This window comes from Ochotona princeps, chromosome 28, assembly GCF_030435755.1.
Source record: "Ochotona princeps isolate mOchPri1 chromosome 28, mOchPri1.hap1, whole genome shotgun sequence".
Lineage (NCBI taxonomy): Eukaryota > Metazoa > Chordata > Mammalia > Lagomorpha > Ochotonidae > Ochotona > Ochotona princeps.
The window spans coordinates 1,850,778-1,992,522 of record NC_080859.1 but is presented as its reverse complement, the minus strand read 5'-3'; the positions used below and the strand labels follow the sequence as shown (position 1 = coordinate 1,992,522).

Sequence of the window (141,745 nt, the reverse complement as noted above, 5' to 3'; positions counted from 1 at the left end):
GAACAACGTGATTTAACTTGTTTTGCTTTTGCTTTTGGAAAATACTTTTGCAAAAGAGTTAAGATGGGCCCACAGAATGAGATATTAATCATTAAAGGAGTGGGCCCCCGTACCAGGAATTTTCATGATTAACTCCCCCCTTCTGTACCAGGAACTTTTGTAATTAACTGGGGTCCCATCAACCCCATAAACACAATATGCGGGAATGAGTAGTCTGGGAAATGAATTATTTATTTATTTATTTATTTTAATTTTTATCACAAAGTCATATTTACAGAGAGGAAGATCTTCCGTCTGATGATTCACTCCCCAAGTGAGCGCAATGGCCGGTGCTGTGCCGATCCGAAGCCGGGAACCAGGAACTTCTTCCAAGTCTCCCACACGTGTGCAGGGTCCCAAAGCTTTGGGCCGTCCTCAACTGCTTTGCTAGGCCACAAGCAGGGAGCTGGATGGGAAGTGGAGCTGCCGGGATTAGAACCGGCGCCCATATGGGATCCTGGCGCGCTCAAGGCGAGGACTTTAGCTGCTAGGCCACGGTGCCGGGCCCAGGAAATGAATTCTTATTGCACTCTGTATAAAATGTATGTGATCTATCTTGTATAAAAATCCTGCCTGTGTGCTGATGGGGGCTGCACTCAGGAGAGGGGTGTTGGTCCCGGTTGGCAGTCAGTTGCCTTGCCTCTCATTGTAATAAAACTTTGTTGTGTGAGTGACAAACATTCTGTTCTACCATCCCTTTGTGGCTCTTGGGCTCCTGCTCTGGCAGAGTCCCAGTCCTCGTCAAGGTTTTCAGTCCCTGGAGCTGTTGAACTGCAGGTGAGCAGTGGCGGCCTCGGCTGATAGCCCCACTGCCAGAAGCCGAGTCTCCCACCTGACTCCCATCCTCTGACTGCGGCTCTAAGAGGCTTGCGCGTCTCCCGTGTTCTTGTGATTGTGTCCCGGCTGCCCGGCTTCTAGAATATTCATAAAGCAAGGAAATGACATGATGAATCCAATCCTTGACCTTCGAAACAAACAAAAAATGTTTCAAAGGCACGCACATGTGCATCTGTCTGTTTATTTTAAAGCTGTCAGGTTCAGCAAAAACAAAATTTTTTTTCAAGATTGGTTGAGGATTGGTTCTTCATGACAACTTTGGCTTTCATAATAGTATGTCTAAAACTGGGGAGAAAATTGCCATGCTGATCTGGATTTCAGTGGAAAGCTTACCAGATATGATGTCATATTTCCTGAAATATCAAAAGAGGATGCTTGGTTTTTCAAATGTGCTGGCCCAACATAAATATAGCTCTCCGCAGCACCAGCAGACCTGGCCATATTTAGCCTGCTTGTCCCAGTACAAGCAGGATTCTTTTTTTTTTTTTTCTATTCATTTATTCATTAATTACATTGTATTACGTGACACAACTTCATAGGTACTGGGATTCCCCCCCTTCACCCCAAACCCTTCCCCCATGGTGAATTCCTTCACCTTGATGCATAACCACAGCTCAGGTTCCGTTGGGATTCCCTAATTACAAGCTCACACCATACAGAGTCCAGCATCCCACTTGTCCAGTCAAGTTCAACGGCCTCCTAGGGAGGCCCTCTCAGGTTTTAAGGCAGAGCCAGCAGAGCGTCACCTCGATCAATTAGAAGCTCCAACATATCATCAGCAACAATCCAGGTACGATGAGACTGGCGCAGAGTCCACTGATTGACACAGTCCATCCTAGAGTTTCCCCTTGTCCAGTCCCTCGCTGCAAACACATAGCTGAGGTGGTTGATTGATCTACTCCATCTTCCATCTTTTCTTGGTTAATGTTTTGATTCCTCCATTTTGTTCAAGGGAATCCCCAAAGAAACTTTGAGGTGTTCCCAGTCCAGGCTCCTACATGCACTACTAGTAAGCACAGTGCCCGCCACAGTCCATCACTCCGATCAGCTGGTGGTTGTAACCCCTGGGTTGGTTCTATTCTGAGCCCCGACCTCCATTGGAACCAATGAGTATTGCAGCTCTTCCCGGCTCTGCCCATCACACACTCGTCCCTCACCTAAACCAGTGGGAGGTGTGCTGGTTGGGTGCTGCATTCCCTACTGGCACAGGCCATTTCACCTTGGCATTTTGTGTTTTGTACTGTTTTTATCGCAACCAAACCTGGCCAGGCCCCACACAGTTCCAGCGCTCGGATTTGCCAGTGGATGACGTGAACTGACTCAGCCTGGTCTGCCCCCAACCCGAGCCAAATGTATGCCAGCGGGTCACTTTCCAAAGCAAGCAGGATTCTTAAGTCGTGGTCCTCATGCAATATTTTGTACTATGTTTAATTCTTGGTATGTTCAGAGATGTAAGTTAAAACCAAGCTTTAACTCTAAATGAAAACGCAATTACTTAAAATGTATGTGTTTGTAATTGCAAAATAAAATTTCCAAGTAAAGTCACGAAACATTAGGTGTTTAATTGTTTACATTTTCTTAAGGATTTTTTTTTAATTGGAAAGGCCATATTTACAGAGAGAAGGAGAGACAGAAATGAGCTGAACTGAAGCCAGGAGCCAGAAGCTTCTGGGTTTTCGACACGGGTGCAGGGTCCCAAGGCTTTGGACAATCCCCCCGGCTTTCCCAGGCCACAAGCAGGAAGCTGGATGGGAAGTGGAGCAGCTGAAACATGAACCAGTTCCCACATGGGATCCTGGCACTTGCAAGGTTTTAGGATTTAGCCATCAAGCCATTACACCAGGCCCTAGATGTTTCCAGTGTCTTGTCTCCTTACGAATGGTTATGATGTCAGCATTTTTATGCATTTCTCTTGGTATACATATACACGAGTTTCTCTACATACCCATGCAAGTGGATGAATTTCGGTCAAGCAGGAAGACTATCTCTTCTGCATCGTGGTGAATATTACACAGAGAACATACAAAAGGCAGTCATACCACACAGACTAGTCAAGTGTGTGAGGTAACAACCTGCTGCCCAAGTTTCATTTAGCCATTCCATACACAGCAAAACATCCTGTCGCCTGCATAAATATATATGACTTTTGGGCCCGGCACAGTGGCCCAGCAGCTGAAGTTCTCGCCTTGAATGTGCCGGGATCCCATATGGGCGCCAGTTCTAATCCCAGCTGCTCCACTTCTCATCCAGCTCCCTGCTTGTGACCTGGGAAAGCAGTCGAGGATGGCCCAAAGCCTTGGAACCCTGCAACCGCGTGGGAGACCCAGAAGAGCCCCTGACTCCTTGCTTCGGATCGGCACAGCACCGGCTGTTGTGCTCACTTGGGGAGTGAATCATCAGACGGAAGATCTTCCTCTCTGTCTCTCCTCTCTGTATGTCTGACTTTGCAATGAAAATAAATAAATCTTTAAAGTATATATATATATATGTATGACTTTTACTGTTCAATTATAAACTAATAAATAAGTGGTACATCAGCTCCCCATGATGGAGGTCACTTGAGGCCCCAACGTGGGAAACAACGTCCCAAGGGTGACACTTGCGTGACCTGTGTTGTGCTGAGATTGCTGGCTTTGCCACACCAGAGGTGAGGAATTCCAAGGCTGGTCTGTATCTACCTCAGGTGCCCTCAGACCTCGGAGCTCGTGTTGGAGCCTGGCTGGAGGGCAGTTTGAACGGTCCTCCCCCCCATGTTTTGATGAGGTACTTGAAGTCTTCTGTTTCCTTAGATGAACTGGCTTTCTCGGCTCTTGTTGCATCTGGGTGTGTTCCGCATCCTTGTACGAGGGTCAGCAAACGAGGTGGCCCTGCACCTGTGCTCTAGGATTGAACCACATGTCTGTGTGGTTTTCCCTGATGTCAGGATTGAGTGCGGTGGTCCAGTCGGGAAGCCCTCTAAGAAATCTTACTGGGCAGTCTTCAGGACTTGTTCTCGTGTGTGCCAGCAGGTGCAGAGGCAGGCTCAGTCCATTCCCTTCATTAGCCAGTTCTTGTACCCGTGGTGCAGCTGCCTGGACAGTCCACCCCCAGTCCTGGTCTCATGTCAACCAGCAGGTGCTGCAGCCTAGCCCAGCCCCAACCCTGGCTGGTGGATGCTGGGGCCTGGCTCAGCCTGGCCTGGCCGCAGCCTAGCCCAGCCCCAATCCTGGCTGGTGGATTGCTCCCAGCCCAAATTCTCATATGTGCTGGCAAGCGCTGTGGCCCCTCCTGGCATGACTCACCCCCCCAACTCCAACACTCAAAGGTGCGTGCTGTGGCCTAATCAGGGCAACCCCACAAGAACCTTTACCAGATCTAACCCCCCAAAACATGCTATTACAAGCACCAGCGGGTACTGCAACCTAATCACCTCCAGCCCTGGCTCATGTGTAGGTGGGCAGGTGCTTTGGCCTGGCCCAGGGAGGCCCTGCAGAGTCTGCCTTCTGGTCCACCCCATCTCAGTTCCCTCGATTACCTGCAGATACAATGGCCCCCTCCACGGCCGCCCCCCAGAAGCCTTTTTATATATGTCAAGCCCTCAGTGGTACCTACTCTGACTCTAGGCCCTAGAAATGTAGCCCCCACGCCAGCACACACACACACACACACACACACTCATGGCAGCAGTGATGGCAGTCAAGCGACCTCAAATGGCATGTGTCCGTGGTAGCACAGTGGGTTATACGCTCCTTTCCCAGGTCCAAAAAATAAAAAATAATAGGCAACTATGCTGGCATCTGGCATAATTCACAAAGAGTTGGCATTAGCCAGGTTCAGAATGCCCACCAGACTTTGGCTGCTTTCCTCGCTGCGATGTAACACTTGCCTAGGTACAGGGTGACCATGGCTGTTGCCTACAGCTAGGGTCCAGCTGTAGTATTTCCACTCAGTGACTGGGGACGCTTCTGGAAATTACAGTTTTGCGTGCCCCCTTGTGGTCCCCTCTGGTATTGCAACTAGAGAAACAAAATGGTGGTTTGTGCCTCAAACATTTGCCTAATGCAATGCATTTTAGATTTTGTAATTTTTAAACATGAGAACTAAAGAAAGATTTTGGTGAAGTTATTACAGTTTTTGAAAACACACTCAAGTAAGAAACTACTTTCTCAAATAAGAATTAATACTTGGTTTTAACAATTATTATTATTATTTTTTTTTTTTTAAAAGATTTACTCATTTTATTACAGCCAGATATATACAGAGGAGAGACAGAGAGGAAGATCTTCCGTCCGATGATTCACTCCCCAAGTGAGCCGCAACGGGCCGGTGCGCTCCGATCCGAAGCCGGGAACCAGGAACCTCTTCCGGGTCTCCCACGCGGGTGCAGGGTCCCAAAGCCTTGGACTGTCCTTGACTGCTTTCCCAGGCCACAAGCAGGGAGCTGGATGGGAAGTGGAGCTGCCGGGATTAGAACCGGCGCCCATATGGGATCCCGGGGCTTTCAAGGCGAGGACTTTAGCCGCTAGGCCACGCCGCCGGGCCCTAACAATTATTATTTTTTAAGATTTATTTTATTGTAAAGTCAGATATACAGAGAGGAGGAGAAACAGAGAGGAAGACCTTCCATCCAATGATTCACTCCCCAGGCGACCGCAACAACTGGAGCTGAGCCAATTCGAAACCAGGAGCCCGGAGTCTCTTCTGGATCTCCCACGAGGATGTAGGGTCCCAAGGCCTTGGGCCGCCCTGGACTGCTTTCGCAGGCCACAAGCAGGGAGCTGGATGGGAAGCAGGGCTGTCGGGATGTTTTCAAAACAGAATTTTAAAAGCAAAAATCAAAAAGAGAAAAATAAGTACTCTTGATCTGGAGTGGGCATTTGGCCCACACTGGGTTTCCTGCCACCCCCAACAACCCCAGGCCAATCCCAGCCATTAAAGGCATTTGTGAAGTGAACCAGTGAGAGCTTTCAGCGTGCCTCTGTGTGTGTGTGTGTGTGTGTGTGTGTGTGTTGCCACTTTCCCCTTCGTTTCTTACTGTTTATATCGATAAATGAATAAATGACCTGCTCACAAAGCTATAGAAGAACATCTTTCTTCAGAGAGAAAAATAAGACACCTGAACACTCCTACCTTTGGCTTTCAACAAACAGTTAACAAACGAAAGAATGTAGTTGGGCCCTAGTGAGCTTGATGCTTCGAGTATTATAGTAAGTCAGAGAGACGTTAAATCATGTGAAGATACGGTGACAGGAGTGTGTGATCCTGTGACTGATGTGAGCGACAGTCCTTCCTGCGATCTCTCATCTGTCACCTGCTTTCCACGAAGAACAGCCTTCACAGCAGAGAAACTCCGTTTTGGGTCTGGGTACCAGAACCGGCTCTGCTTCCAGTTCTAGCTTTCCTCCAGGGCACGTCCTGGGAGCCAGCAGGTTTTGGCTCAAGTACTTGGATCCTTGGCACCCACATAGGCATCCTGGATTGAGGCCCGGGTTCCTGAATTCAGCCTGCCCTGGCCCCACCTACTGCAGGCTTTGGGGGAGTAAACTAGTGAATAGGTGATACCTCCCACCCCCTTCTCTATGCACTTCAAATAAAATGAAAATAAACTTTAAAATTTGTAAGGGCAGTATTGTGGGATACCAGGCAAAGCTGCTGCCTACAGAGTTGACAAGTCATATGACTTCAGCTCAAGTTCCAACTGCTCCACCTCTGGTCCAGCTCCCTGCAAACAGACTGGGAACGCAGTGGAGGGTGGCCCAAGTGCTTGGAGACCTACATGAATGAAGTGCCTGGCTCCTGGCTTCAGTCTGGTCCAGCGCTGGCCTGTTGCAGCCACGGGAGGGGCGGGGGGAACTGCTGGATGGAAGATTCTCACTTTCTCTTGCACTTTCTCTTCTTTCTGTCCATCTTGCCCTTATCCACGGCAAGGTCCAGAACCCTCCTGACCTCTGCTTCTTCTCAGGCCGAGGTCATCACGTCTTCCTTCCAGCTCCTAACCAGCAGCAGGGCTGACCCCTCAGCCCGGGCCTCCCTGCCAGCACCGCCTTCTGTTTCCTCCTTCCTCTCAGCGTCTCCAGCCATCTCTGCAGAACCTTCTCCTTCCTCGCTGCTGAAGTCCTTCCTACTCATCACACAGCAGTTCAAAGCCGCCCCCCCTCCCCGCGGTGCGGGCTCCTGCGGCCCTCGGTTACGCCTGATGGTCCCCTCTGGGGCCATCTGCAAACGGAGGCTTCCTGAGGAAGGCTGGTGGTGTCTTTCTTAGGTGCTACCTCCAATCACTAACACAACCACCATGCCCAGTCAACCCAGGACAATCTTATTTCCCAAATGCATATTTTTCCGTTGTTCTTAGTCTCCATTTACACATCTTGTTTTTGCCACTTTCACGTGTTAATCCTGTCTGTACACACTGTGGCATCCATCTTCCAGCTTTCATGTAAGTAGCTCCAAGGACCTTAACACGAGCCATCGTTACTCTGTCAGCCACAGCAGTCCTGTTTAAGTAGAACCGAAGGAACAGAGGGCTGTGGTAGCCAGTACAAGGACAGAAGTTGGGTATTGTTCAGACTCTGCAGTGGTTTTGAGGGGATCCAGGTAGAGGAAGCCCCTGACAAATGTGGCTGGCACAGGGCCACCTCTCGGTCCGATGTCGCTGCTGTGGTGTCTTCATTTGAATGTGCTCGAGCAGCTTCCTCTCGGCTCCATCTGTTTCCAATTTCCTGCTAACTTGCCCAGGAATGTTGGCTACCGTTCAAGTCCCTGACATCCTTTTGCTGTCTGCCCCCACCACATCCTCCCTCTCCAAGTTTCAGCTCTGCAAGGGAGGCCTGTCATGGCCACACTCGCCTGTATGGACTAAACCCACATTCATTCGCTCACTCCCTGAGTATCTGTGGAACACCCAAATAGGAGCAGGGAGGAAAGGCAGGGGAGAGCGACAGTTCTGAATTGCCTGCCTCCTGGAGGGACACCTTGACCAGGGACCACTTCCTGGCATCACGTCCTGTGCTCAGGAGTGGAGAGGCAAGGTCATGTGACACAAAACTGTAGGGTCAGTAGACGGGGGCTTTGGCAAACACAGAGAGATGCCAGCCCAGTGTTAGCCTGAGTTTTCTCTGTATAACTTGCTTTCTTGCTTTCTTCTCTCGCACTGTTTTAAAACCCCATGCATCTGATTTTCTCTGCTTGGGTTCGTTCCGGGACACCATGGTGCTTGAACGTATCCTTCCATTTTCTAAGGAGGCAGAGTCTTGAAAGTGATCAGAGAAGACTTCACCTCTGGGAGGATCTGGGATTCTGAGTGTGTTCATGTCTTAAGAGCCCAGCAACACAGGAGGAGTAACCCACTCTTGGTTTAATTGCACTGTTCACTAATCTCAGACAGAACAAAGAAACAGCTAGAAGTGGTTAGCAACAGACTCTACACATCGCTGAAGTCTGAGTCAACCTTCCTTCCTGGGACCACGAGTAGCGGTGGTGTACCTGGCGGTGGTGTACCCAGCAGCCCGTGCCGCACGCCCTGTCCTTGTCACTGTCCCTGCCGTCTGGTCTCTCTCCAGTTCCCTGGTGCTGATCTTGCTCTCCTTCTTACCTTCTAATTTGTCCAACTTGCTTTCTCTCCTCTTGCCCCAGCCTGCCAGTCTGTCTCTCAGGAGCAGTTGGAGCCAGTGTCTTTTGGCGGGGTGAGTGGCAGTGTAGACAAGTGCTCCAAGCCCAGATTGCCACTCAGCACCAGGTCTAAACTTCCACCAGCACCAAAGGTGAGAGGTACTGGTGGCCACGGCCAGGCCAGGAGGCTTCTCCCAGCGCTGAGACACCTCTGCACAGAAAGCTCAGGCGCTGAAATGCATAGTGGTGCAAAGTTCATGATGATGATGACAACACCAGTCAGGACACACGACAATGTCGGGGCATCTGACATCTCTCTCCAGCCGGGAACGTTTGCTGTGGCCCCGTCAGACGCTCTGCATGAGGATGCTTCTCTGCTTCAGCTAAGGTGAAATCAGGCCGGGCAGAGCACATTTGTCATGAATCCCCTACAATCAGAAGTGGCTGGCATCCTATGAGTCAGGAGTAAGATGATCCTTGATTTTACTCTGCTTTTAAAGATTTGTTGAATCATTACTTGCAAGCCAGAGTCGCAGAGAGAAGGAGAGAGATGTCTTCCACTCACTGGCTCACTCCCCAGGTGGCCATAGCGGCCAGAACTGAGCTGATCAGGCTCCAGAAGCCAGGACCTTCTTCTGGGTCTCCCACTGTGGGGTCAGGGGCCCAAGGATTTGAGCCATCCCCCATTGCCTGCCCAGGCCACCAGCAGGGAGCTGGATGGGAAGTGGAACAGCTAGGACACAAACCGGGGCCCATATGGGATGCCTGCACCACAGGCGGAGGCTTGACATGCTATGCTATAGTGCCAGCCCCTTCACTGCTTTCAAACCATCAATGAACAGGAAGAAAGCAGAGCAATTTCCCCTGACTCCCTGTTCTTTGTGCCCTCTGTCTTTCGGTATCAGAGACCAAGTAGTGGAAGATGTATAGCCCTGACTAGAGTGGTCCTCTTCCCATCGACATGTAACCTCATGCCTGTGATGGCCACACTCCATTTCTCCAGACCCACCCACGCTTGCCACCCAGGTGTTACTGACTTGTTTCAAACAGCTCTAGGAAAAAAAATTTTTTTAAAGATTCATTTTATTTTTATTGGAAAGGCAGATTTACAGAGAGAAGGAGAGAAACAGAGAAAAGTCTTCCATCCACTGGTTTACTCCCCAAGTGGCCACAATGGCTGGAGCTGAGCTGATCTGAAGCCAGGAGCCAGGAGCCTCTCCTGGGTCTCCCACACGGGTGCAGAGTCCCAAGTCTTTGGGCCATCCTTGACTGTTTTCCCAGGTCACAAGCAGGGAGCTGTGTAGGAAGTGGATCAGCCAGGACACAAACCAGTGCCCACATGGGATCGCGGTGGTTGCAAGGCAACAAGTTAGCCACTAGGCTATTGTACTGGTCCTGAAAAATAACATCTTTAAGCTTGCTTCTTAACATGTCACACTCCTGAAGTGATTGTCAGATATCCTCCTTGTTCTCAGGTAGTTTTACAACATTCAGCTCACAAGAAAGCTTTTCAATGAGTCGTTCAGCTTGTCCATGCTTCTGGAGCACCTACTTCTGCCGGGTGCCAGGGTACAGCTGAAAATAAAGCAACCGTGTGCTTCCAGGATGCTCCTGTCCTAGTGAGGATGCGTTGTGTGGACCAGTGTGTTCTGGAAAGGTACAGTGCTGTGGGAGGAGCTTGGGCAGGCAGGGGTGGGGAGTGGCTGGAGTGTGCATGGCCACAGTCACACTGAGGAAGGCAGAGATCAGTGGTCAAGCCGCTATTGGGGCACCTGCAGCACACATGGTGTGAGCCCTGCCTGCTCCACTGCTGATCCAGCTTCCTGCTAATGTATACCCTGATGATGGCCCAAGTTCTTGGGTCCCTACTCCCATCTGGAAGACCCGGATGGAGTTCTAGGTTCCTACCTTCAGCCTGGTCCAATCCTGGCCATTGTAGGCACCTTATGGAATGAACCAGTGCATGGAACAGTGTTTCTCTCTCTCTCTTCTTTTTCTTTTTCTCACTTTGTCTTTCAAATAACAAAATAAGTGAATGTTTAAGCTGTTCCAGAGAAACTGAGATCGAAGTAAGTGTTAAAGGTGGTCAGGTAGGCTGAGTTTGTAGAATTTCATATTTTCTGTTCTTCATTTGAAAAAAGAGATTTATTTGTTTGGGAGGTAGACTTACAGAAAGAAACGGGGAGACAGGTCTTCCATTTGCTAATTCACTAAATGGCGACAGCAGTCAGAACTGGGCCAGGCTGACGCTAGGAGCCAGGAACCTCTTCTGGTTATCCCACCCAGGTGCAGGGGCCATCTTTCACTGCTTTCTCAGGCACATTAGCATGGAGCTTGTTCAAAATCCAGGCAGCTGGGACACCAAACTGGTGCCCTTACGGGATGCTGGCACTTCAGGCAACAGCTTAATTTTCTGTGCTACAATGTTGGCCCCCCATTCTTGATTTTAAAAGCAGAGAGCTGTCTGTGCGTTGAGAGTTTCTGCCTTCCATCAACTCACAGCCACACTCATTTTCTGAACTGACCAGAAACTTTGGGCTTCAGCTGACACTTTGCCTCCACAGCAAGAGAATTCCATGGCACATCTGAGACCCCAAACCTCTGCTGTGGCCCATCCCTCTGAGCTGACACATGCAGAAAAATGCTTGCCTGTTGCTACACCACAGTCAGCAACACTAACCAGCGAGGAGGATGTGCAGCCCCACACAGCATGCGAGGGATCCTGGTTTCCTGTGCGTGAACACAGGCTGAGGCTGTCTGGTGTGTGCCGCTCTCCTGCCTTCTCAGGCAGCAAGGCTGGGTCGTGTCAGGGACTCACGCCAGGACCTTGGCTGGGGTCAGAGCAGGACCTCTGGGGTGGAGAGGGAGGTGTTCATTAACAGAAGTGAAATAAGTATTAAATACTTGGCTCCCTTCCCATCCTCCAGCCTGTCCCAGTGCCTGCTAAAGGGGTTTGGCCCCACTGGTGGCCAGTGTCAGGCCAGGTTTCCTTCTCTGTGTCAGATCCCCTTACCTGGAGCTTGCCTACTCATCACTTGTGCAGCTGCTCTGGGCCCTCTGGGGCCTGGCTGTGGCTGCCAGGCTGGCTGCCCTCCACTGCCGGCCTTGCCGGACCAGCTTAGGCCCTCGGGGAGGTCCTCCCCCTCGCGTCCCACAGGCGCCGTCCCAGCCCCAGAGAACGAGTGCTGTCAATGTGGCGGTCAGCAGCTCTCGCCACTTCCTGTCACCTCCCACATCCGCATGTTCCCTTATTTCCCTAAAGATGCTATTAATCTGGAGAAATCCTTATCATCTTCAAGGACCCCAGCTCAGGCCCTAGGAAACCTCTCCCTCCCTCCAGCAGCGCTTCCATCGGTGCTGCCCAAGCTGTGTCCTGATTGCTCGTGTGCCCATGTTCCAGCTCCTCCTGCAGGTTCACAGCACACATGAGGGTTCTGCGTGCCTGAACACTGCTTCTCGGGAGGCACGGTGTGGAGGAGCATGTGCACAAACCCGCAGAGCACGGCCAGCTTGGTGCCCTCACCCGGTCACAGCCACGGGTTCACCTCTCATTGGAGGCTGGCTCCCGGGTGTCAGGGCAGAGCTGAGGCTGTGTCTACAAGCGAACCGAGAACGGGTCCAAAGTGACATGTGCAGCAGACACCAGCCACGTAGGGAATCTTGGATGTGCCAAGAACTACATAAAAAAAAAAGAGGAACTGATAAAAATGTTTGAGTGGTATGTTTTATTCCATGCGCCTAAGATGTCACTGTTTCAACCTGCAGTCGAGATCAAAATCATTCCACACTGAGATACTCCTGTTTTGCAGGATTTCTCTGAAATCCTCAGAGTATTTTACATCCGAGAGCATACTTACCTACAATTGATCACATTCACTTTCACACCCACTCACAACTTGCCTGTCCCTCGTGACAGGCATGCCTGTCACGGTCTGGGCCTGGAGAGGGTGGCAGAGCAGGGAGACAAGCAGCAGCTCTCCCTGCAAAATGAGAAAGTTCTTCTGGGTGCAAGCTGTGCCTCCTTTAAAGCAAGTACTCAGAGAACTGCTGGTGTGCCGTGGCCGCGTGCCCACCTGCGCTCCCACCCCTCAACTTCCATCCTTGGACATCAGCAGAACTGTGGGGCACCGCCTGCCCTCCAGGGCTTTGAGCACGCTGCCGCAGTCTCCATATTACCAACGCCTTGGATCTGCAACTGGGCAGCTGGACAGGAAGTCCTGCCAGGCCTTTGCCTTTTTTTTTTTTTTTTTTTTTTTTTTTTGCTTGATAAGTAGGTTGTTCGGATTTCTAAAACTGGGTTTTGCCTCTTATAGCACTTTTTCATTTGGATAAGCTTGCGCCTTGCCAACTGGCTTGAGAAGGGTTTTGCGCATCTTCCATCATTCTGAGGGTTGAAGCGACTTCAGATTCATAGCCTGTCGGGGGCAGCTGCTCTCCAGTCGCAGGCAACTCCGTAGAAGAGACAGCAAAGAGGAAGGACTAAGGTGCAAGTCGTTTCTCTTGCCAAGGTTCAGGTACTGGAGACTTGGTCCCCAGTGAGAACAGCAGAAGTGGGATCCCTAAGGGATGAGACTCTGGGAAAGGGCGTTAGGTCATGGGGACCCCTACCAGCCTGGCTGCATTAATGCTGTCCCTTAGTGGACATCAGTCCTGCCAGGAAGAACAAGATGGATGCCCTCTTCCTGTCCTGCTTGCTGCCCACCATGTGGTCTCTCACACATGCCCCACGACGTGATGCATTGGGTACTGGAACACAACAGAAATCCTTCACCGGGAGCCAGTCTGATGGGGCAGCTCATTGTCAGACTTGAGACCCAAGGCTGTGACCTAAAGTAAAGTAGCAAGCCTCGGGTGTCTCTCTAACAACTTCACCATCCATAGCCGACTACTTCTTTTGTATTTGCTTATTTTAGCTGAAAAACAGGCAGATGTCTTCCTTCCTGAAATGTCTACGGCCTCCAAGGATGGGCCAAGTTGAAGCCGAAAGAGGAGCTGCATCGGGTCTTCTTCGTGGATGGCAGAGACGCTGGTGCTTCTGCCATCACCTGCCACCTCCCGGTTGTGCCTTCGCAGAGAGCCACAGTGGAAGTAGAGGGACCAGGACAATTACTTGGGACTCTGATGTGGGGTGCAGGCAATGCAGGCAGTGTCTTCATCAACATGTGGAACATTCGTCCCTCAGACTTGTTCTTATGGGACTATGACAAGGATGGCGAGTTCCCTCCCCACTCACCTGCTGTGTTTGGGGGTATTTAGACTCACTTCAAGACCCAAGTGGCAGTGCAGGGGGGCTGTTCCTGGGCATTTTTCGAGGAACACTGGCTTAGAAGAATCAGTTGGCTCAGAAGGGATCATCGTTTACAGTTGGACTGCTTCCCAGAACGGCTCGGGGGCAGGTGTCTGGCACAGAGGTTGGACACCCACAGCCCAGTCTGTAGCATCTTGAGTCCTAGTGACACCTCTAATTCCAGCTTCCTGCTAACCTGCACTTTGGGGGCAGCAGGTGCGGGCTCCAGTGTTTGGATTCTGCCACTCGTCGAGAACACGCGGGCTGAGCTCCAGCTCCTGGCTTCAGCATGGCCGACCCCTGCGTGCGGCAGATAGCTGCGAGTGAACCAGTGAACACAACATCTCTGTGCATGCATGTCTACAGGTGTGTCTTTCTCTGCCTTCCCAATATTGAACAAAAATTTTTAATAAGTAAAAGAAATAGGTCCTGGCAATAAAATAAATAAATAAATAAAATTAATTTTTTTACAATACAAATAAATCTTTTTTAAAAAGTGTAAGAAATAGCTTGTAATGCTTACGTAGTACACACGAGATATGATTAGACTGGATATCTTTGCTTTTATTTGCTCACTTACTCTTTTTATTTATTTATTTTTTAATTAGAAAGGCAGATATACAGACAGGAGGAGAGACAGAGAGGAAGATCTTTCATCTGGTGATTCACTCCCCAAGCAGCCGCATTGGCTGGAGCTGCGCCAATCTGAAGCCAGGAGCCAGGATCTTCTTCCGGGTCCCCTACACAGGTGCAGGGTCCCAAGGCTTTGAGCCGTCCTGGACTGCTTTCCCAGGCCACAAGCAGGGATCTGGATGGGAAGTGTGGCCGCCGGGATTAGAACCAGCAGGCACATGGAATCCAAATTCAAGCCAAGGACTTTAGCTGCTAGGCTACTGCACCGGGCCCCTAGCTCACTCTTAACAATCCTGTGAAGGACATACTGATGTTATCAGCATTCTGGTTTTGTAGATAAGCAAACCCAAGGACAATGAGGTTGAGGAATTTGCCCAAAACTGTCCAGCAGATGAACGCAGAACCGAGACAATGCCATGTCTACTTCCCTGAGCCACCAGTCCGGAAGAGGTACCTTTCATTATTCACCGAGATTTTGTAAAGACCTACTTATTTGAAAGGCAGAATATGACTGACAGAGAAAACAAGTAAACAAACAGAAACGGAACTTCATCTGCTGCTTCGCTCTCCAAATAGCCACAGTGGCCACAAGTCAGCCGGGCCAGGTCAGGAGCCAGGAAATGCATGGAGGTCTCCCATGTTACACCGCCTTTAGCGGCTTTCCGCTTCTTCATCTGCTTCTCCTCCTCTTCCTTCCTCTTCCTCTTCCTTTAATGGAACTACACCTATGTAGATGTGAAAGCCTATTTTATTTCTTAAGATTTATTTATTTTTATTGGAAAGACAGATTTACAGAGAGAAGAAATACAGAGAAAGATCTTCCATCTGCTGGTTCACTCCCCAGATGGCTGCAACAGTCAGAGCTAAGCCAGCAGCCAGGAACTTTTTCCGGGTCTCCCACGCTGGTGCAGTGTTCCAAGGCTTTATGCCATCCTCTGCAGCTTTCCCAGGCCACAAGCAGGGAACTGGATGGGAAGTGTGGCCGCCGGGATTAGAACCGGCACCCATACGGTTGGTGTCATGCCTCAATCTAATGTGACCCATCCCCTGGTATGACACTGTCAGATACTGGGATCTAGCACTGCAAGACAGGCCTCCAGCCATAGCTTGCATGTGCCCTGGCGTGTGGTAGAAGTTAGCCATGTTCCATGCTAACAAGCCCAACCCAGGACTCCCATGTGGGCTTGTGTATCAGTCTGACCCGTACAGATCTTCAGATATCTCTCCTCCAAACCACCAGGTCTCAGTCCCCTTGCTTATCTGCAAGTACAGTAGCCCTGTCGTTGTTGTTGTTGGGTGTCCCTCAGGATTCATTCCTCACCCACATGTATGGTGACCTTATTCATGGATGTCTCTAGGCAGTGATTCCACAGCCTCAAGACCCCAGAGCTCGCTGCTGGGCGGCCAGTGGGAGGATCCCAGTGCCAGCTGGGGCTCTAGCCACCCGCAAGCCCAGGACCCTCCCCTCTTAGCAGCAGGATCTTAGGAGCTAGGATCCCCAACAGGAAGCCTCAGCTGGCACGGGTACCCCCAGGCATTGTGGAGGACCCAGACACCTGTGCCGCTGCTCAGACTTACCTGGACTCTGCCCACCAACATGGCAGTGATAATCTTTGCCATTTCAGGTTAGTCAGCAGGCACACATTGCTGAATGTCATGGCTGTTTACAAGCTGGTCATGATGCTTTCAAATAAATTTACTTCCTGGTGCCCATTCTATTATAATTTGGAATAGGTTGTACATTTTGTTAAAACTGATATAAAAACAAGATTTCAAGTGTTTCAAAAGCAACCTGTAACATGGCTGGAGTCTCACCCCTCTGTGCAGTGTAGGAGGGGTCCTGGTAGGACCTGAAACCATGGTGTTGTAGGTTGGGCTTCCTTCAGTGGTGCTGCCATCCTATATGGCATCTGAGCCCCAGGTGCTCCACTTCCCGTCCAGCTCAGCTTCGGACCAGCCTACCTCCAGCCATTGCAGTCATTTGGGGAGTGAACCAGCTAGTGCAGGAGATCTCTCCCTTTGTCTCTCCTTCTCTCTCTGACTCCGTCTTTCTCAGGGACATTAACAGGGTGATGGCATGAAAGTGGCACAGCCAGGACTCACATCAGCACCAACTGGGGTTTATTCACTACATCATGGCACTGGCTCAGAGTAGGCACTATTGTAAGGGTTTGGGGTGTATTAATTCGTGTATCTTCATGATAACTATATAAGATAAGCGACTATTATTCATTCTCCATTTCACCAATAAGAAAATTCAGGCATCAAGAAGCTAAGTAATTTCTTTGACATCTTAATTCACTAAGAAAGCAATCATGGAAAATGAATATGCTTTTTGTGTGTTCATCGGGTAGTTTCTTTCTTATTTATTTGAGAGAAAGGGTGAGAGCCCCTATCTGTGACTCACTGCCCGAGTGTCTGCAGTGACCAGGGCTGGGACGGGGCCAGAGCCAGGAAGCAGCAGCTCAGTGCAGACCTCCTGTGAGTCACCATCGCAGCTTGCACCCTTTGCATTAGCAGGAAGCAGGAGGCGGAGGTGGACAAGGAGCCCACCTGCTCTCAGGTGAGACAGGAACATCTCAGTCACTAACTGAATGCCTCCCTTTGGCTGTTTCGATGATAATAAACCACAGGTTTTCTCTCCTTTCTTTTTTTCTTCCTTCCCTTCTTCTTCCTTTTTTTTTTTTTTTTTACTTATTTCAGTGAATTGAAATTAAAAGGCAGAATTACAGAGAGAGAAAACAGAGGAAGAAACAAAGAAGAGAAGGAAGAAACGAAGGAAGAGAGAGATAAACCATCTGCTGATTCATTTCCCAAATTGCTGCAACAACCAAAGCTGGGTCAGCTGAAGCCAGAAGCCTGCAACTCCATCTGTTTTCCCATGTGTGTGGCACGATCCCAAGTGCTTGGGCCATCACCTGCTCTCCCAGGCGCACTAGCAGAGAGCCAGGTCAAAAGTGGAGCAGCCAAAACTTGAAATAAATGCTTACAGGAGATGCTGGTGTTGCGGGCACCAGAATACTGGTGCTAAATAGGAGGTTTTGTGGACAAACTGTGTTTCCACTTCAAGAAAGAAGTTGACAGTTCTGCATGATGTTCTTACAGATGAGAAAAATAAAGGAAACGAATGTGTAGCTGGGAGAGTCAAGCTGGCCAGGCCTGGAATGACCTGGCAGGTTAGCCGATCAGGAATCTGCTCAAGGAGAAGAACTGAGATTCAAACCCAAGCAGAGTGTGCCATCCGAATTGCCTACGTGGAGTATATAAAGAGGAAAGGCAGAATCTTCTATTCCAATATTCAGCTGCCACCACATTGTCAACCTATTTCCAGAACCATTTTTAATGCAGGGCTTCTGCAGCTGATGCAAGCTTTGGCGGACTGCCCATGATAATCCTGCAATGTGAGATTGTGGGAGGCTCAGGGGGAGCTGCGTCAAGGCCATTCCTTCACTTGGCTTCCCTTCTAGGGAGGGTGTCGGGAATCTGTGCTTCAGTATCTCTCATCTACGGAGGAGGCGTGCCGTGTCCTGCCTTTGCCTCTGCAGTGTAACCAGCACGCTCACCACCCAGAGTTGGAGCTCACAGGTGAGAGCCTAGCCCCACGAAGGCAGCCCTCATTCTAGATGCTGACACAGGATCAGGGACTCCCCAGGCCAGCAGCGGTTCTGCTCAACTGGTGACAAACCCAGAAGTTCCTAGTTTCCCCTCATGTTTGATCATTTTGCTAGAATGAGTCACAGAACTCAGGGATGAATGAGGCTTACATTTATAGCTTTCTCTCTCTCTCTTTTTTTTACAAGTAAAACCGGCTACACATCAGGCCCGGCTGAGTGCAGAGCTCCAGGTTTAGGCAGGAGGGTGTCAGTGTGAGGCCTGCACATCCTCAGATCATGTTCCCCTGCCACACATCTGCACAGGATTGCCCATCAGAGAGGTTCACCTGTACCCCACCATCCAGAGTGTTCCTTGGAGGACCTTTATCCAGGGGCAGGACTGAGGCCCTGGCCGAGAGCTTCATCTCTGTCCCTGGAGGCTGCCTCAAAGCCACAACCTTCCAGTCGCATGGATGGCCTTCCTGATGTGGCCTGTGACAAGGCGAGTCAAGAGTCCAGGGGCCCACCAGGGATAATAAAGGCATTCCTACACCCTGGGAAATTGCCCCAGGCATGGGGAACAAAGGCCAGCCCAGTTCCTTGTCATGGACACTCCTTTCAGGTTGAAGGTCCTGCTCCAGTCAGGACCTCACCTCCTTCCAGCCGTGCTTGACTCTGTTGTCCGGTGGTGCAAGGCACACTGGGCAGCTGGCCCCTTTGCTCTGCTGTGTAGGTCAAGAACTGAACTTTAAAAGAGCTTATTGTTTCTTTACTGGTCAAACGGGTTCATCTTGCCTGAGCAATCATGTACAGAAACTAGGAAAATTCCAAGAGTATGGGGAATGGGGAGGGTGTCAAGTTGCATGATTTGACTTAGCCATGTTTGCTGCAATCTAGGGTAAAGGTGAGAATTAGCAAGGAGGAAAGTGGCTGTGACGGACACGCCACTTTCCTCTCAGAGTGGTCGCTCCAAAGAGATGGCTGGGGGATGCTGTCGCTGGAGGACCACCAATGTCACCCCAGACTCCAGTTACCTGTGAAGAAAGTGACTTTAGGAGTCTTACGTGCAAGCTGGGAGCTGATGCAGACACCTCTGGGCAGCCTCACCCCAGTGGTGGGTCCTGCAGCTGGTGGCTCAGCTCCCCCGGGGCCTGGAGGAGGAGCTCAGCTTCCGTCTACCAGCAGGGTCTGTGGGTCTGCCGCATTCTTTCTCATACGCAGCTGAAGCCTGCCTTGGAGTCAGTGCCACTATTGATTTTTTTACTATGTCACGCAACACAGATTCCCATGGCTGTTGTCGATACCTGTGACAGACCTGCTGTGAAGCCAACCATCGCCTCTCCCCTCGCTTTTATGCTCAGCAAATGAACCATCTGCCTTTGTCGGCACCCAGGTGGCCACGGCTTGGGCTCCTCATTGTAACTGCCCTGCAGTCTTACCCACATCTCACTTAAAACAGAATGTCCCAGTCTGGCTCCACCAGCGGAGAGCACAGTGGAATTACTGTCTCCAGAAATACAACTTGTTTTGACATTTTTTTCCCCTCTTTGAGTAAATGTATTTTGAAAACATACAATGTCTTCTTGCAAAAAGAACATAAGGGAATCAAGAAAATTAAATGTTTATTAATGTCATGTTCTAGTTGCCTACAATTGTTTGTTTTTAATAATTATTTTAAAAATAACTTGGTTAGGTTATTGAGATGAAATATACTCTCAGGAAAAAAGTTCAAGCAACACAAATTATATCAGGGCAAAGCAAAAATATAAGAAATCTCGCCCCCCTCAAATCTTTATTTTTATTGGAAAGGCAGATTTACAGAAAAAGATGGTCCATCCCAGTAGATGGAAAGGGGTTGGAGAAAGTTCAATCTCCAAATGACTGCAAAGGCCAGAGCTGAGCTGAGCTGAGCTGAGCTGATCCGGAGCCGGGAGCCAGGAGTTCCCTCCAGGTCTTCCAAGGCCTTGGACCATTCTTCACTATTTTCCCAGGCTATAAACAGGGAGCTGGATGGGAATTGGAGCAGGTGGGACATGAACCGGTGCCCATACAGGATGTCGGTGCTGCAGTGGAGGGCTAGTCTGTACCCCATGCCAGCCCCTACACATCATCTGTACTCCTGTACCTAGGATGCTTCTCTGGAAGTCAAGAACCCAGAGCAGAAACTCGAGACACCTCCCAGCCCGCAGCAAAAGCAGAGCGGCAAGTCCATCTGAGGTCACTGCTCCTGTTCTCCGATCACAAAAATCAGTTCCTCTTTTTGGTCCTGTTCTTCCATGAGCTGTGTGAGGTGTGCTCAGTTTTGCCCTGAGTCTGCTCATCTCTGGGACAGCTCCCCAGGTGCCAGGCTTTGACCTCAGGCTGCTTCCAGGCCCCTTGGAGCCTGTGCAATCGCACCAGCGGCTGCACTACACTTCCAGGGTGCAGACACAGCATCCTGAGGTCCCCGGACAAGCAACCAGGCCCCTGGATGACCAATGCACCAGGATGAGTGCTAGTAGGAGGGAAGCGTTTGCTCAAACAGCCTTGTGTTTCAGAAAGTGCGGCTGCCTCATCCACACCGTTGTTCTGGAAAGGGGCCAGAGCCTGTGTTTCAGCCACCTCTCCTTGAGAAGAAGGCCGCTTCCCTCAGTAGCACAGCTGTCCCAAACACCTTAGGTATTGTTCTCCAAAGAATCCTAAGAGAAGGTAGCTCATTTGAAACATCCTTGCCTTGGTCGGCTGTTCCCCACCCCCCAAGAAAAAGATGACTGGCTGCCATGGCAACCGGCTCCGACAGCGTTCCATTCTCTGTGAGTAAGCTCCCAGGTAGAAGGCTTGCTCTACCCTGGCCCTGCGCGGCAGTTTTCAGCAGATCCACCTGCTTTTCCAGTCTGTTTTGTGGAACTGCCGCTCACAGCCACCTCCAGTCAGCCCAGCAATCAGTCAGCCCAGGCAATCTGAAGAAAGCGCCAGGTGTCCTCGTTCCTTGGAACTCACAGGAAGAGCTGCCCGATGGTTCCAGCAGGGCCCTGGACAGCACCTCCTTGAGAACTTTCTGATACCTCCAATCGCGTCTCAGTCCTTCGACCTATTTAGAAGACAGTGGATTTACTGAAGAGCGAAGCAGGAAGTAGTGCTGGGAGATGATTTTCCACGGCTCCGCATCAGCTTTCATGAAGGACAATTCTTTTCTGCTTCCCTCCCTTCACCACTCTCAAGCCAACTCAACGCAAAGTGAGGACTCTTGGTTGTCCTGAAGGCTTTGCTGTGGCAATGCCCAGCGTTGTATTGCCACCTATGAGATTCTTCATTTGTTTCTATTCTGGACATTGTTGAGGACATAAAGGATACTTTCTTATGGTCCACAGGCAGCCAAGTGGCACCCAGGATCTTCTGTACTGGATGAAGCACGGGCAGCCGAGTGGCATCCAGAATCCTCTGTATCATGAAGAAGTGGGAGGGTTTTGGAAAGTTGATTATTTTTTTCATTGCAACTCTTTCTTTTTCAAGTTTTTGTTTTTAAACCCACAGCTTTTTAAAATCCTCTGTTCAATTAAAATTGTTTAAACTTTGAAAGGCAGAGAAACACACAGAGGCAGGGAGAGACAGAGACAGCGACCTTCCATTTGCTGGCTCATTCACCAATTTCCCGCAAGAGCCAGGAGCTCCAGCTGGGTCTCCGCCATGAGTGGCAGGCACCTACGTTCTTGAGCCTCTTAATGTGTGCATGGGGTTGGGCGTGGCGTGGATACGGGAACCCCAGGTGGGAACATTCCATGCAGCGTCTTCAACCCAGCACCTGCCCCTAATCCCTGGTTTTTTGGTTTCCTGATGTGCTGTAAATTAGGGATCTTGAGATTTCTGTCCCGTGGAGACACATCTTTTGGTCTATTATTTCCCCCCATGACTTTATTTGAAATGATAAGGACATTCTGGTAACAAAAAAAAAAAAAAAAGGAGTTTGAAAGGCAGTTGCTGTTATCTAATGTCAGGCTATTAAAAATAAAAATTGGGAAAAAAATTTAAAACTGATTCTAATTCTCTTTCTGGCATGGGTTTCCTAACTCATTGAGAAAGCCATGTCTCATGACCAGCCACGAACACCCCATTGAAAAGTGCCATCTCCTATTAAGGGCATGGAAGCAACCGAAACAGATGCCTTCGCCCACAGATTCTAAAATCAGAGGGTATTCATAAACCGCCCCACAAATCTTCAGAGCTCAGTGGGAAACAGGAACTGTTAGAAACTTGAAACACCATTAAAGTAGTTTCTTCCGGTAAAAGAAAAGTCACTTTCTAGGAAGTTCAGTACTTAAACACACACGCACACACACACACACACACACACACACGCGGCGGGGCAGTTTAGTGGCCAACATGCTGCTGGAGATACCTGTGTGCCCCACTGGAGTGCTACAAGCAGCTCCCTGCTCATGCCCGCCCTCAGGGTGCCAGGCTCCCTCAGGGGCACCCCATGTTGGTTCTTGTCATCCAAGTAGGAGATCCAGATGGAGTACCTGACTTCCAGCTTCAGTCTTGTCTGGTTCCCCATTCTTTGGGGAATTTTTGTGTTGAACTAATGGATGCAAAGTTTCTGTTTCTCTTTAAAGTTAAAAAAAAAAAAAAAAGAATAAGGACTCAGAAAAAAAAAGTTCTTAAAATAATATGAGGAAATCAGAGTTGGAAATTCACAACTCAATTTGAGTTATAGCAAGCTCATTTTAGGAGCAATGGTAATCATTTGTTAGTGGAAACCATAGAACATTCTGATTCCTCTAAACTGAACTGGAGGGGTATTTGAGACAGTTGTTAAACACTGATTGGGACACCTGTCGTTCATACTAGAGGACCCAGGTTCAAGCCCCACCAGGCACCCAGGTTGACTCAAACACCGAAGCTCCTGCCGCGATGGGAGACATGGAGTGAGTTCTAGGCTCAGCCAGGCCCCGCCAAGCTGCTGAAGGCCTTTAGGTAGAGAACCAGCCAAGCAAAGAGCTCTCTCCATCTTTCACTCTCTACCTTTTAAACTAAAAAACTAATGAAAGGACTGTAAGAATTGTCCAAGAGGGAGAAAAGGCAGCCATTTTCTCTGAGAACAGTTGCAGTTTTTGTTGTTGTTAACATACTAATCCATACACACTAGAAAGAAAATTTGACCCATTATAAGCAAATTTTTCCAATTAGTAGGTTGACTTTAAATCATCACATAAATTTTGGACATTAGCTCTCTGTAGAAGACAACTGCTTTCCATGCTAGGTTGAGAACATCCGTTGAGCACCTCATGTCAGGGAGGCAGGTGACAGGCTGGTTGGCAACTCGGGTCAAGATCAGGGGAAGAGACTGAAAGCGAGGGCTAGTGGTGACGGCAGGGCAGAAGGAACAGTCTAGACATTGTGAAGTGAGAGCTCTGGTTACCACGGAGGGAGAGAGCAGGACATTGAGAAACTACAGAATAACAACACTAGAGGCTGATATTACTTTGAGAATGACAGTTTCATTGTTTTAACATAAGAAACTCCATTCGCAGGAGGCGTATGTTCGTACAAATTTCTATAACTTGATATTATATATAATAGACAAACTGGCAATTAGAGATTTGATTTTCATTAACCTTTTATTTAAATAAAGAAAGCTCCATCTCTCTCCTATTAATATTTCAAACTTGAAGCAAGATTCTGATTTCATGATGCGGAGACACAAAGCTTGTGGAGAGAGGGAGAACACAGGGCCTTGTTCCGGGCGAGAAGCAGGTTCCCCGGGAGAGCTGCGGGGCTGAGTCCCACAGCCACCTCAGCTGGGGTCCCAGGGCAGAGGGCAGTCGCTCTAAGAGCAGGGATGCTGGCCACTATCTAGGACCATAGGGGGAACAGCTTCAGCAAGCCATGGTTGGATGGGGCACAACAGGTGTGGTGGGGCAGGAACTTGGCAGGACTCAGGTGGCCCCACTGCCCATCCTGCTCCCAAGGCCAGCTTCTCAGCAGGCCAGGCCATGGGGACGGATCTGCCAGACACTACCAGGCAACCAGAATCACTAGCAAATGTTTTTACTTTTTTGCTTGTGTCCTTTCAGTCTTGGGTTCCTTGTGTGAGGAAGAAAATAGAAATGTAGAAATTCGCAAACCCAATATTGCACACTTAGGAGCCATGTGAAAACGTCACACTCCATTGGTGCCGTGGTGTAGTGTGTTAAGCCTTTGCCTACTCGCCAGCATACCACGTGGACATCAGTTCATGGACTGGCTGTTCCACTTCTGATTCAGCCTAGAAAAGGATTGCAGAATGGGTCAAGTCCTTGGGCCTGTGCACCCGCATGGGAGACCTGGAATAAGCTCCAGCTCCTGGCTGGATCGTCTCAGCTTTGGCCCTTAAAGCCATGTGGGGAGTGCATCCATAGACAGATCTCTCTGTAAATCTCCTTTCAAACAAAAATAAATACATCTTTTTTTTTTTTTTTTTAAGGAGAAACCATTGGTGAAATTTTAGAAAGCTCTGTCACACACAGGGTCTGAGTTCTCTAGAGCTTTGCTGGATATTTGAGCTGCAGTGGTCCCGAGCCACAACCTTCCTGACAAACCTCTCTGTGAGATGCTCATTCCAAACCCAGGATTTTCCAGGTCACTTCAGATGCCAGTACTTTGGTCTAATGTTGCAGTGTGTCTGGAAAAACGTGGTCTGAATTTATAGGTGAACTTGCAGAACATAGTTAATTCTATCTTTGGACCGCGACAATGGAGTTAAATGAAAAGCACAGCTAATTGTTTGAACCTCCCCGCAAACTAAATTCTCCCGCAGTAACGAGGGCTCCAATCGTGTTGGGACTCGCACCTTGAAAGACGCCCCCTCACACGTGACCTGGACAGGGAGATGCACATTGACCAAATACCTCTGCACTGAACAACCTGTGCCGATGAACCACGCACTTGGTCATTTGCATTCTGCACAGCCTGGAATGCTAAGCTGGCACCTTGCTGCGGGGACGAGGACATTTTCAGAGTGGCCCAAGTTCCACCGCACGGGCCGCGGGCCTGGAGCGCCCGGTGCCTCCGCCCTCGTCCTCCTCGACCTCTCCTCTCCAACAGCGCGCCGGCGGCTCCGCGCTCAGACGAGGGCGTGAGGGCCCGGTCTCCGCCCGCCCCTGCGCGCCGAGGGGCCGGGGGCCGCGGCCACCCCGGAACCACGCGCGGGGCGCCTCCTCTCGGCCCGGGCGCGCTCGCCCGTGCTCTGGCCTTTAAGGAGAAGCCGAGCAGGTGTGGGCGCAGGCAGCTCGCCCCGCTCCTCCTCCCCTGCGCCTTCCCTAATTTAGCAGGACTTCCGGCCGCGTGACATCATCCCCCGCAGCCGGTGACGCGAGCGGCGGCTGACGCGCGTGCGGCCGGGAGCGCGCTGACGTGGCTATTTAAAGGTCCTCCTGCGGGGAGGATGGAGACCCAGCGCGAGCACCCGGGGTGGCGCGCGGGGGAGGCCGGCGTGGCGGCGAGGAGTGGAGCGCGCGGTGCGCCCGCCGCAGGCCACTAGGCGCGAGGCGCGGGGAGGTCTTCGGCAGCACGCCCGGCTCGGCTGGGCCGCCCTCAGGGCCGACGGGGCCGAGAGGGCTGACAGGGCCGAGAGGGCTGACAGGGCCGACGGGGCCGAGAGGGCTGACAGGGCTGACAGGGCCGACCGGGCCCGCTGACGGGGCTGACTGACGCGGCTGACTGACGCGGCGGACGAGCTGACGGGGCCCACGGGCGGAGCTCCGCCGCCGCCGCCGCCCCCTCGGGCCCTCCCTCCCGCGGGCGGGGTGCGGAGCCGCCCTCGCCGCGCGCCTTCCCCGCCCCCTCCCGCAGCCCGCGCGGCCGCCGCGCTCGCCTCACGCCGGCGGCGCTGACCGGAAAGCGGCGGCCGCCTCGCCTCGCCCCTCCGCGGGCCAGCTCGTGGGAGCGGCGGGGCCGGAGGCCGCGCGGCTCGGAGCTGCTCAGCCCGCCGGGCGGGCGCGGCGTGCCCCGGGGCCTTGAGGCGAGGCGGCGGCGCGGAGCGAGCGCGACGGAGGGCGCCCGAGCGGCGGCGGCGGCGCTGCCCCAGCCTCGAGCCCCGTGCTCGCCGCCAACGCGGCGTTAGCCTCCGCCCGCCCCGCGCCGCCGCCACCGCTCGGCCGCCCCGGGCCGGGGGCAGGGCGCCGGGGACGCCGCGTGCGGCTCCTAGCCGCTGTGATTCATTCATTCGCCGGGCGCCTGGCAGCCGCTCGCCCCGGCAGAGGAGGGCGAATGCTGAGCCGGGCGCGAGCCGGGCCCCGTTGTGTCGGGCGGCGGGGGCCCGGAAGGGGCTGAGGGCGGGCGGGGTGGCCCCCTCCCCCTGCTCCCGCGGGCGCCGCGCCCCCCACCCCCAGCCTGCTGCCGGCCGGAGATGGCCCCGCTGCTCCTCGTCGGGGGAGCGCCTCGGTCCTGCCCAGCCTTCGCACCCGCCTCCCCGCCGCCTCTCCGCCCCGCGTCCTCGGAGGGCAGGAATTAGCCATTCCGATGTGAGCGCCGTGCACGCCGCGCGCTGCCGGCTTTGCCCTCGGAGCAGGCGTCCCCGAGCACTTGTCCCCGGCGCGAGCGCAGGCCAGCGGCGGTGCTGCTCCTGGGGCCGACGGACCTCGCTGCCCCGCTGAGTGCGCCCCGGCCCCAGCTCGCTCCACCCTCCCGCCCCCCGCGCCGGGAGCCGCTGTGGGGAAATTTGAACCCGCGGCCCCCGCGCCGCCGAGGAGGCCGTCCCCGGGCGTGCAGGGCCTGAGCGCGATGGGCGGCGCGGCCGGTTCCCCGAGGACTCGGTGAAGCCCGCTCCGTCGCCCGCACATGGAGGCTGCCCGGGCGGAGTAGAGCGGCCGCCGTCTCCTCCGCGCTGCCTTCGGACCTGAAGCAGGTGCACCTGTGCGGGAGCGCCCCGCGTCTCCGAGGGAGAACTGACCGACTGGGCGGGCGCAGCTCCGGACCCGGACCTCGGGTGCACAAGCCCCTGGCCAGTGACCCCGTCGCCTCGAGCAGGAACTTCGGCGCAAGTTTTCGCTGGGCAAAATGGGGTAAGGATGTTTTGTGGCTCCTGGCCGGCCGGGCACCTGTGCGTTGGCAGGCGGCGGTGTCCTGAACTCGCCCGCCGCCCGGCCGAGCTGGCCCCGTCTCGGCACAGCAGCGGCGCGCTAACCTTTCGCCAGCTATTTTGGTCGAGTGGCTTTCCAGAGGTCACCGTGAAGGGATCCCTGCGAGTGCGAGGCGTGCTGGGCACTCGCTCGGGCTGCGGGGTGCCCGAGCCGCGCGGTCCCGCGGGGGTGGGGTGTCTGCCCCCGGGGTCACGTGCCGGTGCCCTCGCCCGCCCTGCCCGCTGGTCTGCCCTTGGCGAGCCCCAGCGGACACGTGTGGGGTTGGTTTACGGGGAACAGTAACACCTGGGAATCGGGGCCTCTGTGGTGCCGGTGCCCAGAGCAGAGATGGGCAGTGGAGGGGCTCCGGGCGGCACGAACTTCTGCACTCGGTGTTCTTTTTTGCTTTGACGCTCAGACCTGCTGTTTCCGTGAACAGCCATTCCTGCGGCTGCCTGCCCACCCAGAGCCCACCTCGCCTGCCCGCCCACCCAGAGCCCACCCCGCCTGCCCGCCCACCCAGAGCCCACCCCGCCTGCGTTTCCGATCTTTCCTTAACTTCTTCACCTGTTCGCCTGATGAAATCTTATGGCCTTCTTATCCGAACAGGAAGCCCTTAGAATAAGGAGTCTTTGATAGATTGCCAATGCGTTTTCTCAAAGGGCAACTTCCAGAATTTTCCATTGTGTGTGTGGTTGGACCAACCTTCTCAAGTGTAGCTGAGGGCTGGATGTGAAGGAATGGACTCAAGTTCTGCAATTCCTTGGGAGGTTTTGGTGCTGTGGCTCACACTTGGGGAGCGTTCCCAGCTCAGTGGTACCGTTTTGTTGGAATTAACCTTTGAAGTTTGTGAACTTGTGCAACTTTGAAAATTGAGAACATCCGTTGCAGGAGTCCCTTCTGAGGACTTGCGTGAGTGATGAGATTATTGTGGTGAGATGTGGGCTACTTGAAGAGTAAGGAAAATGCAGAGTTCTGTTTCTGGTGCTGCTGTGAGTAGTTCGTGAGGGATAGGAAACAGCATTCCTGCCTCTTGTCTGTAAAATGAAGGGGCTCTACGAGGCGACCTTTGCAAGATGGTCCAGCCTGTAAAAATCGATTTCTTTTTCTCATTCTTTTCCCCCAATTTAATGGCTACCATGTGGTTTCTTAAAGTAGAACTTTAAGATGGAGGATTCGCTCCCCCCTCCCAATAATTCAAATGCTTAAGCTGGAAAAAAATAGCATGTGAAAGCTGTTTTATGTGAATTGTTCAGATTTTCAATGAGAAAAATACTGTTCAAAGCCTTTAAAATATGGCTTCCTTCGAGCATCAGTAGGTCTGTTTAAAACATGTTGGAGGAGGGAAAAAGCAGCAGTTTTCTGTGCTGAAGACTGCATTCTCTCCAGAATGGTGGGAGCGAGGGAGGAGAGACTGCCTTGTCTACAGCCGGGAAGCTACCCTGCTGTCCCCGTGTCACCGAGGGCGCCCTGAGAGGACTAGTGTTAGAGCTGTGAGGGCAGCTCCAGGAAGGTGAGGCGCAGTTAGACGTGGAACTGCACGGACGTCGTGGGCAGACATGTCCGTTTGCCCTTGGTTTGTGAGGAGTGAGGAGCGAGGGAGTCAGGGCTGGGAAGTGGGACTTTGCCGTGTTTCACGTGAGGTGCTGAGGGGAGAGTGGCCGGAGGTGGGAGGGGAGCAGGCAGCAAAGGCGTTGAAGCCGAGTCGCATGCCCCGTGGGTGCCCACAGTTCCTGTTGGCCCAATGAGCCAAGTTGCTGGGGCCGCGTGTCAAAAGAGGGGAAAGGCTTTCACGTGCTGCCCATGAAGCCCTCAGTGCCCTTCCTTGGCCGGGTACCAACAGTTCAGCAGAGTGTGTGACGAGTTTCATCTGCTGCACATACCTAGGTTAGAGTAAGGAGTTAGCTTTGGCTTCATTGTGGACATGATTGAAAGCCTAGAAGGGCACAGGCTAAGCAAAGACATTTCTTCTGAATAAAATGGATGATTAGGCAGAAGAAAGCCAACGGCTCTTGTAGTGGTAGTTTCTGTGCTGTGTGGAAATGGAAGAGAACAGCTGAAACTGACAGTTGGCAGAGCCTATCAAAGTATCTTGGATGATGCCTGAACATTGACTTGCGGGGAAGGCAGCTGAAGTACGGACTGTAACGTAGGTGTGTGAGAGCCCTAGGAATTACAGCATTCCTGTGTGTGAGGTGGAGTCCTGGAAACGCTTCAAAGCCGCTGTGGGGGGTGGTGGGGGCTGAGATCTGACCTCCCCACCCCCAAGTTGCATCTCCTGACGGAGGCGTGAGTCAGTAGCTATTTCAGAACCAGGGCGGGAGTAGGCACCACAATCCAGTCACTTGAGGCAATTACTTCATGCTGCTTCTGTTTCCATTGAGCTCCTGTTGGCGGCCTGGTGCCAGGAGCAACGGAACAGAGAAGCCCCTCCACGCCTCTCCCCACCATGGAGAGCTACTGGGTTCCCCCTGCTGGGGCGTCCTTAGGACGCTGTTTCTGATTGGACTCACCTGCCTGTGGGACCCTCCAAGCCCACCTTCCCTGGATCACTTACTCAAGTATGAAGTGGGGACTGCCGTGTTGCAAACTAGGGTGAAAACCATCTCATCACACATCCTTCACTGTGTGTTCATTTGACCAACTTGGAACACTGTGTGCTCAAAGCTCGGTACTGGCTGAAACAGCCTGGCCGGGATGGGAAGCACACACCGAGGCTGCAGGAGGCCAGCAGGGCACTGGGGCGTCTCAGCGGGTTTGTGTGTCGCTGTGAGGCAGAGGGAAGGAGGGGTGGAGGAGGTGATTGGTTGTACCTGGGGATGGATTGGCTGGAGGGGAACCTGTGGCCATGGAGAGGGCCCTGGGGCAGAGGGATAGCACCTGGCAGCACCGGGTCAGGGGCTGAGAGGGAGTTTGGGGTGAGGGACTTTCTGTGCAGGACACAGCTCTGGAAGCTTAGGGAGGAGCCAAGTGAGAGAGCCTTGCTGTCCACATGGAAGACTTTGGCTTATGCTGTAAGTGTGTTTGACGACTCCTTCAGCTGCGATCTGTGACCAGGCCCATGCCTGCTCATAAACTGATAAAATGTGATCAGACAATACCCTTGATTTGTGTGATGCACTCTATCGTGCTGGTTTCTTTTATTATTCTATTTTTTTTGAAGATTTGTTTATTTTTTATTAGAAAGGCAGACTTTACAGAGAGAATGGAACAGATCTTCCATCTGCTGGTTCACTTCTCAGATGCAGCAGCCAGAGGCCAGAGCTGAGCTGATCTGAAGCCAGGAACCAGGAGCTTCCTCTGGGTCTCCCATGTGGATGCAGGGTCTGAAAACTTTGGGCAATCCTGTACTGCTTTTCCAGGCCACAAGCAGGGAGCTGTGCTGGGGACCGTGATGTGGGTGTGGAAGACAGGAAGGTGTGGAGAGTATTGTTCCATCGCAGGCAGGGCCGCAAGGAATTTCCCGCTGCATGGCAGGGCCCGGCGGATGTCTCTACGACCACCTGAATGCAGCTCCAGCTCCCTTTGCATGGACACCGGACAACCCCGCTGAGAATTCTGTAATCTGTTTAGGCATTGTCTGCCTCTGCGGAGTTCATGTTTACTACCAGTGTGAGCTTGGAAGTTGATGTTGCTGATACCCTTTTAGCAAAAGGGCCTTTTATTATTGCAGTCTCAGCTGCCCCCACTGACCATATGCTAATCAAGGTGTTCCATCCCCAGGTGTAGTGGGATCGCTTCTTTTCCTCTTTCCTTGATCTTTAGCTCCCTCCTTCTGTGATGCAGTTCCTCCCTTAACTGATTCAAGACTAAGTGTAGACTGAGGATTGTAGTAGGAATGTGTTACTGATTGATATGCACCATCTATTGAGAACTTCCTGACCACAGGGTCAGGATGGATAACATGCTGTTTTAAGGTGAAACAAGCGGCAGAATTATCCTTAGAAACATCCACTTGACCATGATGTAAACAGTCTGAGCCAGAGTTTGACTGTTTCTGTATAAATAAAGTGGACAGCTTTCCCGCATTGTCCATTATGATCATGAAATCATAGTGGTCCATTTCTTTCCTCTTTATGCCTCATCCACGCACCCTTCTCGAGTTCGGCTGGAGCTGGATCAGAAATGGAGCAGCCAAGACATGGACTGATACCCATATGAGATGCTGGTGCTGCAGGTGGAGGCTTGCGTCACTACACCATGACACTGGCCCTATTTATTATTATTATTAAAAGTCAGTCCAGTTAAATGGGCAGAGAGTAGGAGAAATGAGTCCCAGCGAATTGATGTTTTCTTTCTTGCATCTGCGAAGCCTCTGACCTGGGGTGGAATCAGCAGTGTCCCTCTCTTTGTGAGACCTGAGCAGGGGGTTCCTGAAGATCAAAACCACTTCTCTGTTCATTTTTTAAAAACTGAGTGATTTTGAGGCACTGTAAGATTTCAAGTTCATTAAGCATCTGTATTTCAAAAGGCTCTCCACATGAGGAGTATTTATGCAGTTATTAGCCCACATAGAGGAGTTGAGATAAAATGTTGAAGTCTTATTACATGGCATTTCTAGAGTAGGTAAAAATTTTAAAGCCATTCATCCTAGTCTGAGAGTGGAAGATGAAGCTGATAACGCTGCCTGTTGCAGCAGCAGTCTGGAGGGTGATGTTATTGTATAAAAATCATCTTTTTGTGTCTTGCCTCTTCCCTTCATTTGAGTTTTTTTTTTTTTTTAAGATTTGCTTATTTAAAAGGCAAAATTACCCAGAGAGAGGCAGAGACAGAGAATTTGTATCTGCTGGTTCATTCCCCAGAGAGCTGCAGTGGCCAGCACTGGACTGGGCTAAAGCCAGGCGCCAGCTTCACCTGGGTCTCCCGAGCTCTCGGGCCATCCATTAGCTGGGAGCTGCATTGGGAGTGGGACAGCAGGGACATGATCCGATGCCCATTTGGCATGCTGGCATCACAGGTGGCAGCTTTACCAACTAGGCAACTGTGTAGACCCATGCCTTTTGTTCATTTTTTTAAAGATTTATTTTTAACAGAAGGACGGAGTTATGTAGAGACGGGGAGAGCTCGCAAGCTTCCACCCACTGGCGCATTCCCTAACTGGCCACAATGGCCGGAACTGAGCAGATCTGAGGCCAGGAGCTTTCTCCTGATGTACCATGTGGGCACAGGAGCCTGAGGACTCGAACCATCCTCTGCTGCTTTCCTTGACAGTAACAGGGAGCTGGAAAGAAGTGGAGTAGCTGGGACATGAACCTGCACCTGTATGGCACTGTGGGCGGAGGCTTAGCTTGCTATGTCGTGGTACCAGCCCTTGCTTTTTATTTTCAGTGTTTTTAAGATTTTTTTTTTTTAAATCTGTATACTTCCCTGGTAAGTCTAATTTAGAATTAACTTTATAGGGGCCTCTTAGTACTTTCCAAGGAGAATGAGGAGTCTATTCTTCTTCCTTGCACCCCTTGTCTCTCAATTAATGGATCATGGAGCCAGTATGGTGGTTGTTAGCTAATATAATTTTAAATGTCTTTTCTTTTTTAAAGTAGGCTATTAAAGGAGGGCAGAAAGTTATATTTGCTTTTTTTTTTTAAAAAGATTTATTCATTTTATTGCAGCCAGATATACACAGAGGAGGAGAGACAGAGAGGAAGATCTTCTGTCTGATGATTCACTCCCCAAGTGAGCCGCAACGGGCCAATGCGCGCCGATCCGAAGCCGGGAACCTGGAACCTCTTCCGGGTCTCCCACGCGGGTGCAGTGTCCCAATGCATTGGTCCGTCCTCGACTGCTTTCCCAGGCCACAAGCAGGGAGCTGGACGGGAAGTGGAGCTGCCGGGATTAGAACTGGCGCCCATGTGGGATCCTGGCGCGCTCAAGGCGAGGACTTTAGCCGCTATCCCAAAAGGTGCTCAATTCTTACAACCATTCCACCTTGAAGACTGCAGGCCAACATTTGTCATGGATTACGTCAAACCCCTTAATGTTTTATCAGAGACCACTAAAAGCAAGACATCCATACAGCAGTGCCATTTCTTTCTTCAAACCTAACATTAGATCGCTTCTCGGCCTTTTGGCTAAGATCAAACCTAACACTAGGTGTTGATGTGACTTTTCAAAGCTGCAGGATTTGCAAAAACAAACTGTACAATGAAAACAAAATATTGATTAGATGGCTGTTTCCTTGTGTAGAAGCAATTTTATTTTCTAATATAAAAACAAATATAGGGCCCGGCGACGTGGCCTAGTGGCTAAAGTCCTTGCCTTGAAAGCCCCAGGATCCCATATGGGCGCTGGTTCTAATCCCGGCAGCTCCACTTCCCATCCAGCTCCCTGCTTGTGGCCTGGGAAAGCAGTTGAGGATGGCCCAAAGCCTTGGGACCCAGCACCCGCATTGGAGACCTGGAAGAAATTCCTGGATCCTGGCTCCTGGCTCCTGGCTCCTGGCTCCGGATCAGCACAGTACCAGCCATTGCACTCACTTGGGGAGTGAATCATTGGACAGAAGATCTTCCTTTCTATCTCTCTTCCTCTCTGTATATCTGACTTTGTAATAAAAATAAATAAATCTTTTTTAAAAAAAATTGAGCATCTTTTGTAAAAGGACCGAGACCTGAGCACTGCCCTGAGGAAGCACAGGTGTGTTACCTCACATGCTGACGGGCTGCTGGTCCCTGGGCGTGTTCACATGGGCTGTGGCAGGGTGTGTCCTTGACATTTCTGCCTCCGGAGAGGTGTTTGTTTCTGGACCTGTTCCTCTCTGCCCTGGGATAGTTTGTACAACAGTGTGCTGGGAGCTGTGGCTCTGACACACGCCTCTGTGGGCAGTGTGTGCTGTCCTTCCTGCAGACCGCTGCGTGGTAAAGCTCACCTGTGCAGCGCCGGCTGCGGGCAGTGGGCCTGGAGCTCGATGGAGGGACGGTTTAGATGGGCGTCAGCTGGATGTGCTGCTTTGCTCAGGCTTTTCCTGGTCGTTGGACCCTTTCACATGGCACTCGGTCTCACTGAAGTGGCTGTTATCGTCCCTCTGTTTTATTTAAAAATTTATAAGCAATTTAAGAGGCCTGTTCGAAATGAGACTTTTTTTGGTGAGTTGGACTTTTTTTGCCCTAGCTGTTTTAAGTTTGTTCAGTTGACTTTTTTCTTAACATTTATTTATTTTTCTTGGAAAGGCAGATTTACTGAAAGAAGGAGAGATGAAGATCTTCTGTCTTCTGGTTCACTTCCCAAGTGGCTGTAAAGGCTGGGACTAAGCCAATCTGAAGCTAGGAGCCAGGAGCTTCTTCTAGGTCTCCCACATGGGTGCAGGGTCCAAGGCTTTGGACCGTGCTCGACTGCTTTCACAAGCCACTAGTAGGGAGCTGGATGGCAAGTGGGGCCTCTGGGACAGGAACCAGCGCCCATATGGGATCCTGGTGCGTGCTAGGCAAGGACCTGAGCCGCTAGGCTACCGTGCAGGGCCCTATGGATGGGCTTTTTATTGGCTTGTGAGAAGTTATCTAAAATGGATCTATCAATATCTTAAAATCCTCATATCAGACTTCTGTTTAGAAATTTCTGTCTGCCTCCTTGGGAGGGGAGATGAATGTGCTCCTTTCTAGGCTTGGAGATGACTGTCATGGTCGAGTGTATTTAGCCTAGCGCTTACCTTCCTGTCCTGTTGCTTGTTTTGTAAAACACTGCTGTTTTCCGTCTTATTTTGTTATGAGTCTCTGGACTTATAGCATTAACATTCATGTGCTTCTGCTTCATCGTCTCCCGGCTCCCAAGGTGGTTACAGAACGAGGGTTCCGTCTCCGCCTGTCTATTCAGTAGCACCAGGGATCTGGGTGTATTCAGCTAAACGGGAAGACTCCCAAGTCACCCTTAAACTCTTGAGATTCTATTGATTTTTCAGAAAATTAGTTCTGGATTGCATTTGCTGACTTCTTCTGACATAGGTTATCATTTGTAGAATTCGTTACCTATCTTTGCTGTTGCTTTCATTTAGTATCCTACTAATAATGTTAAATTTGTGATTATTGCTGTGGGTGTGTGAGTGCCGGTGGGAAGACATTAATGATAATTCTATTTTTATTTTGCAACATTTGCCTGTTGAACAGTCTTGTGTGTTCAAAGTGTAATTATAGACTGTTCACATGGTAAGAAGCTGGCCACAAGAATCTTCATAAAGATGGTGCACCGGTCCATGAGAAGCTGGAATGCACCGTGTGCCGGATGTTCACTGGGACTTCCGCTTTGTAAAGCAGATTCTGCAGTTGTTTAGAAAGCTTTGAAAGAGTGTAATTGGCACCTGCCGTGGTAGCCTAGTGGCTAAAGTCCTCGCCTTGTGTGCACCAGGATCCCATTGGATGTCAGTTCTAATCTGGGCATCCCCACTGCCCATCCAGCTCCCTGCTTGTGGCCTGGGAAAGCAGTTGAGGACGGCTCAAAGCCTGCACCTGCGTAGGAGACCTGGAGGAGGTTCTGGGCTCCTGGCTTTGGCCGTTGCAGCCGATTGGGGAGTGAAGGAGTGGATGGAAAATCTTCCTGTCTCTCCTCCTCTCTGTATATCTGCTTTTCCGATAAAAATAAAATATATCTTTTAAAAAAGTATCTTTGAAGTGCTGCCCTGTCTCTTCCTGAGAGGGAGTGGTGTGGAAACAGTGTTTCTAATGTACTGTTTGGAAGGCGCAGTGATGAGGGAGTGGGAGAGGCAGGCAGATGTTACATCTCTTGGATCACTCTCCCAAAGGGTTAGTCCAACAGCTCCTGGACAGAGCCAGGCCAAAGCCAGGAGCTCCGTCTAGGTCTCCTGGGCTGGTGACAGGAGCGCCAGTGTCAAGAGAACCTTCAGTGCGTCCCAGGCACAGCAGGAGGACTGTGGTGCTGGGAGCACCTCCCAGCCACAGCAGGAGACTCCACCTGAGCCACCATGCTACAGTAGGCCAGTGTCCTCGGTGGCAGCCCACCATGCTGCTCCACAATGCTGACCTGAAATTTCATTTTTTGGGTCTTTCTGAATCTTACTTTTTCTACAGTGAGCATATTAAGTTTCAGAACTCTTTCTGAGTTTTAAGAGTAAGGTTGTGGGGCCAGCACTGTGGCTTAGTAGGTTAAACCTGAACCTGTTGTGCTGGTTTGTGTCTCAGCTGCCCCACCTAACAGTCCAGCTCCCTGCTTATTGCCTGGGAATACAATGGGAGGAGTATCTTCTGTATGTTACTGGTCGACATATTTCATAGAGAGGGAGGTAGAGTTCAAAGTGAAGATGTGACTTACGGGAGGTTCTGGAACTGTGACATAGTAGAGCACGGTGTAGACCCTCTGGTCCTTCCAGGTGTGTCTGTCTGTTCAGGGGTCCTGAATAATGCGTGCTATACACCGTGGGCCGTCCTCGACTGCTTTCCCAGGCCACAGGCAGGGAGCTGGATGGGAAGTGGAGCTGCTGGGATTAGAACCGGCGCCCATATGGGATCCTGGGGCGTTCAAGGCAAGGACTTTAGCCGCTAGGCCACGCCACCGGGCCCTGTTCTTGAGCTCTTGCTACGTTAGTGGCTGTGATGACTCATCTGGGTTGGATACATGTGGGAAAAGCCTCCTTCACTGAAGAAGGGAGACCAGGTGTAGAGTGGCAGAAGTCACCGTCACATTGGTAGTTGCCAGTTCTGAATCTGCAGCAGAAGCACTGAAGCAGAATTACACCCAGAGAGGGAGAGACCGATCTCCCGTCTACTGGTTCACTTCCCCAAAGCCGCAGCAGAGGGGCTCAGCCAGACCAGAGCCAGGAGTCGGGAGCTTCTTCCAGGTCTCCCGCTTGAGTGCTGGGACCACCCTTGGCCATCTTCAGCTGCTTTCCTAGGCACATTAGCAAGGAGATGACTTGAAAGTGGAGCCGTGAGGCCTTGAACTGGTGCTCCTGAGGGAGGCCAGCATCGCAGGCGACAGCATACCTACCTCGCGAGCCCATCGTGTTTCTTTTCCTTTGGCTGTCCCTGTTCCTCCCACAACTTTTGATTTAGTAAGTCTCAGTAGGGTCTGCAGCTCTGCTGTTGTAACAGACGCTCTGATGCTGTTGCAGCTGTTGTAAATGAAACCTCCAGATGGGAGAGCCAGTGGTTGCTGAAGTTGCTTTTGTGTCTCTTTCATGCAAAAACTTACATTTGAAGTGAAGGATAAGAAAGCCTGATGGAGCCAAGTATGTGGTCATTTTTAGTAGACGATTGAAACCGGTCTTAAACCTGATCACTTGAAGCAGTGCTTAACCAGCTGTGCACATTTCCAGTGCAGACTTAGTTTTGCTTTCTGACATTTCTGAATGTATTGTTTTTTTTTAAATTGACTCTGCTTTGGCTTCTGATGTTTTCTGTCTTTGGAAGAAATACGGTTTTCTTTTAAGTTATTTATTTAGCTTAGGTATCCTAAAGTTTGTCCTCACGTCATAAATATTAATTTTCTCTTCCTGTATGACAAAGGGCCGCACTTCAGGGTTTCTGTGCTTGGAAGTCAGGGCATCTGTTAGTGGGGCTTAAGGCCTGCATGGCAGCTGTAGGATGGCAGCTGGATCCAGGACCTTGGCCGTGGAAGGCCGTTGTCTACAGTTCACGTGGCTGTTGGCAGAATTCATTTTGTTGTGGTTATACAACTCAGAGAGGCCTCCTCAGGCCAACAGAGGAACCTTTTTAAATAGGACTCACACTTGGATACAGCCCAGCTACTGACGATAGTCTCCCTCTTGACTAGCTTGAAGTTGGCTGATCTGTGACCTAATCTCTTGCGATAGCCCAGCACCACCATCTGCTGTCTGTGCAGGAAGTGACCACCTGGGTGTGGTTATCTCAGGCCGGTCCTGATTAGGTTCTGTCCTGCACATACCTCTGGGTGTGTTCCTGATGCTCAGAGGTCAGTATGTGTGTCCCATGGGACGGGTGTCTGTACTGCTCCAGGAAGGACCTTCCGCTCCTAGGCATCCCATCTAGAGCCCACACTGCTTCTGCCGTGTTTTGTCTCGTTTCCTCGACCCTAAGTTTTCTTACTTGGTTTAACCCCTAGTTTTGCTTGAATACATTTTCCTGTAATTTGCTGGAAAGAGTGGGTAAGGAATTAAGTGTCTGGGACATTGCCTGTGTGAAAGTGTTCCCTCTGCTCTCCTCCCCCCAGCCCCAGTTGAATATGGGTAATCAGACAGGAAATCATTTCCTCTCCCGATTATGAAGGCTCTTGACCAATTGTGTTCTACTTGCCAGTGTTGTTGGAATGCGTGTGATCCCCTCACCAACCCACATACATACTGGGGAAGGTTTAGAGATTTCCCTTTTGGCCCTGCTGTCCTGAAGTTTCTTGATTATATGGAGGTGGGCTGGTTTTTTTTTTTTTTTTGATTGTATGGTTTTGCTGTTGCTTTATTGTTTTGAAGACTATTTATTTGAGAGGCAGAGTTACAAAGAGAGGAGAGACAGATCTTGCATCTGCTGTTTGATTGTCCAAATGGGCGAAGAGGAGACTCTTGGTGTATGTGATCTGTGTCTTGCACGACCGGAGCGTGTTGAGGGGTGAGGTGCTCTGGCAGCCTTGCTCCTCCTGTGCTGTTTGTTTGGGCCCCACTCCCCCATCTTCAGCTGTGCGGAGAGGTCAGAAGTGGCTGCTGGGGCTAGGGAAGCGCTGCAGTGGAGGTGAGGGCTGTCTGCCTTGCTGTGCTGTCACTGAAACTCCTCAGCCTCCTGATGGCAGTCCCAGCCCTCAGCCCCACTGTGCCTCTGCCCCACATCCTGACGAGGTTGCCCGCTTAGCCCCCTCTCCACAGGAGCTTTGTAGTTTAAGGTTTTGCCAAGACAAGTATGATGCTTCTGTTTTCCATGTTTTTTCTTCTTTTTTTAAAGGTTTATTTATTTTTATTGGAAGTCAGACATACAGAGAGGAGGAGAGACGGAGAGGAAGATCTTCCATCCTTTGATTCACGCCCCCCCCCCCCCCCAGGGGCTGCAATGGCTGGAGCTGAGCCGATCTGAAGCCCAGAGCTTCTTCCAGGTCTCCAGCATGGGTGCAGGGTGCCAAGGCTTTGGGCCGTCCTTGACTGCTTTCCCAGGGCACAGGCAGGGAGCTGGATGGGAAGCAGGGCCGCCAGGATACGAACCACTGCCCATATGGGATTCTGGTGTGTGCAAGGCAAGGACTTTAAGCTGCTAGGCTATGACACCAGGCCCTGTTTTCCGTCTTTTAAAACTATTTAGGGTACTTACATACTAGTGGTGCTCTGTTGTTTCATATTTTTATACCTTCCTTTCCTCTTCACTTGCAGTTTAATAGAGTTTTAGGAAAGGAAGATAAATATGTAGTTATCTGACCAGATTGCTGAGCTCTGAGCTTCGGAATTTGTAAGACATCTTTCAGGATATGTTGACATTGTTGACAATTAATTGATTGGAATTGGGTGGATGATTAAGTGTTGGCTTTCTAAAAATCTCTCCTTGCACGCAACACCTGAAAATTCAGTGCATGGTGTAAGTACATCTTAAAATTAGAAGCGTTAAATTGTCAACCGAGACCGCAAAACAAAATCCTTTCTCACCATGTCAGGTAGCTGAGGTGTTGCTACAGTGTGTCCCCTCAGACAGTGCCTCTGGAGCAGCTACTTTGTGTTGTGAGTCATACCAGGCAGTGGGGATACAAGAGGAGTAGGCAGGCATGTAAACAAGAAACTACAGTGCTGTGATTCAAGTGCTGCCAGAGATGTGTGCGTTGTGCTCGAGCAGTGGGGACGGGGTGGGGGGAGCAGACAAGGCTTCACCGAGCCAGCTGAGTGTGCCCTGAGTTTTAAGGAGGAGCAGAAGGCAGAGAAAGGAAGATGTGACTGGAGAAGCAGCGGGAAGCCAGATGGACCGTGTCACCTTACGAGGAGGGTGCTTTTCCTCTGGGTTAGTGGCCTGTGTGTGTTTTTGACATGATCCTCATATCAGAAATCCATGTACCCTTCCTTCACTGTGCGTACAAATAATCTATCCTGTATGTGTGTATGTATCTAATTCAGTTGTACCTATTGTTGTATGATGTGTTTGTGTGGAAATGAAAAAAACTAAGCATCCTTTTTTTTTTTATTAGTTATTATGCATTATGTGACAGTTTCATAGGCTCTGGGAATCCCCCCACCCCTCCCCACACCCCTCCCCCCTGGTGGATTCCTCCACCTTGGTGCAGTATTACAGTTCAAATTCAATCAAGATTCTTTCCTTGCAAACATATACCAAACATAGAGTCCAGCTACTTATTGTCCAGATGGGTTGAACAGTTTCTTGGGGAGACCATTTCTGGTCCAAAGTTAGAGCTGGTAGAATATCATCCCAGTCAATTAAGAGTCTCAATATAACATTAACAGCAATTTGTAACATTATGGAATTGACATGGTTTTGCGTAACCAGTATGTTAAAAAAAAAACAAAAAACAAGTTCTTAACCACAACCTATGATTTGCTCATTGACATTTCAATTTTAGTTTGTATACAGGACCGGCTGCTATATACCTTAAAATGGCTATAAGGTACCATTCAGCTATCTCTTGTCTATTTCATTTTAGTATTTAGCCATTTGTTGTGTTGAAGTATAATTTTACTGATCTTGGCAGATTTTAGGATAATCTAGACTGGCTTGTAACTCTAACAAAGCATCCTTCAGAAGGGTGAGCAGTGGGGCACTTTGTGCTGGTAGTTAGTATTATACCTGCATTTTCGATCAACTGTTCAATCTGCAGTATGAAGTAAGTGCTGGACTTGGGAAGAGGGGTGGCACGCATCCGTGCGTGCGTGTGTGTGTACATGTGGGAGAGGGGTTTTGGAAACACTCAGGTTTAATTGCACAATAGCCTAATGTAGCAGCTTATTCAAGAATAATGACTTTAACTAAAGGAGACTGAAACAGGCTCTGGATGGAAGAGATTTAAGAGGTCATGTCGTAGGGGGAAGTGGGGAGAGATGGGCTTGGTCAGTCCTCAGTTGAGGTGTTAACAGGAGGGGAGAAGCAACTTTGCAGCTGAATGAGATAATAAACTGCTTGAGACTGGATGTGTTTACAGTTGCCTGTGCAGGAATGCCTTCGTTGGGCTTCCTGGTGTCAGTTCAGGAAAAGAGAACTGGACTCGGGATAGGACTTTGGGAATCATCAGAATTCCTAAGTGTGGGTTGAAACTGAGTGTAGGTGAGCTCACTTGGGGTATTTTCAGAAAAGAACAGATCAGGCATCTCCAGACACTCATTTAAGAGGCAGGAAAATGAGCTGAGAGAGATGTCAGGTGAGAACAGTGCACAGCAGCCAAGAAGAGGCATCAGATGAGGCGAGAGGTGTCCATTGGACGTCAGTGTGTGCAGTGGAGCGGCCTAGGGCGGAAGCTAAGCTGCCACAGTGCAGGCAGCGAGGAAGCGAGAAGGGCTGGAGATGAGCCTGACTCCTGGAAGAGCAAGCCTCTCAGGAGAGCACAGCTCTGGCAGTCCCAGGGCTCTGGAGTTCTTTGGTCTTACTTATGAAATGGAGTTAATGCTTTCAAAATAATTGTGTTTTTTTCTGAAAGGCAGAGTTACGGAGAGAGGAGACAGATGTTCATTTGTTAGTTCACTCCCCAAATGGCCACGTTGACCAAGCCAAAGCCAGGAGCCTGGAGCTTCTTCTGCGTCTCCATGTTGGTGCAGGGTCCACACACTTGGAACATGGAGCTTCTTCTGGGTCTCCATGTGGGTGCAGGGTCCACACACTTGGAACCTGGAGCTTCTCCTGGGTCTCCATGTGGGTGCTGGGTCCACGCACTTGGACTGTCTCCCATTACGTTTCCAGGTGCATTAACAAGGAGCAAGACTGGATGTGAAACATCGTGAACTTGAATTGGCACCCATCAGGGATGCTGATCCATGGCCCCAGGATTAAACATTTTTTTAAAAAAGATTTATTTATAGTTTTTATTTGAAAGTCATATTTACAGAGAGAAGATGAAACAGAGATCTGCTGTTCTCTGGTTCACTCCCCAAGTGGTCATAATGACGAGAGCTGAGCTGACCCGAAACCAGGAGCCAGGAGCTTCTTCCAGGTCTCCCACACGGGTGCAGAGTCCCAAGGCTTTGGGCTGTCCTCAGCTGCCTTTGCAGGCCACAAGCAGGGAGCTGGATGGGAAGTACAGCAGCTGGGACATAATCTGGCACCCATATGGGATCCTGGCAGATGTTAGCCATTAGGCTATGGTGCTGGGCTGTTAAAGCATTTTTTTCTGAAGATTTTATTTATATAAAAAGCAGAATGATAGAGGGAGAGACAGGAAAAGATCTTCCATTTTCTGGTTCACTCCCTAAATGTCCACAACAGCCAGGGCTAGGCCAGGTTGCAGCCAGGCACTGCAGCCAGGTTTTCCTTGTCCCTGTGCCTGGCGCTGCTGCTCTCCCAGGTGCACTAGCAGGGTATTGAATGGGAAGCAGAGCAGCCAGGACTCAAATGGTGCTCCAGTACAGGAAGCCCACATTACCCCACTGTGCCACAGTCCTAGCTCTGCATCGAGCATTCTTTTTAGGTTCTGGAAAGGCATCTGTAGCTGACAGTATCTTGAGGTTGTGTTAGAAAAGGGTCATTGTTGAAGAGATGGTCACAGGTGGAGTGGCTCACCTGGAGAAGGAGCCTGGGGATTCCTTAGCTGATGATTTGTTTTCTCAAGCAGTGACTGATTTTTGACAGATATTAAGTACCTGCTGTGTGTTAGGCACTATCAAAATGTTTGAGATACATCTATGCACAAAACCATGCCTTTTTGGAACTTGTATTCTTTTTCCCCCTAAGCTGTGTTTGTTTTTATTTGAAAGACAAATTTTACAGAGAGAAGGAGAGAGAGATCCACTGGTTCACTCCCCAAATGGTCAGAACAGGCAGAGTTGGGCTGATTGAGAACCGGGAGCCAGGAGTTTCCTTCAGGTCCCCTATGTGGGCACAGGGTCTCTAGGCTTTGGATCATCCTTTGCTGCCTTCCCAGGTCATAAGCAGAAGCCGTATCAGAAGTGGAGCAGTCGGACGTGAACCAGTGCCCACATGGGATGCTTGTGCCGCAGACAGAGGTTTAGCCTATTATGCCACTGCACCACTTTATGTTTTTATTTTATTTTATTTTATTGTGTGGGGGTGGTGTTGGGGAAACTTGTATTCTAATGAATGATACAAGACAAATTCACTGCTGAGCATAGGGAGGTGGTCAGAGCCTGGGCAGGGATGGTTGAGGCTTCCCACCTGAGCATGGACGAACTTAGAGGGCTCCCCCGAGGTTAGAAGCCACATGGCTGTGGTGTTCCTGTCTGCAGCCAGGCTGCTGCTGCAACACAGAAGCAGGGAACTGTGAGTGAGGAGGATTTTAATATTCTCCATTCTGTTGAAAAGGAAGCATGCAAGATCGCTTCTTTCTACCTACCTACCTACCTACCTACCTACTTCCTTCCTTCCTTTCTCTCTCTCTCTCTGTCTTCTCCCCCCCCACCCCCAAAGTTTTACAGTTTGGAACCCAGTGTGATTCCTACTTGGCTAATCCTCTCATTGGAAATGCTGGGATCCCATATGAGCACAGGTTTGTGTCCTTGCTGTCCATCTCCCCTCAAGCTCCTGCTTAGTGGCCTGGGAAAGCAGTGGACGATGGACCAAGGCCTCTGGACCCTGCACCCAAGTGAGAGATGTGGAGGACACTCCTGGTTCTGGATCAACTTAGTTTCAGCTATTGTGGCCACTTGGGAAGTGAACCAGCAGATGGAAGTTCTCTCCCGCATCTGCTTCTCTGAGTATCTGCCTTTCCAATAAAAATCAATAAAATCTTTTAAACTTAGATTTTGAATTATTCATATTAATGTAATCTGGTTAATGAAGTTTAAATTTTAAGTTTAATTTAAGTTTAAGTTTAAATTTTAGTTGTTTTTTTTTTTCTTTAATCCTAAAGCACTATGGAGAGACAGACACAGGGAGATCTTCCATCTGCTGCTGTAATTGACTCAATGCCAGGTCTGGGCCAGGCCAAAGGCAGGAGATTCCTGCAGGTGTTCCCACCTGGGTGGGAACAAGCACTTGGTCCATCTTCCACTGTGCCCCCCTCCCCTGGCTATTTATAGGGGCTGGATTGGAAGTGGAGCAGTCAGTACTTGAGCCTGCTCTTGAATGGAATGCTGGTATCACAGGTAGTGGCTTCGTGAGCTGTGCCACAGTGCCAGTTATCCACTTTATTTAAAAAGGTCTTTACAGGGCCCGGCGGCGTGAACTAAGCAGCTAAAGTTCTCGCCTTGAAAGCCCCGGGATCCCATATGGGCGCCGGTTCTAATCCCGGCAGCTCCACTTCCCATCCAGCTCCCTGCTTGTGGCCTGGGAAAGCAGTTGAGGATGGCCCAAAGCTTTGGGACCCTGCGCCCGTGTGGGAGACTTGGAAGAGGTTCCTGGGTCCAGGCTTTGGATAGGCGCAGCACCGGCCGTTGCGGCTCACTTGGGGAGTGAATCATCGGACGGAAGATCTTCCTCTCTGTCTCTCCTCCTCTCTGTATATCCGGCTTTCCAATAATAATAAATAAATCTTAAAAAAAAAAAAAGATCTTTACAGAGTTGCTTTAAAATACACTTTTTTCTTGGTTGCTCCTTTCCTTTTATGGAGAACTTGTGAACTTAGAATTTTGAACCTTGGACGACAATGTGATAGTATTATTTACCAGGCTACCCCCAATTTCTTGACGCTTGGCATTTTCCTGCAGAAAACATCCCAAGTCCCCGTCCGTGGAAAATCCTGGAGCCCTTCTTGGGACTGGAATTGTACCGCTTCCCTCCTTGTCGCCCACCTGTCCCAGTGTGTCACAGGCACAGCACACGTTCTGCTCTTCAGTTCTTTCACACCTCGGAAGTCCTGCAGATGGGTGACGGGGTGCCTTGAATTCTCCTAGTGAGAACTCAGTAGATTATTATTTTGGAAGGAATTTTGCAGCTTAGTTTTCTTAAATTTGATATATGCTTTTTTTTTTAGGTTTACTTAGTTTTATTTGAAAGGGAGATTTTTACAGATTAATGCTGATTCACTCTGCAAATGGCTGGAGCTGATCTGATGTGAAGCCAGGAGCCTGGAACCTCTTCTGGGTCTCCCATGTGGGTGCAGAGTCCAAGGCTTTGGGCTGTGCTTAACTGCTTTGCCAGGCCTCGAGCAGGGAGCTGGATGGGAAGTGGAGCAGCTGGGACATGAACTGACACCAGTATGAGATCCCAGCACTGTTTAAAGGGGAGGATTAGCCAATTAGGTCACCGCGCCAGGCCCCTGTAAAATATAATTTCAACATCATGCTTTGAATTGCTCAAGCATATTTCTTTTAAATTTTATTTATAATTTATTTATTTATTTATGCATTGGGATAGGGATTTAGGCTTCAGAAGCAGGAGATGGGGCAGTGCAGTGTGGCATAGCCTGTGCCGCAGGGTAGCTTAGTAAGACTGGGAGGCTGCTGGAGCCGGGCAGCAGCTGTGTTTGAATTAGCAACCTTGTTAGCTCTGTGATCTTGACAGGGAACTCAAGTATCATGTATGTCAGCCTCTTGTAAAAGGAGAATGATGATGAAGGAATGAAATGCAGATTGTTAAAGTCATTTTGTGGCATACAGTAGCTACCCAGTCAGTCATGGCTGTCACTACAACAGCCCCCTAGTGCCCCAGGAGATTGGTTCCATCCAATTCCCTCGGGACACCAATGCCCACCATGTTCTGCACCCTGAAATACTGCATAGCATTTGCATATAACTTAAGCTTTTTCAAATTGTCCCTGATTAGTTGTGAGAACCTAATATCATGTATAGTTTAGGGACTAGTGAAAAGGAGAAAAATGTATGTAGATGTTCAATTTAGCAGAGTTGCAGAGAGAGGGATGGAGAGACAGGTTTCCAACTGTTGGGTCACTACCCAGATGGCCCAGCAGCCAGAGCTGGGGTCTGGAAATTAAGCCAGGTCTCCCGGGTGGATGCAGACATGAAGCACTTGGACGTCTTCCACTGCTTTTCCAGGTATATTAACAGGGAGCTGGATCAGCAGCAGAGCAGTTGGGATTTGAACTAGCACCCATATGGGGGTGCTGGCACACAGGTTAAGGCTTAACTTGCTATGCCACAGCACCAGCACGTAAATTTTATCCCCTGATATTTCCTTTTTTCTTTTTTTTTTTAAAAATATGTATTTATTGGAATGGCAGGTTTACAGAGAGAAGAAAATACAGAGAGAAAGATCTGCTGTCTGCTGGTTCACTCCCCAGTTGGCCACTCCCCAAGTGGAGCTGAGCCCATCAAAGCCAGGAGCTACTTGGGTTCAGGCTCCCAAGGCTTTGGGCCATCTTCTGCTGCCTTCCCAGGCTGTATGCAGGGAGCTGGGTGGAAGTGGAGCGGCTGGGACACAAACCAGTGCATTATGGGAATCCGGCACATGCAAGGCGAGGATTTAGCCACCGAGCTATCATGCCAGACCCTAGCCCCTGATATTTTCAGCGTAGTTGGTTGAATACACAGATGTGAAACACTGACTATATCCAAAGCTTTTTATTTTTTTGGCAGGGGGTGGCGGGCAGCTATGTTTTGCTTTTTTTTATGTAAGGAAAGCAATCAATGGGCTGAGTCGTTCCAGGGCTGATAGTGCTGATTAATAAAGAAGGAAATAAGGTGAGAAGGCCGCCTTTTCATTTCCTCCCCAATGTGTAGAGCCGGTGTCACAGAGACTTCTAATAACCCTGGAAAGTAACCTGCTTTTCCACACAGAGGACCCAGACAAGGAGGGTGACAGTTGAGTGATGTTTCCAGTACTCAAGCAAATTGCATTTCTTAAATTTTTAAATGATGACTATAGAAAGATTTTAAATTTTGGTGGCAGTCGTGAAGGCCAACATTAAGTGTATGAGATTGAAATCAAGATGGCAGAATAGGGCACTGACACGTTTAAACAGATGGAGAGATTTATCTGCCTTTTTCAGCAATACTGTTTTATTTTTTAAAGGTTTATTCTATTTTTACTGGAAAGGCAGATACACAGTGAGGAGGAGAGACAGAAAGGAAGATCTTCCGTCCGATGGTTCACTCCCCAAGTGACTGCAGCGGCCGGAGCTGAGCCAATCCAAAGCCAGGAGCCAGGAGCTCCTCCAGGTCTCCCACGCGGGCGCAGGGTCGCAAAGCTTTGGGCCATCCTCGACTGCTTTCCCAGGCCACAGCAGGGAGCTGGGTGGGAAGTGGAGCAGCTGGGACATGAACTGGCATCCATATGGGATGCTAGTGCTTGCAGGTGGAGGATTAGGCAGTTTAGCCAGTGTACCAGCCCCTTCCCCCTCCCAACTTTAAGGTCTTGGTCAAATATGCCCCTTGCACTAACAGTCACTCGTTGAATGCAATTATGATCACATTTGAATTTTTGTTTTATGTTCCTTCTTCTATCCCTGTCTCCCTCCCTCCCTTCCTCCATTCCTCCTTCCCTGTGTTACAGAGAGAGAGAGAGACAGATCTTTCACTCACTGGCTTGTCCCCAAATGTTCACAACAGCTGGGTCTGGACCACGCCTAAACCAGGAGGCTGGAACTTTTCTCTGGCTCTTCAGCGTGGGTGACAGGTGCCTGAGTTCTTGTGTTGTTTGCTGCACTCCCAGAGGCATGAGTAGGAAGCTGGGTTAGAAGCAGAGCACCTGGGGCTTGAACAGGCGCTCCAGTGTGGGGTGCCAGCATCCCAAGAGGCGGCTTCACGTGCTCCACCACAGCACTGGGCTCTGAAATGTATTTTCTGTGCATTATAAATGCACATATTTTAGTAACATTGGACAGCTCTGTTACTGGGTGAGTAATGTACGCTGCCAGAGAAAGATTCATAGTGCAAACCTGACAAATTGCATCGTCAGGGCTTTTTAGCTTGCTTATTTAAGATGTTTGGTTTTCGCTTCCCCCACCCCCGGGGTAAGCCCGCCAGGTGGGAACCTCCAGACCCGGGCTAGAGGGCTAGCTCCACCCCTCGGCCATAGGCTAGAGGTGGGGCGAGTGGGGGAGGGACTGGAACCTTGGCTGACCTAGAGGCGGCTGGCCGACCCCCAGGGCTCAGGGCGGCCCTGGGGGAGCGGCCCAACCAGGCCGGACCCGAGAACCAGGACTCAGCATGCCAAGACCACCGCCGCAAGGCAGTGAGGGGGTCCCCGGCTATTTCCCAGGCCCAAGTGCTACCGCTTCCCCCACCCCCGGGGTAAGCCCGCCAGGTGGGAACCTCCAGACCCGGGCTAGAGGGCTAGCTCCACCCCTCGGCCATAGGCTAGAGGTGGGGCGAGTGGGGGAGGGACTGGAACCTTGGCTGACCTAGAGGCGGCTGGCCGCCCCCCAGGGCTCAGGGCGGCCCTGGGGGAGCGGCCCAACCAGGCCGGACCCGAGAACCAGGACTCAGCATGCCAAGACCACCACCGCAAGGCAGTGAGGGGGTCCCCGGCTATTTCCCAGGCCCAAGTGCTACCGCTTCCCCCACCCCCGGGGTAAGCCCGCCAGGTGGGAACCTCCAGACCCGGGCTAGAGGGCTAGCTCCACCCCTCGGCCATAGGCTAGAGGTGGGGCGAGTGGGGGAGGGACTGGAACCTTGGCTGACCTAGAGGCGGCTGGCCGCCCCCCAGGGCTCAGGGCGGCCCTGGGGGAGCGGCCCAACCAGGCCGGACCCGAGAACCAGGACTCAGCATGCCAAGACCACCACCGCAAGGCAGTGAGGGGGTCCCTGGCTTCGGGCGGCCAGTGCACCAAATGGTGCCAGGCTCTGCCTGCTGGCCGCCCGGCGGCGAGCTATGGAGTTTTATGATCAGAAAAAGCTGCCCATTGACACTCTTGAATAAGACAGCCTTTGTGTCGGTCAGAGATGAATTTCTGGTGATTCCCAGCAATAGTAAACATAAACACTAGGGCAAGAGTGGGACTGAGACATGAAGGTTTGAATGAGATTACCCATAAGAACTATTAGAAGCAGATTGAATTACCAACCAAACCAAGACCCAGGAGCTCGAGTGTCCTAGTAGGGAAATAATGGACATCTTCCTCCTAGGTAACTACCCCTCTGATGAACACGAAACCAAGATAGGGGTGGGATTGCTAAATGAAGTTCATATGCCAGTATTTATCTGGGATGGGTAGAAGGCTGGTCAGGTCGAGTTTGGCTTCAAAATGCATCAACAATTTCCAGAGTTTAATGAGAGGCTGGACAGACTGAACAAGACTGCGGTAATGTTTTTATGTCAGTCTGATTGCTCCCAAACAATCTCTTTCCACTAGAATTCATCATGTGCTCATGAAGCAGACGATGGCATCATTTTTCCCAAAAGACTTCTGTGTTTCCTTTTAATTAAGCATGTATAGGTTACTCAGAGGTGCATTATTTTATTAGGGTGCTATACTCTGTTGTTGATGTTGTTGTGGTGGTGGTAATTGATGTCGCTGTCATGAAATGAAGTCAATCCAGAAAACAGTAATATTGTTTCAACCCCAAACAGCCTGTGTCTCATGCAACAGGACGTTGTGAGGTGGCCAATGAACCAACAATCGATATGAGTCAGATTGCTTATGATCTGCATCAAGAATTGTAAGACCTAATAAACTTGTAAGGCCCTATGATACTTGGAAATGGGAGGGAGGGCAGAGAGATCTTACATCACCCCAGTAGGTGTGAGGAAGACGGGGGAAGTATAACCCATCAGGATCATAACAGGTAACTCATAGACAGCAGACTGGAGTCAGCATTAGACAATAGCAAAACTACAAAGACATGTGGAGGGAATCAGGAGCAATCCTAACAACCTCTTAACAGGAGGTCATACGCATAGAGCAGGAGGGGACCCCAGAGTGGAGCAGGGGGACAGGAGGAGGCTTGTATCCCAACCCTCAGGACTCCCAAAGCCTCACCAAGGACTATCAGTACGACCACCGAGGACTACATCCCTACCGCCAAGGAGACTACGGGGGAAAAGGAGTGCCTTCAGAGGCCAAGAACTCTGAGGTCACCCATTCCCATTTGGACCTACAATGTGGGATGGAAGAAGCCCAATTCCTCCTTTGAAGGATCCAGGGTCATCGGAACGACAACCAGGATCCCTGAGCGGTCCGCAGAAACAGAAGAACAGTAAACTTCCATCGGAACTAGGGAGAGGAGCTTTCTCTGGCCCTTGCCTGCTTCCAACTTTGGGTCCCCACCCTCTTTTGTAAGGACCATCAGGATTGCTCCAGAAACCCCTCACAACAAACAAACATGAACAAACAAATTAGAATAGATAGACAGAGAACAACTAGGAAAGTTTAGAAACAGACAGGAAGCGGCCAGCTGGGATGCACTTATAACTCACTGGGTGGTACACAAAGATCAGTTACTCCTCTCTGGGGTGTTGAGGATTTCTCTGCACACCCCTCCCAAAACCGTTCACCTAAACTGTTGACATTTGTCCTGTTAAAGTTATAGAGTTAGACTACCCGAAAAACAACCAGGTTCAGCAAAATCATGCTTCAATGCTATAAAATGCTAAATACTAACATAGAAATAGACAAGAGACAGCTGAATAGCAATATATAGCCATTCTAAGGTATATAGAACATGGTTAAATATAAACCAAAATTGAAATGTCCATGAGGAAGTCACAGGTTGTGGCCGAGAACATGCGTTTCTCTAGTAACATATTGGTTAATCAATACCATGTCAATTAATGCCATAATGTTGTAAATGGTTGTAAATATTATGTTGGGTTTTTTACTTGATTGGGATGATACTCTGTTGGTTCTACCTTCAGACCAGAGATGGTCTCAACAAGAAAACTTACCAAGACAATAAGATGCTGGACTTTATGATTGGTCAAAACCTCCAATGAAAGAATGTCAACTGAATTTGAACTATGGAAATGCAACAAGGTGGAGTAATCCACCGTGGGGGTGGGGGGAGGGTTTGGGGAGGGGTGGGGGGAATTCCAGTGCATAAAAACAAATGTGTCACATTATGCAATGAAATTAATAATAATAAAAAAATTGCACACACACACACAAAAAAAAAAAAAGATGTTTGGTTTTAAGCTCTAAGGACTCATTTACACTGTGAAAACTCAGAGACTCATGTAAAAACTGTAAAGGCAATTTATTAATAAATCATTGAAAACATAGCCTCTCTAACAGAAAAAGGAAGGAAATTGCAAACAGAAGGTTATTCGACAAATGGAATTTGTCTATTGCTGCCACTGTTTCATGAATCAGACTTTACCTGCTGCTTGACAGAGATCCGCCTTTGACCCCAGAGAGCTCCAGAAGCAGTACCTAATCACCCTATAACCTCCCCCAACATATGTAGTTAGTGTTCTTGAAGGAGAAAGCAAAGCACTTTGAGGAGGTTCTGTGCTTAGTTATTAGCCTGTTATTCCTGCCTGTACTTATAGCTTACTTACATAGGCTCTAAGTTTCTGCAAGAAGTTAAACTTCATAGGCTGAGCTTCCCCCTGTGGCGCTGGCATCCCCTATAGGCACCAGTTCATATCCCACTTGTTCCGCTTCCATTCCAGCTCCCTGCTTATGGCCTGGGAAAACAGCAGAGGATGGTCCAAGTCCTTGGGCTCCTGCACCCGCACAGTAGACTAAGAAACTGCTGGCTCCTGGCTTTGGACTGTTTGGGGAGTGAAGCAGCAGATGGAGGACTGTGTCTCCTTCTCACTCTGTAAAATCTGCATTTTAAATAAAAAAATAAAAACTCTTAAAATTTAATTGCAATGTAAAAAAACCTTTGTCTCCTTCTCTCTGTGTAACCTTGAATTTCAAATAAAAATAAAATAGTAAGTTATAAGAATTTAAACTTTGTGTTAGGAAGTTTTAAGCGTACAAAGACCCAGAAGGCATTGCATAGTTAATCATGTGTGACAGTGTTAGTAATTACTAATGTATGACCTATATTGTTTCGTCTGCACTGCTACCCACATTATTTTTAAATTTCTTTAAGATTTAGTTATTGGTTTGAAAGGCAGTTAGAAAGAGAAGTTTCTCAACTGCTGCTTTTTCCACAAGTGGCCACAAGACCTGGTCCACACTTTGCGTTTGATTGTTATTTCCTTGTGTCTCAGTCTGCAGAAGTTGGTCGTGTTTGTGCTGTGGTAGACTGCATCCCTCCTAGCATTATTCATCATATCCCTGTTTCTTGCTGATGCACCGTTGGCTGTATCTAGGCTAGGGCTGTTTCAGTATTCACTGTAGGAGGCATGATTTACTTGCTGCCTATTGCATCGTACTGGGAGCCACATAGCAATGTCTTGCCATTTTGTTTTTATATGTTAAGGTTGATTGTGAGGTTCAGTGTTAGCAGCTTGAAAGCTATTATTTATAATTTTATTCTTTTTTTTTAAAGATTTATTTTTATTGGAAAGGCAGATATACAGAGAGGAAGATCTTCCATCCACTCACTGGTTCACTCCCCAAGCAACCGCAACGACTGGAGCTGAGCCAATCCGAAGCCAGGAGCCAGGAGCTTCCAGGTCTCCCACGTGGGTGCAGGGTCCCAAAGCTTTGGGCCGTCCTCGACTGTTTTCCCAGGCCACAAGCAGGGAGCTGGATGGGAAGTGGGGCCGCCGGAACTAGAACTGGTGCCCATATGGGATACTGGCATGTGCAAGGCGAGGACTTTAACTACTCTGCTGTTGCGCCAGGCTCTCTAAGAAGTACCTTGTGTTATACATTATTGCATTTCTTACCTGTTGTCCATATACAGCCAGAAAATCTCTTAAACCTTAACGATGGGCTACATACGGCTTTGTTTTACGCTCTGCATTAGTGTCCTGGTGCTTATGAACTATTACTCAGAGTTCCTTTTGTACCGGCAGGGTAGACACTAACCTGGGCTTGATCTGCTTTTCTCAACTCTCCTTTACACAGTTTTCTCCTTGAGGGAAAATATGGCTTTACTGTTAACAGCATGAGTTCCCCATTGGAAGGAGAGATTTTTCCATCTACTGGTTCCTTCCTAAATGCCTACAACAGCCAGGCCAGGCCAGGCCAGGCCAAGGTCAGGAGCCGAGGACTCCGTTTCAGGGCTCCCACGTGGATGGCAGCGAGCCAGTGCTTGGGTCCTCCTAGGTGTATTGGTAGGAAGCTGAAGCTGAAGCAGAAGCAGAGGCAGGACTGGAACCAGCACACTCAGATACACACCAGGAGTGTCCAGGGAGGGTACTTAAGTCCACCATGCTTGGACTAGACAAGGAATGATCTTGGCAGGTTACTGAACATGCATAGCATGGATGCTGTGAGAGTTGCTGCCAGTGGGATTGCAGTGATCAAGTAACACGAAGCACAGCACTGTCAGCTTAGCATCATGAACACCACAGTTATAGTTTCTGTTGGTGCTATTGTTTTCCAGCCGCAGTGTACTTCTCAGTTTCTGGACGTGCCAAGCCCTTGGCAACCTGAACATTGTTTTTTCTCTCATTATTTCTTGCTATATATTAAGCCACTATAAAATGTAGTGACTTAAAGCAACAGTAATCATTCATGTAGTTCACCCATAGGCAGGCAGTTTGCAGGGCTGGTAAGGGGTGATTCATCTGTAATATACATGACCTTGGCTGGGGTAGCCTGACTTGAGGCCATGAGATCTTCAAAATGGGTCCTATTGTGGTTGGCAAGACAGAGTGTCCACTCTTCTGGGGTTGGAGGACAGCTGGATTGTTGCACAACTGCTTGGTCTTCCTCACAGCGTGGTGCTGAGCTCCAAGAGGGAAGATCCCAGTGAACTGGGTCTGCACATATGACCTGCTTCAGCCTAGACTCAAAAGGACACAGTACCATGTGTTTTGTTTTTCTTTGGAGATTTATTTATCTTTATTGGAAAGGCAGTGTTAGGAGAGAGCGAATGAGCTTCCATCCTCTGGTTCACACCCCAAATGGGAGCAAAAGCTAAGTCTGGGCCAGCTAAAACCAGGAGCTCAGAGCTTCTTCAGGTCTCCCGCGTGGGTTCAGGGGTCCAAGATCTTGGCAGTCTCCACTGTCTTCCCAGGTCACTATCAGGCAACTGGATCAAATTGAATCAGTTGGGGCACGAACCAGTGCTATTAGGGGATGCCAGTGCCACAGGCAGAGGTTAGCTTGCTGTATACTCTATGGTACACTTTTGCCTCTGCTGTTCTGGTTTAGGCAGTCGTAAAGATCCACTCAGGTGTAAGAGGAGAACACTCAGACTCCAGCACCTGCTGGGAGAGCAGCAGGTCTCCAAGAGGGACAGGCTGCTGTTCCAGCTTTCTGTAGAAAACCCCCTTGACTGGTCAGTCAGTCAGATCCCTGCTCTTCAGCTAACACTCTAAGTTAGGTTCTGCTCCCATTCTGTGGTGGGCTGTATTCCTCACAGCTCTCGATTTTCCTCGGCAACATTGTCACATCTTGTAATGATTGTTTAGGTAGGTGAGGGTTAAGATAGTCCATAGCATCGCAGATGTTGAAATGTGTTGTTTAGATGTGTACATTACAAACACCATATATCACATTCGCTCTAGGGAGAGAATGTTTCAAACTGGGAAGAAGAGGACTGATAGAGAATACATAGCAGCACCAGGAGCTTTTTACCTTAACCCCTTGCTGCTTAGCTAAGGGTGGAAGACTCAGGAGAGGGAAAGCATACATAAGATATGTGAGAAAGGGAGAGAGGAGAAAATCATTTGAGTTCCTACCTGCTTCCCCATATTTTACACCCATGTGTTTAAAGATTTGTTTGACAGGCTGAGTTAGAGGCCAAGAGGCAGAGATAGACCTTCTGTCTGCTGATTTGCTTCCCAAATGGCCACAGAGACTGGGTCTGGCTGGGCCATTTTCTGCTGCTTTTCCAGACACATTAGCAAGGAGCTGGATTGGAAATATAGCAGCCTGGACTTTAAATGGCACCCATATGAGATGCCATCATTGCTGATGTGGCTCTAATGTGCTGTACCATGGTGGCCTGTATCTTTCCCAGGCCATCATCTGGTAGCTAGGGCAGAAGTGGAGCAGCTGGGACACAAATGAGTTACATATATGTGATGCCAGGGTTCCAGGCAGTGGTTTTATCAGCTCTGCCAGAATCTCGGCCATACCTTCCCATTATTTTGAAAACCAAAACTGAAAAATCTGTTTTGTATTCCTGTCTGTCCTGTTGCAAGTTGAGCAAATCTATCCTAGAAATGAGTCGGAGGCCGACCATTAGAAGTTCAGGAGTTGATGAACTGTCCTGTTCCACCACATGTGGAGGAGGGCAGCAGCCTCGATCAACCATGTTCAGGGTTTATTTTTTAAGGATGTATTATTTTTTATTACAAAGTCAGATATACAGAGAGGAGGAGAAACGGAGAAGAAGATCTTCTGTCCAATGATTCACTCCCCAGGTGACCGCAACGACCAGTGCTGTGCCAGTCAGGAGCCAGGAGCTTCTTCAGGTCTCCCACTCGGGTACAGGGTCCCAAGGCTTTGGGCCATTCTTGACTGCTTTCCCAGGCCACAAGCAGGGAGCTGGATGGGAAGCAGGGCCGCCACGATACGAACCAGTGCCCATATGGGATCCCGTTGCACGCAAGGGTTCAGCTGCTTGGCTACGGCATCAGGCCTGTTCAGGGGTTTTAAGCAGTGACCATCCAGTTAACTGTTTGAGCACTGGCACAGGATACAAATCATTCAGTCAACCAAGCTTCTTCTTTTTTTTTCTTAAAGATTTTTTTATTATTATTGGAAAGCCGGATATACAGAGGAGGAGAGACAGAGAGGAAGATCTTCCATCTGATGATTCACTCCCCAAGTGAGCCGCAACGGGCCGGTACGCGCCAATCCGATGCTGGGACCAGGAACCTCTTCCGGGTCTCCCACACGGGTGCAGGGTCCCAAAGCTTTGGGCCATCCTCAACTGCTTTCCCAGGCCACAAGCAGGGAGCTGGATGGGAAGTGGAGCTGCCGGGATTAGAACCAGCGCCCATATGGGATCCCGGGGCTTTCAAGGCGAGGACTTTACCCGCTAGGCCATGCCGCCGGGCCCAACCAAGCTTACATCAACTGTAGTGGTGTGAAACAGACACTATTAGTTTAGGCTATCCAGTCCGTAAGAGCTGCATCCTGTCTAGTAGCGAACAACTGAACCAACAAAATGGATCCTTCCGTTTCCATGTACAGAATCTGGTTTGGGACAATCAGCTTATTGTTTAAGCTGTAAAAAAAGCAAGATCTCATTCTGGAATGGGATAGTTTCTTGTGATAAGCACTCTCACTCACATTGCTGGGACTTTGCATAACCCCAAGGTCTTCCTCTGAACCCATGGTTATGGACATGTCCCAGACATGTTTCAGGAGATGTAGTGAGAAGGCTACAAATCTAGTTTATTGTATTCCTGTATCAAATTTTCAGTCTGTAAAAAATGTTAATTACCAGAAAATGTGTGTGTTTGGGCCTCTCTGATGCCACAATGGCAGTCACAAAGGCCAAGGTTGTGGATAGATCTGATGTGTTTGAGCAGAAGCACCATGCCGTTACCGGACTTGTGTTTGCAGAACCCCAAATTGGGTCATATCATTGACAAGCATTTTTTTTCTAGTTTTTGTTACCTGAAAAGTTGAAAAAATATATATATAAAATACCTAAGAAGCCGTTGAACTTGAATGGACAATAAGATGCTGGACTCTATGTTTGGTATACGCTTGCAATGGGGGAATCTCAACTGAACTTGAGCTGTGGTTATGCAACAAGGTGGAGGAATCCACCGTGGTGGGAGGGGTGGGGAGAACCCAAGTACCTATGTAACTGTGTCACATAATACAATGTAATTAATGAAGTAAAATAATAAATAATTAAAACAAAAACAAAAACAAAAAAAATATATAAATCATTTTTTGTTTGCTTAATCCATCTGATTTTCAACAGGAAGATGATGTTCAATGAAAGGTAGCTATTGTTGGGAAAATGAGAGTGTATGTGTGCCCCCTGTTCCAGGGTATGAACTACCAGGTTCTGTTCATTGGTGGGCGTACAGCCCAGGACACCTTGAGAACCGCTCAGGGATCAGCTTGCCTAGTAGCTGTGACTAGAGGAAACTGGATCAGATGAAAGGGACAGGCACTGCAGGTCGTAAGGGGTGTTGGCATGATAGTGGGTACAGGGGTGTAATCGTGGTCACTAGTTGAAAACATAGGAGTTTAACCTATTTGATAATGGAACTGTTGCTTTAAAAAATCTACTTCTTGGAGATTATCCTTGTGGCTCGCAGTCTCAGCATCTCATGGCACAGTGCTGGCTTAAGCCCCAGTGGTCTGGCTTCCTGCTCATGTGCCTTGGAAAGCAGCACAAGATAACCCCAATGCTCGGGGCCCCTGGCCTGCCTGTTGGAGCACCAGATGGAGTTCCAGGCTCCTGGATTCCACCTGGCCCATCCCTGGTCAATTCCATGATTTGGGAAATGAATCAGCAGATGGAACCACTCCATCCACTAGCCTACCCCTACAGCAAAAAACTTATGGGAATGTCGGAGACATGTTGATGTATAAAGCCAGGAAGCTGAAGTTTTCTGTTGAAGAACCACGAGTTGAATTTTGATGCAACAGCAGACTGTGTTGTATCTGTACCATATGAGTATGTAAGCATTGAATGTCAGGAAACTTGGAAAAATAAGCAACTCTTGTCTACATTACTGAATACTGACTTTATCTATATGGTTGGAATTGAATAAAGAAGTTTCCATTGGTATGGGGTGATTGCTTGGTTTTAGGGTTTGTAATAGTAGCAAAAATAGGAACCAATGAATTAGGGAAATGATTAAAATATTGGTTAGAGCCACATTCTCTGGCAACACAATTTGGGCAATGTGTAATTTAAAATTTACTTGTAACATGTTCAAAGAAGGCAAAATTAGCATTTTAATACAACAGATTTTCTGGTGAAGCCCCAAAAGGGAACCTCCCAGCTAAGGGACCTGACAGATGGGGTGCATCCTTTCAATGGCAGGGCCCAATGTGATGAGTTAATGTGCTGAAAAACACAGGCATGGTGGAGTGAATGGACATGAAGATGGCTGTGGTCATAGAACCACCATCATGTGTGGTCTGCTTGACCGAAGCATTCCATGGACCAGAACTGCATTCTGACAAAGTGCGTTATCTTTTTAATGTGGGATTAGTACAGAAGTCATTGAGATCATTCATGGTGTGTCTTTCGAAATCTATAATGTATTTTGCATTTATAGCCCATCTTACTTTGGATGTTACATTTCTATTAGAAATCCTTGATCCAAATTTAAATTTAACAAAATGTATTGCCTGAGTATATTTATCTACTTAGGTAGTCTCATGAATAAATTTTCCCCATAACTGAATTATATGTCAAAGTTTAATCTATTTTCTCAGTTGCATTAACTGTACTTCATGTAGTTCAGATACTCAGTAGTCGGTGTGGCCAGTAGCTGCCATATTGGAAGAGGAGAGGTATTGTGTTTGTTTTGTTTTTAATGTTTGTTTTATTTGAAAGGCAGTTAGCAAGTAGACAGATCCTGCATATGCTGGTTCACTGCCCAGATGGTTACAACAGCCGGAGCTGGGCCAGTGTAAAGCCGAGAGTCAGGAGCCTCCTGCCCAGATGGCTGCAGCAGTTAGAGCTGTGCCAGTGTGAAGTCAGGAGCCAGGAGCCTCCTGCCCAGAAGGCTGCAGCAGTTAGAGCTGTGCCAGTGTGAAGTCAGGAGCCAGGAGCCTCCTGCCCAGATGGCTGCAGCAGTTAGAGCTGTGCCAGTGTGAAGTCAGGAGCCAGGAGCCTCCTGCCCAGATGGCTGCAGCAGCTGAAGCTGGACCAGTGTGAAGCCAGGAGCCTCCTCCAGCTCTCCCACATGGGAGCAGTGGCTCAAGCATTCATTCAGGCCACCCTCTGCTGCCTTCCTAGGCTGACCAGCAGGGAGCTGGATCAGAAGTGGAGCAGCTTGGACTCACACCAGTGCCCATATACGATGCCAGCATAGCAGATAGTGGCCTTAACCATTATGCCACAGCACTGGCCCTAGGAGGAGAGCTCTTAACTTTAATGCATATGGTATGAGACAAGTGAAGTAGAAGACCTATGTTAAGTTAAATGAATATGTTAAATCAATAACTGAATCAGACTTTGCAATAAATTAGGGAGCAGTGTGAGGTGTAGTTGCTTTGTGCAATTTTAATTATTTACCTGATAAAGAGAAACAGGTCTTCCACCTGCTGGCTGACTCCCCACATTCTTGGCAGCAGCCATGTGTGGTCAGGTTGAAGGATCCCAGAGCCTACTATAGTGCTCCCTTGTCTGTGGCAGGGACCCAGGGCCTGATGTCACCTGCCACCTCCTGAGGTCTGCATTAGCAGGAAGCTGAATCAGAAGCAGAGACGCCAGGACTTGAAGCAGGCGCTAATGCCGAGTGGTTGCATATGTCCCACACAGCTTCTGAGACACTGGTGCAAATGCCTCATTTTCAGTGTTGAGGACAGTGCAGGGGACAATATAACACCCACACACTTAGCTTAAGTTTCAGAACTTAATGTTTTACCAAAGTACCTTCAAACATTTCTCCTCCATCCTGGCTTTATGTTTTTGAATAGTTATTTGTTCAGATAACACATGGATTAAGTGTCTACTTGTTTAATTGCTAGCAGCTGTAAAAGAAAAATGGACATGAGAATATTGTTGATCCTTAAAAGTGATTCTAGGGCCCCAGTGCGGTAGCCTTGTGGCCTAATTCCCCACCGTGCTAGACTTTGTATTTTTTCTTTCAGCAGGAACTGTGTTAAATAAAGCTAAATTCTAGTAAGAGATAGGATACATCAAGGAGGGCCCGGTGTGGTGGCCTAGCAGTTAAAGTCCTCACCTTGAATGCCAAGATCCCATATGTGTGCCAGTTCTAATCCCGGCAGCCCCGCTTCCATCCAGCTCCCTGCTTGTGCCCTGGAAAGCAGTCGAGGACGGCCCAGAGCCTTGGGACCCTGCACCCGGGTGGGAGACCTGGAAGAGCTCCTGACTCCTAGCTTCGGATCGGCGCAGTTCCAGCTACTGAGGTCACTTGGAGAGTGAATCATTGGACAGAAGATCTTCCTCTCTGTCTCTCCTCCTCTCCGTATATCTGACTTTCCAATAAAAGTAAATAAATCTTAAAAAAAAAAAAAAAACATACACCAAGTAAATCTTGCTAGTAACCCGGGTTTAATTCTCATTAATCTAAATGGGACAACACTAAAAATGTAGTAAGTGGTCTCCCAAAAGACATTCTGTTCTTTAAGACTGCACAAATGAATTAAAATGTTAAAAGACCATTCAAATTCTAACGTAAGGAAAAGTTGGTTAAACACCAATTGGGATAACTACATTCTCTACATTTGTGTGTGTGGGTTTCAGTCCCAGCTCAGCTCACAATTGCAGCCTTTTGTTAATGTGCAATAGTGGGTCCCTGCTACCGACACAAACAATGATTCGGCGCCGGGTCTCCCACTACCTGGACCAGCCTCTGACTACTGTGGATATCTGAGAAGTGAACTAGCACACAGACCTCTCTCACACACTTTCTCTTTATAAAATCAAAGAATTAATTCTAGAATCACTTTTTGAAAGATTTATTTTTATTGGAAAGTCATATATACGGAGAGGAAGATCTTCATTCAGACTGATGATTCACTCTCCAAGTGGCTTCAACGCTTCAACGGCCAGTGCTGTGCCGATCTGAAGCCAGGAACCAGGAACTTCCTCCTCTGGGTCTCCCACACGGGTGCAGGGCTCTGGGCCGTCCTCAGCTGCTTTTCCACGCCACAAGCAGGGAGCTGGATGGAAGCGGGGCTGCCGGGATTAGAACTGGCACACATATGGGATCCTGGCATTCAAGGTGAGGACTTTAACTGCTAGACCATCACGCCGGGCCCTCCTTGATGTATCCTATCTCTTACTAGAATTTAGCTTTATTTAACACAGTTCCTGCTGAAAGAAAAAAACATACAAAGTCTAACAAAATTGAAAATACAGTACTGTAATTATGAATGTATCAGACACAACCCTTGATATATATATATATATATATATATATTTTTTTTTTTTTTTTTTAATTCCCGTAGTTTATCTGAGACTGATGGGCTTTTAAATGTGTGGAAGTTGGGGGGAGGAGGACAGTGCCTTAGCATGATACGTGAAGCATCTGTTTGTGGCCCTGACATCCCACACAGGCACCAGTTCCCATCCCAGCTGATCCTTTCTAATCCAGCTCCCTGTTATGACCTGGGAAAGCAATGGAGGATGGCCCACGTTTTTGGGACCCTGCACCCGCATGGGAGACGTGGAAAAAACTCGTGGCTTTAGCTCAGCTCAGCACTGGCTGCTGTTATCATTTCTGAAGTGAATCAATGGACGGAAGATCTCTCTGTCTCTCTGGCTGTCCTCCTGTTTGGAACTCTGCCTTTCAACTAAAAACAAAACAAAATATTTAAAAATGCATAGAAGGGACAGAAACAGTGTCACCTGGCTGTTACTGAATATATTACAAACCAGGGTTTTGAATCCTGATAATGTTAAATATATGTAAGTGTATTCAGTGGGTTTGCCTGCTCTTCATTGTGAGTTTCAGCACATTGCATGCCCTTTTGAATGCATCTGTTGAAGTGCTCTGCTTCCTCTCCTGCTTCCTGCGGCTGTGCCTGGGAAGGTGGTGGGAGATGGCCCAGGTACTGGGGCTGCCATCATGCACGTGTGGGGCCAGAGTGGAGTTTCTATCTCCTGACTTGAGCCTGCCCCAGACCTTGGCTTTTTTTTTTTTTTTAAAGACTTATTTTATTTCCATTACGAAGTCAGATATACTGAGAGGAGGAGAGATAGAGAGGAAGTGGAGCTGCCGGGATCAGAACCAGCGGCCATATGGGATCAAGGCGAGGACCTTAGCCACCAGGCCACGCTGCCGAGCCCAGACCTTGGCTTTTATAGGCATTCAGGGAACAAGCAAGGGGATGGCATATTTTGTCCACTTGCTGTTGGTGTGCTTTTAAAAATAAGTAAAGACACCGAAATCTTTACAACAAAATTGGTGCCATAGTCTACTGGAATGAAAATACTCTAATAGTGAGACTGTGTAAGGAAGATAAACTGTTGTTTCTGTTTAACTGTATGCTCATAATTTAATCATTCCCATATAGATATGCTCAATAATATGACATTTTGTTCAAATGTATCAACTAAGAAACTTGATATGAAAGTACTTCTTGGGCCCGGCAGCGTGGCCTAGCGGCTAAAGTCCTTGCCTTGAACGCCCTGGGATCCCATGTGGGCGCTGGTTCTAATCCCGGCAGCTCCACTTCCCGTCCAGCTCCCTGCTTGTGGCCTGGGAAAGCAGTCGAGGACGGACCAATGCATTGGGACACTGCACCCGCGTGGGAGACCCAGAAGAGGTTCCAGGTTCCCGGCTTCGGATCGGCGCGCATCGGCCCGTTGCGGCTCACTTGGGGAGTGAATCATCGGACGGAAGATCTTCCTCTCTGTCTCTTCTCTTCTGTGTATATCTGGCTGTAATAAAATGAATAAAATCTTAAAAAAAAAAAGTATTTCTTATGCTTAATCAAAATATACTGATTTAAAAACAAGTACTCCATTTCAGTGCGCAACTAGCCAGTTAGAAAACCCAAGGAAATCAGTAGAAGCCTTTTGAAAGAATTCTTTCAGAAGAGGTTTTTTTATAGTTGTTGATTTTAAGTTGTGTATTTTTGCTATAGTCATGTTGATCTACAGTGTTGTGTATGTTGGGTAGACTCCTGCTGTGTGTTTGGTTTGTCAGTAGGTGGAGTTCTCACAGTATGTCTTGTGTTGGGTAGCCATGAGTAGAATAATCCTTGCTTTCCTCAATGTAATCATCTTTTTTTTTTTTTAATCAAAGAATAGTCTATGCATAAGCAGCTGGCTACTAAGATACCCAGCACTGCTACTGGTTGCTGTTATAATGCAGTCAGTGTTGGGCAGCATCAACGTAGGTTAGGCAGTGTGGATTTTCTTGGGGGAGTGTGTCTATATGATGGGGAAAGAGATTGTAGCCAGTTCCCTGGTCTTGTAGAATTAGGCTCTGCATCTGTAACTTGTACAGGACAGTTCTTTTCAAGTCCCAGCACCTGAACTGCTTTTCTGCAGGTTTGCCACCACATGGGGTCTCGCTCAAGCCTTGTCCTCGGCTTGTCCGTGCCTTTGTTCTTTTGGCTTTAGCTGTGGTCTTGCTGTTTCACGCTTCAGGAACCAGGCTCCAGGTAGCATGTCTGTCTGTTCCTTCAGCAGTTCCACTCTGGTTGGCTATCTCTGGACGCTTGTTTCTCCCCTGCTTCCGTTTGTTGTCCCTCAAAGATAACAATATCTTAAATCAGGTGAGTTCAAGCTCTTTAAGACTTTCTGTAGTTCTTTGGAAATCTTCAGATATGACCTCCTAAAGCTGCTTTTTATCTATGTTATGTAAATTTAATTGCCCCACAATGCCGTTTAAAAGATGGTTCCTGCAACAAAATTTTGGCAACTGAATAGTATTTACAGAATTCTAAAAAGATGGAATAGTCCCCTGCCCGTACCTTCTTTTGGCCAATCCCCATACCAGAGGCAGCTGCTTCTAAGAATTCAGATTTTTTATTTCTTTGGTAGTTGCCTTGTTACGAATAAGTTCTTACCCCACCATTTTCTAATTAAAAGCTTTTGATATTTAATCAATCCTTGGGGCAGAAGGACAACTAGATAGTGAACTTACACTATTTCCATGTTTTCTGCGTTTCTTCCTCCTCCCACCTATCCCGGTGTATTGATTCTTGTAAATATCTCCATTGATTAGCCCTGGTATTTTTTAATTGACTTTTGTATGCTTTGGGGCTGTCTTGTAAAGTCATTGGATGACCATGCATAGCCAAACAAGAATTTTGGAGGACCATCCTTGTCATTTCCCTAGGTTGGGAGCAGTTTATTATATGTGAGCCTTTGTCTTCAGTCATCACTTGTGTAATTTTTGAAGTAACACCTGTTTGAAGAAGTTAGGAAACTTGTTTTGTCGCCTAAGAAGCCTGGAGCTGGGCTGATTCATGTGTTTGGTGACATAATCTGGGAACCGGATTCTTTGTTTTTCCATCTCTTGATGAACAAATAATACTGGCTTTGTTCTCAGGTATGCTCCTCTCACGTAAGACGATTCACTTATTGTACACACATGTTATTTAAGAGAGCAGGTTTTTATAGTTTGTAATTATCTCATTGTTGAGTGCCCAGTGGCTTCCAGCAAGCCTCTCCTAGTTATCTCATTAAATGAATTGTTTCAGAAGTCTGTCCCTAAGTCGGCTCCTGGCAGAAGTGGAAGCTCAGACCCGCAGCCCTGAGGAGGACGTTAGGTGTGTTAGGGAGGGGCAAGGAAGCCTGCATGACAGTGGTTCATGGCCACGCCACACCCTCCGTGGAACATGGAAATGGACCTGTGTCCGACACTTCTGCAAGGCTACTTTTCTTACATGTTCATTTTTAAATCAACTAGAAAGGGAAGGAGTCACTTGAAATCTTGTTTCTTTTTGTATAAAGGATACATACCATTACCTATTTGTCATACCCATTTGAGCTCACATGTTAGCTGGGTGTTTCATGGGAAACCATTGAATTTCTGCTGTTGCCCTTGGATTTGGTTGTGTTTACTGGACACACACCTTTGCACTGCATTGGAACAAGGATCCACTGAGTGATAATAATTTGCAGAATAATACACTTTAATATTAGTCATCCTAAACAGTATTATTAATGTGTTAAATCAAAGGTATCCAGAGGACAAATACAGACTTGGTTTCTCTTATATCTTGTGCTTATTTATCTTGTGGAAATAAGTTTTTTTTATTTTGCATCAGTTTGTTTTAATGACTTTTGTCTTTCCTTTAAATAGAAATGACACAGTTACCTTAGAGTTAAATGTAGTAATTTTTTAAAAAAATTTATTTTTTGGAACATTTATCCCACCCAGCTTCTTCCATATCTCTACCCTCCCCCCCATCAGAGACCCACACGGGCATGCATCCCTCTCAACTAAGTAAGCAATATTAAACATAAAACAATAATGATATTTATTCTTATTTGAAAGGCATGTTTACAGAAAGAAGGAGTGATTTTAATGTCTTGGTTCAACCCCAAGTCATTTGGTCTTTTTAAAGAGGATAAGTACTCTAAGATTACAGATATAGGTTCCCTACCACCTCTTCTACAACTTTTTTTACAGCTTTTTTTCTAAAATGGATTTTACAGATGTGCTTAGTGTCAAGTTCTCCTAGACCATCATAAAACCTCCTTCCTGGTAAGCCCTCAGACTTTTTAGTGTAGCCTCGTCTTCTCTGAGCTCCAAACTGGTGTTTCTAGATTCTTAACCCAGGAGTCCCAAATGCAAACCCTGGAAGCATGTGGACCCTGTCAACACGGAGCTCGTTTGCTTATCTTCCTTTCCCCTGATGTGAACTTAGTTTCTCATCCTGGCTAATAGCGCCATCTTCTTTTCAGACACCCATCTGGAAGCCAAGGAGTCTTAGATTCGTTCGGCATTTCTGATCCTGGGGTTTCCAGCCTGACACTACTGATACTGGGGCTGGGGCATTGTGGTGAGCTGCTGTGTGCACTGCAGATGTTCAGCACACTGCTGGCTACTGATACTGGGGCTGGGGCATTGTGGTGAGCTGCTGTGCACTGCAGATGTATAGCACACTGCTGGCTACTGATCCTGGGGCTGGAGCATTGTGGTGAGCTGCTGTGTGCACTGCAGGTGTTTAGCACACTGCCTGCATTGGGACAGCACAGATATCTGCAGTCACTGGGAGCTGTTCTTTCAGGGAATACAGTCGGTCTGTTATTTACTGATGGTGCTGTCTACACTAACCTTTAATCCCTTCTCTTGAGTCCACCCTTCTCCCTAACCACCTATCCTCTTTACTTTTTAAAGCCTAGATTCTTTACTAAGGCTCAAAGTGGCATCCCTCTACCCCACAAGTCTGCTTCTTCCCTCCATCCAGACCTTCAGAGCTGCCAGATTCATTTAAGATGAAAAATTACTTCCTATTTACACTCCCTAAGCTGCTTGCAGTGTAGACCCTGTGCAGCGGCTTCTCCCTTCGTCATGCTTAAGGTACTCACTGGTTCTCAGCGTGGAGCTAGGTCCTCTTTCCACCGAGTCATCATTTGTTTGGATTCTGCTTATGCATCAGTTTCTCAGAGAATCTGTCAAGGTGAGAGCATTTTGTTCTTACCATGTCATTCATTTATTTTAGATTTTATTTTTACTGGAAAGTCAGATATACAGAGAGGAGGAGAGACAGAGGAAGATGTTCCTTAGCTGATTCACTCCCCAAGTGACTGCAATGGCCAGAGCTGAGCCAATCCAAAGCCAGGAGCCAGGAGCTTCTTCCAGGTGTGTCTTGCGGGTGCAGGGTCCCAATGCTTTGGGCCGTCCTCAACTGATTTCCCAGGCCACAAGCAGGGAGCTGGATGGGAAGAGGGGCTGCTGGGATTAGAACCGGTGCCCATGTGGGATCCTGCCGTGTGCAAGGCAAGGACTTTAGCCACTAGGCTATTGCGACGGGCCTGATAAATTAATTCTCTTACCAGTCATTTAAAATATATGTATTTGGGGCTGGAATGGTAGCTTAGTGTGTTAATTCTCCTCCTGCAGGGCCAACATCCCCTGTGGGCATCAGTTCATGTCTTGGCTGCTCCACTTCTGATCCAATTCCTTGCTTGCCTAGAGAAAGTAATGGTGGATGGCCAAGACTTTGGGCCCCTGCATACATGTGGGAGACTCCAAACTTGCTGGCTTTGGGCAGGCCCAGCTCGGGCCATTGCAGCTGTTTGTTGAGCAAGCTGGTGATGGAGGGTCTCTGTCTCTTCTTCTCTGTAACTCTGACTTTCCAGTAAAATTGAAATATTTTTTAAAAAATAAGATATATGTATATGTAATTGAAAGGTTCTGTTTATTTGTAAATCTAAGGCCCTCCTTCATGTAAGTAAAAGATACTTGAGTTTTGAGTGGTTTTGTTTTTCATACATCTTTCAATGTGGTAGAGATTATGTTGAATATAAGCTTTCCTAGTGCGTTGTTTACCTGTTACCAGAATAATACAGTTTTGAGTGAGTAACAAAATGAGTGTGCTTCAGTGGGGTGTGGTCAGCTCTCAGGATCCTCTCATCTCCTCGAAGGTGCCAGAATCACTGAATGAGCTAACAGTGAGTCTTTGCACCTGGCCAGAGTTCAGTGTCCTGTCCCTACAAGCTCCTGGGTACACCATTCTGCTCAGCCAGTCTGTAACCCCTGTTTTTCATGTGTGTTTCAGTTTATGAATGCACATCATCTAATGCATGTTGTTGATGCCAGAGTGAGCTGATGTAGCACGCTCTCTCCCAGACACACAGAGCACACCCAGGGCTGTGCTTACATGCCCTTGTAACCAAGCAAAGCAGCACCCGGAAGTACAAAAGTGGGAAAAAATGTGGTGCTGAATAGATCCTGAGAAGGGTATTGTTGATAGTAAGAAAGCTGGAAACCAGAAGGCAGTATGTCATCCTGTCTCAGCTTAGATTGAAACACGTGTCTGTGGCGTGCCCACTGCCATGAGCCTGTTGGAACTGCTGAGAACTTGTCTGCAAGCGGATTAGGAGTAGGTAGATTTGTTGTACAGCATCTGTGAAGGAGGAGGCTCAGCTGTGAAAGGGCAAATATTCAGAATTAACCAATTTGCAAGAGGTGCTTCTTCCTGGTGTGTGGGAGTTGCTGCCTAAGCAGAGTCATCCTCAGAGCTTTCACGTTGCCTGGTCTGGTGCAGTGGAACCACCTGCTGTCATGTTGTCATCTTCTTTTTTGTCCCTCAGGGAACAACCTATCTTCAGCACTCGAGCTCACGTCTTCCAGATTGACCCAAACACAAAGAAGAACTGGGTCCCCACCAGCAAGCACGCAGTTACTGTGTCTTACTTCTACGACAGCACAAGGAATGTGTACAGGATCATCAGTCTAGACGGCTCCAAGGTGAGTTAGGGTCAGCTCATTCAACAGTCTGGCTGTCTCACACAGTGCAGACATCCAGTTTTGTTCAGGGGAATTAGTCCTTATTAAAAGGAAATGCTTTCTTTTATATTGTAGAGCTTCTATGAAACCAAATTGATCATTACCAGGATAGGAACACTTTTTGTTCTCTGAAGTTCTTAAACACCTTGTCATGTTGGGTAACATACTGTAGTAATTTCGCAAACGGGTCATTTCGTTGATTTAATAAGCGTCTGTTGTTGTTCTGTTACATGCTAAACACTGTGCTTGGTGCTGACAATATAGTGAAACAGCTGATGTGGTCTGGAGTTCAGGAGCTAGAGTTTTTGTTTTAAAGATTTTTTTATTTTTATTGGAAAGGCAGATATACAGAGAGGAGGAGACAGAGAGAGGAAGATCTTCTGTTTGATGAATCACTTCCCAGGCTGCCGCAATAACTGGAGCCAAGCCAATCCGAAGCCAGGAGCTTCCTCCGTGTCTCCCATGTGGGAGGGTCCCAAAGCTTTGGGCTGTCTTTGACTGCTCCCAGGCCACAGGCAGGGAGCTGGATGGGAAGTGGAGCTGCCGGGATTAGAACCGGCGCCCATATGGGATTCCAGTATGTTCAAGGCGAGGACTTTAGCTGCTAGGCTACTCTATCGTGCCGGGCCCAAGAACTAGGTTTCTTTACCACTCTGTTTCTGGAGACTTGCAGGCAGCGCAGAATCCCACAGTCATAGGAGTACATTTGTGTCGGTGGCACGACATTCCTGCTCTGAAGGGGAGCGTATGGGTAATGCCTGTGTTTGTAGTGTTGGGAGCAAGGGCTGCTTGGTCCCACCTTCTCAGCTCCACCATCTGCTGAACATTGAAGATGACCCAATTATCGGGGCCATCAACATCCATGCAGGAGCCCTGGATCAAACTCCTGGCTCCCGGCTCTTGGCTTTCACCTGGCCCAGCCCCACTGGGTAGTACCCTGGCTGGGTAGTAAACAGAAGGCTCTGTCTCTCCCTTTCAAATAAATCTTCAAAAAAAAAAAAAAAAAAAGACATGTTACTTCTTCAGTTTATTTCTTCAAAATAAATGTCTGTCAACACTAACATCCTTGTTGTCTCAAGGGAAGGAGGCATAAACGCTGTGTCATGACAATGATGTAGTGCCCCGTCCTGGCCTGCAGCCACGTGATGTCCCTGAGGTGTGACCAGACACATTAAATCAAACCTCACATGCACAGCGCATGCACTGTGTGAGAAGAGGTGAACCCTGGGGCACTCACAAAGAGCAGAAGTGGAGGTGGGGCATTAACACCACCGCTGTCCACAAGGATGTGTCTCTGTAAACACCAGTGTCTTTTAGAAAAGTAAGCCTGAGGCATTGGTGTCTCATTTGCTGCCGGTCTGAGTTCCATCTGCTCAACTTCACATCTAACTCCCTGCTAATGGCATGGCAAAGTCACAGAAGATGGCCCTCGTCTTTGGGCCCCTGCACCCACATAGGAGACCCAGAATAAGCTCCTGGCTTCTTATTGGCCCAGATCCAACCATTTGGGGAGTGATGAATTTTTTAAAAATTTAAATTGTTATTTTTGTTTTCCTATGATGTAGTGTTGTAGGTGTTGGGATCCCCTCCCCACCATTTCCCCCCATACTGTTACAGTAGTAGAGTCTTTAGTAAATTACAAGTTTAGAATTCTGCTATTTCAGTGCATCATGGCGTTGTAGGTATGGACAAAGGTAGAAAATCTAGTATCATATTGTCAAGGAACATTGAACTGTTTCATTTGGAGTCCTTCTTTTATTCAGGAGCAGAGAGGCCTTCTGCAGTGTATCTTCACTTCCCTGTGTTCGCTGAACACCAGCACAACTCTAGCTATTGAGGCCATTTGGGCAGTAATAAATTTTAAAAAAAAATAGAAAAGAAGAGAAATGGGCTTTTTAAGGTGTTATGCATTTATCGTTTTAAAGTTCCTCAGGGACTAAAAGACAAGTAATGCAGAGGTATGGAGAAGTCCAGAATGGATATTAAAAGTGAAACTCTTAACAACAAAAAGAAAAACTTAGAAGTTATGTTGTAACAGTTGAAACGGGACCAGTGACGAAGAACAAATTGGTCAGTTTTCTTAGATGCTAACCCACTCTTTGAGAGTTCCTAGGGACACATGTCAAATGCCCTCACTCCTTCGAGATCCCAGCTCTCACATGTGTGGTCCCTGGGGAGCCCTGAAGGACACAGGGTCTAAGCCAGTGCTGGCCAGTCTTCCCTGCCTGCTCTCCTGTCTTGGGCACGTCCACCTGCTTAGGCTTTAGCTAGCCTGACACTGTGGAGTGTACTCCACAGCGATGCCGCCTCACCTGTCATGTTGTGCTTGGCATTTATTGGAGCCTCAGGAGAAGATGCTCAATAGATTAATGTGAGTCTTACTGTTTTTAGTTTTTGTTAGTTTTTCGTTTGATGACAGTGCCACAAGTTAGAGCAGTTAGTACCTACATTTTCTGGTCTGAAATGAGATGCACAAAAGAGGTTTTTTTTTTATTTTAAAGATTTATTTATTTTTATTGCTAAGTCAGATATACACAGATGAAGAAAGACAGAGAGGAAGCTCCTCCATCCGTTGATTGAATCACTCCCTAAGTGACTGCAATGGCCAGAGCTGCGCTGATCCGAAGTCAGGAGCCAGGAACTTCTTCCAGGTCTCCCATACGGGTGCAGGAACCCACTGCTTTGGGCCGTCCTCGACTGCTTTCCCAGGCCACAAGCAGGGAGCTGGATGGGAAGCGGGGCCGCCAGGATTAGAATTGGCGCCCATGTGGGATTCCAGCACATTCAAGGCGAGGACTTTAGCCGCTAGGCCACGCTGCCGGACCCCAAAAGAGGCTTTTAACTGCTGTACATATAAATTACATAAATATGAACATTTACATTTACATATGAATATAAATTTGAATGAACATAGGTGAGTCTGTATGTTGAAAACATGTAAACCAGAGTAGAACTCCAGTAATTGCGTGTCTACTGTTTGTGAAAGGAAGGGGCTGCTGTTTGCTGCTTTTTAACAGGCAAGTGTCACGGTTCTTTGGTTTGCCTTTGTCAGTAGCTTACAGCTCATCTTTTTTTTTTTTTAACTTTTTCACATGGCAAATAAATTTTAGTTCTAAAAATGCTTGATTTTCATTACACATTTAGTAGTTTACCAAATGACTGCCTATGGATTTGATATAGCAAATATCTTTTTATTATTAAAGTCAGGTTTTAATTTTAATTTTAGAGGACATTGGACTACCTAACTAAAAATGTTTCTGAACTTCGTTGAAACTAGAGGAGGGAATGAGTTAATGTAATAAGAATTGAAAGTTACTATGGTATTCAACAAAGGTGATATTTTAAAACATGCAAAAAGAATAGCTTCTTAAGAAACTTAAACAGAAATGACAGGGATTCTCAATATCATAAACCTGAACCACTTTGTGGGAAAAAATAGAAGAACTGTGTGTGGACTTGGTCTGTCCTTGAGGAACTGTGTGTGGGCTTGCTCTGACCTTGAGGAAATGTATGTGGACGGGTCTGACCTTGAGGAACTGTGTGTGGGCTTGCTCTGACCTTGAGGAAGGACAAAGTACTGAATGATGGAAAATCTTGTGTGTGTCATATTTCTGATGAATCAGCCTTAAGGAAACTCTTGAAATGGGTTTTAGGCAGTGTTCACTTTTCCTGTTGGCAGGTTCAGTTTTGAGAGATTCTTTAGAGGATGGGTCCTGCTTTGAGGTCAGCAACTATGAAAGCCATCTCATTTAGTATCATTCAAAGTGAATAAACATTGATCCTAGATGTCCAAGGGAAGAAATCAACTCCAGTAAGAACTGATGTTTCTTTGATCATGGGAGTTGTTGAAATTCTGCACAGTAACCGTGGCCCTCTGCTGTCACTTGCAATGCTAGGAACTGTCTGTACTCATCTATCGAGCATTGTGTCTTAGTAGTAATCCCTGGTTGTGATGTTGTCTGAGTGGTCCTGTGTTTATGTTCTTGTCGGCTCATTTTGGCCTGGCTCCTCATATGTGTGTTCCTTCTCAGGCAATAATAAACAGCACCATCACCCCAAACATGACATTTACGAAGACGTCTCAGAAGTTCGGCCAGTGGGCCGACAGTCGGGCAAACACTGTTTATGGACTGGGATTCTCCTCAGAGCACCACCTTTCCAAAGTAAGTGAAACCGCTAAGATGTACGTGACCATCCCCAAGGCCTGGATCTCCAACTGTTAGCCCCAGGGCAGGGTGAGACCACCACAGCAGCGTGGGAGCAGAGTGGGAGCATGGCATTCTGTTCTCTGTCGTGCACGTTGCAAATAGTCATTTTGGGCTGAGAAAGGTTAGCATGGGTAACTGCCGTTTTGGTAGGGCATCAGAGTTGGGGATTGTCACTTCAGGAAAGTTTTACTTAGGGCTGAGCACCTGCTGCTGGTCGTGCCCTGCAGGCCAGATGGACACTATGCCCTTCTCAAGTGTGAGGGATACAGTTCTCCGCTTTCTGGCACATGGGAGTGACACTGTGTAGGGAAATTTGTGCTTTTTCTACAGCTAGGGTACTCCAGGCTCTCTGCTGCTGTGCAGTGTGAGATTCAGTAAGTGCCACGAGGAGTCCTTGGGTAATGCCACTTGTGGCCAGAGAAGCCCAAAAACACGGAGCTTACCAAGCCAAAAAGCGGAAATAGGTGTTCTGTCTATAAGCCGAACCATGCCTTGTCTGTGACTGTGTGTGTTACCTGGGGAGAGACCCTCCTGAGGTGGCTGAGGAGATGTGGGTGTCCTCACTGGCCCCTTGGACGTTGGGCTGCCACACCCAAAGATCTGTGCTGCAGTTTCCCCAGAGGCATTTCCTTACGAGAAAAACCCTTGGCATGAGATTTGGTGCTCTCGGGGTCTGAAGCTGTTCAGAGCAATCTTTCTCTTGGAGATAAACCTGTGAGTATTTGCATTAAATGATAGAACTCTTTCAGATACCTGCAGACAAGTTTTTTTTTAATGCCTATGGTAAAAGTAAATAAATAAAAAATTAAATACCTATGTTGTGAATATGTTCTGACTTCAAAGTATAAATAGTTTGGTAGTTGAAATAATATTTTTTTCTGAGTTGGGTGTAAACACCCTTTAACTCTTGTTTTCAGTATTTTTGTTGCCTTTTGGGTAAACATGACAGTTTGAAGCTCAATTTTAAGACATCTTTTTCTTTTAGTGATTACAAACCATTCTCTGTAGGGTGATTCACACAAGTCTTGCCTGATTGGGTTTCTCTCATACTCATCTTATTCTCACATTTTTGAAAGTGTGATAAAAGGATGTGTTTTAGAGTCCAAGTATTTGAGGACGACAAAGACACAGGCTCCCCAGTTGAGCATTACTGTTGCATGTACAACCCCCTTGGGAAATGGCATGTTAATTCCAATATTTCTGCCATTACCTAAGCATGCTTCTGGAACTTTGCTTTGAGAATTAGCTGTTGAAGCCTGTAACAAAAAGAAATTAAAAATCTCAGTCTGCTCTTGCTGAATTTCCTGACTGTAAAACGTGTGAACTAAATTGCAGATTAATTTCTCAAGTAAACTAGCTTGAAATGATTTTTAAGCCTAAGTAATTTTGACCATAAATTAAGTTCTTCATTACAGTGTTTCAAGTAACTGAACTGTTAGTTCATGTAATAAAGGAATAGATTATTAAATTCTGTCTGTCATGCTAGCTCTTGTTGGATCTTTTCTCTGGGAATGAGCTTTTTGTTTTGCAAGCATTTTAAAAACTGCTTTTAACCAATTTCTGGCTTGTGGGCTGATTGAATGGTAGAGAAGTGTCCATAAGCTTTTGGAGCCATGTCTAGTTTGTTCCTTGGATGTGACTCCAGGAAGCTAAGCTGAGTCTCTACAAATGTTTTGATTCAAAGATGACAAAGTTGGCATTTATTGTAAAGCTGCCTTGAAGACTAATGCTGGTGTTGTACAGACCACCAGAGCACTCCAGGGAGTTGATAATATTTTACATAAATGAAACAGGGATATACAGATTCGGACTAATCTGTGACCACTAGCACCAGGAGTCAGGACGCAGCAGAGGTTGGGAGAGGGTTGGGAGGCAGTGGTAGACAGGGCACCTCAGCAGCAGGGAGGACGGCCCACAGCGTGTGGGCTCCTGAGGTCAGCTGGCTGCAGCACAGTTGGAGTGTTGACCAACCTGTGTTTTGCTGTTACGGAAACCTAAGTCTTCACATTTTTCTTTGGCTGAAGATTAAGGATAGAAAAACCAGTAGTAGTACAGGTTTTTTATGACATTGAGAAGGTTTTTCAGCATTAATCATTTTGCAGTACTGAATTAGCAGAGACAAGCCTTCAGCACTACGTCACGCTGTAGAAGCAGTATATTTGTTTTTATTTTGTTTCCACCAGTGTGAATGAGATTTTCGTGTTGAGATTTTTTTCATGTTGGGAGGCTTCCTGTTTGATTTGAATGGGAGTGCATGTTCTGTTCCCTGAACTGCAGGTCAGCTGGAGTGGGTCAGGGTCTCGAGAGACAAAGGAAAACTGTGATGGGACAGCTTGCACCCAGTGACCCTGACCTTACGCTCTGGGGCAGGAGGCAGTGACTCTAAATTGGCTTCTAGGGTTTTAGAAAAGGATTCCATGTTTGTATCTTCATTTTCAAATCTAACATGTTTTAAGTCACATGGAAAAATTGGAATTTTAAATGTTAGCAGTGGTGGTTGACTGCCACTTGGAAAACACCATGGATGTGGCTTCTGCAGATGTCTTTCTTGTACAGTGCTGTTTACTTTGAAATAGTCGCCTCTCTTAGCACCCCTTAGAATAATATATTCCTTCCTGTTTCTTTGTTTAGAAATCTTTAGAAATGAATTTTTAATTGTATCAGTGATAAACTTGTTTGTATTGTTAGAAAACAAAAAACAAACAAGATGCCTTTTGTGAAACTTTGTCTTTTTAGTAAAAGAACATTCTCAATGCTGTGATAGTTACAAGTGGATACTTTAAACATTGAGTTTTCTCACAAAGCCTACTTTGCCTGGTTCTACTGGTTCCAGACTACACTCCTCCCCCAAATCTTGTTTTTGAACAACCAGAGAGGCATGTAGGTATGGTAACTGACACTGAGTCCTGACTTCATTAGATTGCAGCGTTTTCGGAATGTGATGTATCAGTGTTTGGTGTTGTGCTTCTGTTTCCACCATTTTCTTGTTAAAATCTGTGATGGGCTTGAAGACTTCTTCGCTTGTAAGAGGCTACTAAGGTGAGAGGGCTCTGTGACTTGTTTGTGGCTGGTTAATGAATGTAGCCTTCACCCATTCAGTTTGCAGAGAAGTTTCAGGAATTTAAAGAAGCTGCCCGACTAGCCAAGGAGAAATCGCAGGAGAAGATGGAACTCACCAGCACGCCTTCACAGGTGGGTGTTTCACATTCAGGAGCCTTGTTCACCTCAGGGCGTGTCTTCTATACCATAAGTTTTGCAGAATGATAGTATAGAAATGAACTGTTGGTTTATCTGTATTGATAAGGGATTTCTTCTTGAATGCCGGCATCTGTAAGAATGCTTTAGAATTCCATTTAGTAATTAAAACTAATGTTATTTAATGTTAATATGCCTTAAAAACATTAGAGCAATGCTGGCCCCTAAGGGAAAACCTTAGGTTCAGCATCTGAGAAACAAAATAATATGGGCTTTAGTTTACCTTGTTAGAACAGTCTAGCCTGAGGGTGGCCTCTCATGTCTGTGATAGGCCCTGCTATTTCTGTTTTAGTGTGAGTTGCTCAATACTGTCCTATTCACCTGAAAAGCAGAGATGGACTCTGACTGGCTTAATTCAGTATGCTGAATTAACACTTTGCCTGAAGAATGAACTACAATGGTAATTTGAAAAATGCATGGAAAATGGAAATTAAAGAGGTATAGTTTGATGCGATATTTTTTTTAATTTTTATTTATATAAAGGAGAAAGATTTCATAAATATAGTTTTAAAATGGTGATGCTTCCAACCCACCCTTCTACCTTCTCCCTCCCTCCTCCTTCCTTTTCTTTTGGTTTTCATGATCGCATACTTTCAGTTTATTTTATAATCATAAGCTTAACCTTCTGCAATAATGTTTTTGAAATCTGTTTTTTCATAATATGAAAAGTTTTGAGTTTTTTGAACTTACATGAAAAATTCAGCGAAATGGAGACAAAATGGAACAGTTGATGAACAGTTGATTTGTAGCTCTTTTTTTTTTTGAGGAGAGTGACAGACTTGTTAGTGGTGTGAATTTCTGAGTCAGAGAAACTCTTTACTCTGTGTTGCTCTAGCTCTTGGTTGGCCAACTCATGTGCCTATGTAAGTATTACGTTACCTACAGAACTACTGTGATACAAGGCTAGTAATGATGTTAGGCCCTGGTGAGTAATGTGGGCTCCACAGTCTGGGTATTGAACCTTGGCTGTAGCTGTTACTAAAAAGGGACTTGGGCCACTATGTCCTCGTGAGGGTTATTGGGAGAATTAGGTGAGAGTTAGAAAGTGCTTAGCAGACAGGAAATGTTAACACGTATTGAGGGTTGTGACAGTGAGCGGGATGGGGCTCGAATGCTGTATTCTGGTAGCTTTGCAGGGGACACTGATGCTGTTGGTCCAGGGCCCCACCTCCCCAGAGGCTTGTGACAAAAAGATCTGGCATTACAGCACTTCAACCACTTTTCCAGTCTCCGACTCTTGAGCTGAGGCTGTGCTTTGGGCTTAGTATGAAGGGAGAGGAATCGGGGTAAGTGTGATACTGTAGTGTGAGCTAGAAGGGCTCAGAGATCAATGCTGTGGGGGGGCAGCAGGGCACACAGGTGAGATAGCAGTTTGTGTAACACATGTTCTTGTCTGTTTGAATAAAAGCCTATAGTTGACCAGTTAATAAAAAACATTAATGTGAGGAGTATTTAAAAGGAAGTTCTTATTTCAAATTATATTAAAATTAAAATATATCCAATTATGTTAAAAGTGGGAGTTTGGAGCAACAGCCTGGGAGACCCGTATCAAAAATCGGAGTGCCTGGTTTAAGCTCTTGGCTCCATCCTTCTGGCCCAGTGTCCTGATAACTGCTGGTAGGCAGCAAGTGATGGCCCAGACACTGGTTCCCTAACAGGCGTGTGGGAGACTCTGATGGCTTCAGACCCACTCAGACATGGTTGTTGTGGGCATTTGGCAAGTAGATAGAAGATCTTTCCACCTCTGTATCTTTCAACTAAAGAGAAAATAAATAAGTAAATAAATAAATTTGTTTTTAAAATGAAAATTGATATTGAATACATATAGTATCAATACTGAGTATGATCTGCTTGGAATTGCACATTATCTTTTTTTTTTTAAGATTTGTTTATTTTCATTGCAAAATCAGATATACAGAGAGGAAGAGAGACAGAGAGGAAGATCCTCCATCCGATGATTTACTCCCCAAGCAGCCACAAAGGCTGGATCTGTGCCAATCTGAAGCCAAGAGCCCAGAGCCTCTTCCAGGTCTCCCACAAGGGTGCACGGTCCCAAGGCTTTGGGCCGTCTTCAACTGCTTTCTCAGGCCACAGGTAGAGAGCTAGATGGGAAGAAGGGCTGCTGGGATTAGAACGAGCACTCATATGGGATCCTGGCGCGTGCATGGCAAGGGCTTTAGCTGCTAGGCTATTGCGCCGGATCCCACGTTATCTTTCTGAGTTAGACTGTACTGATAGCTGCAACTCCAGGGCTCTGCTCTCTCTTTATTTTAAACAGATTTATTTATTTTTAGTGGAAAGGCAGTTCAGATTTACAGAGAGAATGAGAGACAGACAGATCTTCCATTTATTGGTTAATTCCCCCAAATGGCCATAATGGCTGGAGCTAATTCCATCCAAGCCAGGAGCCAGGGGCTTCTTCCAGGTCTCCTACAAGGATGCAGGACCTGAGGCTTTGGGTCATCCTGCACTGCTCTCCCAGGCCATAATCAGGGAGCTGGATGGGAAGTGGAGTAGCCAAGACATGAACCAGCATCCATATGGGATCCTGGTGCTTGGAGATGGAGGGTTAGCCATTGAGCTATTGCTCAGGCCCAGGGCTCTGCTCTTGTAAGTACAGCTAAACTTTGATACTTGCCAAGAAATTTGAGTCTGATATTAGTATATTTTTGCATAGCTTTTCTGGTCCTGTAAGGTATTATGTGATACGATGTTACAGTATATAATATTCACATAAGCCTAAACAAATTGTGAATTTTTATTAACTTACTGCTTAGTTTTCTTAAAGCAATCCTTGTGTTTTACATTAAGATTCCATTGGCTTACATAATAACGCAGTTAATGATCGTAGAAGTTAGCATACAGAGTTGCCACCTGGTTGTTGGTAGGGATTCAGTGCATTGGAGGGTGTGAGTGGGGGTGCAGATACCCAGGTTGGAAGGATGTGAAGCCGCCAGCCCAGAGCATCAGGAAGGGATGCCCAGGCTCACCCAGGAGTGAGGTTAAAGGACTTCTGTGCTCGACCCAAGGTGGGATTTCTGGGGTGGCAACTCCAGGTGAGGAGCAGGTGTAGGCAGTAGTGTAGACCGAACATCAGAGGGTGCTTGTCTGCTCTCCCCCAGGGGGTGGGGGGCCTGTTTGCCCGCCCTCTGCAGTGGGGAGCCTCATTGCTCTGCCTGGGTCAGGGAGTGCCTGGCCGCCCGCCCTCGGCAGTGGGGCAGGGGTGCCTGTCCGCCCGCCCTCGGCAGTGGGCACGGGTGCCTGTCTGCCTGCCCTTGGCAGTGGGACAGGGGTGCCTGTCTGCTCTCAGCCTCAGCTCCCTTGATGTGTCCTGCTCTTTTCTGCACTTCATGCTATTTCCACTGCAGCAGGGACTCAAAATCTTCAGCTCTTTGCCCAGTTCTTTTCAGAGCCTCGGCATAGGCAAGTGTGGAATTCTCCTCAGCACTGCGGTAGGAGAAAGATTGGTATGAAGGGGACTTCCCATGAATGTGAGAAGACAGCAGGCCAGAAGGGACGAAGCTGTACCAAGAGTTTGAATTTTGGAATTTAATGGAAGGGTGTGTGTGAGGTGTTGGTGTGGTGGATGAAGCAGTGCTGCTGTGAGTCCCCGCCCGCCTTGCAGAGTCCAGAGTAGGTCGGGGCACCTGAGAGCTAACCCTGCCGTGAGACTCAAGTCTGTTTTTCAAGCTTTTGAGAGCACTCCTATGCTTTTCTTCCCATTGCCTAAATACACAGGAAGAGAGAATTCCAAAGAAGCATTTCCTGAATTGTAACATCTGTGCTCAAGATCCCTTTCTTTCCTTTTTTAAAAAAAAGCGGCATATTTGAAAGAGTTGGAGAGGTGGGAGAGATATTCCCATCTGCTCGTTCACTCCCCCAGATGCCCACAACGCGGGGCCTAGGCCAAGCCACAGCCAGGAGCCGGCCAGTTCTCCCGAGTGTGTGGGTGCAGGTCCTAACTCTTGGGACAGCCTTTGCCCCCCCAGGCACACCAGCTGGGAGCCAGTTCAGAAGTGGAGCAGCTGGGACTCAGAACGGCACTGATGGGAAGCCAGTGTCTCGGCGTTTTAAATTGCTGAGCCACAACACAGTTTTAGGTAGTGATAGAATTTTTTTAAAGGAAAAGGTAGAGTTGGTTATTTAGGAAATAATACAAAATTCAGATTTAAAAAGAAGTAAATGCTTATAACATTAAATGCCACAGTGCTGTTTTTAGCACATATAAAATTTCTGTAAAGTTTTACAGAACATTTCTGGTTACCTACAGGGTACTTGATGGAAAATCAGGTTCATGGTTGGTCTTTTCATAACTGAAGTTTTTTTTTTTTTTTAAACATTTACTTATTTTTATTGCAAAGTCAGATATACACAGAGGAGGAGAGACAGAGAGGAAGATCTTCCGTCCGATGATTCACTCCCCAAGTGAGCCGCAATGGTTGGAGCTGAGCTGATCCCAAGCCAGGAGCCAGGAACCTCTTCCAGGTCTCCCACACGGGTGCAGGGTCCCAAGGCTTTGGGCCGTCCTGGACTGCTTTCCCAGGCCACAAGCAGGGAGCTGGATGGGAAGTGAAGTTGCTGGGATTAGAACTGGCATCCATATGGGATCCCAGAGCGTTCAAGGCTAGGACTTTAGCCGCTCGGCCACGCCGCCGGGCCGAACTCAAGGTTTTCATTGGAACTTCTTTCTTATTCTCTTTGAGCCACTATCAAATTTATGTTTAAACCCTGTTTTTAAAGAACTATGCTTTGAGTAGGCTCTTTGTTTTAGATATAATCACCTGCATAAATAGACCTTCACGCCTGCAGTTCACTGTAAAGATTACTCAGCTTCTCCCTGTATTGCTCGCATTGAGAAGTGGGGGTCATTGTGACTCAGTCCCTTTCTTCCCCTACTTCCTTTGGTGCTCCCAGCGCGGCCTCCCCAGGTCCCAGTTCCCAGTCCTGCATCCTCTCTCTTGTTGATCCTAAAGGGCCAGCGGTCAGAGCTCTGCTCCTTTTCTTGCTCCATCTTGATCTTTTCCTCGTGCTCGTCTGCTGAGTTGTGTTTTCAGTTTATCGGGGTAATTTGTTCCTGGTAACATTTCTGTTGAATCACATCTTGACTAATCTAGCTGTTTAGCAAATTGAGCTGTCAACTTACATTATTTTCATCCGATTTGGTCTGTCTTTGGGGAAAATAAATCTGATATCTTATTAACAAATATAATAAACTCATGCTTAATTAGTAATGTCCCCTCAGTAACCTGGAAGTCATCACTTGGTGCCTACTGTTCTCATTATTCACTGAGTAGGATTCAGCCTTAATGTTAAACAGTTCTAGGTTGTCTCATTCTGTGTGTAGACTCTATTCATGCATTGATTGCCAATTAGCAGAGACTAAAAAGAATCAGGAGAATGATAAGACAAATTAAATGTCAAAATAGCGGCTTCACTGATAATTGGAAAATGCTTAAATGATAGTGTTAAATTAAAATGTTTCTTGGATATTTGACAGTTTATATAATGTACGGTATATGGTATTATTTTGCACTGAAATGTTTTAACTAAGATACGGGCAGCAGTATAAAACTGGAAGTCCCCAAAAGGAAAGTCTCATCACATTAACATTTTCTGTATTTTTCCTAGTATTTCAGGCATAGCTTTCTTAGTACAGAGTACACAAGTGATCATAACCAGGATACTGCTTTGTAAAGTTAATTTTTTTTTGCCAATGAAACATTTTCTTCTTTTGCTTATATTCATCTTCATCTTTAAAGTTTTTTATTTGCTTAAGAGGGGCAGAGGCAGACAGACATAGCATGTCGTCTACTGATTAACTCCCTGAATACCCACAGCAGCTGCAGCTTGGACCAGGCTGCCAGTGGAAACACATTTCACATCTCCTGCATGAGTGGTAGACTCCCCAGAGCTTGCACATCACCTGCTGCCTCCCAGGACAGGAGGAGAGCCAGCACTGCAACTCCACACCCGATGTGGGATGTTAGCGTCTACCTACATTGTAACCGCTAGACTGAACTCACACTCCTCAACTTGTTTTTCTTTGAGGAAGTCTTGAATTCTTTCAAGTTGACAAGTTTCAAGTTGGTAAAAAACAAAGTTGACACATTTTTATCTGCTTCTGTAGCAAGATGGAGAGTCCAGTTGTAAAGTCACTAGGAGCCTACCAGGCTCACGTGTGGTCCCAGCAGAGTGCCCCTCATTCTGAATCAGGACATCAAAGGTGGCAGTATGATGATGCAGACACAAAACCAGGCGTCAGCTTGGGCCTCGTGTTTAATTTCATTTCTTTTCCAGAGGAATAAATTAAGTTTGTCCTATTGACAGAACTTTATTAAAATTAGAAATAAGATAGGAAATTCTGCGATCAAAAATAATACCATTATGAATACCAAACAAAAACTGAAGTGTAGTAATAAAATGTAAATACATTATAAGGATAATTCTCATTGATTTCTGGAGAGCCCTTTGGGAATTGGAAAGTACACCAGATCTTAAAAATGTGAACTTACCGTAGATTTCATTCTACCTTTTACCCTTCCTCCTCCTAATTGTCTTCTTCTGCATACTCCCCATTTTCTTCTGTTTCTTCTAAAGTAGAATTATGTCATTGTACCTTTTTGTACCATCTCCTTTATCTTCTTTTTTTTTAAAGATTTATTTATTTTATTGGAAATGCAGATGTACACAGAGGAGGAGACAGAGAGGAAGATCTTCCGTCCGATGATTCACTCCCCAGTGGCCGCAATGGCCGGTGCTGCGCCAATCCGAAGCCAGGAGCCAGGAACTTCTTCCAGGGCTCCCACTTGGGTGCAGGGTCCCAAGGCTTTGGGCCGTCCTCAACTGCTTTCCCAGGCCACGAGCAGGGAAGTGGAGATGCCGGGATTAGAACCGGCACCCATATGGGATCCCGGAGCATTCAAGGCTAGGACTTTAACCATTACGCTATCACACCAGGCTCTTTTTTTATCTTCTGAAGTGATTCTTAGATAATCTTTTATTGTGTCCGGTTAGTTGCTTACATAAACCCCGAAGTTCATCGGCTCTTTGAAGCTGTGCTTCCAAAGTGTATTAGAAAATTTCCACAAAAAAATTTTTTTTCCAATTTTAAGTTCTTAATCGTTAGCTAAAGTATCAGTTGAGGTTTGGTTCATAAGTCAGCATCCATCAGGAGTGAATTTAAATTTTTGATAGGAGTGTAACTCTCTGCTTGTCTCCCACCCCCTTGCTCTTTTTGAAGGAATCAGCTGGTGGGGATCTCCAGTCTCCTTTAACACCTGAGAGCATCAATGGGACAGACGATGAACGGACTCCTGACGTGACGCAGAACTCAGAGCCAAGGGCTGAACCGACTCAGAATGCCTTGCCATTTTCACATAGGTACAGATTCAGTTCCACAGTCATGGTTTTGTAATGTGCGTCGACATGGAGATTGATTTGGTGTGAGGAACTCTTGCAGTCACAACCTCTGAGTCAAAATTCCAGATGAGATTAGCGCCCTCCAACCCCCCCAGCCCTGCTCCTGCCAGCCTCAGACAGGAACTGTGGGAAAGCAGCTCACCAGTTTATAGTTCTGGTTGCCCAGATGTACTGGAGGGAACATTTCCTTTACTTGCATAGAAACAAGTGAAGCATGGGACGCAAGTGTTTCTCGGTTTTCCAGCTCTATTTTTTCCCTAAGGTAGCCCTGAAAAGACACCCCTTGTCATTCTGGTTTCTATTTTCATGTGTGTTCTTAAGGGCTTATGTTGTATTGTTTCTTTTTCTTTTAAAGGGCTTCTCAGTTTGAGGTTGTGCTTCTGGCCTGAGCTGGTCAGGGCTCCCAGTGGGTTAATGTTTGCATACCAACAGGAGATAACAATTCACTGACTTTGGAATTTGATGCTCTATAGGGATTCAGTTTATCCTTTGTATTCCAAACCAAATGTGTTCATTGTTTGCCATTTTTTTATGTTTGCCATGTTTCATGTTGTAGGTTGTAGTATTGCAAATGGAGAAAAATAGCTATCAGTCAGCTGTCTTAATGGTTCCTTTTCTGGAAAACTTTTCACAGGTAGTTTTAATTAAACTTTAAAGTTTTCCTTCACTGTACTTTTGTTTTGCAAATCGGATTTGAAAGCAGCCAAATTCTGTAGTGTATTAAGAATTGTGAGTGTGATATTCCAAATTTTGTTTTTTATGAGGGTTTTTATTTTGGTTGGAATGTGTTGACAACTAGGGGCCTGAGGTACCAGAGAGCCCAACATTGGCAGAGCTGGTGCTCAGGCTAGTGAAGAATAGTTCTCTGGGCGTGACCGGGGAGGCTGTTCTCATCTGTTGACACAAAGACTGAGAATTGGGTACAGAGCGGTCGACACACTTGGGGTTGCCTTGGACTTCCTGACATGGCTTTTGCAGCATATGTGTGTTTTCTGTTCGTAACTATGAAGATGACTGGGCACATGACAGTTGGAAGTTTTCTCTGATCTGAAGACCGTAAGTTCACCATGATTAGGCAAACATACAGCCTTAAACAAACATACATACAGTTAAACAATGCTATCAGTATACAATTTTTAAAATACTTTCACTTACGTTGAATGAAGGAAAAATTTCCTTTCTATTACATTATATTCAACGTATCCATTTAATAAATACCCTAACAGCACCGGGCATAATTATATACTTGGTTTTTTTTGGCTCACACTTAAATTGAGCCATCTGTCTTGAATATTGTAGCATTTAGAAGAACTTTTGTGTTTAACATTTGTGAGAGCTATTTCTAGTTTACTTTCTGAATCTTGACTGCTGCTAATCCTTAGCATTTAGAGTTGCTTCCTGGCAGTGTCTCCCTCTGCTTAGTTTGCTCTGGTAAGACTCTCCTACAAATGACTTTGACTTGGTTTGCTGGAGTCTGTGGATGAGCCGTGGAGACACTTGACACTTGAGTCATTTTAATTTTGCAGTTATGGGAAAGGTACTTTGCAGGCTTGCAGTTTTGCTGCTTAAAAATCCTTACCTATTGGATTGCTAGAGACTTTTAATCTAAACTGTCTTCTTGTTAGTCTTCAAGTAACTGATGACTGAGGTAAAGGATCCCCACCTTCCCCCCCGCCAGGAACAGGACTGAACTTTGCGCTCCATGTTAGAATCCAGCATGCCTGAGCTACGGTGCTTCTGAGATGACAGTCAGGGGTTGCCCAAGTTGGTTTGTAGCTTGACATCAACTGGGCAGGTGATTTCTGGCATTCCGAAATATGAAGGAGATTACATCCAGACAAGAAGACATCAGAGTGTGTTATTGATAGCAGTTTCAGTAGTACACATCCGTGTGTGTGGGCTGGATCACAGAGGAAAATGCTACCGTGTGAAAGCGTGTACCTCGTGCCTCCTGCTGGTATGCGTGAGGACCGGGCCTGTGGTATGCTGGACTGCACTGGGCCGTAGCACCTGTCAGTTCATGTGGAAGATGGGGCTGTGAGGGGTAGAACTGACCAGGCAGCTGCATTTACTGGTGTGTGCATTGGCTGGTGCAGGTGACAGACCACACCTGACCCTGCACTGGGTAGCGCACGCAAGAGTCACATCTGAAGTCCCCTCAAAGGAGATTTCTTGGGGACTTTCATCCTGATGGCTGGACTCAGACCCTCGCCACGGGGAAAATCACAGTGCATGTGGTCTGACCCTGGAGTGCATGTGGTCTGACCCTGGAGTGCATGTGTCGGGACTGGGTCTCCTTAGTTGCTGATGCCTGCGCGGTGGGTAGCATGCCCTAAACATGCATGGGGACATTACAACCAGCTCATCTGGACCAGCAGGGAATGTCAAGTGCCTTGTCAAAATGGAAAGCAGAACAAGTTGGACCACTTTCCTGGGCAAACTTTGCAACATGTTCCTGGGTCTGTGGGTGCACTAAGATGGACTTGGTCAGCCTTAGATTTTCTCAACCCTGGTGCAGTTAAATCAACAATGTCTCAGAACTATCAGAACTGCTGAAGTAATGCCCTTGGGACACTTGTCCCCACATGGGGTCTCTAAGGCCTTATCAAATGACTGCCTGTTTCCGCAAGTGCTGATGTAGTTTGATAGCACACAGAGAGGGCCCCTCTTCTTGCCCTGCTACTGACACAGGAGAAAAAAAATTGAAACATTTGTCCCACATAACTTCCTCAGCACCTTGACCCATCCTAATCAGAGACCTATGTGGGCATAGATCTTTCTAAACTACATGAACAATTTTTAAAATATGCTTAAATTTAAAAAGTACTAGAATAGAGGAACATAACAAAACAGAGCATGTGTGTGGCATGTCAGGAGGCCAGCACCCAGAGGTTCTCTGTGTTGTCCCAGGTCATGCAGTCCGGCAGCAGCAGGTCCCAGACCACGGTCTGCGGCTTTGGGTCCCGTTACTGAGTGTCCATTCACTGTGCGTTTTAGGCGGATAGTCAGCCCAGGCACACTGCTGTGGGGGAATGGTAATGTTCCCATCCTCGGAGACTGTAGGGAGACCAGATGGGCATTTATGGACTCGAGACAAAATGCTGAAACACGTTGCATCCAGACCTAAACTGCATACGCTGTAGTCTTCCCACACTGTTGTCTTTCCATGATAAAGGAAGACAGTTGCAATCTTCAGTTTCGAAGGTTTATTTATATTAATTACTTTGCCTTTTTAAAAAATTTTGAGAGTCAGAAGTGGGGGTGGGATGCATAGTGGAGTTGAGACCAGTTAGAGATCTTCTGTCCTTTGGTTCACTCCCCAGAAGACTACTGTGGCCTGCACTGGGCCAGTCCAAAGCTGGGAAGCAGGGGCTTCTTCTGGGTCTCCCATTGGGTGCGGACTCTCCTGAACTCCTAAAAACACCAACTCCACACGTCTTTTGTCAGCTCTGAATTCAGCTGGAGCTGGTCTCTGGCGGTACTGTGTATCTGAGGATTATAAAATCATGATGAACAAAACAAAAATTCTACTTATCTGCATTACATTTCACACCTGAGCAGCAGCGGAATATACTACAAAATGAACTAATTCCAAAAGGATTTTAGGTAGCCCATAAATCTTTTTCTTAAAAAATATATGTGTGTGTGTATGGGTGTGCAATTTACTTGTAAGAATTTTTTAAAAATTAAAATTCCACACCAGTGATGTCAATAAGCCAAACCAATTGCTTCCAGTCCTGGCTTGTTTGCTTCCACTTCCTCCCTGCTTCTGTACCTGGGAAGGAGTGAAGGTTGACCCCGACATCTGCCTAGCCCAGCCTCAGCTGTGGGCATATGGGGGGTGAGCAGTGGATGGAAGATCTCTCTGTCTGTGGCCCTCTGCCTTTCAAATAAATACATGTTTTAAAAAATTAATATGGGGTCCAGCACAGTGGCAGCTCAGTGGCTAACTCCTCACCTTGCAAGTCCTAGGATCTCATATGGGCACCAGTTAGTGCCCTAGCCACCCCACTTCCCATCTAGCTCCCTACTTGTAACCTGGGAAAGCAGTAGAGGACGGCCTGAAGCCTTGGGACTCTGCACCCACGTGGGAGACCCAGAGGAGGCTCCTGGAACCTGGCCTTAGATCAGCTCAGCTTCAGCTGTTACAGGCATTTAGGGAACAAACCAGCAGATGGAAGATCTTCCTCTTGGCTCTCCTCCTTTCTGTAGTTCTACCTTTTCAATAAAATAATAAGCCTTTTTTAAAAATTAATATGAAGGCAGACTATTTGTGAGAGATCACGTCTCAACAAAAAGATTTCAGAATTCCTGATTTTACAAGAAGTGCTATAGTAATCTGTTAATAAACTTTTCTGTGGATGCAGAGCAGCAGGTTGTATGTTTTAAAGTAAGACCTAATTAAAAATAATGGTGGGCAAAAATGATCACTAACTTTATAAACAGATACACTTAAATTCCTGATTTTAAAGTTTTGGCAAAATGACCTTTGTTTTTTTCTAAAGTCTTGTAAAAGTATTTGGGGGAATCATTAAAATTTGGTAAAGCATCTTGTGAGGCGTTACTGTGTAATTGAGTTATTGGTGAGCGTAGCAGTGCTGTTCATGTGAGATACACAGGACACACCCAGCTTGCAGGAGAGCCCATCCCTCCCCATGCTCACCAGGGCCTCCTCAGCGACTGCCTTCAGGACAGTGACCTGCAGCACACTGCTCTTGAGTAATTGCCGTTTCTTGCGTCTTTTTTTTTTTTTAAGATTCACCTATTTATTTGAAAGGCAGAGTTCCAGAAAGAGAGAAGAGACAGAGCAAGGGATTTTACATTCACTGGTTCCCTCCCCAAATAGCTGCAGTGGCCAGAGCTGGGTTGGTCTGCAGGCAGGAGCCAGGTGCTTCTTCTGGGTCTCTCACATGTTTGGACCATTGTTCATTGCTTTCCCAGGCCATTTAGCAGGGAGCTGGGTCAGAAGTGGAGCAAGTGGGATAGGAAGCAGTGCCCATATGGGATGCTGGTGATGCAGGCAGTAGTTGAACTTGCTGTGCCACAGCACTGCCCTCTGGCGTGGTGTTAAAAGTTCCTTCTCTTCTCTGTGTTCATTGCAGATACCGCGGGGTTCCCCTGGAGTGCAGGTGTGTGTCCCGACAGTCCTGCTCTGGGAGGTAGAACAGTGCTTTTGCTTTGAATTTGGTTTTTCCGTGTTTTTCTCACACCAGCAATGAACTGGGGCCAAGATTGAAGTGTGAATCCAGATCCTGGAAGCCCAGCATTATGGGGAGTCTGGTGTGTATGGCAGTAAGGAATGCTGAAGTCTGTGGTAAAGTGGGGGTATGTGTCGTTTTAATGTGTGAAGACATTAAAATTTCTTTTAAAAGACAGGGTGATCTGTCTGGTGCAGTCTAGATCCTCAAAACAGATCATTTAAGTGTGGAGCCAGTGGTTATTTCATGAGGTAATAGGTTAGGCTCGTGTTAACTAGCTGTTAGTTAATCACTGGAGCTTGGTGCAAGTAGTTAGCTACTGTACCTGCCTTCATTTTAGGCTCTTTAAATACCACAAGTGTGACTCACTCATTCAAAATAAGAGAACATTGTACTTTTGTCTTCTCTCAATTTAACCTTTTCCATTTAAAGTTTAATTTAACCCTATATCCGATGTTGGCAAAATTGTCCATTTTTTGAGCCTGTGTCCTGAGCTGAAGTCTGGAAGTTGGGATTAGGACTTTGGAAGTAGAAGAGCTGTAGCAATTGCGTGGTCCAGTGGCTCTTTTAGTGGAAATGGAAGCTGATCGCAGGCAGAGACCTTGAGTGTGTCGGTGCACACAGCTCCGCCAGTCCAGGGAGGCCTGCAGAGGCGTTGTGGGGAGTGCTGTCCTGCCGGGGCAGCTGTCACCCCTGCTCAACTCCAGGGCTTGTTTTCTTGGCGTCCAGCTTCCCAGACGTGACAGTACTTGAGAAAGTTCACAGGAAGCTGTATTAATAAATTACTATAGTACTTCTGGAAAAATCAGGAAATTCTGGAATCTTTGTTGAAATGTGATCTCTCACAAATTGTATTTGCCTTCATGTTAATTTTTTAAAAATGTATTTCCTTCATTGCTAATGGTATCTAGCACTAGAGTTAAACTTTAACTCTAGTTAGCTGTTAGTATTATCATTGCTGTTTTCAAGTATTTATTTGCTACGGAATGGATATTGGTTCACTCCCCAAATGCCCAAAATGGCCACTACTGTTATGGGCCCAGTGGCAGAATCTGGGAAGAAAGCCAAGTGTCCCACTTGCTTGGCAGGAGTCCAGTTCCTGGAACCATCACTAGGGCATTCCCGGAGTCTACACTGATGAGAAGCAGGGGGTTAGGAACTGGGACCAGGACTCAAACGTAGACATTCTCTTGTGGGATTGCAGTGTTTTAGCTGTTGGGCTAAATGCCCGCTTCATTAGTAGCTTTATGGATATCTAATGCAGTATACGGTTAGATAGTTCCTAGCCCAGTCACGGAGTTTGTTGTCTTACCAAAAAAGCTTGCATCCATTAGCATGTTCTCCCCACCCCAGCTCCGGGCCACCACTGTTTTCTTTGTGGGATTGGCTATTCTAAGCATTCCCTATAAATGAAATCACAGTGTGAGGTCTGTTACGCCTGGCTCCTTTCACTCAGCATGCTAAGAAATATTTCTCTTATAGAATGCTTCAGCACTTTGTTTCCATGAATTGCCAAATAATATTCTCATTGTATGGTGACAGCGTATTTCGTCTGCCCATTCATCATTCAATAGGCATTCTGTTTCCACCTTTTGAAAGTCCCATTATTTTAATGAATCGTTTTTCTGTGAGTATTTATGCATGAAAGTATACATGGTTCTCTCAGGCAGCACCTAGGAGTAGAGCTGGTTCACTTAGCAGTGTTTGCCCTCTGAAGGAATCGCCAGGCTGCTTTGCCACACAGCTGTACCATTTTATGTTCCCAGTGGCAGCGTGTGAAGTTTTCCAATCTCTCCACATCATCAGCAGTGCTTTTTATTATTTCTTTTTATTACAGCTGTCTTGTTAAGTGGCTTTGCATTGTGGTTTTGATGGTATTTTTCTTCATTGCTAATGGTGTCAAGCGTCTTTGAACATACTTGGCCATGATGTAGCTTCTTTGGAGAAATTGCTATTTATATCTTTTCCCCATTTTTAATTGACTTTCTGTCTCTTTATCATTGAATTCTTAGAGTTCTTTATTTTTCAGTATTAACATCTTACCAGATAATGATATGTAAATATTTTCTCCAATTCTGTGAATTATCTTTGCTTTTTGTGATGTTGTACTTTGAGGCACAAAAAGGTTTTAGTTAATAATATAGTCCAGTTTGTCACTCGCTTTCTTTTGTTGCTTACGTCTTATCTAAGGAGTCATTGCCTAATTCAGGGCCACAAAGATTCACATCTCTGTTTCCTTTGTTAGCTCTTGGATTTATGTCTTTGATTCTTTTTGAGTTATTTTTATATGTGATATGAGATAAAGGTCCGCTTTATTACTCTGCATGTGATTGCTTGGTTAGTCCAGCACTACTGTTGAAAAGATTGTTAAACTGTCTTGGCGTATTTGTTACAAATCAGTTGACCATAAGAAAGAGGTTTTATTTCTGGGCTCTCAGTTCTCTTTGTTTTAGTTTTATTTATTCATCTGAAAAACTTACAGAATGTGTAGGATAAGACAGGGTGGTCAAGGTCTTTATCCGCTGTTTCACTGTCAAAATGGTGACAGTGGCTGTGTCTGGGCCAGACCAAAGTCAGGAACCAGGAACTCCATCCAGATCTCCCATGTAGGAGCATGCAGGACCCCAAATGCTTGGGCCATCCGCTGCTGCTCTGTCAGGCACATTGGCAGGGAGCTACATCAGAAGTGGAGCAGCAGAGATTTGAGCCAGTGCCCATATGGGATGCTGGCACCACAAGTGCTTTACCTGCTACACTGTGGCCCTGGCAGTTGCTGTTTCTGACCTGGCTTCCTGCAGGTGTATCTGGCAAAGCAACAGAAGCTGGAATACTTGGACCCCTGTACCCACGTGGGAGACTCAGAGGAAACTCCTAGCTTTGGCTTGGCCCACCCTCACATGGTGTAGCCATCTGGGGAGTAAACCAGTGGATAGAAGATCTTTCTCTCGTTCTGTAGCTATGACTTTCAAATAAATAAATAAATAAATAAAGGTCATATATATTCATATTCATTTATGAATATGTATGACTAATGATATACATATTTATTCACATAGGTAGATAAACTTTGGACTCTGTGGATGGCCTAGCCCTTGTGACGCATGAATGGAGGATATTTTCCCATCTATTTAAAGTTTTTTCAGTCACTTGCAACGATGTCACTCAGTTTTCAAAGTACATGTTTCCCACATCATTTGTTAATGTATTCACAACTTCCTGAGAAGCAGAAGATGGTGTTCCAGTTACTGAGTCACTGCCACCTTTGTGGGAGATGTGGTTCTTGGTGTTAACCCGGCCCAGCCTCAGCTGTCATAGCTGTTTGGTAACTGAACCAGTGATGGGAGCTTTTTGTCCATCTAACTCTCAAGAGTTAAACACACACACACACACACACACACACACACACACTAAATAATAGCATTGTTCCCGTAACTATAAAACATGTTCTTACTTAAGAATAAACATAGTAAAAGGTTTTAATTTCAGGTAACAGTGACTTAGTGTAATGATTACTGTGGACATGTTTTACCTTTCTATAGAAATGCTGGCTGGTGATTATTTTAGGTGATTACTTATTAGTGTTTGTTTTTTTCAACAGTGTTCTACTTGGTTTATCTTGGAAGAATTATGGTTGCATATAGTTTAATATAGTGTTTGTCATACATGGATATTACACTTCTACATATGGATGCTATATTCATATTTTAAAGGATGCCTATACAAAGTAGAAAATAAAACCCGAGTTTTATTTAGTCTCAGTTACCTGAAACACAATAGGTTTTAATTTTTAAGTTTTTGATTTTCAGTATTAGAAATTTTCCATGAAACCAACCATAGACATGGTTATGAGGAAAGGGTTCCTTCAGAGCTGCACTGGCATCTGTAACATGCAGTTAGTGGAGCTGAATGTTAGCAGGAGTGTCCTAGGAGGCATATTCAGTCCTGAAGCTCAGTAGTGTTTATAATTGGGTGATCCCAGGATAAGCTTTACTTAGCAACTGATTTCCTGTTTAAAATACCACCTAATGCCTCTTTGGTTTTGCGAAATAAGCTGTTTCTTTTTCCTCTAGAGAAATCGTAAGTTAGGGTGTCACAGAGTCCGAGGCTGTGGTCCTGCACTGTCCTTGCCGCCCACCGAGAAGAGGGAGTCTGATGTTGTGATCAGAAGGACTTAGGATCAGCGTCACAGGAAGGAAGGAAGATTATCTAACTCATGCCACTCACAGAACCTACTAGATATCAAGAGCTAAAAGCAGACATGAGGATACTTCAGAAAATCAAAGAACAGTAGAATTCAAGGATAAGAGTAAAAAATAGAAGCCTTGGTTATCAATATACACCCCAGCAAGTCTAAGACACTTTAATAAGTGATACAGTAAATCATTTATGTCCTTCCTGAAAGGACCTAGGGCCTGAGAATTTAACTGTGTCAATCTGTCTGTTTTACATTATTAACAAAATATATGCCCTTAAGATTTTTAAAAAATGAAGCCGCAGCAAGGAGTCAAAGAAATTAAGACTATGAGATGGGTGCTTTGTAATTTCCCGTTGAAACTCGCTGAGTTTTCCTCGTGCCTGGGAGGAGTGAGCAGGAGCATTGTGGGGAGGAGGGCTCTGGGGAAAGCTCTCCTGGATGTTTGTCTGCTGAAGTTTTGACTGACTTTCTTAAGACACCTTCTGAATCAGCAGATACCAGGAAGTCCACAAGCATGACCTGCTGTCCTGACCTTTGACCCTCGCCTGTCTGGACCCCACCCATCTCTGTAGCCATCAGGATCACACCAAGAAAGCCATGTTTCATCTCACTTTGGTGCAAGATTCCCTGATTTTGATGCTTCTGTTGTCACCTATAGGCTTTGAAAGCTCCGCTCCAATCTGGGCGTGGTAGATGTGGCATCAGTCTGAGCTGTGTGAGCTGAGCCAGAGGCTTTTGTTTCTGAGGTTACTCGCCAGTGCCCTTCCGTTAGGGCACAGCACTCACAAATGGATCTGAAGAGTCTGAGGCGGTGCGTGTCAGCTCAGCATCGTCACGGCCCTTCCTAAAAGGAGCGAAACCTTGCAAACTGCTGAGTTCTCGGGGTGGGGTGCCCACTGTCGCAGAAACTCTGTCATGAATCGGTGGTTTCACCATTCTTGCACGTAAGAGTAACCATAGAGTCGGTACTTTTTTGTTGTTTAAATCCAGGCAGAGTTCATGTGGCTCTGGCAGAGTCTCTTTCCAAGTTGGTTTCTCATCCTTGTTAGTGCTGTAAACCAGCACCTCTGTGTCCATGCCGTCACAAGCTGGGATGAAATTATTTTGGTGCAAACATTTTTTGAAGTCTGTGCATAGTTTTTTTCATAGTATGCATTTTCATAACACCGCTTATCACATTCAGGGCCTACCGAGTTATCTCAGGCAGTAGTGAACAGCATGACAATTAGCACTTTTTGAAAAGCGTTTCTGGAGCAGGCACTGCACACGGTAGGTTAAGCTGCTTGGAACAGCCATATTCCAAACTGGAGTGCTGGTTTGAGTCCTCAAAGCTCTGCTTGTGACCCCATCGATGCTCCTGGGACACAACAGGTGATGCTCAAAGGCTTGAGACCCTGTCACCCACGTGGGAGATCTGAGTGGGGTACTGGGCTCCCAGCTTAGCTCTGCTCCAGTCCTCACTTGACACTGGAGGGTGAACCAATGGATGGAAGATTCTCTCTCTTGCTTTCTCTTTCTTTCTCACTTAAGTGGATGAAAATAAAAACATTTATGAACATTTTTAATGAGAAGTCTGGACTTTTTGCTTCTGGGTTTGTTTTTGAATTATTTGTTTGAAAGCCAGAAAACATCAGTTTGTTGAGTTGGCTTTTTTTTTCCCATGTAAGAACAGCCCATTTTTCTTGGTAGAGGAGTCTCTGATCACCTTTGGTTTGGGAACTTAGTGGAGTTACCATTTCGGAAGAGAAGAATGAGAAGTTTATCTGAATCACAAAGATGCATGAAGTCCCTGGCTGAGAAAAACTGACATGGAAGAAACACAAAGATTTAAAAAGGCTCAGTCATCGCAGTTGTAACTTCGAAGAATGAGAGGTTGTACCTAAGATGTGTGACCACCGGGATTCCTGTGTGTGCGGTTAAGCTGGATCCAGAGAGGGAGGAACAATTGTTCAATGGCTGTATGTTTTGTTCCTTGCTTGTAATGCCGTCACGCTTACTCTGCTGATTTTCAGAAGAGTAAAAAGCCTTTGATGGAGAAACACTTGTCTTTAAGAAGAGTCAAGACAGCTGTTGGTCCTGAGCAAGATTTGAGAGGCTTCCAGGACTTTCACGTGGAACTTGTTCACAAGCGCCTTTTCTTTTAAATGTACTTGTCTTCCACCTGCAGTGGACTACGGATCCCTCACTCGGCTGCCTTTGGGGTCCGGGAGAGTGTGGAACAGCCTACCTCAGGGATGTTGGGAGGCGCAAGTCATCCCAGCCTGTGCCTCTGTTTATGGTTTTATAATCAGAAGATTTTATTCTAATGTTTACAAATTATGCTTGGATGTTAGGTAGCATTTTATGTGAAGACAAGGAAATTATTTTTGATTCATCAATGAGATTCTTGTATAAGGGATAATTTGATGTATGTTAAATTGATGTTTTTCAGCAAGAGATTTTACACAATTTATAATTTAAAAAAAACTAAAGTAAAACTGCATGGCTCCCCCTTTTATTTAGTTGCAAGTTAATTCTTCATACCTCTTAGATGGAAAATAATCCAGATGATCATATTCTAGTGGTAGAAAATGAACACACAACGAAATAGACGCAGTGCAGAGCGGTGGAAGAGCATCACATGTATAAAGATGCCCAGAAGTTAGATTCTGATCAAAAGTAAGACTCTTATTAAATGCAGGTGAGGTCTCGATAATATTTCTATTATAAATAGGATTACAGTAGAAGCAGAGATTCGATAAACACTTGCTTCATGTCACAGCAGGAAGATCAGAAATGAAATTCTCATGTCCTGAAGAGAAAAGTGCCTTACTTAATTGAATCAAAATTGAGGCATCTTTAGTAGCTTTGCAGAATTTGGTCTCAATTTGTATGGTTTAGTTTTTGTATTCAGTTTTGGAAAGTAACTGTATAACATTTCCTGATGCACAGAGGTCAGCCAACCCATTTCTGCAAGTCACCCCAAAGATAATCATAGTGCCCAAGGTACCAGGTACACGTGACTACCTTCAAAATGTACTGTTCACCAGAGACCCCCTGCTCCTTCGGCCAGACGCACAGCACTGTGCGCTCGCTCACAGTGTCCAGCTTGTTTGCTCAGAGAACTCATGTTAGAACTATTCTTTGGTGACTCAGTGTGATTAGCTCTCACTGGAGCATACTCTGTCCAAATGCACCTGAGTGTTTGTTACTGAGGTGAAAGATAGGAAGGGACCCATAGTGTAGTAGTCTTCATCCATCTCAGCACACGTGTGTTTGAATACTGTGGCCTGGATAATATATTGAGAGATTCTTATAGTGAAAAATTGTTGTAGATAGATTGAGGTTAATCATGAAATTATTTTATAAGAATCAAAGTAAAGCTCTTCTTCAGGATAATTCTGAGCCTCATTTCTGTTGCCCCCATTGGTTTTTTTTTGTTTGTTTGTTTTTGTTTGTTTTCCTTTTGGTGTTCAGGAAGAAAAAATGGAATCTTGAACTAAAGTTGTGCAGAGAAAGGGTGTTGTGTCATTTTAAAATGCAGGGTCATCTTATGTGCTGTGTATGCTCTGAACAGTCCTGTAGAAAGAAAATTAAAGAGACCTGTGAGCAGAAACAGCCCAGAAACACAGCAGCAGCAGGTTTGCCTTTCTGGTATTAGTTCCTGTTTATCATGAGAACAAATGTGATTTGAGAGAATCTTTTCTTGAAGGAGAATGAAGAAGAGCACATTAAAAAAAATAGTCATCTGTTACTCAGAAATAAAGGGTAATTTTTGGGGGCTTCTAACCGTGCACCTACGGTAACATACTGGTAAATAAGCTCACCTCCCTGAGAACATGGCTGTTGTTCCACTGAGGAAAAGGTGCCGAGGTGGGGAATGGCTTAGAACTGCCTTCTGCTGGATTATCTTGAAGTCATGCTGCCTTGGGCCAGGAAATGCTGAAGATGTCCTCTTTTATGGCTGAGCTGGATTTAGTACTGAGTGTGTAATGATTAAAAAAGCGATAATGGCGCTGTGCTACATAAAATAACCCATACTTAAGGTAAATTAACTGTCTTTGTCTTTAAATAGAACATTAAGAACAAGTAACACCCTGTGCTTTTCCATTATATGCCTATGTAATTTAAATTATTGAGGTTTCTTCCAGATGGCACTGTGAATATGAATGCGCAACCCATTAGTTACCATTTTTTATATTTTCAAAATTTTATTTATTTATTTATTTATTTATTTTATTTTTCCCCTGCCCCCTCCCCCCCACCAAATTCCCCTATATTGTTACTATAGCATAGCTCTTCATAAACAGTCACATGTTCATCATTGCGGGCATGGACAATGGCAGAGAGTCCAGCCTCCCATTGTCCAGATACAACTAATAGTTTCTTTAGTAGTCCATGTTTGATCTGGAGGTAGAGACGCACACTGCACTGCATCCTCACATCTGGACATGGTAGTCTCCATTACACAGTCACAATACAAAATCAGTAACAGGAAGAAAAATAGAAATTTACAACACCATGAATTTCTCAAGAGGTTTAGATAGTTCAGTAGTCCTGAATTGCTGGTGATCCGTCACTCCAATCACGATGAAATCTCCTGAGTCCATGGCTGCTATAGTCCACCTTAGTGTCTCCGTCTGCCCAGATCTTCACTGCCAATGATTGGCTGGATAGTTGGTCAGTGTGTTCTGTCCTCTGTCCTCTGCCATGGTGGTTACCAGTTTTAACGCTAGAGCACTGGCACAAGGCATAGCATAATTTCATGATATCCTAACAATACTGCCTTACAACTGGATGTACAGATTGAAACTAGACTGGATTAATAACTCCACCTATGGATTGAATTGAATCTTTCCTTAGGAGTGATTTTACAGAGCAGCATTGAATCTCAACCAGTGAAAGAAAAAAGATTATTGATTCTTTTTTTTTTTTAAAGATTTATTCATTTTATTACAGCCAGATATACACAGAGGAGAGACAGAGAGGAAGATCTTCCGTCCGATGATTCACTCCCCAAGTGAGCCGCAACGGGCCGATGCGTGCCGATCCGAAGCCGGGAACCTGGAACCTCTTCCGGGTCTCCCACGCGGGTGCAGTGTCCCAAAGCATTGGGCCGTCCTCAACTGCTTTCCCAGGCCACAAGCAGGGAGCTGGATGGGAAGTGGAGCTGCCGGGATTAGAACCGGCGCCCATATGGGATCCCGGGGCTTTCAAGACGAGGACTTTAGCCGCTAGGCCACGCCGCCGGGCCCAAGATTATTGATTCTTATGGCTATCTTTGAGGCGTATTTTCAAGCAGTGGCAGCTGGTGAAGTCAGATGTATCAGGCTCTGGAAAAGCAAGAAATAAGCAGTTACCCAGAGCTGCGTGCTCTACCTAGAAATCACACTGTGGACGAGAGTGCCTCCAGTAGTGCTGGGTGTGTCACGTCACCTCATTCAAGACTGTTGAGAAGAAAAGCATTATACCGAGCAAGGCCTGGAAGGAGTACGTCAACATTGAATTCCTTGAAGCTCAGTGAATGAAGACAAGAGCCTCCAGGTGGCTATTTCTGCCTTCTTGTTCCTTCAGGTGTCTTCTTGTAATAAGAAGGTTATTGCTACGATCACTTCAACACTCAGAATGTTAAGCTGTGGATACTTTTGTTTGTGCTTCCAAAAGTTAGGTGACATGGTTTAATATAGAAGCCCATTCTTCAGAGGGCCTAGTTGGATTTATATTTAACCTTAGGCTTTTGTGATTGTATAGCTTGTTGCAGCTCTCTCCATTTGATTTCATAATTATCTCAGATGCAGTGTTCTACTTAGGAACTAAGGCATTTCAGGAACTTTTCTAAACTCTAAGTACCAGAGCTAGTGCTTGACTTTAATCTGTTGCCACTCTGCTTATGACTGCCTGATCTGTCTTAAAGGAATCTTAAGTCTACAAATGGAGACTAAGCGCCAACAAAATAATACTTTATTAAAAAAGATTTATTTTATTTTTATTGGAAAGTTAGATATTCAGAGAGGAAGAGAAACAGACAGATATCTTCCGTCCATTGATTCACTCTCCACGCGGCCATAACAGCCACAACTTAGCTGATCCAAAACCAGGAGGCAGGAGCCTCTTCTGGGTCTCCCACATGGGTGCTGGATCCCAAGACCTTGGGCCGTCTTTGACTGCTTTCCCAGGCTGCGTTGGAAGCTGGGCTGCCAGGACAGGAATCGACACCCATATGGGATCCTGACACCTGCAAGGTGAGGACTTTAGCTGCTAGGCTACCGCACCAGGCCCCCGACAAGAGAGTACTTAACTAGACTCATTCATTTTAAGAGTTTAAGAAGTTTGTGGAAAATGGAATTTAAAGTTTATTTTAGTGTGAAATTTTTAAAAATATATTTTCATTGGAAAGGCGAATTTACAGAGAAAAGGAGAGAGAGAGAGAGAGATCTTTCATCTCCTGGTTCACTTTGCAAGTGGCCACAGCGGCTGGAGCTGAGCTGATCCAAAGCCAGGAACCAGGAACTTCTCTGAATCTCCCATATGGGTGCAGGGTCCCAAGTTTTTTGCTGTCTGCTCCTGCTTTTCCAAGTCACAAACAGCCAGAACATGAACCAGCACCCATATGGGATTCCAGCCCTTGTTGGGGGAGGATTAGCCAACTGAACTATTGCACTGGGCCTGTGAAAATTTTTTAAATCCATACACACGAGATCTTTGAAAAACTTGTTGAAAATGCATGTTACTAAAAAAATAAAAAATAAAACCATGCAGGGATTTCAAAATTTCTTGCACCACAATAGGCTTTTCCATTTACATGAAGGTTTTTTTTTTTAAAGATTTATTCATTTCATTCATAGTCAGATATACAGAGAGGAAGATCTCCCGTCCGATGATTCACTCCCCAGGTGAGCCGCAACGGCCGGTGCGCGCCGATCCGAAGCCGGGAACCTGGAACCTCTTCTGGGTCTCCCACACGGGTGCAGGGTCCCAAGTCTTTGGGCCGTCCTTGACTGCTTTCCCAGGCCACAAGCAGGGAGCTGGATGGGAAGTGGAGCTGCCGGGATTAGAACCGGCGCCCATATGGGATCCCGAGGCACGTTCAAGGCGAGGACTTTAACCGCTAGGCCATGCCACCGGGCCCTTACATGAAGTTTTAAATGCCCCAAAATAGGTAATGAATTTAGAGTGAATGTTATCAGTGAGTGTTGAGAAATAAAGCACTTAATTGTTCTGAGAATATACTGTGTGTTTAGGTTAAATTATCATGGTCATGTATGTTGACAAACTGAAAGGGTTTGGATGTGTGCGTGTGTGTGTAGTTATAGCATTCTTGATTACTTAGCCAGTAGTTTATTATTTGTAAAGCAGAATTTTCAGAAAATATTAGATTTGCAACACTTAATGGGTATATAAGCTTTCTTTATTATTTAGTGCTTTTGTTGCTCTTTAGGGTGTTGATGTAGTAACATAGCTAAGAATATGGTCAGCGTGCTTGCCAAGTACTGATACAAGGTTTTAGTTTGATTTGGAACAAAGGTTTGTGTTTCTAAAACCGCTGTGGCTCATCAGACATGTGGGACGGTGGTCCTCAGTTTTCAGGTTTACACGTGAGGATTCAGTGCCGCGTTTAGGAGGGGCCTTGAGACAAGGCCTGCCAGTTACGTTGCAAAATGTGTTTGTAGATTGTGGATAGTTCAAAACTACGTTCTACATTTGTAAGTAATCGAAGGTAGGGAGTAAACGAATGTCATTATATTCTTAGAGTTATATATCTGTGAAACATACTGAATCTGTTAAAAGCTAAAAACCATAAATCCTTTCAGAAAGTCTGAAGTAAGTCTGCTCCAACTCAATGATTCTGAATTGCACATTGAGGCTGGGAGCCCCTGGAAGGCACAAGTTGTGGAGTGTTTGGATGTACGTGTTCGTACATGCATAATTCCATGAATTAGAAGTCATTTAATCCGTTACGGATGTAAAATTAAACCCGGATGACATTCCTGTGCAGTCAGTGGTCATTGTAAGCTTGAGCAGCTCTCATATATGTACACCTGCCCGTGTGTATGTCCCCTTTGATACTCCTTTGTTCAGAATCATTCATTGGGGTGTCTTTATGATATACAAAGATGAATACAGCTGTCACCAAGGACATTCGCGGCAGCAGAATATACAAGCATGGTGGCTGTTGTCAAGGCCGTGATCTGTGGGTGCTGTGCACCCTGGAGAAGAGCCCTGCCGTCTCCGCTGCACCCTCTACAGCTTTAACTCCTTCCACAAGGACTTTGAGTGCCAGCCACTGTGGGTACATCAATGAACAAGAAAAGGTCTGTGTTCTTCTGGTGTTTAAATCAAGTGCAAGAGTAAGAAACATAAAATGGATACCTGTGTAATTACTGTTGAAAAAATGCTTTGCAAGAAGAGATTAAAGAGAGAAGGCCTGGCGCTATGGCTCAATGGTTATATCCTTGTGTTGCACATGCCGGGATCCCACATGGGCACCGGTTTGTGTCCCAGCTGCTTTTCACTTCCCATCTAGCTCCCTGCTTGTAGCCTGTGGAAGCAATAGAGGATGTCTCCAAGCCTCGGAACCCTGGCTTGTGTGGGAGACCTGGAGGAGGCTCCTGACTCCTGGTTTCAGATAGGCTCAGCTCTAGCTGTTGCAGCCCCCTGCGTAATAAACCAGCAGACAATGGATCTTTCTGTTTTTCCTTCTCTGTAAATCTGCCTTTCCAAGAAAAATGAGGAAATCCCTAAAAAAGAGAGAGAGAAGTGGGCAGGTGATGGTCTGGCTGGATTGCAGAGAAGAATGTGTCATCTGGTTTTATAGAAGGACCTCTGACTGTGTCCTCAATCCTAAATGTCGTTCAGCACTTTTAACATCTTCTGTGAACATGGTGTTAAGTAACACCAGTAAGTAGAATCTACATCAAGTTTTCTTGAATTTCCTTATTCATTTTCTTAAAATTGCATCTGAAAGGATAATGTAACTGTATTATTAGAAGGCTGACATTTTTAAAGCTGCGTAAGAAGTTCATTTTCACAAATCATGCCCTTTTAATATGTTTCTTGGAGAAACTCAACTTAGCAGCTAGACTTCCAGATCTGTATTCACGTGGAGTTTCTGTAAATCATGAATAAGTACAGAGATGCAGCCTAACTGGCTAAAAGATGGGAAGAATAAGTTTGTCATCACAAGCACATGAACAATCATTTAAATATACCATGTTGGTGAACACAGTGTATACGATAAAAAACCCTTTTGAAATTTAGGATATGTGGTCATTCAGGGTGATTTTCTGAAAATTATGAGTAAACCAAGTAGACATCTAGAAGCACATTTTAGTGGTAAAAACGTGATTTTAGTGAACCCCACATCCATAGAAAGCAGCCTGGCAAAGACTGACAGGAGGGCCTGAAGCAGCTGCCCAGATGTGCACCTCTGTGTAGTTACGAGCAGAGCACTTAGTCACCTCCACAGTGTGAAGTCTGAGAACTGTGGGTGCAAGTACTCACACAGCAGCTTGTGCTCTCCACCCTCCAAGTGCAGCGATTCCTCTCACCCCGCTAGTCCTGCCTCATGTCTGAAGCATGTCTTTCAAACTGCTGTGCTATTAAAAGTCTTTGGACTAATAAAGTAAAAATGTTTAACTCTATACCGGACTTTTTATTTCTGTTGAGTGTGATGTGTTTATTGCTGTTTTTATTCATCTGGATTCCAAGCTAGATGAGAAACAATCATCTGTCTTTGAGTGCCCATGAAGTCGTGTGGTAGAGGAAGACCACGCGTTAGCAAAGGCATTAAAGTTCAGTTGGGAAGTTCTAAGGCAGAACTCTCACATCATTTCCATCTCTTAGATGGTGACTTGGAAGGTGCAGTTCCCACCTGCTATCAGCATTTGAATTAAATGATCTGTTAGCTCAGCTTTGGTATCAATGAAGCCCTGGTCACTGGCCTTTGATACCTTGGCGAGACTTTAACAGACCAGAAAACCTTCAGAGTCGCACATTGCAAGATGCAATGTTAGATCAAGGGAGACCAAACTTTTACAATGAACACGCTCAGGTCTGTCACTGTTAATGGAAAACCAGCAGAGCAAATGTCGTATTGATGGTGATTTTAGTTTATTGTCTTCTTGTAGGTAAAGAGGTTGGCTGCTGAGGTGACTTGAAGGTAGAAGGGCAGTCGGACAGATTTTTGCACTGAAGCATTTTAATTTTGTTGTCCACAAACTCTGAAAAACTGTTTTGTAAGACACACCATTATTTGCATATTGCCAAGAAAAAATGTTGTTGATTAAACTGTGTCTGTGATTGTAGACATAGGTTCTGATATCACTTTTGTACATGTATAATTTATGTAAAGCAAGTGGTTTCATGCATTCCTGCAACTATCTATTCAGAGTCCAACTCTTACTCAGATTTGGAACCTTATTCTAAAAAACATTATTTTTTATTTGAAAGGTAGTGTTAGAGAGAAGGGCAGAAAAAAGATCTTCATCCACTGGTTCACTCCCCAAGTGGCTACAATGGCCAGAGCTGAGTTGATCCAAAGCCAGGAGCCAAGAGCCAGGAGCCAGGAGCTTCTTCCAGTTCTCCCAAGGCTTTGGACCATCCTTGACTGCTTTCCCAGGCCACAAGCAGGGAGCTGGATAGAAAGTAGAGCAGCCAGGGCACAAACTGGTGCCCATATGGGATCCCGGTGCGTCCAAGTTGAGGATTTAGCCATTAGGCTAATGCATCTTACCCTGTATTATCTTTTTGTACCATTAACAACATTGGTACTTGCTGTTTCTTTTTTTTAAGACTTATTTATTTTTATTGCAAAGTCAGATATATAGAGAGAGGAGGAGAGACATAAAAAGATGTTCCATCTAGTGATACGCTCCCCAAGTGACCGCATCAGCCAGAGCTGTGTGGATCTGATGCCAGGGGCCCAGAGCCCAGAGCTTCTTCCAGGTCTCCCACACGGGTGCAGGGTCCAGTGCTTTGGGCCGTCCTCAACTGCTTTCCCAGACTACAATCAGGGAGCTGAATAGGAAGCAGGGCTGTTTGGATTAGAACCAGCACCCATATGTGGTCCTGGTGCATGCAAGGCGAGAATTTAGCCACTAGGCTAATTATCCTTGCCCTGTATTATCTCTTTGTACCATTAACAACATTGGTACTTGCTGTTTCTTTAAAAGCAGATCTACTCTTGTCTGAAATTTTCTTCCAAACCAATAGCCATTAAAAAGCTTTAGTAATTAAATTCCATCTCAGGGCCCGGCAGCGTGGCCTAGTGGCTAAAGTCCTCGCCTTGAAAGCCCCGGGATCCCTATTGGGCGCCGGTTCTAGTCCCGGCAGCTCCACTTCCCGTCCAGCTCCCTGCTTGTGGCCTGGGAAAGCAGTTGAGGACGGCCCAAAGCATTGGGACACTGCACCCATGTGGGAGACCCGGAAGAGGTTCCAGGTTCCCAGCTTCGGATCGGCGCGCACCGGCCCGTTGCGGCTCACTTGGGGAGTGAATCATCGGATGGAAGATCTTCCTCTCTGTCTCTCCTCCTCTGTGTATATCTGGCTGTAATAAAATGAATAAATCTTTAAAAAAAAATTACTTCCACCATTTAAAAAATAAATAAATAAATTCCATCTCAGTTCTGAGTATGATCGAGTAATTTCCAGTTCATTGCAGGAGCTGCCTTGAAAGCTTTATCAGCCAGTAGATGTCATCATTTGTTCACCCATAACCATTGATTTGAGTGCTGGGTGTCAGTCCTGATACACACCCTGCTGAAATCATGGGTTGTGGGACAGACAGATGTCTGAGATGAAAAAAAAGACAAGTATTAACCTAGGCTTACATTGAAACCCCACACTGGTCAGTGGGATCAGTGTGTAGGAGCAGGTGCCAACAGGAGGAATAAAGAACAGAACATTCTGAACATGGGATAGGAGGATCCTTAGAAGTAACCTCCTAGTTGCCAAAACTGCAGTAAGCTTTCAGAGACATCTTGTTAATTTTGAGGCAAGTTGGAACTTTCTGCTCTACCTAATAAGGAAAAAAAAAATCGCTGGGCCTGGTGTTGTGATACTCTGGGTTACACCACTGGCCTCCCGTGTCAGAGCTGTGGTTCCTGTCCCTACTGACAGACCTGGAAGGAAGTTAACAACCCAAGTACTTGCACCCCGCGACCCTCGTTGGAGACCTAGATGGAGCCCCTGGCTGTGGCCTGGCTTAGTCCTGACTGTCAGCCATCTGGAGAGTGAACCAGCAGGTGGAAGAGCTCTTTCTCCATGTCTCTCATTCTGCCATTCAGATGAATAAAATAGATGTGTAAGATTTAAAAAAAAAGTCCCTTTGTATATACGAGGCTATTGGCTTGAAATTCCTTTTTCCAATATGTGTTATTTATAAACAATGGAAGGTCACACATTTCATTTAATAGGAATTTGTTTCCTTTTTTAAAAAAAGATTTATGTACACATTTATTTGGAAGAACAACAGAGGAAGAAGAGACAGAAAGCAGCAAGATCTTTCATCTGCTGGTTCATGCCTCAAGTGACCGAAGCCAGGAACTCCATCCTGGTCTCCCATAGAGGTGGGGAAGCCCAGGTCGTTGGCCCGTCACCTGCTGCTGCCTTCCCTGGTGCATTTGTAGGAAACCACATTGAAAACGGAATAGCTGGAACTGTGACTGGGATGCTGCCTTTACAAGCAACAGCCTAACCCCCAGACCACAACACCAGTGTTGGCATTTGTTTCCTTTAAATGGATAATTTAAATTTTATTAAGAGCAGCCTGCACTGTGATGTAGTGGGTAGGGCCACCAGTGCATCACATATGGACACTGATTCAAGTCCTGGCTGCTCTGCTCCTGATCCTTCTGTCTGCGGATGCCCCTGGGAAAGTGGTACCCATGTCCACAGGCTTTGGCCCGTGCAGGCGTTGGGAAAAGAAAAAAGCTTTCTCTTTCTCTGTCTCTTCAACTATGCTTTTCAAATAAATAAATAAATCTTTTATTTTTAAGCTTTCGGAAAATAGAAAACAAGTTTTTTTTTTTTTTTTACAAAATTGATCAATTCCTTAATCAATTAAAATGTTGGAGATAGTGGAAGTTGTAATTAGAGCCAGCATGGGGCACATGTGCTAGCCCTGAAGGTGGCACAGTAGTGGGCGTAAGTCATTGCGGATGGCCTGTGGGTTCACCAGGAAGTGGGGAGACGGTCTGACCTGCAGACCCTGAGAAAGGCAACAGTGTGACATGCTTTCATATTCCGGGACTGACCCCTCCAGCGTTACCGGAGAGCATCGTCAGGAACAATGGCCACTGCAGCCTCTTTTAAAATCCTCCTTAAATGATTATCTGAACATTTTTCTTAATTGTATATGTGAGCATGGTTAGGAAGTGCATGCAAGGGGTTATCATTGAGTGGGTGATGCCTGTTCCTGGGCTGGGAGGCCTGCAGGGAGGCCATCCACACGGGGTTAACTGGACGATTGCTCGTGCGTTAGACTCTGTGTTTTATTCTTGTTTGAAGTCGTTTTTTTTCTTGAATTTACTAACTTAAAGACGCTTAATGTTTTCTCACTTTGATCTTAGATAAAGGAGAACTATAAAATTTCAGTCTTAGGAACCGTTCACATAATGTTTGGAGGGTATTTTGATTCAAAGCCAACAGGAAGCCAGCTGCTCGTTCATGAAGGGAGACTCGACTGCGTATTCGCAAGAATTGGTCTCCAAGTTTCTCAGTCACTGGTATGTCTGAACAATTGCCGTAAGGACCAAAGTGGCCGTGAGAGGCGAAGGGCTGAATTAGCATATTGGCATCGGAAATAATCCCGAGACATGATTGCTGCTGAAACTGCCTCTTGGTGGAGGAAGGTGCTGTCTTGAGTTGAAGATTAAGAAGTGAATTTGTTTTCTCTGAGTGTGCAAGATGCTAATGTGCTCATACGTGTGTGTGGGTGTAGGGGATTGAGCATAGATGGCATAGCTAACATAGGATTCCTTTCAGGGTATTCTTTGGGAATTTATTAGAAGCTTAAATTTTGTAAGTATGAAATTACATATATATATACACACACATACATGTATAAATGATGTATAAATCTTCCAGTAAAAGATTTTCTGTATTTGATGGTGAGGGAAATTCAAGAAGCCACAAGGAAAAGAGCAAATCATTGATTTAAAAAAAAAAAACATGTTATTTTCCTAGGTTGTTTTTTACACTCTGTTCTAGAAAGACAGTTATTAAAACGGAGCATCTTGTAACATAGAGGAAGTAAGAATGTTCTCTAAAAGACTCAAATTTACCAACAAAGATAAAGTCTTAGTTATTATTGCAAAGACACCCTTGAAAAGCACACGCTTATTTATTTTGGAATCAAATATAAGAAAATGTAGAAACATAAAAATTTGGCTCTGTACTGCTCTCCTGCAGCACCCATTTAATGCTGATGAAATCTGAGGTTGTGGCTTAGCGTGTTCCCTGCCCACTGTGTGTAGGACTGTCTGTTCTGAACTTTTCTTCCTGCCATTTGTCTTCTGGTTTGCGGGCCCTCAGCAGCACTCAGGGACCTGCGGAGTGAAGGAGACTCCGAGTGCATCAGGCAGATTGTGCTCAATCCCGTTACTTAATGGATTAAGGACTCCAGACTGCTTTCATGGGAGTGAGTTAAACGGGTGGTAAGGTGTTCCAACTTGGCTCCCACATCCTTTTCATGCTGTTGCTAAGGCTTGTCTTCCACCTTCCACTCTCCGTTCGCTTCCGTGATCCGTCCTCCCATCTGTAGCTCACCGCCACCTCTGAACAGCCAGTCTCTGGCTCCTACTTCTGGAGCACTTCTCTGTCTCAGCCATTCTGCCCCCGGCCCACCCAGACTGTTCTTCCAGGTCTCTAAGAGCTTCTAAGAGTACTTATAAGGCTTTGATTGTGGTGGTTCGTGAGGTGGCATAGTATTTTACAAATTGAAGGATGACTTATGTACAGGAAGAGGCACTCTTCAGTGGGTTTTGACAGATGTGCCTGGTTGTGCCAGAATGGCGGAAAAGAGTTGCCATTGGAGAACAGCACCCCTCCCATTCCCCATCCCTTGGATCACTGATCTCGGTTTGTCCCTGGAGCTTTACTTTTCTCATGATGTTACGGAAATGGGATTAGTGTGTAATTAAGATTTTTAGTTGTGGTAAAGCACACTTGACTTGCCTTTTTTTGTATTAACCATTTTAAGTGTTTCAGTATTGTTAGGTACATTCACACTGTTGTGGAACTAATGTCTAAAACTATTTCATTTTAAAAAATAAGCCCACAGTACCCATGGAGAAATAACTCCCTGTTGCTCTATTGCCAGCCATAGCCCCGTCCCCGCCAACCGTCCTGCTTGCTCTCTGCGGATTTGACTACTTTCGGTACCCCATGTAGGTGAAATCCTACAGTAACCACTTTTTTGGTACTGAGTTATTATATTTAGTATAACGGAGAGAGAGAGAGAGAGAAAGAGAGAGAGACTGACTATAAATGAATCTGCCATCCATGGGTTTGCTTTCTAAATCCCCACAACGGGTGGGGGCCCAGCTGAGACTAGGAGTCTGGATCTGTTTGAGTCTGCATGGTGGCAGAGACCCAGGTGCTTGAGCCATCAGCTGTTGCTTCCCAGTGCGCATGCTCGCAGGGAGCTGGAATTTACAGTGGAGCCGGGACAGGAAGCCAGGACTGTGCTGTGGGCTGCGAGGGCCCCAAGGGACATCTTCACCGCTGTTTTTGCCCCACGTCAGTTTTCATGTGTTGATCTATTCTTGCCTTCCAGGATCTTTGCTCCTTCTTTAAATAGTAAAGCTATATAAAACTTTGCATCTGTAAAACGTCAAAGAGAAGTTTTTAATGTTGTGAAATTCCTTTTGTTATTTTTTGAAAAACAGAACCATGTTTTTGGTATTATTTGTAAAAAAAAATCTGCCTAACCCATGATCGTAACTTTTGTAGAATTTCTGAAACTTTCTTATTTTATAAGAAGCTTATTTTCTTGCTATTTGTTTTTAGGTAATTTTTACATAGGATGTAAGTTAGGGATTTGTTTTTGTATATAGTTATCCTTTTTTTAGCACTATTTGTTTAAAAGGCTATCCTTTCTTCTTTGAATTTTCTTTGATTTTGTATAGTTATCTTTTTAATATCATTTTATGACATGGTTTTATAGGCTCTGTGATTCCCCCAGCTCCTTCCCAAACCCTCCCCTCATATTGAATTCCTCCATATTGTTACAGTAGTACAGTTCATATCCAGTCATGATTCTTTCATTGTGGGCATGGACCATGCGGAGAGTCCAGCATCTTGCTGTCCAGATAAATTCAACAGTTTCGTTGGGAGACCAACCTTGGTCTGAAAGTAGAGCTGGCAGAATATCATCCCCTCCAATGAGATGTCACTACACAACTTCGACAACAGGAAGAAACATGGAAATTAACAACATCATGAAGTTAATTAACATGGTATTGAGTGACCAATATGTTAGAAAATGCAAGTTCTTAACCACATCCTGTAACTACTTCCTTGACATTTCAATTTTAGTATATACACAACTGGCTGTATAAACCTTTTTTTTCCTCCCAAGCTAACATGTTTTTGAGTTTAACCTAAGTCAGAGTGGCACAGGAACAGTAAAAGGATCAACATTAACATCCATCATATATATTATATAGTTTTCTTCATAAGTTCCAGATAGATTATTTCTTTGTGTAGATCTATGTCCCTGTCAGGGCTCAGTCTTTCACCTGAAGAACTGACTTCAATGTTTCTTGTTGGTGGGAATCCTATTAATGAGTTCTCTGAGCTCTTACCTATTTGGAAAACACTGGTTTCACCTTTGCATTGGAAATCACCTTCTGTGTGTGTGCACCGGTGGTTTGAGAACGGTTTCCTTTGAGCATCGTGATTCTGTCATCTTCAGAATCGCATAGTGTGTGGTGACAAAGCTTGCTGCACTTCTTAGAACTTTTTGGATCCATAGTTTGGTGTCTTGTTATCAGATCTGTTTCCAAATCTCTGTGTGGAGCTGTGTCCAGTTCACTGAATGACTGTGTAATCCTGCTGCTGCTGTGTTCATTCCCAGCGTTTTTCATTTTATCCCTCCTTGCTGTACTGGCATTCACAGTATTCCCAGAACAGTGTCCTGGATTTTCTAACAAAGCCTTTAACATGACTGTTTACTCCTTTTTCTAACATACCCAACAACTATGAATGTGTTTGTTGCTTTTTCTCTGGAAAGTGAGGCTTTTTCTCCTTTTTTTTATTAGTACATCTTTTTTTCCCAAGATTTTTTTTTAATTTGAGAAACAGAATTACAACAGAGAAAAAAAAAAAAGACAAAGATCTTTCATCTACTCTTTCACTGCCTAAGTGACCCACAACAACTGGATATGGCCCTCTAAAGCCAGGAACCAGGAGCTTGTTCCAGGTCTCCCATGTGGCTGCTGGGATCCAAGCATTTGGGCCAGTTGTTACAGGGGAGCTGGATCGGAATAGAGCCTCTGGGACTTGAAACAGTACCTATATGGGATGCCAAGGCCATTGCTGCAGCACAGCGCTGGTCCTTTTTTAGTACATCTTAATTTTTTTTTTCTTTTTGTGGGGACCAGCTGAGCTGGCATCCCTTATGGACACTGGTTCGAGTCCCAGCTGCCCCAGTTATGATCCAGCTCCCTGCAGAAATGCCTGGAAAAGCAGTGTAAGATGGTCCAGCTCTCTGGGCCCCTGCACCCACATAGGAGAACCAGATGGAATTTCTCACTCCTCTCTTTAGCCTGGCCCAGGCCTGGCCGTTGTAGCCATTTGGGAAGCGAACCAGTGGATAGAAGATTTCTCTTTCTCTCCCTCTGTCTGTAGCTCTGCCTTTCATATAAAGAAATCTTAAAAAAGAAAGAAAAAGTCTGCACGTTTCTTAAGTACATAGTTTTTTAAATGTCTTCTGTCCATGGTTCCTAGAGCTTACAGATGCACATCCCATGCTCGTGAGGAGTTGGTTGAGTTTCCTCTGGGACATGGTTCTTAAATAAGCATTCAGCCATTTTTCTCAAGGGTCGGGCTGAGTTTGGATCCCATGTTTGCTTTGGTCACCGTTAGTGGCCTTAGCATGGCTGGTTTGCCGAGATTTTCGTCTTTCTGGTTGCTATGCCTCAGAGGAGGTTCGTCAGTGCACTCCTGACCCTCCCATGATGATGGCAGATGTGGTGGGATTCTCTGCATTGTTCTTCAGTCCTGGGCAGGCGGTGGACCCCAGGGCCTCCCAGGTGAGGCTGTCTCGGTGACCCTGCCCCTTCTGAGTGGCAGGGAAATTCTGTGTTGTGTGTTTGAGGGTCTTATGCAGGAGTTCTCTGTCCCTCACTTAGAGTCATGGATTTTATTCTTTTTGTCCACAGCCACAGCAGGCCTTTAGCATGTCTGTGGAAGTGGAGGTGTCCGTTGGGGGCAGCAGTTTAAGACCTTTGCTCTGTGCAAAATAAGAATGCTAGGCAGGTTTTGTGGCTCTTACACAGGAGTGGCCTCTCTCCTCAGGCAGGATGCTTCCCTGGAGTCCCTGTTCCTCTGAGCTTTCTCTTGGCCACCAGCGTGGAGTCTGTGGTGACACACCTACAAGCAGGTGCAGACTCCTCTGTCCATGGCAGCCAGAACTCTTGGAAATACTTTGCATGATCCTCTCTGTCACTGACAGGGAGTTTCCCAGGCACAAAACTTAAATCTCCTCAAGATTTCTTTTATTTGGTGGGCAGAGTCCAGGTGACTCTGAGCAGCAGTGCAGGTATCTTATGCTCCTGGCCACATGGCTGTAGCTGGGAGAACCCATGCCAGGCCAGACTGTCTGCTAGGGATCCTAGCTCCTCAGATCCTGCTGCTAAGAGGGGAGGGTCCTGGGTTTGCGGGTGGCTAGAGCCCCAGCTGGCACTGGGATCCTCCCACTGGCCGCCCAGCAGCGAGCTCTGGGGTCTTGAGGCTGTGGAATCACTGCCTAGAGACATCCATGAATAAGGTCACCATACATGTGGGTGAGGAATGAATCCTGAGGGACACCCAACAACAACAACGACAGGGCTACTGTACTTGCAGATAAGCAAGGGGACTGAGACCTGGTGGTTTGGAGGAGAGATATCTGAAGATCTGTACGGGTCAGACTGATACACAAGCCCACATGGGAGTCCTGGGTTGGGCTTGTTAGCATGGAACATGGCTAACCACCACATGCCCGCACACATGTAAGCTATAACTGGGAGCCTGTCTGGCAGGGCTAGATCCCAGTACCTGATAGTGAATGGGATGGGCCACATTAAACTGGACCATGAGAGCACACAAGAAAACCAAGTCCATGGGGTGGATTCTATAGAGGATATGTGGGCCCAACCCTATGGAACTACAAGTCACACTGGTTAGCTTGAGAGTTGGAATGATGATGGGCCACAATGCCCAACTAGCACATGTGAGACCCGGGGGAGAGTGGGTAACCCCAGCAAGGGTGCTGAAAGGAGCTCCCTTGCCTAGGCCACTATTCCCACTGGGGAGTGTGAAAGCTGAGATTGGGGGCAGACCAGGCAGGGCTACAACACTTGTTGGCTTGCATGTAAGCTGGATTGGGGACAAGCCAGGCTGGGTGGACTGTTTCAACTGGTGCATGCATTGCCAGAGTGGGTGAGGATTTGTTGGGCTTTGCCACAACATCAGTTAGCAGATGCTGGCATGGGGGACAAACTCTGTCAAGCTAAACTGCAGTACCACCTGGAGAATGCAAGATCCTGGAGCGGGAGGGCCCAGTAGGGAACCAGTGGGCACCTCCCTCTTAGGTTGCCACTCCGGCTAGTGAGAATGAGAACCAGGACTGGCACAGGCATGGCTAGATAGAGAGTGGCACTTGCTGGCACATATGTGGGCTGGATAGTGGAGCTGGTTGGGTTGAACTAGGCTTCAATGCCCGTTGACACATATGAGAGCTGAATGGCGTGTGGGACAGACAGGACCAGTCTGCTGTATATACTTGCAAGTGCAGGTATATGCTAGGGCAGGAAACAGGCCTGGTGGGGGGTTATTGCGGGTTGCTCCGACTAGGTTGCAACTTCCACTGGTTTGCATGGGCACCGAGTGTGCAGTGGGCAGGATTGGACTGGACTGCAACACCCATTAGTTTGTGTAGAGGAGAGGGCTGGAGACAACTGACCCAGCAATTGCATCTAACAGAGTGCGCAAAGGCCAATTTGGGTGACGGACTGTGCTGGACCCAGTATTGGCATGCACACACAAGAATCAGGTCTGGGATCACCTCAGATGGAATGTGTTTGGGAATCCCCCCAAACTGGACCTCTGGACTTAGAACTCCAACCATGGAGAGAATTTCAGGTTCCATGGTATGACCATGGAATGCATGTGTCAGAGCTGGGACTCCTCAGTGTCTTAGGCGGAGCAGTAGACAGCATATCCAGGTGCACATGGAGGTATGTCAGCACACTGGAGCCTGCAGAGGACACCTGGTACCATAGCAGAGGACAGAGGGCAGAACAAATTGATCAACTACCCCAGCCAAGAGTTGGCAGTGAATGTCTCTGCAAATGGAGACTCTAAGGAGGACTGTGTCAGCTGGTGGAGTCTGGAGAGATTTCATCGTGGTTGGAGTGCCATAACCGGCAGCAAAACAGAACTGTTGAACTGTAAAACCCACTTGAGCAGAACCCTCGGTGCATGCCCCACACTGGGAACCCTGGGATGGTTAGGAGGCTGGGGGTGGCTTCTCCCCTATTCTCTCCCCTTCCCCCAGTTACAGGAAGGAAAAAGGACATTGTGGAGACAATGGTCTCACCCACTTTCCTCTAGCCCTTGACTCTTCGCACCCCAATCAAATACATAAAAAGTATCAAAAATAAAATTTATACACTTTGAAAGATCTATTTTATTTATTACAGAGATGGGGGAAAGGGGAGCACACTTTCAGATGTTCACTCTTCCCCCAAATGGTTGCAACCAAGACTGGGCCAGGCTGATACCAAGGGCTTTGTCAACATCTCTTCCAAGTGTGGAAAGGGCCCCAAGGACACTGGCCATCTTCCACCATCTTCTCAGGTTCCTTAGCAGGGAGCTGGATTGACTGGAAAAGGAGCAATTGGCATCTGAACCAGTGCTGATGTGGGAATGCTGGCATTGCAGGCCCTGGTTTAACCCACTGTACCACAATGGCAGTCTCCTGAAATTATCTTGAAACAGGCTGATGGTGTACACCTGGATTTTACCATTAGTAGGTAGTGTCTTCTGTGTTCATATTTTACAAGAGTTGTATCTTACACTTGAGCCTCCTTGTGTCTAAATGTCAACCGAATACAAAAATAAAGGAAAATCTTGGGATGCTCCAGCCTGCTTAAAACCTGTACTTCAGTGATCACATCTCATGTGATTGCTGTGGTTTTACAGCTTCCTGGGTTGTTATCTAAAATGCGTTTTACCAATCATTATTAATTTGTAGGTTACATCTTAATTTAAGAGAGGCCTGGCATGGTAGCCTAGTGTTTAATATCATCCCCTTGCAGACACTAGGGTCCCATGTGGGCACCAGTTTGAATCCTGGCCGCCCCACTTCCCATCCAGCTCCCTGCTGTGGCCTGAGAAAGCAGTTGAGGATGGCCCAAAGCCTTGGGACCCTGTACCTGCATGGGAGACCCAGAAGAAGCTCCTGGCTCCTGGCTCCTTGCTTCAGATCAGCTTAGCTCTGGCCGTTGCGGACACTTGGAGAGTGGATCATTGGACAGAAGATCTGTTTTTCTTCCTCTATGTATCTGACTTTCCAATAAAAATAAATCTTTAAAATTTGTTTTTTAAATTAGAGAGAGAGAGGCATCTTCTTAACTAGATCTGCTGTAGCTTCCCCAAGTCGTAGATGTGCTGCTTTTATGTGTGTGTGGTGAAGTCCCTCTTACCTTACATGCTTGTGTCAAGGTGTCAGTCCAAACCCCACGGCCTGGACAGGACCAGGGCTCTGCTGCTCACACTAGTATGCAATCCTGCAGAAACAGGAGGTACAGGGTAGTGATTTAAATGTTAGGAAATGTACTCCTCAGTAATTTTTTATTAACCTTACTTTATAGTAAATAGCTTTACTTTATGAATACTTTGACCTTTTTATTTAAGTTGTTCAATGCCTTGGCTAAGCCTGGTTGACTCACTGCACTGCAGGTTGTGCTGGCCACTGGTGGGCGAGGATAGGTGTTATAACTGAAGTATGTGTTGGAGAAGACCTGAACTGAGGTGTGAGAAACATGCGGTCATTTAAACAGATGTGAGTACAGAAAAAATGGGGCAAAAATTAATAGGAAAATGAAGGTGTGATTGGGAGGAGACCATCGTCTAGAAGTTGGCTTGATCAGGACGGGAAACAATCCATCTGCTTCAGTCGAGGGCAGTGGGGCATGTGCCTGAGCCGCGGAGTGAGAGTATTTTAAAACTCACATGTTGGTTTGCCTGGGTTGTCTTAGGAAACACCTGCAGGCTGGGAAGATTAAACAGCAGAAATATGCTTTCCCATAGTTCCGTGAGCTGGACATCCGAAGTCCAGGCAGTGAACTGCTCCTGAGGCCTCCCAGCCCATTAAGGCTGCTCTGCTCTCTGCAGTGCCTCGTGGTTGAAGGACACCTCTCACTGTGGTAGTCTCAGCCTGACAGGTGCACTGAACCCTGACTCTCAGTCTTTGCCTTCAAACATGGTCATTCTGTGAGATAGGTAATGGGGCTTGGGACTTTAGCATTGCCCCTTGAGAGGACTCTGGTCAGCCCTAAACTCAGTCAGAAACAGAGAATGAGGACCCACTGCCCAGAAGCCTTCTCCATCATGATGACATGGTCCTGATGGTGGCTGCCAGGACCTGCAGCGCTGAGTGTGTGAAGTGTGCCCCAGGAAATGTGCTGGGTTTGACTCCGTTTGGGTTGACTGATGATATGTAAATGACCTGCCTGGGTGGCTGATGGCTAAGATTTGGGCAGTTCAGATCTTGAGTAATTGCTTTATTTGACTTAATAAAGAAGTGAGGATCATATTATTAGATACATGGACCCAGGGTCACCCTAGTAATTTTTAAAATAATTGTGATGTAAGCTGAGTTCTAAAATCTTTATTGGATATTGCCACGTGTAGATGACAGCACAAAGCCCGGAGAAATAAAATATTAACACTCTAATTTTTGTTCTTTCTCATGCTGTTAAGCCATGGGGCGATCTATCTGCCTTTTTAATTGTGTGATTCTGACAAATGGGTTTTAGAACTACATCTTCAAGATCATTTCCCTTCTCTTTAAATTTTAAAGGGATTTGATATTTGCATATAACAAGTAAGTATTTAAATTGTTCAGTAAGGTTTCAGTTGTCAGATTGAAGGGCCTATTTAAATAAAACTGTTCTTTGTAGGAGAAAAGCTGGTAGTTGCCCTTTAAAAAAATCTGTAACTCATTTAGTCTAGAAAATTCAAATCTGTAATATCTTTCCATAAGAGAAAAATTATAAAAGAAGTTTTTGTTTTTGCGTTGGGTCGTTAAATTCAGTTCAGCCTATTGTTTGATTTTTCTCACTTGATACGCTTTTCCTTTTAAGCCAGTTTTGGACTTGGCAGATGTTTCAGACTGAACCCTCCGCTCTGCCCCGGCTGTTGGCATCCTGCTTGACCGTGGCACAGTTCCATGCCCAGGAGATCAGCACTGATGCGGAGCTCATCCAGAGCCCCACAGTGCATGCAGCCATGCTTTCTGCCTCCTTTCCTGCACCCTGTTCCACAGTCTCATCTTTTGTTTCATTTTCTTCATATTTGTAAAGAGTTTGGTTATTGTGCGGCTTTCCTCCCTGTAGACTTTCTTCAGTATTTAGCAATTTGAGAGTCACAGAGACAGATCTTCTTCCCCAAATGCCCAGAGGGAGCTGGACCAGATATGGAGCAGCTAGGACTAGAACTGGTGTCCATGTGGGGTGCAGCACTGTAAGGCAGAGGCTTGACTCTCTGTGCCACACACTGTGTATGATGCTTTCTCAATGATTGACTGAAGTTGTCCCTTTCTGACGAGTGCACCACAAAGGGCGTCACATGCTTTGCGTGCCTCACGTGGAGGAGTTGAGAAGCTATGCAGCTCATCACCATGAGCTCCAGGAGCTAAGGCACCATTCGGGACACCTGCCTCTCAGTGCCTCTGCTGCCAGTGTCTGCTCCAGCATCCTGCTGACGGGCATTCTGGCAGGCCACAGGTGGGGACCCAAGTGGGGCTTCAGCGTCCTGGCCTCAGCAGGAGACTCAGAAGATGGAAGGCTCCTTGGCGTCTCTCACTCTCTTGTGCTCACTCTCTGCTTTTCACATGATAAAAAACTAAACTATGAAACTGAATGGAAAGTATGCTTACTTTTATACAATGAACATTATTATAAATTCTGTATAATATCCACTAAAACATTTGCCATGTGATGCAAATGACACAAAGTGATGATCTCAGGGCTGCCAGTAGTTAGTTAATGAGACGAAGCTAGCAGAATTTGACTGACCTGAACTGTGTTAATGAGAAAGAAACAAACCTTTTTTTTTTTTTTTTGGTCAAATGAGACAATTCTTTGTTTGCTATAAAGTTAATAAAGGTATTATCAGGAGCGGGGTCTTCCCAACAACAAGATTGCCTTTGGAATGGAAATTGTCTTGGTTGAGATGCTTAATTCTAGATGACTTACCAGTTGGAACATTAAATGAGGAAAAAGGTGATTAGCTTTTAATTTTCTATACATGATGCCGGAAATAAGTTAGCAACCAAGTAATTGGTAGATCCAGCAAACCGTGTGAAATCAATCTATATAGTAAGTTCCTGGGTCTCAGCCATGTAGAACTTCTAACCCAGATGCAATAACATTGAAAGAAATACCATGTTACATTTCTGAAGCCTTATTGACATTTAAGCATGTTTTCCATTAAGAAATGAAATCATACCTTCAGGCTTTATATTCCTAGAAAATAAGATCTATGGTTCAGCTGTTTGCACATGATTCTAAGGGTTTACTGTGCAGCTCTCCAAGAGGGTGGGTGGACACCTGTCTCTGTGTGACTCTGATGGACGTCAGAACCTTCCTACGTTACTCCTGATGTTTGGTGATTTTCTTGACATGCCAGGTTTTCTCCAGCAAAAGTATTTGTTGTTGTCAGCATTTTGGAGTTGTCCTTAAAAACATTCCTAGATAAACAACCATGTGATAATAGAGCTTGATACTGCTGTCTAATCAGAGTTACATTCCATGTAATGGGTCAAATTTCTTGTTGATTCTAGCTCAGCAATCAGCAAACACTGGGAGGCTGAACTGGCTACCCTCAAAGGAAACAATGCCAAACTGACCGCGGCCTTGCTGGAGTCCACCGCCAACGTGAAGCAGTGGAAGCAACAGCTAGCCGCCTACCAGGAGGAGGCAGAGCGCCTGCACAAGCGGGTAAGCCAGGCTCGGTCCAGAGGTGGAGGGCACTCCTCCACCAGGGGGATCCTCCTGTGGGCCCACCTCCAGGACGTCTGTGACAGCCACCGATGGCCAGGGTAGGGACCAGGGTGTGGGTTTGAGTTTCCTAACTCAAAGTGCTTTCTGTAGTTCGATGACAATGAAGAACGCACAGCACTGGAAGCCAGAAGACATGGCTACAAATTCCAGTTGCAGCTCTTGGTAACTCTCTGGTTGCTCTCCACTTGGGGGTCTCATCTATTATAGGGATAAACTAAGGTCCTTCAGAGAGTTTGTAGCAAATAAGCACTTAATCTAAAAATGACCTTGTTTTGATGCAAAAAAAAATGTTGATATTCATGCATAGTTTATTTTATTTTATTTTATTCACAACACCCGTTTTTCGTGATGTTTTTGAAGACCGTCTTAGGTACTCTGTGCAATTCCTGCAACAGTGACTTGACATGTTGTACTGACTCTGAATTCCAGTTAAAATGAGACAATAAAGTACCTTTATGATTTTATTTTTTTTAAGAAGGAATAATTTGGATATTCAGGTAGAAAATTATTTATACAAATTGGTAACTTTAGAGATTGAGGAAAGAAAAAGGAAATTAGAAATTCTAGTGCCATGAACAACAAAAGTTGAAACAATTACCTGTAAAGGATCTTTTTCTTAATTCGAAGCACAGGCATGTATTCACCCAACAGGAGAAGGTTCCACTGATTTCCGTTGTAAGCAGATAGAGTGGCTTATAACAGCACAGTTTGAGGGCGTAGGGACCAAATGACAGGGCAAGTAAGGTGAAAATGGATTGGATGGTCAGGGAGAGTCGGAGACCTGAGTCGATGCCATCCTGTCCTGGCTAGGACAGTGAACTTGGGAGGGGAACAAGGCATGCTGCGTACACTTTCCAGCTTTGCCAGGATAGCCATGGGCCTGTTCCTCCTGGGAATAAGGAGACTTGCTTGATTTCGTTGGAGTCCTGGACAGTGAGGATGGTTAAGTAGGGGGGACCTGAGAAATTATATTTTATATTTCCTAAAAAAAAAATGAGCCATTGAAAGACTTTGAGTAGAAAAAGAAAGAAGAATCTGTTGGCAATTTTTGGAACAAATGAGAATAGAAGGTCTGTGCTTCAGGCTCAGCCCTGTGTGTGTGTGCGATCGCCAGCACGTGATGAGAGGAAGAAGATGCCGACAGAGAGAGAGAGCTGAGCAGATAACAACAGGCTGGGAAACACGGGGGAGACGGTGTGCTGCTTTCTTAGTGGAGTGGATTGTGTTACACTCCGTCAAAAACCAGGAGAGTGTGCGTGAGGAGGTATGGGTGTGTGCACGTGAGAGAGAGAATTCTGTCCATCATTCTGGCTTTGAATGTTGTGTGACTTCAGGACACTGTCCTGTCCTTTCCAAACATCATCAGAATATCAAAGTTATGTTGTTCATTAGGCATCGAGTAAATTCTCACTAAAAACTATTACCTCTCTCATAAAGGCACTGTTCATATGAAACGATTCTAGTACTGCATGGTTTAAGTGTGGTTTTTTTTTTTTTTTTAAGATTTATTCATTTTATTACAGTCAGATATACAGAGAGGAGGAGAGACAGAGAGGAAGATCTTCCATCCGATGATTCACTCCTCAACTGAGCCGCAATGGGCTGATGCGCGCCGACCCGAAGCCGGGAACCTGGAACCTCTTCCGGGTCTCCCACGTGGGTGCAGTGTCCCAATGCATTGGTCCGTCCTTGACTGCTTTCCCAGGCCACAAGCAGGGAGCTGGATGGGAAGTGGAGCTGCCGGGATTAGAACCGGCGCCCATGTGGGTTCCCGGGGCTTTCGAGGCGAGGACTTTAGCCACTAGGCCATGCCGCCGGGCCCGAAATTTGTTTTTATTGAGAAGGCAGGTTTACAGAGACTAGGAGAGAGAGAGAAAGAGAGATCTTCCATCTACTGGTTTACCCCCGCCCCCCCAAATGACCACAACAGCTGAAGCTGATCAGAAGCCAGAGCTTGGAGCCTGGGGCCTCCTCCAGGTCTCCCACATGGGTCCAGCAGTCCGAGCACTTGGGCCATCCCCTGCTGCTTTCCCAGGCTATAAGCAGGAATGGATGGGAAGTGGAGCAGCCGGGACATGAACCGGTGCCCATGTGGTCTTTTGGCACTTGGAGGTGTAAGGATTAGCCAGTTGAGCCATCATACCAGCCTCCAGCTGTGTGCTTTGAGTGTATTTTTTCTTCCAGATTCCCTCACACATCCTCCTCGCATGTAGGGGGTCATTTCTCAGGATCTGTGTTCAGCCTGGAGGCCGCAGAAAGAGGACACATAGCCATATTTGATACTGAACGGTTTCAGTAAACTTAAAGAGAATTTCTGCTTGTTTATCAGCTAAGTTTTCTTAGCATTTCTATGATTAGCATGTAAACAATTATGGTTTTTTTTATTCCTTGTGTCTTAAATGTGTATCTTTGAAGAAGTTTATCATTCCGAGTATTTTTCAAAATCAATTTTCATAAACTTGCTCCAAGTTAATTATCCGATGTCCTCAGTGGGGAGCTGTCTGGAATTGTCGTTTAACTTGTATTCCCTTTTACGCTTAGGTGACTGAGCTTGAGTGTGTCAGCAGCCAGGCGAATGCAGTGCACACCCACAAGACAGAACTAAACCAGACGATACAGGAGCTGGAGGAGACACTGAAGGTCAAGGAAGAGGTATGTGTGCATTTCAGTGCTTCTGCCCTCCAGCTGGCATGGCATGGAATGGGACTGTGGGCTTCTCTTCTGGGCCTGGGTTTGTTTGTTTGCTTTTTAATGGCATTAAGCCCTGTTTTTTCCCATCCTCGATTCTGCCCTGAGCTATGGGAGCGGCAGTCTGACCAGGATGCTGCTTGGTGCCTTCCCGGGTGAAGGCCACACTTGTAGGATCCACAGAAATCTCCAGGAGGCCTCACACATGGACAAATGGGTGCTTTCCCTGGTCTCCGAGATCCTGGACACAGCTGTATGCACTCAGCTGACGCCGCCGCGAGGTGCTGTTGCTAGGCAGTGTTCTCCCGAATCCAGCAAGGAGTCCTGCTGCCCGGGACTGCTGTGTCCCAGCACGCCCCGCACGTGAACACCTCCTGGAGAAGGCGTCTTTTTCTAAGAACGGAGATAGTGACTTTGGGAAAAATGAGGTCTTTCCTTCATGTAGTTTCAATGTTGTCATTAAAGACCTTGCTCTCCCTTTTCTAGGAAATAGAAAGATTGAAGCAAGAAATTGCTAATGCCCGGGAACTACAAGAGCAGAGGGACTCCCTGACTCAGAAGCTGCAGGTGCGCTGTGGCCACTCTGGCCGTTCTGCCTCAAAGCCGTCTTTCTGGGACACAGCAGTGTCTTCCCCAAAACTCTAGGTTTCAGTTGTTTTTTCTTTCTCAGGACTTGCCTAATCTTTGATTTCTCAAAATTTACTTAACGAACGCCATCTAAGTAGCTTATAATTATCACAGATGGTCAGTTCCAGATTTCTCTTCAGTAAATTGTTTTGGAAGCTTTTAACATAAAACTTTTAACATAAATGTTTTTAACTTAACATGTACCCTGATTTTAGAGAAAGCATGTGAAACTGGTTTTGTTCAGTGTGGGATTTCAGGTTCATGTCCTTTCTTTCTCTCTTCAGTCTGGTCTCATGGCCCGTGTGGGATCCCAGCACATGCAAGGCAAGGACTTGAGCCACTAGGCTACCGCAGCATGCCCAGCAGTTCCACTTCTGATCTAGCTCCCTGCTGATGTGCCTGGGAAAGCAACAAAAGATGGCTCAGGTCCTTGGGCCCATGCACCTGCTGGGAGGCCTGGATAGAGTGCCTGGCTCCTGTCTTTGGCCCGGCCCTGCCCCAGCTGTTGTGGGCCTTTAAGGCATGAAACAGTATCTAGAAGATCTCTCTTTGTCTCTTCCTGTCTGTAACTCAGTATTTCAAAAACAAAAAAATCATTTTAAAAATTAGCATGATTCTTTTCCTGAGATAGTGGAGGAAGGCTCCTGGAATTCTGTTAAATAAACATAGACAGGAGGTGTGACAATGGATAAAAAATTCATACTTACAGGTAAATTAAGAATATTGTATCTTTTTTTTTTAGTTTTCCAAGATTTTTTTACATTTATATATTTCTAAATATCAAAGCAGCTAATGTGTGTTAGAAAAAAACTTTTCAGAAAAATATAACAGAATAAAAAGAAATCAGTCATAATTTTATGATGCTAAGACAAAGAAAACATTTGGAATTTCCTTGCCCTGCTGTTTTCTTGATGCATTTTTTAAAGACTTATTTTGGGGCAGTGGCTCATTACACATGTAACAGTCTTTTGACCTAAATCTTGTTCCTGTAAGCACTGGCATCCCTTCAGGGCACAGGCTTATGTCCCGGCTGCTCCACTTCCCATCCAGCTCCATCCTTATGCCCTGGGAAAGCAGTGGAGGATGGCCCAAAGTCTTGGAACCCTGTACCCACATGGTAGATCCAGAAAGGCCTGCAGGCTCCTGGCTTCAGATCTGCTCAGTTCTGGCTGGTACAGCCACTTGGGCAGTGAACCAGCAGATCTTTCTGAGTCGTTCTCTTTGTGAATCTGCCTTTCAAGTATAAATAAGTAAATCTTTAAACAAAATATATATTTTATTTATTTAAAAGGCTGAGTTGAAGAGGGGAGGCAGAAAAGAAGGGGAAAGATGTTTCATCCACTGGCTCACTCCCCAGATGGCTGTAGCGGTCCAGGGTGGGCCGGGCTGAGGCAGGAAGCCACAGCTCCCTCTGGGACTCCTGTGTGGGGGGCAGGGTCCAAGGACTTGGACCATCCTCTGCTGCGTTCATAGGCATGTTAGCAGGGAGCTGGATTGCAAGTGGGGCAACTGGGACTCTTGACGCTCACGTAAGAAAGCGGCACTGCAGGCAACGACTCACCCTGCTGTATTCTAACACATTCCCAGTTGATGCTGTCTTTGCAGATGTGTAGACAGGATTTTTATTTTGCTTTCTTCACTTGATGTCGTCATACCTCCAGTGGCGGGAAAGTATTCACATGTACATATGGAAATGTGGGCATTTTCCCCCAGATTTCCTGGAGGCATGGTGGTTTACGTTGTCCTGTGTCATATTGTCACAAGTCATGTCATAATGAGTCTTACCTAAATCATTCCCTTTCTAAATATGTAATTTCTCAACTTGAACTCTTTAAAGAGAGTTAGAGCTGTTGATGTGTAACATGTCTTGTACTGTACACTGGCTGCTGACCTCAGCCCTTGGTGGGACGCTGTTCTTTTTCGTTAGCGGGAGACTGAAGTGCTGTCCTTCTTGTTCATGTCGGCGTCTTTGCATCTTGAGGACAGTCCAGTGTGCTCTCCTCTTCAGGGTCTGAGTGCCTTCTGGAACTCCCCGCAGCTTGGCCTCTGTGGTTGAGCTCTCGGCTCATAGACCTCCGCCCGCCTGACCTCCCAGGTTGTGTGCTATTCTGCAGGTGTCCTTGGTCATGTTACTGGGTTTTATTTTCCTTATTTATTTTTATTGGAGACATAGATTTACAAAAAGAAGATCTTTCACTTGCTGCTTTATGCCCCAAATGGCTGCAAAAGCCAGAGCTGAACTGATCCAAAGACAGGAACTTCTACCAGGAACACCCTCCCTCACAGGTGCAGGGTCCCAAGGCCTTGGGCCATCTTTTTTTGTCTTCCCAGGCCACAAGCAGGGAGCTGGATGGGAAGTGGAGCACTCGGGACACAAACTGGCATCCATAAGGGATGCTAGCATTTGCAAGTGTAAAATTAGCCAATTGAGCCATCACATCAGCCCCCCAATGTGTGTTTTCTAAGAGGAAGACATCTTGTATAATCGTCAAAATCGTCAAAATACCAATGTACAAACCTTAGACCAGTTTCCTTATTTTCCTAATCATTTCTTTTGTAGCAAAATTTAAAAACTGTTATAGCAAAAATTTCTGGCCCAGGAGTCATTCTGCTGTCACACAAAGCATTTGGTTGTCATGTCCATTTATTTTGCTGTCCAACCTAACTCCCTTCAACCTAATGTCTTCATCGTGTTGATGAGACCCAATATTCTTCTAACACTAGTTATTCCAAGTCATGTTGAGGAGACCTGATATTATTCTAGCTAAGTATTCCAAGTCTGTCCCCAGCCTCAACCTTGGAGTTAGCCATTTCTCTGAAGATCTATCTTAGTGCCTTTAGGGTTAGGAGGAGACACACACCAAGAGCCAAGCCACTGCACTTCCCTTCGCTCTCAGATCACGAGTGTTTCCTTCCTGAGATTGAGTCCTATGCCTTGTGGCCCTACGAGGGGCCTCCTGCCATGGCACAGCAGAGTTGTGTGGCTCCTGTGCCCCAAGCTGTCTGTCCTTGTTCTGCCCTAAGCCAGACCAACCCTGGCAGCATGGTGTTAGATCTAGCTGATAACATGCTGCAAGGCAGAGAGCTTAGAGCAAAGGACTCACCCAGACAAAGCAGGGTCATTTTGATAGCTGGCTGGGTTCTGAGTTTTGCTTACTTTTCTTTGGGTTTCTTGTTTAAATATCTCATTGATTGGCAAACAGAGCAATGGAACCTTTCATTTCTGAGAAGGGCTTGTGCAGTCGGGCTGAGTGGGCTGAGTGGGCTGTGGTGAAGTGGGCATGTGTACTCTGTTTTGTGGTTGGAGACTGCTACCCTTACTTTTGCTGTTGAAGCCCACAGGAGGGCAGGTTCTGTGTCTGCCAGAGGCACTCGCCCATTTGAACACGGGATCTCTGAGTTCGGTGTCTGGCCTTACCAATAATTTTCTTAGTTACAGGTCCTGTGTCAGTCTGCTTACCTTCACGAGATGGTTTAAATGACAGCAATAAAGCACATAAAGTCTTTGAGATTGAGTTGGGTCCATTGCTGGTCAGGAGAACTGCTGGCTCCCTGTCCTGTTGCCCGGGTTCTTGGAGCACCTCCAGCGCATGCTGCATGAGCTTGCACGTCTCCCATGCCCGTGACTGCACAGTGCTGGGAGCTGCTCTGTACTCTCTCCTGGCTTACTAGGTGGCCTGGTGGTGATGCTAGGTCTCTCAAGCTTGATAGAATATTCTTTGGGAAGTGTATCAACATTTGAAATGGCTTATTTTCTTTTTTCTTTTTATTTTGATGATCTTCACATAGTTGATTAGGGCTCAGAGAGTCATGATTAGTTTTGGGGATATTGAAAATTACTGCTAGTATTTTAAAATATTTATATTAGATATTTATAATTTATAAACATTTTCTATTGTGATGAACCTCTTTGTCATTTGTTTCTTCCCTTGATTTGTTAGAAGTGTTAACTTTATGATTAATATGTGGGCATTGGGGTGTTGGCCTTGTCCCTGTGTGATACTGTTGAGTGTGTTGGCCTTGTCCCTGTGTGATGGCGTTAGAGGTGTTGCCTTGTCCCTGTGTGATGGTGTTGGAGGTGTTGCCTTGTCCCTGTGTGATGGTGTTAGCTGTGTTGGCCTTGTCCCTGTGTGATGGTATTGAGTGTGTTGGTCTTGTCCCTGTGTGATGGTGTTAGCTGTGTTGGCCTTGTCCCTGTGTGATGGTGTTAGCGGTGTTGGCCTTGTCCCTGTGTGATGGTGTTAGCGGTGTTGGCCTTGTCCCTGTGTGATGGTGTTAGCTGTGTTGGCCTTGTCCCTGTGTGATGGTGTTGGAGGTGTTGCCTTGTCCCTGTGTGATGGTATTGAGTGTGTTGGTCTTGTCCCTGTGTGATGGTGTTGAGTGTGTTGGCCTTGTCCCTGTGTGATGGTGTTAGAGGTGTTGGCCTTGTCCCTGTGTGATGGTATTGAGTGTGTTGGTCTTGTCCCTGTGTGATGGTATTGAGTGTGTTGGTCTTGTCCCTGTGTGATGGTGTTAGCGGTGTTGGCCTTGTCCCTGTGTGATGGTATTGAGTGTGTTGGTCTTGTCCCTGTGTGATGGTGTTAGCTGTGTTGGCCTTGTCCCTGTGTGATGGCGTTAGAGGTGTTGCCTTGTCCCTGTGTGATGGTGTTGAGTGTGTTGGCCTTGTCCCTGTGTGATGGTGTTAGCTGTGTTGGCCTTGTCCCTGTGTGATGGTATTGAGTGTGTTGGTCTTGTCCCTGTGTGATGGTGTTGAGTGTGTTGGCCTTGTCCCTGTGTGATGGTGTTAGCGGTGTTGGCCTTGTCCCTGTGTGATGGTATTGAGTGTGTTGGTCTTGTCCCTGTGTGATGGTGTTAGCTGTGTTGGCCTTGTCCCTGTGTGATGGTGTTAGCTGTGTTGGCCTTGTCCTTGTGTGATGGTGTTAGAGGTGTTGGCCTTGTCCCTGTGTGATGGTGTTGAGTGTGTTGCTTTGTCCCTGCGTGATGGCATTGGAGGTGTTGCCTTGTCCCTGCTGTGTGAAATGTTGGCGATAGGATCTCTATGCTTCTCTATTGTGAAACATTATTACTTATTGTCACTGTGGTTTTTAGCAGTTGATCTGTATTCTCTACGCTTCATACATATAATATGACAAAACAAAAATACTTTATGTAATTAGAACATCTTGTAGTCCTCTCACAGCTTGTTGCTTTCTTTTCTAAATCTTCAGAATTGTCAGCAAGGAGAACAAGTTCATTCACTTCTTTTTCCTTGTTTTTCACTGAGCTTGCTCACAGTAGTGTGTTAGGAAAAATAGTTAAGCAGCAATAAAAATGAGTTGCAAATAGAGGTTTTTCAAACCTGCCTTGGTGTGCAAAGTGCCTGTAGCATTGTAATGGGTAGAAAGATATACACAATCCAGTCCACAGAAGCAGCTGCCAAATCCAGAGTCTGCTTCAAGTGTGTGGATTGAGATCCAGCGGCGAATCTCAGTAGGCATATTTGCTGTACAGTGCTAGTCATTGAGGATCGTGCTGTCTCGGAATGATGAGTTGACATGTCTTTTTATTGCACTTTTGTCTCTAAAGGAAGTAGAAATTCGGAACAAAGACCTGGAGGGCCAGCTCTCTGACTTGGAGCAGCGTCTGGAGAAAAGTCACAATGAACAGGAAGCTTTTCGCAGTAACCTGAAGACCCTCTTAGAGATTTTGGACGGGAAGATATTTGAACTAACAGAATTACGAGATAACTTGGCCAAGCTACTAGAATGCAGCTAAAGAAAGTCAGGTTGCATTGTCGCTTGACTGGAAGAGATGCCATTTTTCTTCATAGGACTGATTGGGTTCTGCGTCAAGATTGCACAAGAAATTTGAGTATCAATTCCCCAGGAGAAGGAGGTTTTAAAAATTAGAATTGTATATTTCAGTGTAAATTTTAAAATCAAGTTTGTAGCCAGTTGGGGGGGAGAGATGAAAAACTTGAACTACAAATTACCTCCATGTATATTATTGGCCATAGTTAACTAGAAAGTTAAAAACAGACACCTGATGCAGTCTTTTTCTGATATTAGCCAGTGGGAGATTTAGCGACGCCTGGGTCACATCCCCTTTTGTGTTCAACACAGTGAGGAAGATCTGCTTTTTAAATTAATTTATTTACTATATCTAGAGCTGTGTTTTGTGCGAAAATTTAGTGATGAAAGCCCTGTCTTTTGTTGTAATCTGAATAATTTCTCAGGATATTTTTGCACTGCTGGGAAGCAGTGTCATTACCAATTAATTCTTGCCAGGAGTGAGAGAGAGCTGCCTCTAGGTGAAACAGACTCTCATGGGGCGTGTCGAGGTCTTCCCTTTTTTGTACTGGAAGATACTTCACTGCAGTAACTACTCTGCTGTCCCCTGGCGTTCTCTAACCTTGTCTGTTGTAGATTTTACTTTTCCATATTGATTCTATGTATTTATGAGAAGATACTATCTCCCATTTTATTACACATTTTAAAGCCAACCAATGAAGGCAGCTGAGTCCCTCAGAAATTCTTTCTTTTTAAATTTCTAATAAATTTGACACACACTTCTGAAATATAGCAGCCCGTCATTGACGGTCTGGTTAGTTAACATTAAGTGTATTTACAGAATATGCAGTTACATTTATTTATATATTTTGCAAGAAATCTTTTCTGAATGATCAATGCATTTCAATTTATGAATACTAATGGCTATTGGGGAACTGTTTACTATAGCTCCTTTTAAGGTGTACCGCTATTTTAAAGGGGATTCATCCACATCAGCCCACCGTGGGGGACTGGATCGAGGCAGGGGGAGGTGGGAGTCCTGCCCTCTGGGCCTTTGCTCAGCCACACCGACGTGGACTGCCGACCAGGCACGCATTGTGCGGGCTTTGCTCAGCGAGCAGCTTTCGGTGTTGTTTTGACGTCAATTTAGAAGACTTCCAACAAACATGCATTTCTTTCTATATTTCTTTCACGGAGCTGTTTTAAAAGTCAGCCTCTGGCTTGGGGACTGCGTCCGAGCACACCTCTCCTTGCCGTCAGTGCCTGTAGAGGAGGGAGCTCCTGGGACGTCCTCAGCCAAGTCTGCAGCTGCACTGACTCTTCGTCTGTATCCCAAAATGATGGAATTGTTAAGTACAGAACTGAGCTGATAAATTGATTTGTAACCGTTTTTCACTCATGAACAGTTACTCAACACCAATTTCGTTTTATATGTATGTGTACGTACATCAATACATACATATTAATTTATATTAGAGTGAAAAATAAACGGTCTGTTTCTAAAGCTAGTTGCTAAAGTGAGTTTTCAGGTGTGTCTGCGGTGTTTGTATTGGACACGTCATCATCACATTGTGTGTGTGTCATGGTGTCCTAGAACTTCTGTTAGAGGACATATTCCTCACGTGTTTATTATAGTGAGAACAGCACAGGTTCACATACTATGAGCTGAGGCAGCTCTCCGACAAATCAGCCCATAACATCCAATTGATACAGTTTTGAAGTAGATATGATTTGATAAGTTTCTGAATAACAGAACAGTAGGTTTTTGTTTACACAGAGAATCAGTAGGGATCAGGGAATTTAAAATTAGAGAGTTTAAAAATTTAAAAAGAAGTGTAAGCTGTTGAAATGCTAAGTAAATTATTTTAATGACATCAGACAGTATTTTTAAAATTATGACATAGTGGTCATTTAATGGAAGGAATAACTCTCAAAGTGTCTCCACTTGGCTTACATTGATATTGTGAGACATATGAGTAATTCAATATATACATATACCTGCTATGTATATACAGAATATTTTTAATATGTTCCTACTGATTTAAAATTTGAAATTGAACTTTTGTGTGTTTTCCTTGTCTAGTAGAGTCAAAGCTTTTTGTTTTACTTTGTGTTTTTTAGTGATTGAACAGTTTACTGAGGGCTGCGTTCATCAGTTCCCAGGTGGCCAGGAGACGGGTGCAGTGTTTGGGACGAGGCAGTCAAGCCTTCCTGTCATGGGAACGGATCATCTAGAACCCATCTATCAATGCCTGACTCATTGGGGTTTGTGCCTACTGCAGGCTCCCTATTTCTGTATTACATCCAGAAACGTTTGCCCAGAGACCAGTGCTATGTATCTATACTTGGATCAACATGCTGTCATATGTGTATCAGCATATGACATCAGAAACTGTAGCCTGAAAGTGCGGACTTGGCTGTGACACTCAGGAAGAGAGCCAAGATCCACCCCACTGTGTATGCGTTACTCTAACAGTGGATTCTTGTACAAAAACTGGAGAAAAAATAGTTTTTATTTTGAAATACATCTTTTCTCTGGAGAATGTACTTTGTCTCCCCGCTCTCCCCGAGTCTTGTGCAGACATTTGAAAGCATTGTAAGTGGTGGCAGCATTTACTTAGCTCTTAAAGGTGCTCCTGGTTTTGCAATAGAGTTTTATGAAATGAGGACTTTAATAGAAAAGGTTTGATGAGTTTACCTGCATGGAAAGTCAGCTTCTGCCCTCCATCTTCCCCCGTTCTTTCTGCAGACTGAACGGAGTTCTCTGTCGCATCCTTCCGCGTCCTGTCGGACTCCAGCTTGGGAAGCAGCTGGAGGGAGAAGCTGGACTGCCTTGTTTCTTCTTTCAGCTGGAACCATGAGCACACTCATGCTGGCGCACACACTCCGCCGAGGGGGTGGACAGAGGTGGCCAGTGAGCCGTGGTCGCTCCATGCTGCCTTTCACTTGCTATCAAGTGCTTTTGACATTGACAAATCCTGTGCTTAAACTCATGAACTAGCCTTCCTTACATTGTTGGCTCCTGGTGATGTGTCTTCTTTCCTTTAGCATTCATTTCCAGGAATCTGAAGGGAGGAAGCTTTCAGGTAAGAGGGCGACACGTTAATTTTTTTTTTTCCTCAAGTAGTTACTGTGCTGTAACTTTCATGAAAAGTTTGCTGATGATTCTTTTTTGTGGAAGAATATCCTAAAAATTACTACGAAGGATAATTTTAGAATAGCAACACGTGCTGTTTGCCCTGTTCAACATTGCCTCTGATGCCAGCATCTCTTATCTGTACTAATTTGAGTCTTGGCTGCTCTATTTCCAGTCCAGCTCCGTGCTAATACACCTGCCACCCCAGCAGAGGACAACCCGGGAGCTTGGGCCATACCGACTGCTCAGGAAGCATGGAGGGAGTTCCAGGCGCCTGCCTTCAGGGAGGCCCAGCCTCGACCCTTAAGGTCGACTGGGGAGTGAACCAGCAGGTGGAAGACCTCAGTCTGTCTTCCTCCCTCTGTATCTGTAAATCTGTTTGTCAGATATTAAAAAACAGTGTTTACCAAAAGCAACTGATTGGGGGGAAAATGCTTCTATCATGTCCAGTGATGGTTCAGTGTATAAATCCTCACCCTGCAACCACCAGAAACCCAAATGCATGCAGGTTCTAATCTCGGCAGCTCCACTTCGCATCCAGCTCCCTGCTTGTGGCCTGGGAAAGCAGTCGAGGATGGCCCAAAGCCTTGGGACCCTGCACCCACGGGAAATCCGGAGGAGGCTCCTGGCTTCAGATCTGGCTGTTGCAGTCGCTTGAGGAGTGAACCAGCAGATGGGAGATTTTTCTTTTTTGTCTCCCTCTCTTTGCAATTCTGCCTTTCCAAGAAAAAATAAATCAGTCTTTTTTTTTTTTTAATGCCTCTGTAATAGAGGCAAGAACCACAGGTCCCTACGGCCAGTGTAATGGTTCAACTGATTAATCTTCTAGCTTCAAGCATCGGCATTCCATATGGGTACTCCTTGTGTCCTGGCTACTGTACTTCCTATCCAGCTCTCTGCTTGTGGCCTGGGAAAGCAGTCAAGGATGGACAAAGTCCTTGGGACCCTTCATCCACATGGAACACCTGCAAGAAGCTCCTGGCTTCAGATCGGTTCAGCTGGAGCCTTTGCCATCATTTGGGGAATGAGCGAGGGGATGGAAGATCTCTGTCTCTTCTCTCTGTAAATGCCTTTCCAAGAAAAATAAAATCTTAAACAAAAAGCACAGATTCCCACTTGGTTTATAGTGAGTTCCTGACGCTGGTGGCGCCTTTAGAGGCTGAAGACTCACTCCTGGGATCCTTGGTACTTCTAGGGGAGAAAAGGACGTTTTTGTGAATGCAGAAAGAATAGGAACTTGATGACTTCGGTTTTTATCCATGACTTCCGTCCTCCCCACACAAGCTGTTTTGCTGCTCTGTGTGTGTGTATGTTTCTTTTTTTTTTTAATTATTTATTATTTAACTTCATTAATTACATTGTATTATGTGACACAGTGTATGTTTCAATATTTATTTGAAAGGCCAAATTACAGAGGAAAGAGAATCTTCCATCTGCTGGTTCACACCCCAAATGGCCACACAGCCAGGGCTGGGCCAGCCAAAGTCAGCAAGCCCAGAGCTTCCAGCTCTCCGTGTGTGCACGTGCGCGCGCCAGGACCACAGTCCTTGGGCCATCCTCTGCTGCCTTGCCGGCCATGTTAGCAAGGAGCTGGATTAGAAGTGGAGACTTACGGACACCTGCATCTCAGGTGGAGGCTTAGCTTGCAAAGTCACAGCACAGGCTCCTGCTGCTGGTTCGAAGCGCACAAGTCGGGGTTGCCTCCATAAATGAGCTCTTGGGAGACTCGTGTTTGTTTTCTCTGAGTTTCTGATCTAACACAAAGCGGACACTCGGCATCCTCCTCCTGTGCAAGTCAGCCTACTGTGTGCCTGTTATTTTCATGTCAGATATACCCCAGGATGGAAATATTATACTGCCTTCTTCTGGGAACAGCAAAGGAAGGTAGTGGGAGCCTAATGAATGTGAAGTGAAAGCTGTTTACGTGGCACACAAAAATGTCACCATTTAGGATTTCCATCGCTTTCCTGCCGGTCTTAGAAATGTGCATGGCAAGTTCACCTCATCTTCTCATCCCATTTCTCCCACCCCACCATGAGCATGGCAGTTGAGTCTGTGAGGTGCTCCTGGCTGGTGGTGAGGCGGGAAGTGGCCTGGCCAGCAGGCAGGCTTGGACTCAGCACCGGTGTGGGATGGGACAGAAGCAGGGGGCACTGCACTGAGGCCGTGGCCAGCGTTGGAAGCAGGGAGGCCGTGACTGGGTCAGGGCTGTGATGCTGTGCTTCCTGTTAGCAGCCCGGACACCCTTTGCTTTTCTTAATTTTTTTTAATTGCTATTTATTATTTGAAAGGTACAGTTACATGTCAGGGAGGGGCAGAGAGACAGCAAGATCTTCCATCTGCTGCTTTACTCCCCAGGGGCTGGGAAGAAGGATGGACAAAGTCCTTGGGACCCACCTGCATCTCCCACACGGGAAGCAGAAGCCCAAGGACTGGTGTGTCTGCTGCTGCTTTCCTAGGCCACAGCAGGCAGCCGAGTTGGAAAGGGGGCAGTCAGGACTTGAACTGGTGCCTGTGTGCTGCAGCTGGCAGCCTGAACTGCTACCCACAAGCACGGGCCCCTGTTAGGGCACTTCTGAGCTTCTTTATTTGGAGTTCACACAGTTTATTTTTGTGACATTTATGAAATATATCTGCATCCCAATTTTCTAAAATCTTACAGATTTTGATAATCTAACTACAGTAAGTAACTCTTCACAGTCTAAATTATCAGTGCCCTACTCCCCCAAAAATTCAATGGCCCAGGTGTTCCCCAGTGGCCCTGGGGAAGCCACTCTCCTGATTCCCAGTGAAACAAGCTGTGAATGGGTCCAACCCATTGCCTTGCGCCAAGCCGAGTGTCAGCAGGTTGTGGGTTGACAGTTCAGGTGGCGCATGGGACACTGGCTCCCCAGCCTGCCCCGGGAGACGCTGACGTCCATCTGTTGTGTCGCACAGCCTGAGCAAGCAGGGTGAGATTGCTCTGACGCTCCCCATCAGGGCAGGCCTTTGGTGACCACAGTGTCTGTTTTGTGCTGGGGCTTTAAAAATGTATGAAAATGTCAGGTTTTCTCTTTATCATTTGAAGTTTCTGCTACTTGTCGGGAGGATGTGGTGTGGTTAGATAGTCAGACAATGCTGTGTAACTGCCTGTTTCTGGAACTTTGTGTCATCCTGGACAGAAACTTTTGCCCGTTTAAACAAGCTGCCCTCTTCTCCCCAGCCTCTCTTGAACTTTGTGAATCTCAGAACTGCGGTCCCAGAGCTTGTGGGTGTGGCTCGTGTCACCTGTGTGGTGGAGCTGCCCCCAGAGTGTGGCAGGTGCCAGAACTTCCTTTTTGAGCCTAATATTCCATCCTGTGCATGCGCTGTTTGTTTATCCTCAGCCATTCATCTGTTGGTGGACTTGGGTCCCCGGCACTGGGGCTGTTGGGAGATGCTGTGTGGAGTCCCTGCTTCCTGTACTGGGGCACGTAGACCAAAGCATAGCGCTGATGTGGCACTTCGGGGTGTTGACTCTGCGCTTCACTTTCTGAGCAACTGTGGAAAGGTCGGATCTGAAGCAGGTAAGCTTAGGGCAAGGCCCGGACTTCCTGGGAAGCCAGTCTAGGTTACAGTGTTGTGCTAACAGACCTGCGTGCTGAGCACCTCTAAATCAGAGGTGCCATTTGGGAAACAGATGTCAGTGCCCACAGTGCAGTACAGACATGTCCAGGCCAGTGCCTTGGTTCTGGGGTGAGAGGCACCTGAGAGCCTGAGGCTTCCAGAGGATGCACATGATGGAGGGGTGACGCACTGGGGCGTGCAGGAAGTTAGGATGGGCCAGGACTGCCAGGGAGCTGGGAGACGGGGGTTTATTCTGAAGTAGACGAGACACAGTGAGGGCCTCCCCATCCCCCAAAATATAGTCTAAAAGGCAGGCAGCCCTGCAAGTTATCTCAGAAGGTGCCTGATGGCATGGGGTGGCCGGGCAGGCTGGATTCAGAGTTCTCAGATCTTGATGAGAGTGGTGGCCATGGGGTGACCTGGACAGTCCCCTTTCCCGAGGCAGGGACTTCATGGGCCATGGAATGTGGTTCTGGAGGAAGGTTGAGTGTGCAGTTAGTGGAACCTGGGCACACGATGTTCAGGACAGCTGTGGGCCTGCAGGAAGCTCAGAAATCAGGGCTGGAGACAGCGACCTGTGAGTTGGCATGTCGAGGTCCTGAGAAGGCAGAGAACACAGCTGACGGTGTAGGACGAGCTACGTTGGAGCAGGACGGCCTAGGAGGGTGGGTGGGCAGGGCAGTGTGTGGCTGCAGGGGGAGTGGTGTCCAGGCTGCTCTGGGAGATGTGTCCTGTGGACTGAAAGCATGTTTTACTTGCACGTTGCAGCATACCCCACGTCCTTCAGTACATTTGGGGCATGGCAGTCCCAGACATGAGTGCTGGGTGCAGTGTTGTTTTGGCACAAGTGCTCCTAGCAGGCAGTTTCGGGGTGGGATGGGAGCTCGTCCCGCTGCGTCCAATGGCTGCTGGGGGAGCTTGGCCTGCCCTCAGCATGTAGTGGGAGCCAGGCACAAGGGATGCTAACAGCTCCGTCTACTACACACTCAGGCGTGTGTGTTGGTGCAAAAATAACTCCATCTTTTGATATACCTGTGACACCAAATTGCCCTACTGCTGTTAATTTGTCCCATCTTCAGTGTTAATGATAGCTTGGAGGGGCGGCAGCTGGGCGAGTGAAGCCTTCGGCTGGTTCAGTGAGGTTGGAGAGGCTGAAGTGCATCCCGTGTCTTCAATGTGCTGTTTTGGTGCTGCACCTGTTAAAGTTGAGCAGGAGTATCCCTGTTGTCTCCCATGCAAATGCTGCCCACCAGCTGTCTCTGGTAGGGTCTCAAGGGATGACAACCATGAAAGCCTGGCATTGCTGGGGGGCTGCTGTGTGGCATCGAGTTTTCATTTCTACTCTAAGCCACACTGAGTTAGGGTTACTTGCTTGCATCACAGATGGGGCCCAGCTCATCTTCCAGACAGAAAACATGAGTGTTCGCTGGATAGCTCAGAGAACTGCCAGTCACCTGTGGAATTGTGGAGGGACTGTCAGCATTTGAGGTGTGGCTACTGCTGTGTTCCTGTGCAGGACTGGCCTTGGCGAGCCATCTGGGAGTGTACAGGTGTGTGCACGCGGTGCGGCGCCGGCCTGCTGAGTGCATGGCTCACACCAGTGTTGTCAGCATCCTCATGGTAAAGGCCTTGCTGTGGGGAGGGGATCTGGGAGGTTGAGCAGGGCAGCAGGCATGGCCTTCATCACCGGTCGTGCCGCAGTGACGCCTGTGGTAGCCTGCACGGCGGGGAGCACAGTGCCCTGCTTCCATCACACAGTGGGCGTGGGACTTTGACTTCCTTCCCTCCCATGTGGGAGACCTGGTAGAGGCTCCTGGCTCCTGATCAGCACAGCTCCAGCCATTGTGGTCACTTGTGAATTATCGGATGGAAGATCTTCCTCTCAGTCTCTCCTCCTCTGTATATCTGATTAAAAAAAAGCCTATCTTGTAACCCCAAGCGGTTACACAGATCGTGTCATGTGGTATGGTCGTTCCATGGCTTGCTCTTTATTGGAGAGGCAGATGTGCAGAGTGTCCACTCACTGGTTCGCTCCCCAAGTGGGCACAATGGCCAAAGCTGAGTCAGTGCAAAGCCAGGAACTTCTTCCAGGTCTCCCACGTGGGTGCAGGGTCCCAAGGCCCTGGGCCGTCCTCGACTGCTTTCCCGGGCCACAAGCAGGGAGCTGGATGGCAAGTGGGGCAGCCAGGATTAGAACTGGCATCCACACAGGACCTTAGTGTATGCAAGGGGATGAAACAACACCCAATAGGGTGCTGGCACTTGCAGGTAGAGGACTAACCTGTTAAGCCACTGTGCCAGCCCCATGGGTTTGCTCTTTTTGCTTTAGTTTTCGAGGGATGTCCAATTTGGTGCTTACAGATTAACCCTTGTAATTCTGTTGCGTACATGTGCCAGAGTTTATTCGGACATTTCTGGTTTTTTTCCTTTTTCTCCTAGAGGTATTTATGATCTGTTAGTGCTTACTTCTACACAGAACCTCTTCTGTGCCAGTCACTGGTGGGCATGACCTCTGGACGAAGATTTTCCTACAGACCAGAACCAAGGGAAATACATGTTGCCAGCAATCTCAATGGATGGCCGGCTCCGCTCCAGCAGTGACGCCCAGCACAGTGTTCCGCACAGCGACTAGCAGCTCCTTAGCAGCTGCCTTGGGATGAGACGGGGTTTGGTCCATCGGCAGCCCCCCGGACAGCCCTAGAGACCGCCCAGGTCATGGAGGAGCTGCTATGCTTTATGGCCATGGGAAGGAAGGGAATGGCTGAACCAGGATGTCCCCGGCCAGGTTCCCCTCTGAAGCCATCTGTTCCATCAAGCATATGCCGAGCACCTCAGGGAGAGGCATGTGGGAGGGACATGGCCAGACAGTGCTGTGTGCAGGCCAGCAGCTGCTGGCAACGGCATGTCTGGGATCGAGGCCAGCCTCGACCTCCTCTCTCGCCGTTGCTGCCCTGGGACGGGGTGCACGACGGTCCCAGGCCTGAGTCCCTTCCACCACCTACATGGGAAACCCAGGTGGAGTTGTCTTCCACCTTGCCCAGCCTTGGCTGCTGCGCATATCTGGGGAACGAAGCAGCAGATGGAAGATCTGCTGCTCTATCTTTCAAATGATTAACTTAAAAAATACATAAATGAAGCTGCAGACGCAGGAATGCTGCAAAAGGAATGCACCCCAGGAACTGGCTGTGTCCTGTCCTCAGCCCCTGTGACTCTCCCACAAGCTGGAAGCCACCACCACCACCAAGGACAGAAGTAACATGCTGGGTTCACTTGTCAGTCAATGTCTCTGCTGGCACTGAGAACAGCTCAAAGAAAAACTGTAACAGTGGAGACCTGGGGCCTGTGTTGGGACACAACACCAGTATCCCATGGTGCGTGTCTCAGCTGCCCCACTTCCAACCTAGTGCCCAGCTAATGAGCTGGGGAAGGCAGCAGAGGACGGCCCAGGTGCTTGGGCCCCCGCACCCATGTGGGACAGCCGGAGAACGCTCCTGGTTCCAGCCTGGTTGAGCCCTGACCATCTTTGAGGGAGCCAGTAGATGGGAGATGTCCATCCGTCCCTCCCGGGAACTGGGTCAAGTAAGTGCGTCACTGACATCACAAGATGGCAGCAGGGGCACTAGACCTGCCCTGTCTGGTCATTTCCTTTTCTGGGGTGTCCTCACACAGTGAGTGGGCACTTCCCACCTTCCAGGGACTTTCTGACGGACTTACTTGAAACTGTATTCAGTGGGGCTGGTGGTGCGATGTAATGGGCTAAACCACCACCTGTGTACTGGCATCCCATGTAAACACCAGTCCGATTCCCCACTGCTCTACCGACCCAGCTCCTTGCTATCGTCCCTGCCCCACTGAGACGCGGATGTTCCAGGCTCCTGCCTTTGGCCCAGCCTTGGGGGCATCTGGGAAGTGACCTAGCAGCTGCAGGATCTCTCTCCTAAAGATCATCCCGCCACTGCGTCACTCCCCGAATGCCCAAGCAGGGCCCCAGTACCAGAGCCGTCCTTTGCTGCTTTCCCAGGCGTTTTTAGTGATGGAGCAATGTGGGTGACTGAACCTCCTGCACATTGCCGGCCCCGTGGGCAGAGCTGAAAGCAGCAGTGACAGAAGGGGCCCTGGGCCCAGCACGCTCCTGCAGCCTTCACTGTGGACCTCAGAACTGGTGACCTCCGGGCAGAGGACACCCGAGGGGCCAGGTCTGTGGCAGTGCTGGGTCCCCACCTCAGTTGCCAGGACCCCAGTGGGGTGTGCGAGACCCCCTGCCTCGGCTTTGGCGGCAGGTGCGGTGGTCGTTGGCACACAGGCAGGGTTGTGAGGTCTGAGACATCTGTCACCTGGCCGGCCTGGGAGCCACCCAGGAGCACGGGGTCCAACCGCGCTGACCCACCGTCTGCCTGTGTCAGAGGCAACAAGGAGGCCGCAGCACTGGTGGAAGGCTGGAGCCAGGACGCCCACTCATAGCGCAGCCCTTGGAGAGATCATTTGGGTTGGTGGGAGGCCAACCTGACTAAAGAGCGGGTCCCCGTGAGAAAAGATGGGTGGCCGACCCTCACCCCAGCGTGGGGAGCCCTGGCCTGCACCATTGGACTCATCCCACAGGCTTCGGTCCCATAGCCTGGAAGCCCTAGACTGGCATCGCCAGTGCAAGAGTGGAGAGCAGAGTGGCATTGGTGGGCACACCTGCAGGCAGGGGCACGAGGGGCAGAGCCCAGACACGCCCCAAGAACAGCCAGCAAGTTGTTGGCTTGTAATGTTAGAAACGCAGGGCTGTGCCCAGGACACACAGTGTTCTCAGTGTTGCTGCTAGGAGTAAGGTAGTTCTATCAATGGCTTTTTCTTCTGGTACTCACAGGCGTTTTCTGATCTACCTGCTGTCATGGGCTGAGCAGGGCCCGCTGGGAATGGGGTTTGCTGTGACTGGGAAGCCACTCCTGCAGCTGTCCCCCCAGGGGCCAAGCAGAAGGTCAGCTGAAACTTTGTCCCACTTTCATCACCAGCGAGGCAAGACTGTTCCACCAACTCCAGGGGCATGGATGGCAGCTGAGCTCGTTACTGATGGCCTCGCCTTGGCAAGGTGAGAGGTGTCCTTATAGAGGCATCCCCGGGTGGACGACAGACCCCAGCAGGGAAAGCGTACCCACGACTTGGTGCAGCCACACGTGTTTCCTATCCACACTGAGACCCAACAAACTGGCAGTGTAGATTTGGGCACACTGGTCCAGGTAGCCTCAACAAACCTCTACATGTTCTGGTTGGAAGCCAGAATGACCCCACATGGCTCACCTGTGAAGCCAGTGGTTTCCTATGTGTGAGCAGATACAGGAGTCCTGGGGAAGCTGGTCGTGGAGGGGACAGGATGCTGTCCCCCCCCCCGGTGCCCATGTGGAACGTGGACACTGCTGGCAGCAGTTTCAGACACTGCACCATGCCACCAGGCCATGGAATCTCAGGAAAGAGATTCGCATTCCTGTGTGTTCACATTCGTCCAGAAGTATCAAGTCTTGGCTGCTCCTGCCTCAGAACTGCTCAAGTCTGGAAGGTTCTCTATGAGCCATGCTGGCTGCTCATCTGAGGTAGGATAGCCAGGCACATGTGTGCCAGAGGCAGCCGACAGGCTGGGGCAGAGCAGGGGCCCCGCACCGGGCTCTGGGAAGGTGAAGTATTAGCTGTGTGGCTCTCCATCAGGGTAAGCGTACATACTGAGTACCTCACTGAGGGGAAACGCCAGTCCCTGAACACGGCCCGTGACAGACTTCTCCAGAATGCGGGACAAAGTTGGAACAGCACCAAGCCCTGCAGCCACCCCTGCTATCCAGAAACAAGCATGACCTCCCGGCCAGCACCACTGCAGAGAAATCAGGTTCTGTTAATGCAAATAAATATCCTTTATTATTAAAGAAAAAAGGAATATTGTTAAGCACCAAAACTGTATGTTGTTAACATTGCATGTACAGAGGAAAGTGACGGTGATACTTGGTATACGAGTCTCTAACGCTGAAGTTGTGAGTGTAAAAAACAGGAAGTACAGCCATAGAGTCGTGCTGCAGAATTGCACTAACCAACAAAAAGGCAACGGTCAGACAGCTACTGGGGGGGTCGGTCTGAGTATTGCTCTAAGTGCTTCCTTAGCTTTGCCTCTTCCTTGTTAACTGAGCCTGTTTCGGGACTAGAAGTCTGCAGTGCTGTGCAGTGTCCACTCCCGGTGACAGGCTCAGAGCCATCTTTAGAAGCTGGGCACCAGGTGCCAGTGTGCTGGTGCTGCCCAAAGCCATGAACAGTGAATCCAGGTGCTACTGAACTTGCGTCAGCCCTGGGGCTCTTACCTGTGAGAGGGCCTGTGGCCCACAGTTAATACCACTGCACCCACCTTCACACGGACCAAGCTTGTCAGTCCAGGTGGACTTCACCACAGTAGGGAAGGGAAATATGCCACTGAGTACAGTGTCACTGGCGCTGGGGAGCCGGAGGAGTGCCGTATGCCTTTGTGAGTTGGCCACTGACCACGTGCGAGGGCACCCCTATAGCTTCACCCCTGCTCCTCTCTGCCCTGCACCCTGACTGGACCTGGCATGAAAACGGCTTCCCCTCACCCTCAAATCCCAGGAATGTCGTAGGACTCAATGTGAGCACGTGAGCTTCAGAGGTATTTTCTGTCTGTGCCCCTTGTAGGGACGGAATGAATGGAGAAACATGGGTGGATGTAGAATATTCCATCTGCTGTAAGAATGCCACATTGTGCAATTACTGTGAGCATAACGGAACATTTTAGAACAGCATCTGACTCAATGGGCAGACACTTAGCACGCGTACGCACGCACGCACACACACAGAGTCTCTGAATCCTGACTCTTTTTCACCTTGAAACACCTGCTTACAAACACAATCATTTAGGCAGCCATAAAAACTCATTTTGTAGGAAAAATGTTTACATTATATTTATAGGATTAAAAAATGCCATGGTTTCCTGGTTCACTCGAGCGGGTGGCCAGGCATCACGGCGGGGCTAAGCTTGCCTGCCAGCTCTCGACAAAGTGTAGTTCCTTTTCTATGCTAAACAACAAATGGGAAATAAAATGCTGAAGATATGCACATTTAGCTTTATATTATCTAGATTCAGTGCAAGAGTAAGGTCAAACTGAAGGTGCCTATCATCAAACAGTTGTATTACAAGATGTCACGCCAGTGTTGAAATGGTTTCAAGCTGTGTGTTTTGTACAAACAACCTGACAGAAAAGTTCTCCCTGATGGGACCCTTCTGGTGACAGGGCAGGCGCTCTAAGTGTGGGATGTTCAGTACCAGCTGGAAAGGCACCACTCACAGGAGCAAGCTTCCTCTTAGCTAAAGGCACTGCTTTGCGCAGTTTAGAACGCAGCCACTGCACACGGGTCACAGTCCCACTTGGGAGGCCAATGTGCTGGGTCTGCATTTTTGTTCCAGGGGTGAACTACTGAGTGCTATTGCTCCGCTGTGCCTGACAGCTCAATACATGCCATGGCCAAGGGCCTGGCCTTCTGTGAGCTCAACTCCCCCCTCAACTTAGAAACTTTCTGTGGTGTCAGAAGTAGGTCCCTGGCTATTTGTAAAATGCACTTTGTGGCAGATTCAGCTCCTCAAGGAAGAACCACGGGATAATTGTTCCTGTGCTGCTCTCAAGCTTGGCAAACCTCAGGCACCATGCAGTCCTTCAGATGCGCCTTAACAAAAGAAGTGCAGCTGCGTTGGCACAGCCCACGTGGGCTCTGACACCACACCACAATCAATGTGATGGCTCACTTGGTGACCGCACCACGATAGCTGGGAGAGCCCTGGTTTGCTTGGAGCAACAGGAACCTGACTCCGGGGGCAGCCAGCCCTGGGCTCTCCTCTACCCTGAAGCACGCCCGAGGTGCCCGCCTGTGCTTGCCAGAGTCTCGGCACATGTCCAAGGACAACAGAGGACAAGATGCCAGTGCTTGCTGGAAACCCTCCACTACATACTTGCTATTAAGTGCAGAGCAGAAAATCCACTCATGATTTTTAAAGGTGTGTAAATTCATTTAAAGCTTTGCAGAGGTACTCGTCTAGCCAAGAGCACAGTGCTTTCCTGAAGGCGTGGGGGACACCTGGACGCCATGCTGGGATGCAGGTGGTCTACCCA

The 141,745-nt window shown here is 47.1% G+C and overlaps 1 protein-coding gene across 2 annotated transcripts; it reads left to right on the top strand.

The window, feature by feature from the left end:
* Positions 1 to 26,976: 26,976 nt before the first annotated feature.
* Positions 26,977 to 128,407, top strand: HOMER1 (homer scaffold protein 1). 2 transcript variants are annotated; one of them, XM_058656287.1, is made up of 10 exons: positions 26,977 to 26,996; positions 67,861 to 68,017; positions 72,088 to 72,219; positions 75,364 to 75,456; positions 82,760 to 82,899; positions 88,041 to 88,067; positions 117,584 to 117,740; positions 120,345 to 120,455; positions 120,978 to 121,058; positions 126,684 to 128,407. In XM_058656287.1, the coding sequence occupies exons 1-10, from the start codon at positions 26,992 to 26,994 to the stop codon at positions 126,870 to 126,872; spliced, it is 1,092 nt and encodes a 363-aa protein (XP_058512270.1). In that variant the 5' UTR covers positions 26,977 to 26,991; the 3' UTR covers positions 126,873 to 128,407. The 2 variants fall into 2 exon arrangements, with proteins under 2 accessions (XP_058512270.1, XP_058512271.1); XM_058656288.1 differs by lacking the exon at positions 26,977 to 26,996 and adding an exon at positions 65,992 to 66,224.
* Positions 128,408 to 141,745: the final 13,338 nt, after the last annotated feature.

What these genes read in the sequence shown, in the direction of transcription:
- HOMER1 (XM_058656287.1), top strand. An exon ending in CACTGAAGGTCAAGGAAGAG is followed by an intron (nt 120,456 to 120,977) that starts GTATGTGTGCAT and finishes TCCCTTTTCTAG; the next exon opens with GAAATAGAAAGATTGAAGCA. An exon ending in CCCTGACTCAGAAGCTGCAG is followed by an intron (nt 121,059 to 126,683) that starts GTGCGCTGTGGC and finishes TTGTCTCTAAAG; the next exon opens with GAAGTAGAAATTCGGAACAA.